At 36.4% G+C, this 128,942-nt stretch overlaps 3 protein-coding genes across 7 annotated transcripts; all 3 read left to right on the forward strand.

The window, feature by feature from the left end:
* Positions 1-645: 645 nt before the first annotated feature.
* Positions 646-63,477, forward strand: mfsd6a (major facilitator superfamily domain containing 6a). Of its 2 annotated transcripts, XM_055008185.1 has the most exons (9): positions 646-922; positions 3,969-5,448; positions 7,851-7,948; positions 14,643-14,804; positions 15,007-15,105; positions 15,676-15,968; positions 31,860-31,919; positions 63,205-63,240; positions 63,340-63,477. In XM_055008185.1, exons 2-9 carry the CDS (start codon positions 3,971-3,973, stop codon positions 63,400-63,402), a joined length of 2,289 nt encoding a protein of 762 aa, XP_054864160.1. In that variant the 5' UTR covers positions 646-922; positions 3,969-3,970; the 3' UTR covers positions 63,403-63,477. The 2 variants fall into 2 exon arrangements, with proteins under 2 accessions (XP_054864160.1, XP_023130082.2); XM_023274314.3 differs by lacking the exons at positions 31,860-31,919; positions 63,205-63,240; positions 63,340-63,477 and adding an exon at positions 20,487-22,760 and having other exon boundaries at positions 647-922.
* Positions 63,478-63,856: 379 nt separating this feature from the next.
* On the forward strand, positions 63,857-95,578 carry LOC111586848 (NGFI-A-binding protein 1-like). Its single transcript, XM_055008187.1, has 8 exons — positions 63,857-63,932; positions 76,016-76,818; positions 76,891-77,024; positions 78,203-78,254; positions 80,734-80,853; positions 84,767-84,926; positions 90,319-90,477; positions 91,415-95,578. Exons 2-8 carry the CDS (start codon positions 76,018-76,020, stop codon positions 91,489-91,491), a joined length of 1,503 nt encoding a protein of 500 aa, XP_054864162.1. The 5' UTR covers positions 63,857-63,932; positions 76,016-76,017; the 3' UTR covers positions 91,492-95,578.
* Positions 95,579-107,548: 11,970 nt separating this feature from the next.
* Positions 107,549-118,748, forward strand: LOC111582068 (uncharacterized). Of its 4 annotated transcripts, none has more exons than XR_008600720.1 (7): positions 107,550-107,682; positions 110,583-110,700; positions 111,001-111,108; positions 116,267-116,569; positions 116,669-116,969; positions 117,882-117,965; positions 118,076-118,130. XR_008600720.1 is itself a non-coding variant. In XM_055008199.1 (7 exons), the coding sequence occupies exons 2-7, from the start codon at positions 110,633-110,635 to the stop codon at positions 118,140-118,142; spliced, it is 900 nt and encodes a 299-aa protein (XP_054864174.1). In that variant the 5' UTR covers positions 107,550-107,682; positions 110,583-110,632; the 3' UTR covers positions 118,143-118,748. The 4 variants fall into 4 exon arrangements, 3 of the variants coding, with proteins under 3 accessions (XP_023146323.2, XP_054864174.1, XP_054864175.1); XM_055008199.1 differs by having other exon boundaries at positions 116,669-116,938; positions 118,076-118,748; XM_055008200.1 differs by lacking the exon at positions 107,550-107,682 and adding an exon at positions 109,082-109,221 and having other exon boundaries at positions 116,669-116,938; positions 118,076-118,748.
* The last annotated feature ends 10,194 nt before the right edge of the window (positions 118,749-128,942 follow it).

The raw sequence follows: 128,942 nt of genomic DNA on the forward strand, positions 1-128,942 counted from the left end.
TTATAGTGTAATGTATTTTTAAAAAAATGTAATATAATGTGTTGGAGTGTAATGCAATTTATTTTAAAAATATCTAATTATTATAACACCATATAATATAATGCACTGTAGTGTAGTAAAATTTAGGAAAAATAATATTATATAATGCATTTTAGTGTAATAGAATTTATATAAATATGTAATATAATTGTTTGTAATGTAATACCATTTATTTTACAAATATATAATCTATAATAATATAATGCATTGTAGTGTAATATAATTTATTAAAATTATACAATATAACGTGATATAACGCATTATAGTGTCATAGAATATATTTAAATTATATAACATAATAAAAAACATCATAATGTTATAGAATTTATTTAAGTTATTAAAATGATGTAATGTATTCTAGTGTAATATAATTTATTAAAAATATGTGTAATATATGATATAATATAGCGCATTGTACTCTAATAAAATTTCTTTAAAAATATATAATATAATATAATATAATATAATATAATATAATATAATATAATATAATATAATATAATATAATATAATGCATTGTAGTGTCATATAGTATGTAATTTGTAATATAATAGATTTATTTTGAAGAAGCCTCTCGGAAGCTGTGACGTCGCTAAGATGGCGGCTTGACGGTGTGTCGGTGCGGACAGGTGGAAGCTTCGGTCTGACGAGCTGCTGTTGTTCTTCACTACAAAGAGAGACGAGAACCGGAGAAACTCTGAGAATTCACACCGGAACAAAACTATGAAGCCTCGGCGGGTGAATTTATAAACTGTCCGCTAATTCAGACTATTAATTCTGACGGTTTTTATTTATCTTTTTAGTGAAAAATGTCCGAAAGACGAGAGAAAAATCCAACAGAAACTGCGCAGTCATAGTTTAATGGGAGCGGTGACCTGAGCAGGTGAGCTAATTAATCTGCTTTATTGTTAAATTCACAGCTTTATTTTACATTAACGGTGTTTAAATTGCGGTTTAATGGTTTAATTTAGCGGCACAAGCAGCACAAGTCTTTATATTTACAGTCAATAAATGTCTGCGGTTTAAATTAGCTGCGATATTTGAGCTAATTTCCTTAAATTGTCCATTAAATGAACACAGTTTGGTGTGTCGGTTTAAAATGAGCTGCGGCTTTGTTCCAAATGTCTCGTACTTCCGCGTAGACATCAGACGGTTTCCAAACGGTGGTCCGACGACCTGCAGGGGTCCTCAAAATACACATTATTACTTATTTTTCTGCTTTAATTTAGTCAGATAGTCTGTATTATAGATTGTAGCTTCATTTATTTGATTATTTTGTACATTGTGCTGCTTTTATTTTCTTTACACACCAGTATTTTGTCTTATTTTATCATTTTGGTCTGCATTAAATCTGTTTTTTCACCTCCTATGTTTCCTCAGCTGCTTGTAAAACAGTTTTCACTAGATATATTGCAAAGCTTGATTGATGAGTTGATCATAAATAGGGTTTGGGTTCCTCTAAGGGTCCAAAGTTTGCATTCAAATGACATTTTAACCACCAGACCAGGTTTAGATAAGAAAACCGGTGCAGTAAAATCCCTTAACCCTGGATTTTATTAACAAAAACACTCCAAAGACTGTTCAAAACCCATTTATTCCATTTGGAAAAAGATGATTTTACAGCTTCTTCTTCATCTGGACAACGTGAAATGAGATCTAGATCCCAAAAAAACTCAACGTAAATGTGTTAAATTTGGAATATATGAACAAGACGTTTTGCTCTGTGTGTGGAAAGAGACTATTAAAAACACATTTATTCCATTTATGTACATTGAAATAAGGATTGGACCAAAAGCAAGAAAACTGCAAAAAGCTTTACTTGGTCTGTGGAAGTAGTAAGAATGGGTTTTTAAATTTTTTTTAATTCCATTTAGACCAAGTCTAGATTTATAATCACTGCATTTAAACTACTGAAATCATGACGACAATGAAAATAAATTTGTAAATTCACCTTTTCCAAAAATACTCCACTAAAGCTTGTTCAATCTGGACTATAAGAGCAAAAAAGACTCTAGAAATAGAAAAAAAAAGAGGAATTTATGTCTAATTCTCCATCTGGTCCAAATAAAACCAGGTCTAGAACCAAAAACATTCCACATGAAGCTGTTAAATGTGGATTATATGAGCAAGAAAACTGTAAAAAGCTTTACTTGGTATGTGGAAATAGAGAAAAAAAAATTTTTTTAAACCATTTATGCCACAAAAGACAACTAATGCATCAAAAATCATTGTATTTAAGCTACTCAAATAATGACTAAAATGAAAATAAGCCTGTAAATAGACTTTTTTCTCCATTTGGTCCACATGAAACCAGGTTAGGATCCAAAAATACTCGACTTAAGGCCATTAAATGTGGATTGTGTGGCCAAAAAAACTCCTAAAAATACAGGAAGAATAATATCATTATTTAAGTGTTTTTTTTCTTTCAAATCTGCACTATGAACCTTTACATTTAGACTCATGTCATCAATTTCAAGCCATTATATATGTGTGAAACTTTTATTTTATTTATGAAAACAAATAAAATACACTAGTTTTTAGAAATAGCGTTCGCATCCATTGATTTATAAGCATTTTCTAGTGTAAAAAATCAGCTGCAGTATTTAAAGCTGTGAATGTTCCTCTGAAGACAGATCTATTTTTAGCTATATTGGCTGTTTGACTTCTGCCAGACGAAGAGAAAAAATATTGATGCTGGAAAACCTCCAGAGTATTAAAACCTTTTACAGCAGAGAAAGAAGCGTGAGAGAGGGTTGTTTTTATTGTTTCCTCTACAGATGAAGCAGAAATTCTCTTCTTTAAAATCAGAAAAATATGTCTTTAAAATATAAACATAAGTAGAAGAATATGTCCTAAAGTAGTAGAAAAATATGTCCTAAAAACTATTTTTAAAAAGTGTCCTAAAAATATAAACATAAATGGAAAAATATGTCCTGAAAATATAAACATAAATACAGAAATATGTCCTAGAAATATAAACATAATTAGAAAAATCTGAACTAAAAATATAAACATAAATAGAAAAACATGTCCTAAAATAGTAGAAAAATTTGTCCTAAAAAGTATTTTAAAAAATTTGTCCTAAAAATATAAATATAAATAGAAAAATATGTCCTAAAAATATACACATAAATAGAAAAATCTGAACTAAAAATATAAACATAAATAGAAAAATGTCCTTAAAAAAAGTACTAAAAATATAAACATAAATAGAAAAGTATGTCCGAAAAATATAAACATAAGTAGAAAAATATGTCCTAAAATAGTAGAAAAATATGTCTTAAAAAGTATTTAAAAAAATATGTCCTAAAAATATAAACATAAATACCGAAATGTCCTAGAAATATAAACATAAATAGAAAAATATGTCCTAGTAATATAAATATAAGTAGAAAAATATGTCCTAAAAAGTATTTTAAAAAGTCCTAAAAATATAAACACTAATACAAAAATATGTCCTAAAAATATAAACATAAATACAGAAATATGTCCTAGTAATATAAACATAAATAGAAAAATGTCCTAAAAAGTATTAAAAAAAATCTTAAAAATATAAACAGAAGTAGAAAAAGTATCCTAAAAAAAATTAATGTAAATAGAAAAGTGCCCTAAAAAATTTCTAAAAATATGTCCCAAAAATATAAATATATGTTGAAAAATCTGTCCTAAAAACATAAACACAAGTAGGAACAGTATAAATGTAAACTGTGTTATTCCTAATAAAATAACAGTGTCATACAGTGTAATAAGTGGTGTATCTAAAATGCTTTATTGCTAAAATCCTAAATATTGTAAAAATATCTTGATTTCTTTCAGTTTCCCTCCATTATTGCGATGTTTGATCCACTTTTCATCATTAAATGTGTGTTTTTAGGACGTTAAACTCAGCAGCAGCTCATTTGGTTGCTCTTCATTTTCTTATCGTCCAGATATGGCCGCTGACGACAAGGTTGCTATCCTGACCGACGACGAGGAGGAGCAGAAGAGGAAGTATGTTCTGGCCGAGCCCTTCAACACGCTGTCGATGGCTCGGCAGGATGACGTCTCGGAGGCTCCGCCCCACCAGACGGCGGCGTCGCAGCCCGACTCCATCGACTGCTGCGAGCGCATGTGTCTCCGCATCAACAGCCACCTGCTGGTCTCCAAAGTCTTCTACTTCTTCTTCTACGCCGCCTACGGCTCGCTGCACCCGCTGCTGCCCGTCTACTACAAGCAGCTGGGCATGTCGGCCAGCCGCAGCGGGCTGCTGGTCGGCATCCGCTACTTCATCGAGTTCTGCAGCGCCCCCTTCTGGGGCGTGGTGGCCGACCGCTTCAAGAAGGGGAAGGCCGTGCTGCTGTTCTCCGTCCTCTGCTGGCTGTTCTTCAACTGCGGCATCGGCTTCGTCAAACCGGCCGAGATGAAATGCGAGGAGATCGGAGCGTCTCCCATGACGACGCTGCCGCCCCTGGAGACGACGACGCTCCCTCAAAGAAACGCCACCAATCAGAGCAGCTCCACCAACCGCACCAGGAGCCGCCGGAGCCTCCTGGACCTGCCTGTACTTCCTGAGCTCCTGGACTCGTACTTCAGCGTCCTGCACAGGTTCAGACGGAGCGACGACACCAACGCCACCTCGCCTCATGTCGCCACCCAGCCACCACCGAACACCACCCTGCAGACCACCACCACCCCGACCACCACCTCCAAGAAGGAGTTCCAGATCATCTACAACCAGGACCAGGTGGAGACCATCTTCCTGCTCATCCTGCTCGTCATCATCGTGGGCGAGTTCTTCAGCGCCCCCGCCGTCACTATCGTGGACACCGTCACGCTGCAGTACCTGGGTAAAGCCCGCGACCGCTACGGCCTGCAGCGGATGTGGGGTTCTCTGGGTTGGGGGGTGGCCATGCTGCTGGTGGGCATCTGGATCGACCACACCCACCTCAGCGTCCTGATCGACGGCGTCGGCTGCGTCCTGCCCGACTACCGGCTGCACAACTACCAGATCGCCTTCATCGTGTTCGGCGTGCTGATGGGCGTGGCCTTCATCGTGGCCACGCAGTTTTACTTTGAGAAGGGCGACGACTACCAGCAGGAGCTTCCCGAGGTGGTGGAGGACTCGGCCAGCCCTCGGACCTCCACACCCGAGTCCGGCTTCTCGGAGCAGACCCCCATCAGCCCCGACCAGGAGTTCCACTACAGCGACCTGCTGAAGCTGCTGTGCAGCGTCCGCTACAGCTCCGTGCTGTTCGTCGCCTGGTTCATGGGCTTCGGCTACGGCTTCGTCTTCAGCTTCCTGTACTGGCACCTGGAGGACCTGAAGGGAACCAACACCCTGTTCGGGGTTTGCTCCGTCCTCAGCCACATCTCAGAGCTCGCCGCTTATTTCACCAGCCACAAGTTCATCGAGCTGGTTGGACACGTCAGGTAAGATCACGTTTTTACTCTCTGGGCTTCATTTTACTCTGAAGTCTAAAGTCCTGAACCTCCATGGAAACAGAACAACCATTAATGGAAGAATAGAACTAAGAAATGTGTAGAATAGCAAAGTTAGATTGCCTTAAATCATAAAAATATAAACAAAAGCAGAATTTACGTCTAAATCTCCATCTGGACCACATGAAACCAGGTTTAGAAGCAGAAATACTCCACTTAAAGCGGGTAAATGTGGATTATATGAGCAAAAAAAACCTCCAGAAAGTTTTATTCGACATGTGGAAGCAATAAAAAAGATGATTTTATAAATTTTTTTCATACCATTTAGACCAAATGAGGTCTCTAATTACTGTACTTAATTTGTTATATAAGCAAGAAAACTGCAACAAAGAGAGAGGAATATACGGCTAATTCTCCATCTGGTCCAAATGAAACCAGGTTTAGAACCAAAAATAATCCATTCAGATTTGTTAAATATGGACTTCAAGAACCACAATGACTCCAGAAATGGAAAAAAGAGGATTTTACAGTTTTTTTGTACATCAAAACCAAGTCTAGATCTTTAATCACTGAACTTAAACTGGTCAAATCAGGACTTTGGTAAATGAAAATAAACCTGTAAACTCACCTTTTCCTCCATCTGGACCAAATGAAACCAGGTTGAGAACCAAAAATACTCCACTAAAAGCGGTTAAATGTGGATTATGTGAGCAAGAAAGATGCAAAAAGCTTTACTTAATGTGTGGAAATGGAGAAAATTGAGTTTTTTAGACCATCTATACCAAAAAATACCTAATAGATTATAAATCATTGGACTTAAGCTACTAAAATAAGGACAGGAATGAAAATAAGCCTGAAAATTCACGTTTTTCTCCATCTATTCCACATGAAACCAGGTTTAGAACCAACAATACCCCACTTAAAGCTGTTAATTGTGGATTATATGCAAGAAAGACCTCCAGAAACCTTTATGTGTTGTGTGGAAATGCAGAGAAATATTTTTTAGATCATTTACACCACATTAGAGCTCCTCCACTGCTTGTGTTGCTATAATAAACTGGGTAAAGTTCAGTCCATCCTCGGCGTCGGAGACAAAGCCGTCATTGATGCTCGCTTTCTGTCCGAGAGGATTTCAGGCCGGAGCTCGCAGGCGGTTTGGACATTCGAGAGCCGAGTGTTAGATTTCAGAAACCTGATGTTGACTCTGGAGCAGCTCCTGAGTTACAGAGAAAGGACGTAGTGTTTGAAAAAGATTTAATTAATTGCTAAACATACTTTCATGGGCCTCTAATGGCAGCTTTTCTACTTAATGTGGGCATTAATCAGACTATCAGGGCTGGTAAACCAATTTCTCTGGCTTTTTGATGATTTATCAGCCAAAATAACACAATTTAAGATCATTTTATAAGTCAAACAAATAAAAAATTAATCAAGAATCTCCCTTTTAACTGATTACAACCACTTCAGTGACAATATTTATAAATTTTTTCATTTTTGTTTGTTCTTAAAATCCCAAAAAGGCAATAAAAACTCAACTGTTGATGGAAAAATTAGAGGAAATGTCATAAAAATAGCTATAATTTTGTGTAGAAAGCATGTTTTGACTTAAATTTGCAACCATAAATTCTATTTTTAGTTCAAACTATAATAAAAAACGATTTATTTGAGAATTTTGATGTATTATTTTTGCTAAAAATCCTAAATATAAACTCCTTAGCTGAATTTTTCCAGGTTTTTGATGATTTTTTAGCCAAAATAAGACATTTTAAGATAATTTTATGAGCCAAACAAATGCAACATTTGTCAAGAACCTCCCTTTTAACTGGTTGTAGGCAGTTAAACTAGAATATTTATGTATTTTTTCTGTTTTGTTTGTTGTTAAAGTCCTTAAAAAGGCAAAAAAAAAATCTCAACTGTTATTTGAAAAAAAAAATCGCCTCAAACTCAATAGTTTTAAATATAATTGATTAATTTAATAGTTGACAACTAGTCACAGCTGTAAATGAGTGTAAACAATAGTAATAATACCTTCAAATAAATCAGTCGAAGACATGTTTATTTTGTGATGAGCAGCTCCTATAATCAGTTATTTGTTTTGTTTTAGCAAACTAGCTTGAATCCCATAATAACTTGGGAAACTCCAGCTTGGATTTTCCCCTTTAAATCCACATTAATCATGTTTTCAGCTTCTGTCTGCAGGTTTGCTGTTAGTAAACCTGTTTAATTTGAGCAAACAGTGAAACAGTCTGAGTTAAATGAGGAGCAGAGGGTGCGTCGGGTTGTTTGTCCTGCAAATATGTTGTCAAATTAGCAGCTAGAAAGTCTGTTTTAGCAAGAGCTCTTATTTTGAAGGAGTGAGTGAACAGTAACTACACCTGGTCCTTCTCTTGCAGAGTTCTGTACATCGGCCTGGCCTGCAACACGGCCCGCTACCTGTACATCTCATACCTGCAGAACGCCTGGACGGTGCTGCCCATGGAGGTCCTTCAAGGTAAACCTTAGCTGGTCTGCAGGAAGCCACTGTTTGTCCAACAGGAAGCTGATCAGGCGGCCTCTAGGATCTGCTGCTCAGTGGGACCACAAAGGAGGAAGCAGTAAAGTTCACCAACTAATTAAATCAAACACAGCTGAGGGTCGTTATTAATGTTAGCAGAAAACGAGCCTGAGGTGAAATTAACCTTCTGAAAACTAGAAACCACGAGCAGCGTTAAAAGCAAGTTTTCTTTTACAAAATCACCAAAACTCAACCTTTATTTAACGTCAAAAACAGTAAAAACATTAAGAAATAAAGATGTAATCACCAGATTTTCAACTTTCCAGTAGTCCTGAACGCACACAATACACACAATGACACAAACTAGACACACAAAGACACAAAAAACACACAAAACACCACAAAAAGGGCACAAAATGACACCAACTAGACACAAGATGATACAAAAAACACCCTAAACACCACAAAAAGGGCACAAAATGACACAAACTAGACACAAAGACACAAAAAACACCCTAAACACCACAAAAAGGGCACAAAATGACACAAACTAGACACAGAGTGACACAAACAACACCCTAAACACCACAAAAAGGACACAAAATGACACAAACTAGACACAGAGTGACACAAACAACACCCTAAACACCACAAAAAGGACACAAAATGACACAAACTAGGCACAAAATGACACAAAAAACAACCTAAACACCGCAAAAAGGACACAAAATGACACAAACTACACGCGTAATGACACAAAAAACACCCTAAACACCACAAAAAGAGCACAAATTGACACAAACTAGATATAAGATGATACAAAAACACACAAAACACCACAAAAAGGACACAAAACAACACAAACTAAATACAAAACAACACAAACTAAATACAAAATAGCACAAAAAGGGCACAAAATGACACAAACTAGACACAAAATGACACAAAAAATACACAAAGCACCACAAAAAGGGCACAAAACAACACAAACTAAATACTAAATAACACAAAAAGGGCACAAAATGACACCAACTAGACACAAAATAACACAAAAAAACCCATGAAACACCACAAAACAATACAAACTACACACAAATTGACACCGACACACAGAAAAGGCCCAAACAGTAACAACTAGACACAAAACAACACAAATGACACAAAAAACGCCACAAAAAAGTCACAAAATTACACCAACTAGACACAAAATAACAAAATGACACAAACTAGACACAAGATGATACAAAAAACACCCTAAACACCACAAAAAGGGCACAAAATGACGCAAACTAGACACAAAGACACAAAAAACACCCTAAACACCACAAAAAGGGCACAAAATGACACAAACTAGACACAGAGTGACACAAACAACACCCTAAACACCACAAAAAGGACACAAAATGACACAAACTAGGCACAAAATGACACAAAAAACACCCTAAACACCACAAAAAGAGCACAAATTGACACAAACTAGATATAAGATGATACAAAAACACACAAAACACCACAAAAAGGGCACAAAACAACACAAACTAAATACAAAACAACACAAACTAAATACAAAATAGCACAAAAAGGGCACAAAATGACACAAACTAGACACAAAATGACACAAAAAATACACAAAGCACCACAAAAAGGGCACAAAACAACACAAACTAAATACTAAATAACACAAAAAGGGCACAAAATGACACCAACTAGACACAAAATAACACAAAAAAACCCATGAAACACCACAAAACAATACAAACTACACACAAATTGACACCGACACACAGAAAAGGCCCAAACAGTAACAACTAGACACAAAACAACACAAATGACACAAAAAACGCCACAAAAAAGTCACAAAATTACACCAACTAGACACAAAATAACAAAATGACACAAACTAGACACATAATGACACAAAAAACACACAAAACAACACAAAAAGGGCACAAAATGGTGTGAACCAAACACAAAAGAAAAATGAGACATAAATCAACACAAACTGGACACAAAACACCACAAAAAATACACAAAATGACACAAACGACGCACAAGAAAATCCCAAACAATAACTAGACACAAAACACCCCAAACTAGACACAAACAACACATGAAACTCCACAAAGAAACAGCAGTTTGAAGCTGTAAAACATTAAAGTTGTGAAACTTGGTGACGGTTTTGCTGCTGTACAGTAGAAACAGGAAGTGAAGCTCCGAACTCGTTTTCATTGTTTGCTCAGTGAGTCGTCGTGTTTTCTCAGGGCGGACGTCTAAAACAAACCCCGGCTCAGACTCCAGCACTTCTCTGGTCACATTTTACTGCAGTTTATTTTAAATAAAACACCTTTTCTCAGGTGTTTTTCTCCTGTTTGACATCTTCATCTAATCAGTTTGTGCTTTTAAATGCTGCACTGGTTGAAAACAGTCTGTTAGCTACAGTCTGATGTTTAATTCAGGTCACATTTGTCAGCTTTGTGGATTTATTGAACTGAAACAAATGTTTTCCTGATAAAATTCCCACAGTTTCCAGCAAACTCACAGAAAACAACTGATATGAAGCTGCAGATTCAGTACAGGATGGTGTGTGTTGCTTTGTGTCATTTTGTGGTGTTTTCTATCTAGTTTGTGTTGTTTTGTGCCTTTTTGTGTTGTTTTGTCTCTAGTTGTTATTGTTGGGGCATTTTGGGGCATTTTGTGTGTAGTTGTTATTGTTGGGGCGTTTTGTATTGTTTTGTGCCTTTTTTGTGTTGCTTTGTGATGTCATTTGTGTCATTTTATGTCTATTTTGTGTTGTTTTGTGCCTTATTTGTATTGTTAGGGTTGATTTGTGTGTAGTTGTTATTGTTGGGACCTTTTTGTGTTATTTTGTGTCTGGTTTGTGTTGCGTTGTGCCTTTTTTGTGGTATTTTGTGTCTAGTTTGTGTTGTTTTGTGTCTGGTTTTGTGCCTTTTTGTGTTGTTTTGTGCCTTTTTTGTGTTGTTTTGTGAGGTTGTTTGTGTCATTTTGTGTCTAGTTTGTGTTGCTTTCTGCTTTTTTGTGGTGTTTTGTGTTTAGTTTGTGTTTTGTGTCTGGTTGTTATTGTTGGGGCCTTTTTGTGTTATTTCGTGTCTGATTTTTGTTGTTTTGTGCCTTTTTTGTGTCGTTTGTGTTGATTTGTGTCTAGTTGTTGTTTTATGGAGCTTTTTGTGTAGTTTTGTACCTTTTTGTGTTGTTTGTGTTGTTTTGTGTCTAGTTGTTGTTTTATGGGGCCTTTTTGTGTCGTTTTGTGCTTTTTTTGTGCTGTTTCTTGCCTTTTCCATGTTGTTTTGTGGGTCATTTTGTTTCTGGTTTGTCGTTCGTGTCGTCTGATGTTAACTTGGAGGTGTTTCAGTGTGAAAAGCTCCGAACAGAGACTGTGAGTCTGTGACTGTTTCAGGTTTCAGACAGGAAGTTGAGCTCCAACAGGAAATGAAACGGTTCAGGTGTAGTAATGTAGGATGACACTGAGGTTATTATTACAGCAGCATCCCTGCAGTGACACACACTACTGATTTCTAACATGGAAATGTTGATTAACTCCTCATTTTTTACATTTTTCCTATTAATGTTGGAGAACTGTGTTTTGCAGACACACACTATAAATAAATTCATGTAAAATCATCTTTAAAGTAACATAAATCTTTAAAATCCACTCTGTAGCCTTCATTTTTGTCCTTCTTTAAAGCAAAGAATGTGATTTAGTGTGAAAACAAACTGTCAAAATCCAGAAAAATAGGAACATTTGTGTTCTGTAATTGGAATATTTTGAATTTGTTCTGGATTTTATTCATTCTTTAATCAAACTTGTCTTGAAATTAACACCAAGAGGCCCTTAAAGACTGGAGTCAATAACAGCAATGATTTTATTTTTCCTGTAGGTTTTAAAAAGATGTAAACTTAAGAAGATGTCTGGATCATTGCTGAATAAAATACTGACAACTTAAAGAATAACACAAAAGAAAAACGAGACACAAATCAACACAAACTACACACAAAACACTGCAAACTAGACACAAAATAACACCAACGACACACGAAACGATACAAAAATAGCACAAAATGACACATGAAACACCACAGAAAAGGCACAAAACGACACAAACTAGACACAAAATGACACACAACACACGAAACACCACAAAAAAGCACAAGATGACACAAACTAGACACAAAAGGACACAAACGACATATGAAACAACACAAAAAAGGCACAAAACGACACAAACTAGACACAAAAGGATACAAACGACACATGAAACAACACAAATGACACGAACTATACACAAAAGGACACAAACGATACATGAAACAACACAAAAAAGCACAAGACGATACAAACAACACATGAAACAACACAAACGACAAAAGGACACAAACAACACATGAAACAACACAAAAAAGGCACAAAACGACACAAACTAGACACAAAAGGATACAAATGACACATGAAACAACACAAATGACACAAACTAGACACAAAATCACACAAACGACACATGAAACAACACAAAAAAGGCACAAAATGACACAAACTAGACACAAACGACACATGAAACAACACAAAAAAGGCACAAAACGACACAAACTAGACACAAAAGGACACAAATGACACATGAAACAACACAAAAGCATCACAAAATGACATAAAACACTACAAAAGTGTCACAAAACAGCACAAACAAAGCACAAAACAACACAAATTAGACACATACTTGTAACGCTGCAAAAACAGACAGAATATAAGATCTTAAAAAAAAATACTGAAAATTGTAGCATTTAAACATAAAAGACACATGAAACAATACAAAAAAGACACAAAATGACACAAACTAGATGCAAAAGACCACAAAAAAGGCACAAAATGACACAAACGTCACAAAACCTCACAAAAGTGTCAGAAAACAACACAAACTCGACACAAAATAACACAAAAAGGCCCCAACAACAATTACTAGACACAAAATAACACACGACACACAAAACAACACAAAAAAGGCACAAAACAACACAAATGACACATGAAACAGGAACTTGTAATGCAGCAATAACAGACAGAATATAAGATCTTAATAAAAATAAACATTATAAAAATGTAACATGAAATAAAACCTGTTGTAGAAACAATAAAGTTTATAAATACATGAAAGTCTAAATGTAAAGTTGTGTTAAAATAACAGAAAAATCCCAGACAGCCTGATTTTTGCCATAAATACTGTTACTGTATTTTTTTATAAGCTTGTGTTTTTCATTGTTGTGCCGCGGCTGAATCATATTTTCCTTTGTGTTGTGTTGCGATCTCGGTTTCAGCGACCTTGACAAACGAAGTGTGAAGACAAACGTTGAGACTCTCAGCTGTTCTTTCAGTGTGTGAAGAGAAAAAACCAAAGCGACACAGTGAAAGTTTGGCTTTTGACAGATTTTAGAACATCTGAACTTTTTCTCAGCCGCAGCACCAAAAGCTGGAGTTTTATAATCGTGTAGCTTATTTTACAACCAGAAATGCAGCTTTAATGCTGTTTTTAGAAACTAGGAGTGTTTTATAATCCAGTCATGAGCTCATTATACTGTTTTAACTTCAGAAAATGAAGCCGTTTCCTCAGTTTATCTGAAATATAAGTTAAAATATGGCTACCTTTCCTGTCTTTTAAAGTATTATTGTGACTAAAAGGTTAAACTATACAGTAAATATTAGGAACGGAATGATTATTGGTGATCAGTAAAAGCAGATAATCAATATTTAGAACTGATTTACATTAAATGTTATATTTTGACAGCATGTGAGAGCAGAGAACCTGACATTCATAACTGGACTTCTTCATTAATAAGGGTTACTACAGACACAAAATGGCAAACGAGACATAAACTGACAAAAACAAGACACAAAACCACACCAACACTACACAAAATGACACAAACAACTTACAAATATACACAAACAAGACAAAAAACAACACAAGTCACAACAGGAGCAGAACAAGACAGGAAATGAAACAAACGATACGCAAAACAACGACACAAAGTAGACAGAAAAAGACACACAAAAAGACACCAAGAGACACAAACCAGCTAAAGAGAATACAAAACGAGACACAAAACGACACAAACGAGACACAAAATGACACAAATGAGACACAAAACGACACAGAAGAGACACAAAATGACAGAAACGAGACACAAAACGACACGAACGAGCCACAAAACGACACAAAAAAGGCAAAAAATAACACATGGCACAAATGACACAAACGAGACACAAAACAACACAAACGAGACACAAAATGACACAAACAAGACACAAAACGACACAAAACGACACAGAGACAAAACGACACAAACAAGACACAAAACGACACAAACGAGACACAAAACTACACAAACAAGACACAAAACTACACAAACAAGACACAAAACGACACAAATGAGACACAAAACAGCACAGACTCTGTTTCAGGTTAATCTGTGGCTTCCTGCTAACTTAGCCGCTAACAGTTAGCATTAGTTTAGCCGCTGTGAGAGAAGCTAATTCCTGGTTTGTGTTTCTTCTTCAGTTTAAGCTGAAATTTGCAGAGTGAAGCAGACAGAGAGATAAGGCTGCACCAGACCTGACACAGTGCATTAAATTTAGCAATAATTGGTCAGTGAAAGTGAATATATTTGTGTGTGTGTCCTCCAGGTGTGACCCACGCCTCGGTTTGGGCGGCTTGTATCTCCTTCCTGAGCGCCGCGGTGCCGCCGGCTCTGAGGACGTCGGCTCAGGGGATCCTGCAGGGCCTCCACCTCGGTTTGGGTCGCGGCTGCGGAGCGACGGTCGGCGGAGTGTTTGTCAATTATTTCGGTACGAAGATAGTAATTTACAAACTTCACACACTGGAGCTGAAAATGTAGCGTAGCACGATGTCACAACTGAGCTACATCAGAGCTAAACAGGCCATCAGGGGAGCTTTCATGTGCTTTAATTGTTTTATTTTGGGACAGGACAACAAAAAGAAGCTGTTGATTCTTCAGTTAAGTTGAATTTTTGATGCTTTTCTCTGCAGGCGCTGCAGCGACGTTCAGGGGAATCGGCATGGCCTCCCTCGTCATCCTCCTCGTCTTCTCCTTCATCCAGTGTCTGACTGGAGACGATGAAGGCAAAGGTGGGAAAAGATTGACTTTATTGGTGTAAAATGATGACAAGATCATTTCTTTAAAGGAAAAATTGTAGAGCATATTTTTAGTTTGTTTAGATTCATGAGCCTTATTAACAGCTCACAAAGTCATTATGTCATTTTTGAGCCGGCGACACAAAATGACATAAGTGAGATGCAAAATGACACAAATGCGTTACAAAGCGGCTTGCGACACAAATGCAATACAAAACAACATCAATGAGACACAAAATGATATAAATAAGATGCAAAACGACACAAATGAGATGCAAAATGACAAAAATGCAGCACAAAACGACATAAATGAGACACAAAACAACATATATGAGATGCAAAATGATGTGAGACACAAAATGATATTAATGTGAGACAAAACAACATAAATGAGACAAAAAAACGACACAAACTAGACACAAAATGGCACAAACTAGACACAAAATGATGCAAACTAGACACAAAACGACACAAACGAGAGGCAAAACAATGTTTTCTGCGAGTTCAGTGCTTGCATTTTGAACCGTATATGTTAATCTAAACAGTCATTTTTTCCTCCGTTAGAGGACAAGATGTTGGCGGAGAACATCCCGGTTCCGTCCAGCCCGGTTCCCATCGCCACCATCGACCTGGTGCAGAGCCAGACCGCCGCCGGCAGCCCGTCTCCGGCTCGCCAGGCCGCCGTGCTGCCCGTGAAGAAGATCAAACACCAGGAGGACCAGGAGGACGCCAACCGGCCGGCCTGGGTCCTCTCCGGAGCCCCCTGGGTCACCATCGCCTTCGCCGTCGTCCAGATCCGGGAGATGATGAACGTGAGGAAAGGCAGCGGGCCGCCGCCAGAGACCCAGCCTCTGCAGGTAAACAGACGTCCCTTTAATACCACTTTAAAAGATTAAAAATGGAGTCAAATTTTTACCTAAAACATCCAGATGTAGCAAAAAAAAAAGAAACTGTAACTAGTCTGGTTCTAATTTTTAGTGTTTTATTCTTTTTTTCTTTTTACAAAATGACAAATACGAGACGCAAAAAGACAAAAATTTTTTTTAAATTTTTTTGTCGTTTTGTGCCTCATTTTTCGTTTTGTCTCGTTTGTCATTTTGTGCCCCATTTCTGTCGTTTTGTGTGTAGTTTGTATCATTTTGTGTCTCATTTGTGTCATTTTGTGTCTTGTTTGTGTCATTTTGTGTGCAATTTCTGTCATTTTATGTGTAGTTTGTATCATTTTGTGTCTCATTTCTGTCATTTTGTGTCTTGTTTCTGTCATTTTGTGCCTATTAGATGCTAAATATTTGACATAAATGCTTCTTTTGTTTCTCTGCTGCACTAAAAACACATCAAACCAGTTTTGTGAACTGTTACACCCCTAATACATCTACAGGTGCAAAAAAGCTTGAAAGTTTAAGCACAGAATACGCATTAATGATAGAAAACAGGAAGTGAATCGGGAACAGAGATCATCAGAGATTAATAAACTGGAAATCCCAGTTTGTACCAGTTTCATCGAGGACGAGTTTCTTCCAGTTAACCTGCAGATTTTCATCAATCTACGTAGAAATTTTCAGCCTTAGCTTATCTTTGTCTCAGTTAGCAGTAGCAACAAGCTAACATTTAGCCTGCTAGCATTCTGATAGGAGGCCACTATGTGACGCTAATAGCTTTAGCATTATTTACCACAGAAATTATTGTTAATGGAGATGATATATGTGACTTATTCACCAGAGACAAACTGATATTTTACACAGATTTTGATGTTTTAAAGTGTGATTCATGCACGCAGTCACTGGAAACAGACACATTTAATACGTTTTCAATAATAACACCCTATTTCCATGCGTTGTGTCCATCTTAGTGTTTAATAATGGCATATACACACTGCATGTTTACAGTTTATTGTAAAATAGAGTGCATGTATGATCATGAAATGAGGCATAAATGACCAGGAAATATCCTTTAATGCTGAAAAACAGTAGGAAATTATTGATTCTGATTTTAAGACTTGTCTTTGCAGCGGGGACTTTGGTTTAAATGACATTTTACATAATTTTTGGTGTTTTCAAGTGAGATTTATGCTTGAAGTCAATGGAAATAGATGCATCAGTATGTCTTATAATAATAATAATAATAATAATAATAATAACAACAACAACAAAATATTTCCATGTGTTGTCTGTCTGAAAGCTTATAAACAGCTTCTGAACACTGTATTTATAGATTATTGTAAAAATTTGTGCATATATGACCATAAAATGACATATAAATGCCCAGAAAATATCTTTTAATACTGGAAAATATTGATTCAGACGTCTTTTATGGCTTCAAGACTTGTGGGCATTAAACTGGAGATTCTAACTCATTCCTGATTAAAATACTGACATTTTACATGATGTTTTATGTTTTAAAATGAGATTCATGTGTGCAGTCACAGGAAACAGACACGTACTGTAATATTAATACTGTTTCCTTGTGTTGTGTCTGTCTGAAAGTTTAAAAAGGACTTCTAAACACAGTTTTTATAGTTTATTGTAAAAATAATAGTGCATATATGGTCATAAAATGAGGCATAAATGCCCAGAAAGTATTGATTTGGATGTTTTTTGTGGCTTCAAGGCTTATTGACGTGGTTGATTTTTGCAGCGGGGACTTAAACTGGGGGATTAAACTGGAGTTGCTGACTCACTCACTGACATTTTTCGTGATGTTTTAAAGTGAGCTTCATGTCCCTGGAAACAGACACATGCAGCATCAACATGTGTCAGATATTAATAATACCACTCTGTTTCCATTTGTTGTCTGTCTGAAGGTTTGTTTACTGTATAAAAATGTTTCCTTATCACGGTTTAACTCACTAATCCGACTCTTCCTCCTCTAACCGGCTGCCCACACACTCACTGAAGAAAGGTGAGATGTTTTGTTGTGTGCAGAGGTTAATGGAAAACTACCGTGTGTTTGTGTGTCTGTGTGGTCGGTGGTCGTCTGGGGTTTCCTCGGTGTCGTTGCATGTTGTCATGGCAGTGAGTCATCTCTACCTGTGTGTGGGTCGTGGGTGTGTTCATGCATGCGTACGTCTGTCTGTGCTTGCCAGCCTCCCACACCTGATCATGACGCCATGTGAGGTGCAGGCGTGATGATGATGATGCCACCTCCGTGCCCGCCCTTTGTCAGTCAGCAGCTCTGGGTTTCTGGGTGGGGAAACGTGTCATTTACGCTCCGATCCTCGTGATTGATTTGGTATTTAGATAATGTCAGCAGCTCATTGCGTGATGCAGTTTGCCTACGTTAGTCCTTTGCTCAGTCTGAGATCTTGTCTCTGCTTGTGTTCTTGTGAAACGTCGTTAACCACAGCGCATAAATCACAAAAAAAGACAACTACAATGTGAAAACAACAATCTAGAAAAGCAGGAAGATGCATGTACGTTAAAAAACAAGCTGTCCATCTTTATTAAGGATATTTAACTAACATAAACTAAGTTTTAATGCTAGTTTCTTGACATTTTTTCAGACAAAAAGCATGATGATATCTAAGACACATCAACAAACTGTGAGAATGCACAGAATTTTAAAGTAATTTTTCGGTATGAAACTTCTTCTGCTTGGATTACGAAGTGTAATCAACATATAAAATTAAAATGGTTCATTTCACCTATTGGCACCCTGAACAGAAGAGTTTCTCGTGTTAATTTATCAACTCCATAAAAAGAAAAAAAATGTTAAAAAAAAGTCATGTAAAACTACTGTAATTTATAAGCAGGTCTTTCCAGTGGACATTAAAAAAGAGTTTTAACGTGCATTTTGTATGAAAAACGAGTGAACTGTCCTCGTTGAACCATGATCTGTGAGAGGTACAGAGCACTACTGCACTAAATATTGATTAAGATGGTTTTAGTAATGAGATATAAACCATTTTTAGGGGGATTTTTTGGTTTCTGCCATTTATTTATTTTTTTGATAATTAAAAATGTCCCGGGTCAAAGTGACATCATTGCTGTTCCTGAAAAACGAACTTAACAGGAGGGTTAAAACAAGAGGCGACATTTGGCGAACACACATTAACTCAACACACGTGGACGAATTGTTGTTTATTCTTGATTAATTATATGTGGTCACACCTTGAGAGCACCTTGTACTAGAAAAATACTATTTGTATTGTTTATATTGGATGTTTTGTCAGTTAAAAGTATTAAAAAGAAAAGAAGATTAGAGTTTCAGTATGCAGTTGGTGTATCAAAAATATTAAAATGTCTTTGGAGATACTGCGGCAAAAAAATAAAAAAAAAAAATTCAGAAAGAAACCTGACCTTCTTGTCCATTCTACCATCATTTAGATCCACCTAATGATAAGAAAAATTAAGAAGCACACAAGAACCAAAGGAAATAAGAGCGGAAAAACACTAAAACGAAACAACAAATAGAACTCTGATATCAGCTGTAAGGCCTAATTTTGATTCTTGAAGGTAGAGGAAGTCTGTAGCTAAATATTTCTCCTGAATGAGCTGTGTTTTGTCGAATTACTGCAGCTCTAAAACACAGATGAAACTAATTTCAAGCATCCAACGCATAAACTGCATGTAAAAGTTGGACGTCGCCACCATGAAGTCACCCATTGGTTTACAAACTACTGTTCTGAAGCCTCAAATTTGGAATTTTTTGCTATTTTGATGTGAAACGTACCTCAAAAATGTGCAGTTTTATCGTCTATTTTCTCATAAATGGGACCTTAATTTACTAAGTGAACCCCATGTTGTGTTGAAAAAGACCTAAAACTAGCAATTGAGTCCATTAACTAATTTGGAAAATGTTTACTGAGATAACAAATCAAATGAGAAGTTGGGTCATCTGACTTCTGTTTACAACCAGAGGAGTCGCCCCCTGCTGGCTGTCGGAAAGATCGCAGGTCACGTTAAAGACCCGCAGAACGTATTGATCTTTTATGGTGGTCATAAATGCTGCAGGAAAGCTGGTTTCTCAACAGCCCTGCTCTTCATTTTGAACCCTCAGCTCCAAGGCCGTGCAGTCAGAACGGTTTTTCGGCTAACTGTTTCCTCCGAGACACATCGAGTTAGCAGAACCTTCGAGGACAGAGCAGCGAGTCAGATCAGTGAAGCTAGACACCAGGGAGGCTTGGCTGTTCTTAAAAACTATACTACAGTAAGAGTTTGTCTTTTTTATTGTCTGTGCAACAAGTTGTCACCCTAGCTAGCATAATTAGGCTAACGGGTTAGCATCAGTGTTTTTGTTGGCTAGCAGCTAGCCACACTATAGCTCAGGCAGGATTGTTTTTTTGTTTTTTAGCTAGCTCTTGATTCTGTTGCTGTTATTTGATTAAATAAAACGCAACTGCAGAACTGGTCATCACTGTTTGTTCCTCTTGTTGCCAGGTACCTAGTGAGCAGGCGTCAGCTGAATCGCATGGAAACCATAGCGACAACGCCACGGAACCAACGGCAGAACTGCCTGCAACGCTGGACAGCACCCACCCAGCACCCACAGACTCTAACGATCACCCTCCTACCTCAGGAGGGCCGCAAGAAAACCCAGCATTCACAGCGGAAAACACACACTGACTGCGCTTAGATTTAATTTATACACACCGAGCTTCAAGCTTCTGCACGCTCTTTAAAAGTCAGTGTTAAAAACTGCTGCTGTGGTGTTTGAAATGAACCCACTGCAGCTTATATTACATAAACACTGTATTTGTGGAGATTATTGGAAACATTTGTGCTTAGTCTCGCACAAAATGAGGCACAAATGTCCAGAAAATATCCTGTAATGCTGGAAAAAATGTTTTTATGTTGTTGAAATGAATGATTTTTGCGGCGGGGACTTTGGTTTAAATGTGGAGGTGGATTTGGCAGCAAATCACCTCTGTGCACTATTATTATTATTATTATTATTATTATTATTATTATTATTATTGTTGTTATTATTAACTGCCGGTGGAGTGTGAAGAGAAACCTTCAAATATAAATGTGCCTCTTGATAACTTATTCAACTTAATGTACTTAAAAAGTGAAGAAAATCTAAAGTTTTATTCATGAAATGGCGCTTAAAAGAAGTGACAATATGCAGCTTTAGCAAAATAAAAGCAAAAAAGTTACCAAAATAAAGTGCATTTAATAACTTAGTAGTAGCTGAGGTTATCCTCTGACACGAATTATAATATTTGAGAGATTTTTAAATCGCAGTAAGGATTTTTCATGTACAGTTTTTATACCGACAGTATCACTGTGGACTGGCCGCACTGTGCAACTCATTTCACAATAAAAGCCTCTCGGTTTCTCCCCCTGGCTGGATGCTTTTAGTTTGAAGCAGCAGCAGAAGGAGGTTTTAGTGTTTGCAGTAATTTAATCCATAAAAATCAATCAGCCTTCTTGTATTATATGGATATTAGAGATTCAAAAAAGATACCAAAATGTTAATAAATATGAGAAATGCAATTGCTAAGCAGAGTGTAGTGACTTTACACTAATGTGAGTCGTTATCTTCCAAAAAAATCTGTATTTTATGGTCAGGGGGAGTTGGTGTCTCAGTTGTATACGTCCGATTATTATTGTGAGCTTTTAAAAAGCCCAAATGCTCTGCAGATATTTCCAAAATTCCCAAAGATTCCTGTAAACATTTAAGTAAAACTAAGAAATATTTTTTTTCATTTACATTTTTTCAATACCAATTAAAACTGACTTATGCATAGTAACACAAAATAAATGTTTAATTTTTTTCCATGTTGCACAAATTCAACAAAATAGCGTCTTTTTTGGCCACCATATTAATAAACAGTGTTTGTTTTGACGTTTGTATCTGATTTAGCAAAATACAAAGAAAATAAATGAATGAAAACAGTCATAAAATAGAGTAAATGTGACTTTAAAAGAAAACAATTCAAAACAATTAAATTTGTTGGTTTATTTTTTAAAAATTCAACATGTTTGGATGGCAAGGAGAAAAAAGCTGCAATATTTAGCACAAACAAATAGATTTTGCCAGCCTTTCAAGTTAAATAAACTTTTTTGCAAAAATATCTTAGAACATGCTTAAATTTATTTGATTATTACTGACGTTTTTTGCAGAATTACATCATTTTCTGACTCCAATATGTGGTCTGGTGGATAGATATCACTCTAGGACTTTGATAAAATGGTATTTTGTGATTTATTTATGTGAATTTAATCCGTTTTCAGTGCAGTTTTACACATTTAGACCATTAAAAAGACCTTTCTTTCAGATTTTGTCACTTCTTTTAAATGGAAAATCAGATTTTTGAACGTTTGATTCCCACATAGGAGCACACGGTGACGATGAAGTGCCTCTTTTTCAGCCTCTTAATCATTGTTATTAGAACTTCTTATGAAGCGATGTCAAGCAAAGACCCCTTTACCGTAGATCAGTCCGATGTTTTTATACCTAAACTGCCAACAGCCGATGCTCTCCGCTTCTTTGATTTTCATGCCAAACTACTCCCAGTATTGTGTGTTTTCATGTCGTCTGTGTAGAAAAAAAAAACTAAGAAATTCTGTTTACTGTATGGTTAAAGGACATTCTGGAACAAGAAGGAAGAAAATTTAATGTAATCTGTCAGTTGTTTTGGTCTGTGTTTGTGTCCTGATGACCAATTTCAGCCCTTTAATACAGAAAAGAACTGTGGCTAACACTAACTTCCTGTGTGCCTTTTTTTAAAAAGCATTATGAAAACCAGTTAAAAAGTTAAATTATCATTAAAAGAGCATTTTTCCTCATTAATTCGACAATTTTCCAGCTGAAAAAAGACACAGAATAACAGATTTGTTGTTTTTGTTTCTTTAAGCTCCTTTAGCTCTTCTGGAGCTTTCGATCAATCACATGGTATTCTTCAGCCACTTGAGCAGACTTGAAAAGCTTCAAAACTGCAGTAAAAAATCTGTAAAAAGAAAAGAGAACCTTAATGAAATCATACTGTTAGAAACTGAGATGAAGAACAAAGAAAATTCTCACAGTAACTCAAGGTGTACTTGCTAATTTTTTGGGGCTGTGACAAAATCTCATAGTATTGAAAAGTAGTAAGCAGGCCTTGACTGAAGATTTTTCTGTGCTCCTTCAAATGCAATGCTCAGCGATGATTTAACCTGAGCACATTTTATTACTAAACACTCTCCCCATAAGGTCCATTTAGTAGCTGGTCTGAAGCTTTCAATCACATCACATGGTCTTCTTCTTCTTGATTTTTAAAGACCTACATTGGCTTAAATGTAGGTCTGTACGTTTTTAGAAAACATTTAATCATGAACACGTCCCAGATCCTAGAGCGGGCCTTTCAGTCTCCGTAGGAAGTTCATGTGAGATGATTGAAAGCTCCAGAAAAGCTCCTGTTGACGGTTAAAGTACTGAATGTAAGTACAGTATTTGTTTTATACATTCATGCACACTTCAGTACTTCACGGCGGGAAATACTGTACTTTTTACTCAACTACAGTTTTTAGATTTTGTAGTTTTCTACTGTTGTTGTACATTACATTACCGAAAAGTGGTAAAAAATGCTCTAATATTAATTACACAGTACTAGAACGAGTACTTTTAGTCAAGTAAAAGTAGCAATACTACAAGTACAAGTCATATATTCAAATCTTGCTGAAGTATTGAAATATACTCAATGTACCAAAAGTACATAGTGCAGAATAGACAATAAAAAGCAGTGTATAGATAATTTTAGCTTATTTAATTAGTACTTTTGTTTCTACACAAGTAACATTTCGTTGCATTGAAGTATTTCTAGGCTAGTACTGCAGTTTTAGCCCCTAATTAATCATATTGAGGCTCAATCTTAATTTAGAGGGATTTTTTTTTTTGTTTAATAGGTTCATTTTGGCTGAAAATGACCTGAAGACGTGACAACAGATGAGAAATTTGTTAATTTTAACTATTGAAGTGTTTTATTGCTATTACGTTTTTACTTTTAATTCTAAACCTTTAATGTGACTTTATAGCCATCTTCAATCAGCATCATTTTCTCAAAAATCTGTTGTACTGCTAAAAAAAAACTGTTAGTTTTGTCCCTTGTTTTTGTAATTTCCAGCCAGAATAAACCTTTTGGTCAAATGAAAATTCACTAAAAAAATCAACACTTTAAGCTTTAATGCATATTCATGTTGTTAAAAAACACAAAAATAGTTGCTTTTTTTTTTACTTGTTATTTGAAGCCAGAATTAACTTGTTAATCCAGTGAAAATAAACTTTAATAATCTATTGATCAAGTTGAAATGCACTGTAAGTCAAAATTTAAACAGCTTACGAAGGATTTGAGGCTTTGCTGTACATTCATGATGCTAAAAATCTTTAATATGGTTGCTTTTGTCGCTTGTTTTTGTCATTTCCACCAATAATAAACCTATTAACCATGTAGAAATCCACTTTAGTTCAATATTTAAACTGAATATGGATAATTAGAGGCTTTAATGTGCATTCAAGTTGTTAAAAAAACATAGAAATAGTTGCTTTTGTTGCATGTTTATGTCATTTTGACTCATAATAAACCAATTAATCAAGAGGATATCCACTGTTTATCAACTGTTAAACTGAGTATGAATAATTTGAGGCTTTATTGTACATTCATAATGGAAAAAAACAGAGAAATAGTTACTTTTGTTTTTTGTTTACATCATTTCCACCAATAACAAATCGATTAGGTTAAAATTCACTATAAATCAAAATATAAACTGAATTTGAATAATTGCAGGCTTTACTGTACAGTCATGTTGTTAAGAAAAACATGACAATAGTTGCTTTTGTTGCTTCTTTGTGTAATTTCTGCCCATAATAAACCAATTAAGATGGAATCTACTGTTGATCCACATTTAAAGTGGATCTGAGGCGTCGCTGTTTGTTCCTGCTGGGTGTAGAAGCAGCCACTTGATGGCAGTAGCGCTCTGATGGCGTTGATCTGTAGTCTGAAATGGACTCTGTGTGTGCGTGTGTGTGCGTGTGCATGTGTGTGTGTGTGGAGGGTTATTGAGGTCGTGGTGCGCCTGCTACTGATGGGTGTGTGTGGGAGGACAGTAATAGGCTTCCTCAAAAACTAGACTATGTGCTGTCGTAAAAAGAAAGAAAAATACACGTATATGTATATATATAAATAAATAAAAATAATAAAATCAGAGCCGTCTTGGCACACTCAGCCTGTCTGATATCCGTGGAGAAATTTCATCAGCCCCTGTGCTGTTGTTGTTGTTGTTGTTTTGTGTTGCGTGGTCCTCAGTAATGAACGGTATAATAGTGTTGTTTTTCTTTGAGAGACCGAGCTGCACGTTTTAATTCAAATGACGCCGAGGGTCGAGGCGAGACGAGGCTTATATTCTCCGACACGTCTGTGTAAATTGCAGGGAATTACTGCGGCGCTGACCTGCAGACGTTTCCAATCACTGCAACAAAGAAAAACAGAGCCAGGATCAGCCGCTGACTGGCCACAGTGCCCACAAGCAAGGCTTTAGCTTGCAGCAGCTGGTTCAACAATCAACATCTGGACTGGAGTCCAGTAGTTTCAGGCTGAACTGTGTATCCGTGTAGTTTAAAAAATGCAGAAATAGCTTCTTTCTGTCATTTCCAGCCATTAAAAAAACTATCAATCAAGTTAAAATTCACTACAAATCAATATTTAAACTGATTATGAATAATTAGCAGCTTTACTGTAAATCCATGTTGTTAAAAAACACAAAAATAGTTGCTTTTGTTGCTTATTTATATAATTTCTACCATTAATAAACCTATTAATCAAGTGAAAATTCACTATAAATCTAATTTTTCAATGGATTTGTGTAATTCAAGGTTTTAATGTGCATTTATGTTGTTAAAAACACAAAAACAATTGCTTTTGTTGCTTATTTATGACATTTCCACCAATAATAAACCTATCAATCAAAGGGAAACTCATAGTAAATCAACATTTAAACTGAATATGAGTAAATAAAGGCTTTAATGTATAATCATGTAAAAAAAAACAAAAATAGTTGCTTTTGTCACTTATTTATGTCATTTCCACCCATAATAAATCTATTAATCAGGTTAAAATTCAATATAAATCAACATTTAAACTGAATATGAATAATTCAAGGCTTTATTGTACATACATGTAAAAAAACACAAAAATAGTTGCTTTTGTTGCTTATTTATGTCATTTGAACCTAAAATAAACCAATTAATCAAGTGTAAATGCACTGTAAATCAACATTTAGGCTAAATATGAATAATTTGAGGCTTTATTGTTCAGTCATGTTGTTAAAAATATAGAAATAGTTGCTTCTGTCTCTTGTTTATATCATTTCTACACATAATAAACCTCTTGGTCAAGTATAAATCATCTGTTAATCAACATTTAAACTGACCTGCAGACATTTCCACTTACTGGAACAAAGACATTTGTGCTGCGATGCACTTCTGGATGAAAAACAGACCCAGGAAAAGCTGTGTTTTTTATCTAAAAGTGACAAAAATGCAGCTAATTTTTCATTCTTTTCCCCAGAAACGATGCCAAAAAGTACATTCTGCTTTAGAGCAACCGTCTTTTTAGGCAGGCAAGTGTTCATGTTCATCCCATTTTCTTAATTGTACCCAATTAGCATCAGTATTAAAAAGCCTGAGCCGCTGCCCAGATACAACCTGCTGCTATTTTTAGCCTCTTTGCCTCCCGGTGCAGCCGTGGACAGGAAGTGATGTCGGCTCCTGGTGTCCTTCAGGGATCCAGGACCAAAACCTGGAGCTGAACCTGAACCAGAGGAGGTTTATTTAGACACCTGGCCTCAATGAAACCTGAAAAGACGGTTAAAAACCACACAAATGGATCAAATATGAGCTCAAAAATGCCACCAAACTGCAGTTTTCTATTATAGAAAGCATGGATGAGCTCCATTTGTAGGTTTTATTTGGTGTAAAAGTATAAAACATACATGAGGCTCCTTAAAAGTGTTGGAAGAGAGCTGCTTTATTTTAAGCATTTGTGCTTCCTTAATTCCTCAATCTGGCGTTTTAGTTGGAAGTTTGGCTCTTATTCGGGTTGGAAATGCAGGATTTATTTGCTTCTAAACAATACCTGACTGGCCTCCAAGGAAATGAACTTTACTTTCAAGTTTACCTCCTCAGAATCTTTAGGTCATGTCAGATATCTACTTGTGGTTCCCTCAAATTGGTCTTTTTCCAAAATTCACAGTATTTTGATACATTTTTAGGAACTGATGAAGTGGAAACTAAGCCCCAAATCATGGGTCAGAGTCTAAGACTTGACCGTATTCAAATGTTAAGGATCTTCTAAAATCACCAGGAGAAGTCAGCATTCGAGGGCAGTGGGATTTATTGTCAACAAAAACTCAGGAGTAGTTCTTAGCAGTGATTAACACCCCAAGAAGAAACTGTAGCTACTGAGCTGTGCATCGTCTTTTACGCTGTGAACGTTCTAAATCTATGTTATCATGAAAATATCACATTTCATTGTTAGGTTACACTTTACAGAGGACATTAGGTTATCATTAGGCCCAGACATGTTCAGACTTCCCATCTTAACCTCGTTCTTTGGTGACAGATTCCATGCATGATATACTTGTACATATCATTATGATTCCAACATATTTTAGAAGTTATAATGCCTTAAATATACACCATCAAAGTTACACTTTATACATTGTGATCTCTCATTAACCCGACAGCCATCCTTCACACACATTCAATACAATTAAAGCTTCAGGTGGTTATTAAAATATCCAATAATTAAGTAGTTCACACATATATATTGCTCATCAGTTCAAATAGCATTTGCCAGGATTACATCATCATTATTCACTTTCAGCACATCGTACTCAAAGAATATTACACTACCAACCAGGAGACGTCAAATTATTAATAATTTAAAGAAATAAGCTATTTCTGGAAGCAGATATGCTATTTTTAGAACCTCTTTGAGGCGTCCTGAGTCAAAATGCTGATTCCAAACCTCCTCATCTTGTGCCAAAAAGTGCAATTGTTGCCTAAAAACATGAAAATATGAAGACATTGGGTTTAAAAATACTCGTTAAGAATGAAGCTATTCTGGATTCCATTAAATTGGTCTTTTTCCAAAATTTACAATAATTTGAAGCATTTTTAGAAACCAGAAGACATTAAAATATTCACTAATTTAGAAAATAAGCAATTTTTGGAAGCAAATATATTATTTTGGAACATTTCAAATGGTCCTCAGTCAAAATTCTGATTCCAAACCCTCTTCACAAAAGGCCAAAAAACAGATTTTAAGTGAGCTTATTGATTAAAAACACGTAAATATGAAGATATTAGTCAATAAATACTCATTAAGAATAAAGCAATATTCTTGAGATTCCATTAAATTAGTATTTTTTTCTAAATTGACAGTAATTTGATGCATTTTTAGAAACCAGAAGACATTTAACTGTTCAGAATTTTAAGAAAACAAGCAATTTTTGAAAGCAAAAAATTTATTTTGAGAACCCTTTGAAGGGTCCAAACCCTCCTCATCTTCTCCTAAAAACTCATTTTAAGTGTGATTGTTGCATAAAACATGTAAATATGAAGACAGTAGGTCAAAAATATCCAGATTGTTAAGAATACAGCAATATCCACTTGAGATTCCATTAAATTAGTATTTTTCCAAAATTTATAGTAATTTGAAGCATTTTGAGAAACCAGAACACATAAAAGTATTAATAATTTAAAGAAACTTTTTTTGGAAGAAAATACGCAATTTTTAGAAAACCTACTGTCAAAAACTGTAATTTTAAGTGTGATTGTCGCCTAAAAACATACAAATATGAAGACATTAATTCAAAAAATGCTTAAGAATAAAGCAATCTACTTGAGACTCCATTAAATTAGTCTTTTTCCAATTTTACAGTAATTTGAAGCATTTTCAGGAGCTAGAAGACATTAACATGTTCAATATTTAAAGAAATAAACTATTTTTGGAGGCAAATACACTATTTCTGGAACCCTTTTTGAAGCATTTTGAGACAAAAGGTTGATTCCAAACACTCTTTATAATGTGGCAAAAACATTATTGCCTGAAGCAGGCAAATACGAAGACATTAGGTGGGAAAATATCCAGATGAAGGAAATTACATTTTCTTTACAGTTTATCTTCTCGTGTCAGTCGGCCCCAAACTCTTTGCTCATATAGAATGAAACAATATCTACGTGTGACTCCATAAAAATAGTCTTTTTCCAAAGTTTACAGTATTGTAAAGCATTTTTAGAAGTCGAAAGACGTGAAAATATTCAGTTTTAAAGAAAAAGCAATGTTTGGAAGCAAACTGCAGATTTCAAACGCTCTTCACAATGTGCTGAAGGCATATTTTTGGTGTGCTTATTGCCTAAAACATGTAAATATGAAAACATTAGGTCGAAAAATATAAATAATCAAAATAATCTGAAGCATTTTTAGTGGATGAAGACGTGAAAATATTCAGAATATTAAAAAATAAGAATTTTTGGCAGCAAATATGCTACTTGTCACTATGTGCCAAGAATATATTTTAAGGGTGTATTTATTTACTTTTGCATCCTTTTTTAAAATTTAAAACATGCAAATATGACGATATTAAGTCAAAAAAGATCCATATTTACACCATATTTAACAGCTGTGTATCAGTGCAGTATAAACTCCTTATCAGCCCCAGAATCCATGCAGCACTGTGCAGATAAAACAGTCTAACAGAACTTAGTTGTAAGATAGCTGAGATAAGCCTGCTGTTGTTGTGTTTTGACTGTCTGGGGTTCCGTGTAGCGATCGCTAGTGAAACCAGCTGCCTCATTCTGTGCAGAAACACAAACCTGCAGACTCTTGGCCTGACAAGTTGAACTGCTGGAGACCACCGAGCTGAATGACTAAGCTGTGAAGTGTAAGCGAGCAGACGGTAGAGCGGGTCAGCGGTTAAAGATGAGCCCGGTGCTGACGCCGTTCCAGAAAAGCCCCAGACGACCCGGTTAGACCTCCTGCAGCGCCGCCATCCGGACCACCTGAGTCAAGTCTGAGTCACAGTAAAGACCACGGAGAGTCATGTTATTGGCAGGAAGCTGCAGACTAAATATCACATGGCTGCATGCCTCCTATCCTCGAGAAATTTGTGCCCGTTTTAGAACAGATAGGCTGAATTTAGTATGATGCTAAAAAAAAAGAAAAACCTGCAGGCATTTCCCATGTTGGGCTGTATTTCTGTACAGTTTACACCACTGTGGTTTTATTTGTCTTGAGTGTATTTAGATGCTTCCAATTCTGGTTGTATTTATGCAATCCTTCAAAAAAAAATTGAACCTTTTTGCATTTTACTATTCACATCACACTTTTAGTCCTTGTGTCTGAATGTTGACCTTTATTAAAGTTTCCACAGGTTCAGTTCACTTCAGTTTATCCAGCGATTATTCACAACACAAGTGTAAAGGCAACTCAGATATTGTCTGTAGATTAAAGAGAGAAACCAAACAAATCCAAATGAGCGCTTTGGTGACAGTGGGAGGATGATACACACACACACACACACACACACACACACACACACACATATATATATATATATTTAACAGAAATGAACTGCAGAACCAGGCTCAGGGAGGGCAGCCATCTGCCTCAACCTGTCCAGGTGAGGTGATCAGATGATCCACCTTTTGGTCAAGTTGGCCTGCCTTAGCTTGTAAAATGCTAGCTGGAATCCTTCCCTTTCTACCCCAAATATTTAAATATAATATATTAGCATCAACGCTATGCATTATATGCACAAATTTATAGTTTTTAAATTCCTGTAGAAATACTAGCTAATAACTGCACTAAAGTTACATTGTATTTGTAGCTTGATGCTACAAAATGCACACTACTCGTTATAAACAATGCAAATTTCTGCTTCTAAGATGGCTAACCTTATAATTAGCTTTGCTAAACATTATGCAGTTAGACTATTTAATTTATATGTAATATTTAAATGACTGTAGTAATACCATCTGTTTGTGGTAAGGTCTGACTTTTTATATGTGGTTTTATAATGTTAATACATTAGCTGTGTAGCTGAAATAAGCTAACCTACTTTGTTATGTGGGGGCGAGTTAGCTTGAGTTAGCACAGGTTAGCTTATTTATCAAGCTCAACTTTTGGACTACAAGGATGAGGCAGAAATAGTAAACATTATCTCAGATATATTTATTTATTCATGTCAAAAGTTAATAATTATTCTAGTAGTTTTTACAACGTTGTAATTTATTATTAATTGCTAGAACATGTAGCTTTAGGCTATACTATATATATGTGTGTGTGTGTGTGTGTGTGTGTGTGTGTGTGTGTGTGTGTGGGTGTGTGTGTGTGTGTGTGTGTGTGTGTGTGTGTGTGTGTGTGTTGTTTTTAGCTGCTTTCAATGTTGGATAATTTTCTAGTTGAAGGACACAGTTTGTTTGAAATATATTTGCCATAATAAAATGTGTTTTTCTGGCGTTAGCATCGTTAGCGCCTCCTGTGTGGCTGTACAGTAACAGTGTGTGTGCAGAGCTGCAGTGTGAAGCCAGTGCAGCCGACTAAGATGTATGAGAGCAGACAGCTGTCACGGTCACTCTGGCATCACCCCACTGGCTGTGTTCATACAACCTCCCCTCTATTTACACTGTGAGGACTCTGCAGTGTCACCTGTCCTCGAGAACCACAGCCCTGCTCCTGCTTTGTTACTGGGCATCCACCTAATTTTTCATTTATGATCCTTGTTTTGAGTAGCTGCTGTTTATTGAGGTTTTTTTTTCTTTGGTTGCAGGCTGATGGCCGTGCTCCACATTCAGACAGTTCATCACCACAGCTGCTCCACACATGGAGGGTGAGTGCTTCCATCAGCTGCTGTTTAGAAAGTGAAGGTGTTCGTTAGTCACCCAGAATATTCCAGGTAATCCACGGATTCACTTTTTCAGCTATTACTGGTAGCACTGGTTTTATGTTCACATTAACATTTTTTTAATCAACATAATATTTTCAGTAATAATTATAATAAATGGAACGTGTGTCCCACAACGTGTTAGCATAACCCTGCTGATGACGTTTTTGTATTTTATGCCTCGTTTCTGTCGTTCTGTCTTGTTTTTGTCATTTTGTCTTGCTTTTGTTTTGTGTCTCGTTTTTGTTTTGTCGTTTTTGTCATTTTGTGTCTCGCTTCTGTCATTTTTGTCTCGTTTTTGTTGTATTGTTTCATTTCTGATGTTTTGTCTCGCTTTTGTCGTTTTCTGTCTCGTTTTTGTCATTTTGTCTTGTTTTTGTCGTTTAGTGTCTTGTTTTTGTCGTTTTGTGTGTTATTTTTGTCATTTTGTGGGTTGTTTTTGTCATTTTGTGTCTCATTTTTGTCGTTTTGTGTCTTGTTTTTGTTGTTTTTGTCATTTTGTGTCTCGCTTCTGTCATTTCGTGTCTCGTTTTTGGCGTTTTGTGTCTCGTTTTTGGCGTTTTTGTCATTTTGTGTCTCGCTTCTGTCATTTTGTGGCTTGTTTTTGCCGTTTTGTGTCTCATTGTTGTTGTGTCTGTCTTGTTTTTGTTGTTAACACCATCAAACAGTTTTCCTGAAGAATGGGTATATATGAGTATAATTTCTCATATTTTCATCAAATTGTCAGCCTTGATTGAATGTCTACCTCTACCTCATATTATCAGGATCAGACTTGTTCTTTTGACTGTTTTCCATCACTAAGTTTGTCCTCTTGGTCAGCAGTAACAGCAGCTAAATATCTAGCTTCTACTGCTGAGAAAAAGATCACATTAGCATGGAATAGCAACCCTGTTACTGTGATTAGAGTAGGGTTAGCAAACAACACATAAACATGGAATAAAAATGCTACCATTGATGTGTAAGCTGAGCCAATCAAGCCTTTGATAGTTTATTACCTATTATTGATGAATATGTAGCAGAAAACTATAAAAGAGAAGGCTTATTTTTCAACCATTTTGAAGCCCAAATGTCGTCCAAACCTGGAATGACCCACATATACAATTAATAGGTAGAATTGACAGTTAATTATGACATTAATTATCCAATTTATCAGTTTAAATATGCTCGGTTTATGAACTGTCCTGTTTTAATTCAACATAAAGACTGATGCTAGAATAATTGTTTACTGCTTCCTCTCATAACCAACACTGATAATAATCCCCTTAAATGTCACAAATGCCTCAAATTACCTTCATGTTTTAAAGACCTTTAATCGCGGGGTTCCTCAGGGCACCGCCCCGGGCCCCCTGTGGTTTTAATTTGAGGAACCCTAAATGTTTCCTGTGAGGCCCTTTATATTCCACAGTGAGCGTGCACGGCAGTGTGTTTTAAACATCTTAAGCACATTACAGGCGTGCTGCATGCCATTCTGTTTGTATAATCACATTTGGAAATGACATGCATCATTATCAAAGGAGGAAATTAACATTTTCATCCACCGGTCACAATAGTTGGTGCCTTCCGAATTTTGCCAGAGACTCTCGCTGCTTCACCAGCCAAATGTGATTTTGGAAAAAGCAAAAGAGTCTCAGCAGGATTGGAGGTTACCGACGTTTAGCTGCAGGCTGCTGGTGTTTTTCTACCTTTAACAGATTAGTGTTCGCAGACAGGGTTGTTTTCTTTCCATTTTATATTGATTACTGTCAGCTGATCGGGAGAAAAAGCGAAGAAAAGGTGAGATATGACGGCTGAAAATCCTATTTTATAGCTTTTCTGTGCTATGCTTTTAAGTGTGTATATATGTGTGTGTGTGTGTGCGCGTGTGTGTGTGTACAGTATATATATGCTAATGCTGTGGATTAGAGAGCAGACAGAGTGCTTGTAATGGACATGCATTATTAATCATTAAAAATCAATGAGAGCAGGGCTGTGAGCTGTAGTGTAGCTCTACAATGCGGTTAATGATGGATCATGATGATAATTACCATGAGATGAGAAAGTAGTGGATAAAGAGCTGCAGAGTGGAGTGTCACTGACTGGACTAATTACAGCAAAAAATCCTCATTTTCCCAGATGCATCAACATCTGCGGCCTCCAACAGATGCTTCTGTCAGACGGAAAACATGAACCACATTTGCACACGACACAAAAATGACACATAAAGACACAAAAAGACACAAAAATTATACAAAAGGATGCTTAAATACCACAAAACTGACACAAAAAGACACAAAAATGACATGGAGAGGTGTTAAAATGACATGAAAATGACACAAAAAGGGACAAAATGACGTCTAAATAATACAAAATGACACAAAAACGCACAAAACAATCCTTCAATAACACAAAATCACACAAAAAGACAAAAATGACATGGAGAGGTGTTAAAATGACATGAAAATGACACAAAAGGGACAAAATGACACAAAAGGATGCCTAAATAACACAAAATGACACAAAAAGACACAAAAATGACACAAAACAATCCTTCAATAACACAAAATCACAGAAAATGACACAAAAAGATACAAAAATCATATGGAGAGGTGTTAAAATGACATGAAAATGACAAAAAAATCACAAAACGGTGCTTAAATGAAACTAAAATGACACAAACGAATGCTTAAATAACACAAAACTGACACAGAAGACAAAAAATGACACAAAATGACACAAAAACAACATGGAGAGGTGTTAAAATGACATGAAAATGGCACAAAAACACACAAAAATGACACAAAATAACAGAAAAAGGGCACAAAAAGGCACTACAATGACACAGAATAACTGAAAAATGCCACAAAAAGGCACAAAAATAACACAGAACGATGCTTAAATGACACAAAATGACACGTAGTTGAAATATGAGACCAGAACTTCTCAATTTTTCATTTATTTGTCAGATATATGCTCTAGTTTCTTTAAAAACTGGCTCAGATTTGTGTAGTTTCTCCTGCTTCTCTCCCTGTCACAGTGATGCTGTTCCCGACTCTTAGGAAGTATTTTAGTGAGTACAATGTTATAATTACAGCCACAAAAACAAGATCCAAGTTTAGAATTCAGTGGGTACCTGAGCCCAGTCAGCGAGCGACGGAAAATGGGTCAGATGACATAACTTTCCCAAACTTCCGCTGCATTCAAGGTACAAAAACAAAGCATAACTCCGATGTTTCAAGGCACAAATTGATTTAAAATTACTCACATTTCTCACCATTACAGCCCCATATGGTGCTGATGTTTGTGCCATTACATGCGCCGTAGGAAGTGTTAATGATGGTGTTTTTAGTGTGCAGGCCTCTTTAAAAGGTCCAGAGGAATGAGTGACTATACCCATGATTAGCATGATTTCTAACATGTGCATGAAAGAAAAACACATTTAAACCTGGTTCCTCAAGACGATACCGTCACACGTTTTGCAGTATTTATGTAGGAACTTGTAGAAACTGTCATCCACCTCAGTGACTGCTGACACAAAAAATGACACCAAATGACACAAAATAACACAAAAGGATACTTAAACAACACAAAATTGACACAAACTGCACAAAATAACAGAAAAATGACACAAAATGACCCAAAAATACACAAAAAAACAATGCTTTAATGACACAAAACTGACACAAAATCACACAAAAATGACATGAAGTGTTAAAATGACATGAAAATGACACAAAGGATGCTTAAATAACACAAAATCACACAGAAAGACACAAAAATGACAAAAGGATGCTTGAATAACACAAAACTGACACTAGAAGATACAAAATCACACAAAAATGGCCTGAAAATGACACAAAAACCCACAAAAATGACACACAAAGACACAAAATGACACAAATGAATGCTAAAATAACACAAAAAGACAGAAAAAATCACAGACACAAAAAATGACATGAAAACTGACACAAAACTGACACAAAATCACACAAAAAGACACAAGAATGACAAAATGATCCTTGAATAACACCAAACTGACACAAAAAGACACAAAAAGATGCTAAAATAACACAAAAAGACACAAAATCACACAAAAAGACAGAAAAATGATGACATGAAAATGACACAAAAATGACATGAATATTACACAAAGAAGCACAAAATGACACCTAAACAACGCAAGACTCCTCTTTTCTTCTGTTCAGTCATTTTCTGGCAGCAGATAAACACTTTGTTTCAGAACGCTGTATCCAACCACATCCTTATTTTTAGATTCTGTCTGTTGCATGGTGTGTTTTTAGTGTGTTTCAGATAGATAGATAGATAAAATCAGCTAAATATAGCAAAGTTATGTCAAATTATCTGCTGTTAGAGGTAAATTTCACACATGAGGACACCTGGACTGTGGAATAAAGACAGAAATACAAAAGATGATGTGGAAACTGAAAAGAGAACATCAGGAGACATGATTATACCTGACAAAAAGTAAAGAGGTTTGCTTTGAAGCAGCTGCTGCAAAGATAAATTACAAAAAAAAAAAATCATCTTTATCCTCCAGATGTATTTGATTATTTTGTATGTGTGTTAGTTTGGTCGTTTAATTTTCTTATTTTCAAAATGTAAAATGTACCTCTAATGTAAATTTAACAGAAATGATAAAAGTGCAGACTTAAACGCAAGAAAAGCAATAAAACCTTCTACTAGTAGCGATAGATTTATTTTTAAGTGCATCCAAAACTCATTTAATAATACAATATATATATTTACAATACATTTTATGTTTTGTTTTTAGGAAAGTGGTCCAAGATATTGAAAAATTTACAATAAAATAATAAAAAACAAAGAATTAAAATTTGAAAAATCACCTTTTTCTTTTCAATCTATGTGGTTATTTTGTATGCGTGATAGTTTTGTAGTTAAATTTTCCTGTAAATTTACCTCAAATGTGAATTTAATAGAGAGCATCAGTGGTCATGATAAAAGTTCAGACTTAAAAATGTGGAAAAACAATAAAATCTTCAACAAGTAGCGATAGATTTATTCATTTATTTTATTTTAAGTGCGTTAAAAGACATTTGAAAACACGTTTTTAGCTAAAGATTGCACGTACAATACATTTTATGTGGTGTTTTTAGGAAGTTGGTCCAAGAAATTGATACAGTGGCATTAAAATAATAAAAAAATAAGAAATAAAATTTAAAAATCATCTTTTTCCTTCAAATTTGGTTATTTTGTGTATGTGGCAGTTTTGTAGTTAAATTTTCCTGTAAATTTACCTCAAATGTGAATTTAACAGAGTATCAATGGTAATGATAAAAGAAAACACAAAAACCTCTGCGTTAAAACACATTTGAAAACATGTTTTACGCTAAAGATTGTATGTACAATACATTTTATGTGGTGCTTTTGGGAAACTGGTCCAAGACAATGACAGACTGACACAAAAATAGTAAAAATACAGTTTCTGGCACTGTCTGAATGAGTTTTATATCAGTCTCTGGTGCCAGATAAACCTACAACAAACACAATCCTCAGTGCATTTTTGCAGAAAATCGAAGTTTCCAGCCCCAAAAGTTTCCAAAACTCCCTCAGCGTCGAGCCCACACCACTAAAAAAACTACAGGTGCTTTTCTTTTTCTTCTTCTTCTTCTCCTCGGCAGCTGATGAGCAGCTCTGATGCATATTATAAAGAGTAAAAGAAGCGTGCTCTGTAGCCGTGACCTTTCCCCCTCTCCAGGCGAACACCTCCACACCGACGCCCCAGCACGGCTGCCTGGCCTTCAAAGCAGGAACACTGGCGTGATACCAAAGTCGTACTACACCTCAAACTTTACCTTCTCTGCCTGCTTTTTTTTTCACACAGTTTCCACAGTTGTCTCGCACTCGGGCCCTAATGAATGGAAACTAAAGTGTTTTGTTCCATCTGCTGTGACCTCTGAACTCCACAGTTCATTTGAAGGTTTTGCGCTTTGAGGCTGTTTTCTGTCATGTGGGTCAATGAAACTGGAAAAAGACCGATCTTCTGAGGTTGAATTACCATTCCAGACATCGACAACATTATTCTGACTGGTCGAAGCAACTGCAGTGGACAACTGGATGACCTTAACTTTGCAGATTAAGTGCAACTTAGCATCCACAAAGAAACGACAAAGCCAAAAAGGATAAAAACAACTCATGATGAAGCCATCAAACTAGATCACAACAACATCGAGGAAGTGAAGTCGACATCCAAGGTGGTACAGATGTAGATTTGAAAGCAAGGATAGTCTTTTTTAACGTCAAAAACATCTGGAACTCTGCAGTCCTACAACAACAAACTGAACTAAGGATTTTTGTTGTTGAAAAAAAATGACGAAAAATCCAATCAGTAAGCTGCAAACCTTCATCAAGAACTGCTTGAGAAAGATCCTCAAGATTCACTGGCCGGATAAGATCAATGACAGCAATCCAAGACACAGTAATTACCAGTGGAAGAAGAAACTGGAAGAAGAAGATGATGCTGGATTGGACATACTTTAAGAAAACACCAGCAGACAAGAAGAGGGCATCCAAAGAACACCTAGTGAAGGGATTTACAGTCGGACATCAGGAGGTTCTACGTATACCTGGAAGCAGCTGCAAGAAAGCGCTTCAGATCAGGTTTTGTAAAGGGATGTCAGAGCGTAAGAAGAAAACAACAGTTGCAGATATTTCAAACATCCTTATGACTATTCTGAATTTTTTTTTTTTGCAAGGCATCTGAGTGACTATTGGTCCAACAAAGCATTTGGACACTGTTAGCAAAAGTAATGTCAACTGTGTGGTGGATAAAATCATTCAAAAACACCAGAAAATAGAAAGAGTTCATCAGCAGGAAGTTTGTACAGAATAAGAGCTTTGGTTATTAGAGAATTATGATTGAAACTTAGGGAATATTCTTATTGTTTTGTCTCCAGAGACACGTGAACCTCCAACAAAGCCTGGATGAGCTCAAAACAATACCTGTGTGTAACACTGTGGTGTATCTTTTACATCTTATTGTGTAAAGGATTGTTGGTTAAAAAGACCAATAATTCTGGCAGTCAACATTCTATTTATTGGGACATATTGCATTTTTTTCTGGCACGCTAAATAGTAGAATCGTTTGGTTTGTCTCACTCTTACCTGAAACAACACTCACCTGTAAATGCAACCGTTTGAGCTGGTTTTGATATAAAGGACTACTACTGTCACTGTGGAATAATTTACTAATTTAAATGCCGTAAACAGCATTTGAACAATATGTCAGTTCAAATGAGTTAAAGCTAAATGAATTAATAAAATGATTATAAAAAACTAACTAGTCGAGAAGCAGCCTTAATAAAAGGTGTTGTGCTGCACTGTAATCAGATCAAGTTTATTTATGTAAGATGAGATAAGATTTAGGTAAGATGAGATAAGATAAGATGAGATCAGATTAAGATGAGATTAGATCATATAAGATGAGATGAGATAAGACAAAATGAGATAATATGAGATGAGATGAGATTAGATGTAACAAGATAAGATGAGATGATATGAGATATGATGGGACTTAATAAGAAGAGATGAGACATGATGAGAGGAGATAAGATGAGATAGTATAGGATGTGATGAGATAAGGTCACATAGGATGAGATGAGATAAGATGAAATGAGGTAAGATGTGATTAGATGTGACAAGATAAGACAATATGAGATAAGATGAGACGATATGAGATATGATGAGACGAAATAAGAAGAGATAAGATGAGATGTGGTGAGATGAGATAATATAGGATGAGATGAAATAAGGTCACATAGGATGAGATGTGACAAGATGAGATAAGATGAAATGAGATAAGATGTGATTAGATGTGACAAGATAAGACAATATGAGATAAGATGAGATGATATGATGAGACGAAATAAGGAGATGAGATAAGATGAGATGAAATGAGATACAATGAAATGAGATAAGATGAGATTAGATGTGACAAGGTTAGGCAAGATAAGATTAGACAAGATGAGATAAGATGAGATGAAATGAGAAGAGATAAGATGAGATAAGAATATAAGATGAGATGAGATGAGGTGACATGAGATAAGATGAGATAATATAGGATGTGATAAGATGAGATGAGATAAGAGAAGGTCACATAGGATGAGATGCGACAAGATGAGATCAGATAAGATAATACACCTTTATTCATTCCTCAAGGGGGGAAATTTACATGATACAACAGCTACAGTTGAAAACAAGAAAAATATGCAAATAAAAATAGGGTGCAAATATACAGAATATATTGAGTGCACAAAATATAGTGCTAAGCCACAATAAAGATACATGCAAAAAGCAAGACAGGAAACAGAATAAGTACGTCAAACAATATAAAATACATTTAAAATACTATAAAAACAAGATAGAAAGATGATTGGAATAACAACTTGTGAGGTTAAAATCTAAGATGAGATTAACATAAAATAGTGAAATATTAGGACCACTGTAGGTGTGTTTCGTGGCTTGTTGCTGCAGTGAGCGATTTTTTTCTGCTGCTGCTGCTGGAGCAGGACAACAGGGAGAGTTTTTGTCCTGGCTGGGATCAATCGCTCCATAGATGACGCCCACCCAGCCAGGCCTCTCCGTGGGCGGCCGGTAGCCCAGCAGCCCAGCGGGCCGGCCTGGTCCGGCCCCGCCTGGACCCTCCTCCGGCCCCCGCAGCCTGCAGAGCCCAGCACGGCGGGAGGGCTGCACTTTACATCTGAAAGCTCTCAGCTGACACTCAGCTGAACTCTGAAGGAGAGTCCACCACTTCCTCTATCTGCCGAAGGAGGGATTTTTATTTTTTTTTACCACCAATAGGACGTCAAAGGGAGACAGAAAAGCAATTTGATTGGATGAAACGCAGCCGTTCAAAAGTTTAAATTGTAGCGTTGCTTTGATGACAAAAAAATGGTTCACCTCATCAAAACATCTGTGCAAAAATTATTGTTATAGTAATTGTTTTTTAGATTACTAGTATTTATGTATATTTTGGTTTATTTTTTGATTCTATACTACATTCCTTAAATGTTTGCACTAACTTTGTTGCTGTAATAATGCTAATTTCACCACTTTGATATCAGAAAAATAGTGGAAATATAACATTTACAGGTGTTTAACATTTTAGTTTAACACTACAATATAAATTTCTATCCAAATATAGTGCAGATTTTAGTCAGATTTCCACAAATTTGTGCATTTTACACAAGTTTATTTATCCCAAAGACAATTCATTTCATAGATTTCCTACTTTATACATTTAATAACAGACCAGATAAAGTGAAAATGTTAAGAAACGTGTTAAAGGGACGATAACAGCAGGGGGAATAAGTTACAAAATACGTTTAAATAGATGAATATTATAGAATAACATTAAATTAAATACTTATTAAATTTAAATGTTATGCATATATATTTATTTAAGTAAATATATTTAAATATATTTATTTAAAATCATATATTGCAAAAATTTACATTGAACTATATTTTATATATTTATTTTATATATTGATTTAAATTAATATATTTAGCTAAATAATTAAATATATTTATTTAAATAAATGTACTTGAAACATTTACATTGAACAATATTTTCTATATTCATTTTATATATTGATTTAAATAAATATATTTAGCTAAATAGTTAAATATGTTTAAATAAATATATTTGAAAAATTTACTTTGAACAATATTTAATATATTTTAGATATTTATTTAATTAAATAAATTTAACAAAATGCTTAAATGTATTTAATTGAATACATATATTTAAAAAAATACATTGAACAATATTTAATATATTAATTTAATATATTTATTTAAATAAATATATTTAGCTAAAGAATTAAATAAATATATAAAAATCTAATAAACAAACACATATTTTTAGTCACCCACAAAAAATGCAGATTAATTTATATTTCCATCCACTACTATTATATTAAAATGTCCTTTAGTCCCAGAGTTTTTCTTCATTTCAGGAGTTTTAGTCCACTTACGTTTAAAAGTTAAAGCTCATTCTTGCTCCTACAATCAGCAAATTAACTTCAGGGTCCATTCAGTATCAGCTCTGAAGCTTTCAATCATACTAATATTCTCAAAAATGTCTAGAAAAATGTTGTTTTTTTCCTTCAACTCAAACAGCTTCATCATTTTAGTCGCTGTTTCTGTAATTCATAATGTGAAAAAAAACAAGGTGTAAATGTTGGAAACTGCTCACCAGAAAGAACAGTTGCGTTTTAGGCGTTTATTTTACACTTAGTAGATCAGCTCACAGTAAATCAAAACAGCAACAGAATAAGTGAAAGTTTAAAACTCAACATAAAGCATATAGATGTTTAACTGACCTTTCCTCGCTGCCCACAGTGTATGAACATTTAGAAATGACTCATTTCTGTGGAGCGAGAATAAAATCAAACTCTGAAGCTATGAATTTGGTAAGAAGAAACTGTATAATAACGGTTTGCAGAGCAGATCACTTAAAATGCAGCCGGTAGCTTCAGCTGCATTTAACTTTTAAAAGAGTAATTTAGGCGTTTGGTTGCAGCTTCTAATGAGAAAGACATCACAGCGAGCTGAAACTCATCTCAAACTGAGCACATTTGCATTTACATTTTACTCCTATTTATCCGACACTGTTCTCCCGAGCAGATTAAATTTACTGATGTTCACATTTACATCTCGCTCACTTAGCTGGAGCTGCTTCTTTTTTTCAGTATGTAATTCCGCTTCACTTCTTAGATCGCTGACATGACGAGGAAGCAGCGAACAGCACAGCTCTGGCTGGGTTACTGGAAAATATGAGTAAATTACAGAGTTCTCTCTGGTTTAAGTTGATGCTGCTGAGTGGAAACTGCAGATCTGAGAGGTTTAAACACCTTCAGCTTCAGCAGGTACAGGTTTTTCTGGGCCAGTTTTGGAAACACTACAGCTAATAATTGTTCTGCCAACAAAATAAGGAAGCATTTTATTGCACCTGTCTGCAAAGCGATAAAATGTGGACGTGCAAAATCAAGCACAAAGAGATGCAAAAAAACAAAAAAAACACAAAAATATAGCATAAACACCTGCAAAACCAACCACAAAGAGACACAAAAATAATCAAAAATTGCTACAATCTATCACAAAGACGTGCAAAATCAGGCACAAAGAGACACAATTACTACCAAAAAACAACTAAAATCTATTGCAAAGGCTTTCAAAACCAACTAGAGAGATGTAAAATAACCAAAAAAACCCACTAAAATCGATCATAAAGACATGCAAAGCAACCACAAAGGCACAAAATGATGCAAAAACCATCACAACTATATTCAGCGACTAAGAGATGCTAAATGTTCATATTCACGTAAAATTACCACAGTCACACCATATCCAAAAAGATGTGCAAAAGCAACCATAAAGACACACAAAAATAACCAAAAAACGGATAAAGTCTATCACAAAGACCTGCAAAACCAACCACAAAGAGACACAAAAACGAGCGAAATCTATCACAAAGACGTGCAAAGCAACCACAAACAGAGACAAAAATAACCAAAAAAAACCCAAAAGTCTATCACAAAGACATGCAAAACCAACCACAGAGGCACAAAATAATGCAAAAAACCACCACAAGACGACTATATTCAACCACCAAGAGACGTGAAATGTTACATTTACGTAAAACTACCACAGTCACAACATATATATATTAAAACGACTAAAATCTATCACAAAGATGTGCAAAATCAACCACAAATAGACACAAAAATAACCAAAAAGGACTAAAATCTATCACAAAGACCTGCAAAACCACCTACAGAGACACAAAATAACCAAAAAATAACTAAAATCTACCACAAAGATGTGTTAAACCAACCACAAAGAGACACAAAAAACTTCCAAAAAACGACTACAATCTGTCATAAAGACGTGCAAAACCAACCAGACACAAAAAATGACTAAAATCTATCACAAAGGCCTGCAAAACCAATAACAAAGAGACACAAAATAACCAAAAAATGACTAAAGTCTATCACAAAGACCAGCAAAAGCAACAAAACATAAAAAACAACTATAAATCGAAATAAAATGACTACAAAGAGTAGCAAAACGAACCAAAAAATGACTAAAATCTATCACAAAGACATGCAAAACAACAAGAAAACATAAAAAAACAGCTATAAATCGACATAAAGTGACCACAGTGACTCAAATCGACCACAAACACGTGCAAAATGACAACAACATGCACCTTGTTTGACTTAATTCTATGTAAAACATGTGGCCTTTCACATGGCCGTTTCTTGAACGTTTGAAAGAGTGCAGCGAAATATAGTTATCTCTTTGAAGGCAGTATTTAGTCTTAAAGCCTGTACATGCTACACAGGAAGCCCTCATGTCCACGCTGCCACTCAGACTACATTGATGTTTGGTGTTGACAGTTGAGCAGAAACCTAATTTTCAGGATTCAGACCATGGGGAGCCTCTCAGACGTCTCATGTAGTTTCAGGTCGCCACTGACTGACCATTTACACCAACAAAGCGTCCAGCTTTCTGTGCAGGCAGGAGTCTCCCAGGATGAGATCTGATACGCAATGAAAGGCAGATGAATCTTTATTTCCTCGGCCGTGTGCAGTAGTTGTCAGCGTCTCTGCATTAATGCCACCAAGACAAATCCCCGTGCTTCCATTGTGCTGGGCGATTAAAGCGATGCCGGTTGTGATGTGCTGCAGGGACGTGGGCAGGGTGATGTGGGTACTTGTGCGTGAGGAGCCCTAAGTTGCAGAGGTTTTTTTTCTAATTGAGTCAGGGACTTATGCTGGCAAGGTAGGCGTGTGAGTGGGGGGGAGACTAATCCCAAGCTGCTGTTGTTTTTCGTGCCTGCTGGCTCCAGATCAAAAACTTAACAGCAATAATCATGCAAAATGTGTGGCTTCACATCAAAGCCTGCCTCAACTTTGCTCACACCCTTGTAGCTCGCATTGTTTCATCATTTCTACCAGTTTTTTCCCCCTTCTCTCCTGCAAGGGTTTTTTTCCTCTTTACCCCCTTCAGGTTTTTTGTCACAGCTTCGATCTGATAGCTCGTCATGACCTTTAATTAATGCACTGAGCAGATTAATCACACCTCCAGACAGGCAGAGGTGGTTTCTCTCTGACTGCAGTGTGTGGTCGTGCCTCCGCCTGGAGATAGCAGACATGTCAGACGTCAGCAGCACTCTCAGGGTGAAGATTTCGTGGGCGGCGAGGGTCGCTGAGGCCCGTACGTGGCCAAAATGGGCAAATCCCCTCCACGTCAGCCTCCAGCCTGTCAGCAGGGAGCTGCAGGGCTTCACCGCCGAAGCTTTAAAGCTGCAGCTTGTCTAAAAACTCCACCACAGCGAAGACGCCTGGTCGCTTTCTCACTCAGTGAATGATGCACATGTGAGCTCAATATGACCTTTCAAAACTTCAACAGTCATTTGTAGTTGTAGTGCCAGATTTCATTCATTTCGTCCACAGCTATCTTCAGAATCCTGCACTGCTGTTGTGTTGCACGCCACGATTCTGCTCGTTCTGTGCTGCAGAATTTCACACAATAAGCACATTTTCATAGTCGAGGATGTAGGCAAGATTAAAGCGAAATCCCCCGCCCACTGGAGAAAGCTTTGACGAGAAACACACCAAACTCAGGACAAGTTTTACTGCATTTTTTTAAACACAAAAACTCACATTTTTCAAATTTGTATTTAAGTTTTCTGTGGGGACTTAGACCCTCATTACAAGGCAAGGCATTTTTAGCTCAGTGTGCTTTACATAGAAACCAAAAAAATCTTAAGAATTAAAAAATACAATTTAAAATAAAATAAAACTGATTATAAATACTGTAAAAACACAAGAAAAGCACTCAGAGAGCTCAGTACTCCGCCAAGGCTGTTCATTCCCCCACATGGCATTGTCAGAAATACAGCATATCTTTGTAGAAATGCAGCATTTTTTAATTACTATTGTTACTGACGATCAGAAATCACGACACTATAGAATGTGCCTATTTAATTTAGATGTACCCACAACAAAAATGACTTGAGCACAGGCATGTGTTATGTATGTGAAAGTTATGTACGGATACTGAATCATGTAACCTAAATTTGTAGCGGGCGGTGGGAACTGATGGGACTCTGAAACACCCCCACAATTTAATCAGTTATTCCTTGTATCATTTCCAATGGATAATTCCTGATAAATCCTCAGCGATGGATTTGTAGAAGGATCACAATCATGTGATCGTCAGCAGGCAGCTGACGTAGTGTTCACTTGTTGTCATGGTTACAGTGATGCTGTGTCACTATCTGGCAATGATACAGAAATCTTTAACAAATCTGTGGATCCAGACTATAAGCCGCATCACTGTCAAAATCTAATCACTTGGTCCTTGAGTCATTTCTGAACTTCTCTGAAAATTTCATCCAAATCCATTAGTCTGTTTTTGAGTAATGTTGCTGAAAGACAGACAGACAGGCAGACAGGCAGATGGACAGACAGACAAACCAGCGTCGATCATCACATAACTCTGCCGCGTTCTTTGGCGAACTAATAATTTGCATTAAAATTATTAACGAAACAAACAGTGCAGATGAAAGATTAAAATGTGGATTAAATTACCCCAAAAATTCAAATTAAATTTAGCTCAGAATGCAAGAAGGAAAGCTACAAAATAAAACCAGAAGTAACTAAAAGCACCACAAAATTTTCCCAAAAGATTCGCAAAACGAACACAAAGAACTGCACAGGCAAGAGATACGCAAAAAGATGCAAAACAACCACAAAGAGATGCAAAATGGCACAAAATGACCACAAAAAATGCAAAAGAAATGACACTCAAACTGACCACAAAGAGATGTAAAACATGAATAACAATACATATAATTACCACAAAAATACACAGTGTCCAAAACGTCACACAGAACTACTACAATCACAAAATGTCACCAAGGACACACAAAACAAGGCACAGTGTGAAATATGCAACACGTGCACATGCAGAAACTAAAATCAAACACAAATAGATGCAAAATGGCAACAAAAAGATGCAAAAATACAAAATATTTTCTGTAAACTGAGCAGTATTTTCAAAAAGAATCAATCCAAAGTTGTTTTTGTGTCATTTAACCTCCAAATTCCCAGAAATACTATAAAAATAAGAGGAAATTGCAGTTTCAGGATACTTTACATAAGAAAAAAACTTAATTCTGACCAATGAGTCATGCAGATATTGTAATTATTCTATATTCTGCATTATATATCTTATAGCGATACCTTTAAAACCAGAAAACGATGCTACATGTAGCATCTTAGCATCAACACAACTTGGTGTTTTTAGTGCTGCAGACCTTGATGTTTGATTTTTACTCATGAACACTGAGTCGGTGATTCAGCGACACGTCGACAGAAAAACGTGAGCGATTTAACCTTTTCAGCTACAGCGTCGTCTTTTTCAACCACAAGGCCACGCCGAGCCCACTGTAAGAGGAGGATGACTCATTTTCAATGTGGGTCAAAATGTGACAAACCAGAAACATTTAGTCAGAGTTTGATGTAAAAACTTTAACACTGAAGTTGCAGATTTTCTTCTTTGAGCAGCGTTTGTCAGGTTTTACCTCAGTTTGGAAGGTTTCAGGGTCTTTCTAAAAAGATGAAGCATAATACTGGGAATAGTCAAAGATAACCAGAAGATAAATTTATCATTAAGGCTAATTCATAGTTTCCATTGAGCCGTGCAGTTCCTCAGACGTCCACTAGAGGCAGCTGCAGGAGCGAGTCAGTCCCATAGAGCTCCATGTTAAAATGTGAAACTTTACAGCAGAAATAAAACGTGTTTACAGCCCGGTAGAAAAACGGTTTTGACCTCTACAGATACTTTCCCAGTTGAGGACAACAATCCATGAGAGGAATTTTTTAGAAAACTCACCTCATGGTAAAATTTAAATGAAAATGCTTTGGGTTTTTTGACACATTTTTTAGCTAATATTTAATTTTGCAGTTGTTTTATTGACTCTGGAATGTTCACTGGTACAGGCTAAAAATAAAAATCCTGTAAAAACTGTGAAAATTGGGCAAAAATATTTGTTAAAATAATGGAATACTCGAAATCAGTCCAAAAAATAGGGAAAATATCAGTTTAATTATTCTACAAATACAGTAAACTAGTGTAATTTTATGGTCTCATAATGTAAAAGAATAAATTACTCTTGTGTAAAAATACAAATTTTTGATGTGGGCATTTTTTCATGTAAATTACGATATTTTTTGATTTTACTACATATTATATTTAACAGAGAATATCTAAAGTATAACCCTTAAAACCTCTAATCCTTAATATATTTTTCTTTTAGATAACGGCAAACATCTTTCAAATACTGCTGCTTTTTTGCTGATTTAAATACAGTTGAAGTTGTGAAACTTTGAACTTCTTTCTGTGATTTTACTAGCTATGATTTGTATTTTAACAAATTGATAAAATACTAGAAAAAAATTACCATTCTGGTGATTTTTTTAAGTGGATGTAGAACTTTTTTTCACAATTACATTGTATAATAATATTTTTTCCTCTGATTTTACCAGTTATTTTCTGTAATTTAACAAAATAGGGAACATCTATGTAACATGTTATTTTTAATTGCTATATATTGTTAAGATGCATATTTTTCTTTGAAATAACTTTATAAACGGATGAAATAGGCCAATGTTTTAATATGAATATAGTAATTTTTATACACAATTTAGAAAAAAATGGCCTTTTTTGTTGTGTTTGTTTTTTAAATGTGCATTTATACTTTTTTCTATGATTTTACTCATTATTATCTGTAATTGTAAAATCTAAAAAATAACAGTTAAAAAAAGATTAACAGAATTTAGATCCAGTATTTTTCCCTTTTGAAACAGCAGACAACAAATTGCTATTTGAAAGTAAAGTAAAATAAAAGTGCAGATTAAAATAAATAGTTTTTAAAATTACAATTAAAAACCCATTTAAAATGTTAATTAATTAAAGCGTAAATGTTATTTTAGCAACTTTAAGCAGCTCTAAAATCAAGCTCCTGCACGTAATAATTTCCTAACTGATGACGACACAATTTTTTCTTTTTATTTTTTTATCATTATTTTTAAACGTGTGCATTAATACTTTTCTCTATGATGGGAATTGCCATTTTTATGCTAATTTTGGATGCAGATATTATAATAATAACATGTACATGCCAACTTCTTACCTGTGATTTCGCTGGAAAAGAAGTTAATTAATTAATAAATTTAAAAAGGCTTTTTTGGTTTGTTTGTTTTTTCATTATGTGTGCATTAATACGTTTTATAGTATACAAATTTTTAAAAATTATTTTTATTATCTTAAATGTGTGCTTTAATATTTTTGATGGGAATTACCATTCTTTGTTGATGTAATACTAGAGTACTACTGAAATACTAGAAAAAATATAGTGGAAAAAGGAGCATTTTAAAAGAAATTACAGTTAAAAACTAGTTAAAGCTGTTAACTTAATTAAATGTAAATATAGATTATTTTACCAACTAAAAGCAGCTCTAAAACGAAGCTCCTGCACATTGTAGTTTCTTAATTGATGACGACACAATTGTTATGCACAATTTAGAACTAATTTTGTCCTGTTTTTTTGCTTTGTTTTGTTTTTTTGTTTGTTTTTTGTATGTTTTTTTTTTTACCTTAAGTGTCCATTAAATCTTTTTTTCTATGATAGGAATTGCTATTTTTTGTGGATATTATAATAATAGGCTGTACATTCCTACTTTTTTCCTCCGATTTTACTATATAGTATCTTTAATTCAACAACACTGGGAAAATCTGTAAAATTACAGTTAAAAACCAGTACAAAATGTTCCTTAATTAAAGCATAAATGCTATTTTACTGACCTTAAGCGGCTCTGAACAGGAGATTATTGCACATTGTAGCCTCTTGCACAGAAACAAACATTTGTTGTTGTTGTACAATCTTTGCCGTGGCACATTTTGTAGGTGATTTGGACTTTAAAGTGTCGGCGGATGCAAACGTTTGCAGCAGATTTCCATGCTGGCAGGCAGCAGGAACCCTATAGCTGTTTCTGCACTAAACTTTCTCACACATAAACACACTGCAGGAACACTGCAGTCTCTATCTGTATGTCACATAACCTCCGCCTACGCTCGCGACGCCCACACACATCCTTGCCCAAAACGCCCACACCAGTGTAATGTGTGCACAGACACACACACACACATCGCCCCTATACACACTCGTTGCCGCCGCCCACGCATGCACACACGTGTTCAGTCAGACATAAGCCGCTCATACCATCCCACACTTTCTCAACAGACACAAAGTGAGACTCCTGTGCAAACACACCGGCCTCACATTCCCTCTGCAGAAACACAACCTGCTTCCTCCACACCCGTCTTAAACGCGTCTGGGTGGAGACGACAATAGGAACTCCCAGAGAAGCCTTTTTCTTTCTTCTCATTACTTTTTTTTCCCCTCTAAAACTCCTGCTTTTGGCATCACAGTAACCCACATTCCCTGCAAATGAAAAGGGACACTCCATGACAAGCACTACCACCGCCTGGAGACTGAATCATGCCGCTCTGTTGTTTTTTGGGTTTTTTTTTTTTCTTTTGCCTCCAAAAAAGAGGAAGTTGGATGAAAAGAGCTGCTTTTTTAGAGCGCAAAGTGTCGAGGATGTGGGTTGGTGGGAAGAAGGGGAGCAGAGCGGCGTGGGCGCTCTGACAGGGCGAGGGCTGACAGGCCCCGGCGTGGGCGTGTCATTGAAATGTGTTTCTACTCCAGGGGGAAGAAGAAGAAGAAGAAGAAGGAGAGGAGGAGGGAGGAGGGAGGAGGAAGAGGAGAAGAAGAAGAAATAAGGGGGAAGAAGAAGGAGAAGAGGAGGGATGGAGGAGAAGAAGGAGAGGAGGAGGAGGGAGGGAAGAAGAAGAAATAAAGAGGGAAAGAAGAAGAAGAAGGAGGAGGAGGGAGGAGGGAGGAGGAAGAGGAGAAGAAGAAGAAATAAAGGGAGAAGAAGAAGGAGAAGAGGAGGAGGAGGAGGAGGGAGGAAGAAGAGGAGAAGAAGAAATAAAGGGGGAAAGAAGAAGGAGAAGAGGAGAGGGATGGAGGAAGAAGAAGAAGGAGGAGGAGGAGGAGAATTAAAGGGGGTTGAAGAAGACGAAGAAGAAGAAGGAGAGGAGGAGGAGGAGGGAGGAGGAAGAGAAGAAGAAGAAATAAAGGGGGAAGAAGAAGAAGAAGAAGAGGAGGAGGAGGGAGGAGGAGGAAGAGGAGAAGAAGAAGAAATAAAGGGAGGAAGAAGAAGGGGAAGAAGAAGGAGAGGAGGAGGAGGGAGGAGGGGGAGGAAGAGGAGAAGAAGAAATAAAGAGGAAGAAGAAGGAGAACAAGAAGGAGAACAAGAAGAAAAAATGAAGAAGAAGAAGAGGAGGAGGAGGAAGAGGAGAGGGAGGAAAGATAAGAAAAGGAAAGAAGAAGGAGAGGAGGGAGGAGGGGAAGGAGAAGAAGAGGGAGAAGAAAAGGGAGGAAGAAGAAGAGGGCAGAGGAGGAGAAGAAGATGAGGAAGAAGAAGATGAATGGGGAGAAAAAAGAGGAAAAGAAGAGGAAGGAGAAGAAGATGAAGATGAGGGAGAAGAAAAGGGAGGAGAGGGAGGAGGAGGAGAGAAAAAGTTGCAGAGGAACAAAAAAAGAGGGCAGAAATGAAAGGAGGCGTCTGCTGGTGAAAAGTGAAATGTGAAGCGGCTCGCTGCCAAATGAGATCCAGGGAGGGGAAGGAGAAAATAGGAAATAAAAAATAAAATAAGTGACGCCTACTCCTAGGAAAGATTGACAGGACGACATGAAAGCAGATTGCTGCTGTCACATGGAAACCTTCTAACTCTCGCTCTCGGGGGGGGGCTATATTTTTTAAAAAAATGTTTTTGAGGACGAAATTGGAGGATGAGTGGAGTTTTTTCAGGCTCGTGGAAGCGTTTCTAAAAAAAAAAAAAAAAAAAAAGAAGAAACCTGATCAGATGAACCGAAAAAAGCTGTGGGAATCTGGAGCGGCTGTGGGAGATACAAGGATTTCCACCAAGTGAAGAAACTCCTCGAGTTCGACTTAAAAGCTTCACAATTAATAAGAAAAAGCTTTTATGGAGTGAAATCCACCTAAACATGCCGGATATTCAGAGATCTGACACTTACAGGCACTGTTCATACTGCACAGATACAGACATGTACATTTAAAAATATATATATATATATATATATATATAGCTATATATATATATATATATATATATATATATATATGATTTAAATACAGTAAAATAATGGAATTTTACAGTCAAATGTTGTAAAAGAAAAGTATAGCACAAAAAACAACTTTATTTACAGTTGTTGAGATATTAGATGTTAGATATTATCTGTAATTTAACAAAACAGGGAAAATCTATCAATGATTTACCATCATATTTTCATCCTGAATATACAGAATTTTTCTTGCAAACATTTGTAAAATAGAATACTTTTTTGCTGATTTAAATATAGTAAACAATAGTGGGATTTTACAGTCAAATGTTAAACATAAAAATAGACTTTTTGGCCTGTTTTTTTCCACACTTAACGTGTAAATTAATGGTTTTTTTTCTGTTATTTTTCTCTGTAATTTACCAAAACAGAGAAAATCTATATATTAACAATAACACAATGATTTACCATTTTTCTGTCCTTAATATACATAATTTTTCTTGCAAATATCTGTAAAATATAATACTATTTTGGTGATTTAAATACAGTAAAATAGTGGAATTTTACAGTCAACTGTTGTAAAAGAAAAATACAGTATTTGTAAAAAAAAACAACTTTATTACAGTTGTTGTCTCATTTATTTATGGTTAATATATCCATTAATGGTTTTTTTGTATTATCTGTGATTTACAAAAACAGAGAAAATCTATATATTAACAATAAAAAAAATTAAATTTACCATTTTTCAGTCCTCAATATATAGATTTTTTCTTGCAAATATCTATGAAATATACTTTTTTTCTGATTTAAATATACTAAGAAATTGTGGAATTTTATAGTCAAACGTTAAATATAAAAGTAGACTTGTAGGCCTGTTTTTTCCCTTTATTTCCATGTTTAACATGTAAATTAATGAGTTTTTTTCTGTTAATTTACTGTGTAATTTACCAAAACAGGGAAAATCTATATTTTCATATTTAAAAATGTATTTACCATTTTTCAGTCCTTGATATACAGACGTTTGTTCGCAAATATCTTTAAAATATAAAACTCTTTTGCTGATTTAAATGTGGTAATAAAAAAAGTGGCATTTTATAGTCAAATGTTGTAAAAGAACAAATTTCTATTTGTATTTGCTATGGACATTTTTTTTTACAGTTTTGACCTTTTTTTTCCACAGTTAACTCATACATTTTATTACCTACTCTTATAAAACTCATAAAACACACTATAAAAAAGCTAGAAAATGCGCAGCAATGTTGTTAATGTCGTAAAAGTGTGAATTTGTAAAACCTTTTACACAATCACAATATATGAGGCTATTAAATAACGAGATTAATCGATGAAGAACAATAAACAAACCCTGGAAGTTTCAATTACAGCATTATTTAACATCCTAAATTGCCGCCTTCGTTAATTGCGTTGCTTAGATGTGAAATTAATGAATTGTTCAACTCTGAAAAACTACTTCACACTCCCCTGAAACCTGTAGCTGCATCTATTAGCTCTACCTTCTGATCCTGCTAGATTACATTTCCTTGCACAAAGACTCCGGATTTGATCTGGTGTTTTTCACACAAGCCGGACTCCGTTGTCTAATTATCTTCAGACGGAGACGAGCTGCAGCTTTTACATTCTAGACGAGTATAAAAGGAGCTTTGGGGGTAAAATGTTGAAATTTTCATGGCGTTTTTTTGGGCCGCTGGCTTGCAGCAGATAGAAGCAGGGCAGCTGTGCAGAATTTGGGAGACTGGGACTTGTGGGAACAGGCAGCCTGGGTGTCGACCTACCTCACCGTGTGGGCGGACATCCTATTTCCTGCCGCCGTTAATTTGCTTCTTGTTGTTTGATTCTGAGTGTTTGTGTGTAGGTGAGACGTGGGGAATAAAGAGATATGGAGCTGATATTCCTTCTGCTTCTCCACAGAGTTTTTGATTTGATCCCCGTCTGCTCGGAGGCTGATCCAGTTAGAAGGTCATATCTGCATAATCACACGCAGACAGACACACACCGAGCAGCCAGACGTGGATTTAGAGGGTGAAGGTGGGCGGACTGGAATCCTACCTACCTACCTGCTCCACGTTTGGAAAACACATCATGAATGCTGAGCTCATTCTGCAGCTCAGAGTCAAAACAATCCGGCTCAGTTTATCGGCTTCTACCGGAGCTTTCAGTCCCCAGACATGACCTTCATCAGCAGACGAACCCATTGACATGAAAGCTCACCAACTGGTGGGATTTAATCAACACTGTCCACTGGAAATTACCTTCTTATACAATTCATTTTCAACAGAAATCTGATAAACGGCACATTTTTTGTTGCAAATTTACTCAAAAATAACAAATAATAACAATAATGATTAAAAAACAGCAAATCTTCACCACTACTAAAAAGTAATTCAACAAATTGCAATATCATCAGTAAAATTAGCTTAAAAAAAAAAAAAAAAAAAAAAAAAACTTCCAGAATTCTCCTAAATTCTCAGATATTTCGATCCTGAACAACTCAGTAAACTGTCCTGCTATGTTTTTAAACTGATTCCTCACTTAGTATCTGCTACAAATTCTTTTCTTATACAATAAATCTTTAACAGAATTGTATTAAACTGCACATTTTCTGTTGCTAGTTTAATTAAGAATAACAAATAATAACAATAATAATGATAAAAAACAGCAAATCTTCACCACGATTAGAAAACTGATTCAACAAATTGCAAAATCATCCATAAAATTAGCTAAAAAACCTCCAGATTAACATAAATTGAATTAAAACTACAACTAAAGCTAAATTTGCAGATATTTTGATGCTAAGCGCATGACTAAAATGTCCTGCTGTGTTCTTAAACCGATTTCTAGCTTAGTGTGAGGTAGAAAATATGTTCTTATACAATAAATTTTCAACAGAAATGTGTTAAACAGCACATTTTCTATTGCTAATTTACTCAAAAATAACAAATTATAACAATAATAATTATAAAAAAACAGCAAATATTCACTACGGTTAAAGAACTGATTAAACAAATTACAAAATCAGCAGTAAAATTGGCTAAAAAACTCTCCAGATTAACGTAAAATGAATTAAAAATACAACTAATACTAAAATCTCTGATATTTTGATGCAAAGTGCATCACTAAAATGTCCTGCTGTGTTTTTAAAGTGATTCCCAGCTGGATATTATGTTCTTATAGAATAAATTTTCAACAAAATTGTGTTGAACAGCACATTTTCTATCAAGATAACAACAAAGCATTGCTAATTTACACAATAATAATAAAAAAAAAACCCAGCAAATCTTTACGACAGTTAAAAAAAACCCACAAGTTACAAAACAGTGAATAAAATTTGCTAAAATATTCCACATTAATCTAAAAATGAAATAAAACTACAACTAAATCACACTGACATCAAACAATTTGGTGCAAAAATATAAAATTTGCAGATATTTTGACACTAAGCGCATCAGTAAAATGCCTCGCTGTGTTTTAAAACTCATTTCTAGCTAGAAATTATGTTCTTATGCAATAAATCTTTGACAGAATTGTGTTTAATGGCACATTTTCTATCAAGATAGCAATAAAACATTCCTAATTTACACAATAACAACAATAATGAAAAAATACAGATTTTAAAATACATATTTATACATATTTAATGTTGGAATTATGAGTTTGTTTATCATCCAAGTGAATGAGAACAAAAAATAACAGATAAAATGTGTTGTTAACTGTTGTTAAAGATCAAAATACAGGGTTTCTCTCCTAAAATGTCAAACTACTCTGGAAATAAGTCTGGAAATAGTTAGCCTGACTCTGTCCAAAGTAAGATCCACCTTCAAGCACTTCTCAACCCACCATCTAACATCATATCGGTTTAATTTTTTACAAAAACTGAGTAGTTTTAGAGGAATCATCACAAAGATTTGCTAGCTGATCACTGTGCTAAGCTAAGCTAAGCTAACGGTCTGCTAGCTGTAGCTTTAAAAAGTCAAAAAAACGGGTTTCTTTCCAGAAATGTCAAACTATTCTTTTAAAGTGCTTGTTATCGCATCTCTAATATTCCCTACAGCTACCATAAAGGAGTTTATGTGACTTTCTAAGCATCTGTAATCCTATTTTATACTGTTTAACCTCCTTTTTACTACCACTATTCCTGCTAGTTGGTGTAGCATCACAGTGAGTTCGTATCTGCCATGAAATGAAGATTTCAAAGTAATTTTACCTTCTTATGTCAGCAAAATATTCCTGTAGGATTTTATACTCCAGCACAATACGCAGTTTTGCTTTGATATTTGTTTTAGTTTCCTTCTGAAATTAATTAGAGGATCTGAAAAGCAAGCATCCCACCCCCCAGCTCGACACACGCTCTGCAAATAGGAGGTTTTTTTTCTCATCATTTGGGCTTTTGAAGACACATAAAAGGAGCCGCGGCGTTCAGTGTAAATTGTACTTCTTTGTGTTTTCACTTTATTTTCTCGGCTGCGTTCCGGGGCGTAATGGCGGTGGAGGTGGGAGTGTTTTTTGGGGAGGTGGGGGTTTGACAGAAGACGTTCTGGTTTTGTCCCCGGGGTGTTACACTGGTGGCGGCTGGCCTAATTCCCCGAAATAGCTCATTGATGGGGAATCAGGCAGAGTCAAAGCGATGGTGTGGAGATTTGATTCGAGCTGCTAGCGGCCCCGATGAGCGCTGAGGGCGTCGCTCTGCAGTCTGTCAGGAGAGCAGCGTTTAAAAGCTCGCTTTTTTTTTTTTTGTCAGGCTTCATCTTACATGCAAATACCAAAGTTTCACCCAGCAGAGAGTCTGAGTTTGCTCTCGGGTGGTTTGACTGCAGTTTGGGGGGATTTAATCCATTAGGAAGCGGCAGGAGGTGCATCTTATTTCCTGAACACACTATTAGTAATACAACAGAAGTGACTGCACCACTAGACAAGATCACTTCAATGTCAAATGATTCAAAATTAATAATTAGTCTTAGTCATTTGAGAAGTCGAGTGGTTCCTCTTGTGAAAAATTAAAAAGACTATATTGAAAATTCAGGCCCCAGATTTTACACCTGTGATTTCCAGTCAGCCTAACTTTGTTAAATACTTTTTGACATGTGATTTCATTTTTAAATATCACCTGTCGACCCACTTTCAGCAGGGTTTTTTTTTTCCTCACATTGAAACTTGGGGCTGTTTTAATTTCCATAACAGTCTGAAGCACGGTGGTGGCATCTTCATCATATGAACTTGCTAATAGTCTCAGGAACTATTAAAGATAAAAACCGGAAATTTTCACAGTGATTTTATGTACACTACTGTTAAAAGTTTGAGGTCATCCAGACAATGTCATGTTTTCCATGAAAACTCCCACTTTTCTCCCTGTGCTACATAATTGCACAAGGGTTTTCTAATCATCAATGAGCCTTTCAACACCATTAGCTAACACAATGTAGCATTAGAACACAGGAGTGATGGTTGCTGGAAATGTTCCTCTGTACCCCTATGGAGATATTCCATTAAATACTAGAAAAGCCCTCAGAGAGCGCAGTACTCCACCAAGGCTGCTCAGTTGATGGATCATTTCCGATGGATGAAATCTTTAATTAAAAATGACCTTGCACTGAGCACAGGCATGTGTTATGCATGTGCACGTTATGTATGGATACCAAATTGCGTGTAAATTATTCTTATACAGGTCTGTTGATCAGTTCATCATTTATGGCAACCCTTTGTTTTGCTACTGTTAAAATAACCGTTCCCTCCATGCTTTTATTTTGAAGACATATTTTTAATGTTGCGGGCTTTTATTTTGTCACCATTCCAGCAGCACAGGAAGTATTTATCTAAGAAGCGGGTGCTTGACATGACGAAGACGCTGCCGAAAAGTCAGAAAATTTGCATAAAGATGAAAGAAAACGGTTCCAGCTGTTGCTGTCTAGCAAAGGATGTCTAAACTTAGAAGCAGCTGCAATGGAGACAAGCTCTTACTGTGAAGGAATGAGTGAAGGACAGGAAGGTGAATTTGTGTTCAAAATAAGGCTGACGGCTGAACTTAACGTGTCTGGCTGGGGTTTGCTACATTGCGTGATCTAAATATGTAGCGGACGGCAGGAATTGATGGGACTCAGAAACAGCCCACAGTTTAATCATTGGTTCCTTGTATGATTTCCAACTGATAAATCATGATCATGGAACACTGACAGTGTTCACATCATGGTTACAGCGACGCCGTGTTGGCAGCTATATCTAGCAATGGGAAATCTTTAACAAATCCATGGATCCAGACTATAAGCTGCATCACTGCCAAAATCTAATCACTTGGTTGTTGTGTCATTTCTGACCTTCCCTGAAAATTTCATCCAAATCCGTTGGTCCGTTTTTGAGTAATGTTGCTAACAGACAGACAGATTCACAGACAAACGTACGCCGATCATCACATAACTCCACCGTTCCTTGGCGGAGTAACCACCCGTTTCCAGCTAGAATAGTCGTTTACCACATTAACAATGTCTAGACTGGATTTCTGATAAAAAGAGTTCTGAAACTTTTGAACAGTAGCGTCAGTGCAAATACTGTCCTGTTAAACTTTAGTCACTGTAAGGTGACACAAGTTTAAATGATTTGACACTGAACCTACATCTGTTGAACACTGCTTTTTTATTGCTTCTTATCTTTGCTTTGTCTTTATTGGTCACCATGACCTCCAACTTTTGACCTACTTATTTGTGGTGAAGTTGGTAATTCAGGAAGTGAAGCTTCCTCTGCTGATAGGAAGCAGTAGCACTAGAGCACTGAGTTGCAGTCATACTAGCGACAGTGAGCTGCTAACGTTACTAGCAGCTATTATCTAGGAGGGTTTTTCCAGCATGACTGTGTTCCTTAATGACTTTAATGACGGAAAATGAAGCACAATGAATGAATTTTACAGCTGAATGTTACTTTTGTACACCGACTCTCTGCTGTGAAAGTGAGATTTGGGAAACACTCGAGCAGATCAGCAGCAGCAGCACTGACGCACTGATACCTACACAACGTTCAGAGGCTTCCTGCTGCCCACCTCCCTGTGTTGGAAACCATTTGCATCGTAGCCGCGTGAAGTCTGAATTAAACATTTGCATACAGGAGTGTTTCATTGACGCACTTGTGCGCCGCTCAGCTTTACAGCGCGACACGTGACCAAAGTACCTGTTCAGATCTCAGTCAGTGATCACAACACGGAGTCATAGCATGACCACTTTGAAGCTCAGGGATCAGAAACGTGTCAGAAAAAGGACTTCAGTTACTTTGATGAGACGAGGGGAATGTTATGTGGTTATTTTCTTATTTTACTTCTGGTAATAAAAAAACAAACTGCATAAACAAGGAATCTGTAACACGGTTTGAACCACAGGAGATAATCATTTCCAGATTACACATTTGAAAAGTTTGTTTGTCGCGTGTATTTTCCTCCAAATGTTTTGTTTTGTTACACAGGAAAATCCCTCAGAATAATCCACGCAAATCAGCATAGAAACTTTCTATAGGCACATACGTAGAAAATTGCTGTACAAATTTTTAAAAATGGCATTTACAATGATGTATGTTGTCAGTGTAGTAAATGTAAAGTATTTGCCCCCCTACAGAAATCTGCTATTTTTACATAAATGTTCCAGGTCATGACACTAATATTTATATTTATTGAATATTATTGAGAGATAATCCAAAAACACAAAAAGCAGTTTTTAAATGATGGTTTATTCAAGATTTATTGGAAACCCGTGAAAAAGTAATTGCCCCTCTGAACCTATAACTGGTTAAAAGTTTGTTCCAGCTTGTGATCAGTTGAACGTTGGTTCACTCTTCTCTGCAGAATAGTTTGAATTAAGTCGCATTAGACGGATTTATATCATGAACTGATCTTTTAATGTCGTCTCACAGCGTCTCAGTTACATTCAAGTCCAGACTTTGACTCCAAAACCTTCACTTAGTGCACATATGCTGTAAAATATACATCCTTTAAAACAACATTTTTGCCAAACTATTGATGCTACATGAAGAAAACTCTGCATATATTTTATATTGACAAAATTTAATGAATATATATATATATATATATATATATATATATATATATATATATATATATATATATATATATATATATATATATATATATATAAAAACAATACACATGGAAGATATGTAAAAATACACACACATATATACAGGATACTATCCAAAAAGTACACAGTTTACACACTGTACATGTCATTAAAAACTATTAAAATACATGGAGAAAGTGTACTATTATTTACATTTTAAAGGTGTATAGTATCCACAAAAGTATGAAAAATATACAGATACAGTATATTTCCCTCATGTAGTATATATACATACATGCATGTAAAATATCTGTTATTTATATAATATTATATATATGTATATAATATTATATATATGACATCCTGTAAAATACACATATTTAAACTATACCCACTAACAAACCCACTAATCTGAATACATTTACTGCTTGTTCATGTATTTTATATAACTAAATAAAAAGTAGACATTGAACACATTGTAAACGATTAAAAACACCTAAATACACAGAGAAAATGTACTAATATTTACATTTTAAAGGTATATAGAATGCACAAAAATAGGGAAAATGCATTAAATATATTGCATAGTATTCATAATAGTAGCTACAAATAGACAGTCATGCACATGTTACATGTATGTACTATAGATAACAAAGTTTTAAATATATATGTAAAATAAATACACATGCATGCAAAAAGTACACATTGTACACACAGTACATGTAAAAACTATTAAAATACATGGAGAAAATATACTAATACTCGTTTTAAATGCGTATTGTATCCACAAAAATATGAAAAATATACATATACAGTATATTTCCCCTGTATAGTATGTATACATACATGTATGTGAAATGTTTATGACACTCTTGCACATATTACATGTATGTACTGAAAAATAAAGCAGTTTTACAAGAAAATATGCAGACATGTTTGCATATAAAATATCCACAAAAATATTCAAAATACATGAAAAATCTAGTATTAATAATAGAGATTAACAAAAAAAATAGACAGTCATGCACATGTTACATGTATGTACTATAAAGTTTTAAATATATATATATATATATATATATATATATATATATATATATATATATATATATATATATATATATATATATATATATATATATATATATATATATATATATATACGTGTGTAGGACAGACCTACATGTAAACTATACATGTAAACCCACTAACATGAATACATGGATGCTTGTTCATGTATTTTATATAAGTGAATTAAAAGTACAACAAAAACATACATGGACGTTTTGCAGAAATATTGCACAGGTGTGTAAAAATGCACATGCATGCAGAAAGTACACGTTATACACACTGTACACGTAAAAACAATGAAAACACACAGAGAAAGTGTACTAATATTCACATTTCATGGACACGCACGTCCTCGTACATGCAGATGAATGTGCAACAACACAGAACACGAGCACTTTTAATATGTGCCATTAGTTGTGACAATATTTACTGGCGAGGATCAAATAATGAAATAAGATCCGCGGTAATAATTGGGTTTGAGAGCGAGCTGCTGCTGCGTCTCTCTGCCTCTCTGTGGGTGTTGAACCTGCCTGTGTTTGGTATTCCGTGCAGAAAGCCTCCCACGCCCCGTGTGTCCGCCCACGCGCGGATTTGCGTCACGCAGGGAGCAGCGTGGGCGAGAGAGAGAGGGAGAGAGAGAGAGAGAGAGAGAGGCAGCAGCCGCGCGGAATATCCCACTTTCTTCTGCGTCAATGAATGCGCACCGAGGACGCGCAGACAGGAAGCAGTCACAAAATAAAAGCACCTGACATAAATACAGTTGTGCTCGTAAGTTTACATACCCTGGCAATATTTGTGAAGTATTCTACTTTTTTTTTTTTTTTGCGAAAATATGTTTGGTCGTGGGAAAAAAGAGAAATCTTTCATTTAGGGTTGTCATTCTGGACACACTTTTTGTCATTTTGAAGATGTTTCTAGTAACTGTTAACAACTTTCTTGTCATTTTGGACATGTTTCTAGCCATTTTAGACTTGTCATTCTGGACTAGTTTCTAGCCATTTTGAACATGTTTCTAGTCATTTTGGACTAGTTCCTAGCCTTTTTATGCAACATATAAATATATAGCTACAGATTACATTAAATTATACTGCTTATATAATAACAATAATAAAAGAAAATAGACGCTAAAGGCTTAAAAATATGAACAGTAAATGATTAACATGAAAACATGAGCAAATAAAAGGGTTAAAGAGACTAAAGCAAACAAATAAAATAATTAAAAATGGCAAAAATAAGCAGATAAGCAAGTTTAATATAGTGCAGAATTTACATGACTGGGCTATTTGTGCATTTTGCCTTCTTAAAAGCTCGGTTTATACTTTAAACACTGCTCATGGTGCCCTTAAAGCAAGATTCAACGTCACTTTATTGCCTTTGTGTCGAGATGCACAGTGTAATTTGCCTAAACACAGAATTATTGTACTCAGTCATTCAAAACATCTTCACAGAAACACTTTCAGACAAAAAAAGGTGCTTGTTAAAGTCAGAATTAATCAAAACCAAACTGCAAACAGGAGAGTAACTCAAACTCAAATAAATAAACAAATAAATAAGAGACATTTTTTCGAACACGTTTAGTCTTTTAGGTTCCAGATTGTTGGTCAGACAGAAAAATATGCAGCACGATGCCAACTTGGGATTTATGAAACAAAATACATGTAGAGCCATCCTCTAAACAATGAGATTTGTTTATTAGTGACAGTGACTTCTAAAAAACTGAATAATAACCATAATTTTCCAGAGAGTACAGTGATATAAAACAGCACTAAGAACAGGTGCATTACATTCATTCTTCTGATTTCAGGTGATGGTTTTTTGCATTTTGCGTTTAAATTCTGCTTCTTCTTAATCACAGGATCCAAGTTATGACTCCAGACATCCAACTATAAAGGTAATAAATCAGCTGCAGTGAAGCAACGATCATATCTGACATATTTTGCATCACTATCTGCTCAGTTTGTGATTTTTCTCCATGTCTTCCTGCTTGCAGCGCCGGTGCTTTTATTTTGTAGCGGCAGGAAGCAGCGTTGGTGCGCCACCGTGTGCGCTTTGACGCAGCTTGAGCGGTGCAGGGGAGTGGAGCGACGCTGGGAGAGACTCGAACGCTCACACACACTCACACACACACGCACACACACTCACCAAACTCGCACACACACGCAACACACACTTGGAGGAAAAAGACGCACCAGAAGACGCACGAAGGTCAGCGGCTTTTTCACTCACATTCTGCTGCTTCTGTCTCTTTTCTCTGAGCGGCGGGCGAAAGAAAAAGTTTCCACAAAGACAAGGAGAGGAGTGTCGCTCGGTGTGAGCAAGCAGAGACAAGCAAGACGCTCTCTGGCTGCTTCTTTTTGTGTGTCTGCGTCCTGGAAATTATCGCTAAATTGAATTCGGGTTTTTCGCAGTTTTTACGCACGCAGCTCTTCCTGTGGGATCTCGTCTTTTGCGGGCTTTCTTTGTGCGCTCATTGACACCCGGGGTTTGTGTTGATAAACAGTCAAGCGGAGCAAGAAGAAGAAGGAGGCAGCGGAGAAGAGGAACCGGACCAGGGCGGACCGAAGGGGGCCAAAAACTCACCAGGTAGGCGCAATTACGCACGGATCAAACTGTGCATGTAACCTGCTGCTGCTACTGCTTTTATCCTCAACTCTGTCATGTTTTGCAAAGATAGCGAGCACAGAGCAGCTACGTGACATGAGAATATTATAGGAAATGCTTGAAATTATCACTGGATGTCACGTAAAGTCAGATAAAACTCCCCGAAGGAAGATTATATCGAGATAGAAATAGTTTCAAACTTATTTCTAAACGCATCACACACACACTAAGAAATAGCAAAGGAGATTAGAATACCTCAAGTGAATATTATAGTGACACAAAGAGAAGTTAAAGCAACAGAACTCACCATAATAGATGGTAAAGCACCTCTTGTGGAGAATAAATTGCTATTATTTGCGTATAACTGGAGTTGAAACAGCATTCAAGGGTCACCGTGGAGCAGCTATGACGGGAATTTTCGAAGGATTCCCCATTCTGGGTACATTCTGTGTCCTTGTCGAGCATGCTGCTTGGCTCATTTGTGCTATTTTTAGCTGCTACAGAGACATTTTTAGTGAAATCCCCCCAGTAAATGTGCTAAACATGAGGTTACAGTGTTCTGAACACACGGTTCTCCTGTCGCAGTCATGATTGCAACATTATTCAGTAGTTCCACACTGACAAATCAGGAAATTCCTGCTGCATCACAGTGAAATCAAAGGATTCCTCATCTCGCTGCTGGACAGCCGCACGTCGGCCTCCATCGTCTCGGTGTGTGTGCGTTTGTGTTTGTTTGTGTGGCATCGGTGCCATTGTGCCAGCGCACGCCTCGCCTCTCCAGGTGAAAAGCCGAACTCGCTAAACTCGCTCCGTGGACTTCAGTTAGAGGCTGGCATTGACAGGTTTACAGCATTCCAGCCAGAACACACACGGTCTGCTGGGAGGAACCCAGCTGAAGACCCTGGTAGCTGTCAGAGTGTTTGTGCAGGAGGAGAACGAAGCAACAGCAAGATTTACTGAAGCTGTTACAAGTAGAAAACTCTGAGCTGAGTGATTGTTTTAATCTCCAGACACAATAGACTCAGTGGTCAGTTTTAAAAACACTCAAAAGGTCAAATATAAGGCACAAAATGAACAAAAAGATCAGCACAATGTCAAATGTAGGACACAAAATAACCGAGAAGACCCTGAAAATGGCAAATTTTAGCTATAAAATTACGAAAAAGGTCAGCAAAATGTTAAATATTGGACACAAAGTAACCATACAGTCACTCAAAATGTCTAAACAAGATGCAAAATGACCGAGAAGACCCTGAAAATGTCAAATATTAGCCACAAAACTACCACAAAATATGCAAAATGTTAAATATAAGATGAAAAACTGCAAAAAACATCAGCAAAATGTTTAATATTTGACACAAAACAGCCACAAAATACACTAAATGTTAAATTTAAGATGAAAAACTACCAAAAATATCAACAAAATTTCAAATATAGGACACAAAATAACCATAAAGTCACTCAAAATGTCTAAACAAGATGCAATATGACCGAGAAGACACTGAAAATGTCAAATTTTAGCCACAAAACTACCACAAAATATACAAAATGCTAAATATAAGACAAAAAAATACTAAAAATATCAGCAAAATGTTTAATATTTGCCACAAAACAACCACAAAGTACACAAACTGTTAATTTTAAGACAAAAAGCTGCCAAAAAGATCAGCAAAATGTCAAATATAGGACACAAAATAACCATAAAATCACTCAAAATGTCCTAAACAAGATGCAAAATGACCGAGAAGATGCAGAAAAGGTCAAATTTTAGCCACAAACCTACCAAAAGTATACGTAAAATGTCAAATATGAGACACAAAATGACCCCAAAAGACACTCGAAAGGTCAAATGTAAGGCACAAAATGACTATGAAGATCAGCAAAATGTCAAATATAGAACAAAAAATAACCATAAAGTCACTCAAAATGTCCTGAACAAGATGCAAAGTGATGGAGAAGATGCTGAAAATGTCAACTATTAGCCAGAAAGCTACCACAAAATACTCAAATGTTAAATATAAGATGAAAAACTACCAAAAAGATCAGAAAAATGTTAAATATTAGCCACAAAATACATGAAATGTTAAATATTATCCACAAAATGGCCCAAAAACACAGATGAAGGACGAACCAACAAGAATCTGTTTTCGAAGACACAACTGTGAAGTAAAAGATCGTTTTAGTCTTTGTGGTCATTTTACCTGATCAACATTCTGTGTTACACTTTGTTCACACTGCAGCTAAATATAGTTTATCACTGTTGAAAAAACACCTGAACCTCTGCTGCTGCAAACAACGACAACTTCACCATGTTTATCTACAAAAAAACAACTACCCAGAGCCTCATTTATCCTATTTATCCAACTCATCTCTTGTATCTCAAAGAAAAGCATCACAGATTCACACTTAAGATGCTGGAAATAGAACATTTCTCATTTTGCACAGAAATTAGTTCGCATTCGTTGCAGCAGCAGTTAAACTGACACCCAAAATGTCCGAAACGAGACACAAAAATGACAAAAAAGTCACCCAAATATCAAAAAATATAAACAAAATGTCCTGGAAGACACTTAGAATGACCAAAACAAGATGCAAAATGACCAGGACACTGAATATAAGACACAAAATCACCCAAAAAGACACTCAAAGTGTTCAAAGCAAGATACAGAATGACCAAAAAGTAATGCGGAATATGACCCAAAATTGACAAAATGTCACACAATGTCGAATATAAGACACAAAATGCACAAAATTCACTCAAGATGTTAAATGTAGGACATAAAATGATAACAAAAAGTCACTCAAAATGTAGAATATGAGACACAAAATGCACAAAAAAATCTAAATGTCCAGAACTAGACACTAAATGACCTCTAAGTCAGTTAAAATGCAGATTATGAGACTCAAAATGCACAATAAGAAGATTAAAATGTAGAATTTGAGGCACAAAATGTCTAAATTGAGACTCAAAGTGTCCTAAAGAAGATGCAAAATGAACAAACAGTCACTAAATATGTGGAATATGACACAAAATGACCTAAAAGACACTCAGAATAGTCAATATAGGACACAAAATGACCTAAAAGACACTCAGAATAGTCAATATAGGACAAAAAATGACCTAAAAGACACTCGGAATAATCAATATAGGACAAAAAATGACCTAAAAGACACTCGGAATAATCAATATAGGACAAAAAATGACCTAAAAATCCCTCAAAATGAAGATTATGAGACACGAAATGAATGAAAAGTCACTCAAAATGTCAGATTTCCTCCTAAATCTTTCATGCTGTTAGAAAGATTTGGACACAGTCTGTCTTTGTTGTCTTTAGCTGAGGAGCTAAAAAGTTGTAGACTGATAGTTTGGAAAACAGATAAACACTCAAAATGGACAAAACAAGACACCAGATGACCAAAAATTCACTCAAAATGTCAAATGTAAGTCACAAAATCAACAAAAAGTCACTCAAAATGTAGAATATGAGACACAAAAGGATGAAAACAAGACACAAAGTAAACAAAAAGTCATTAAAAATAACAAGACACCAAATGACCAAAAATGTGCTCTAAATGCATAATATAAGACACAACATTTCTAAACTGAGACTCAAAATGTCCAAAACAACATTGCTTTGGACATTTTGAGTGTCCTCTGGTTTATTTTCTGATCTATATTTGACATTTTCAGCGTCTTTTTGGTCATTTCCTGTCTTACAGTCAACATTTTTAACGTGTTTTTGTTCATTTTGTGCCCATTATTTCACATTTTGAGTAACTTTTTGGCTCTTTTGTCTTTTTGTGCATTTTGAGTCTCATGTTTAAAAATTTTGACCGACATTTTGGTCATTTTGTGTCTCATATTTGACATTTTACGTGGCGTCTTGTCAGTCAGAATGTGTCTTGTTTTGACCAGCTGCAGATTGCTGACTTCAAACGTGCAAATATTGCTAAAAAGATGTTAGAAAGCACTTTGTGAAACACATCTAGGCTGCAGTAAAAACAAAAGGAACCTTCCTTCATTTCTTCTTCATTTTCTGCACATTTCCTTTTGTTTCTTTGAGCCACTAAAAGCAGAAAACAAATGCAGTTTGTTGCAAATAAGAGGCAACATGGTGCAACATCACCTCCAGCTCTGGGTTCAGTTTTAAACCGCTAAAAAACCTAAAAAAAAAAAAAAAAAAGTTGGACGTCAGCAGAATTCAGAAACTCATCATTTCCTGAGAGCAACTTTTCCACCGATTTCACCCCAAACAGACCGGAAACAAGGTGAAAATGGGATAATTAATGGAAAAAATGCCATTAATTAAAGCAAACAAACTATTAGAAACTGTTTGAAATCTAAATTCTCTGATTCCTGCTCATTGAAGGTGAATATTTCCGTTTTTTGTGACGGTAAACTGAATATTTTTGGAACATTTTTAATGTCCTTTTGGTCATTTTATTTCTTGTTTTGGACATTTTGAGTGTCTTAAGGGTCATTTTGTGCCCAATATTTGACATTTTGAGTGACTTATTGTGTATTTTGTGTCTTTTTTGTTTATTATGAGTGACTTTTTGGTCATTTTGTGTGAAGTTAGTCATCTTGTGTCTTGTATTTTACCTTTTGAGGGACTTTTTGGTCATTTTGTGACCAATATTTGGTATTTTGAGTGACTTATTGTGTACTTAGTGTCTTTTTTTGGCCATTTAATGTCTTTTTGTGCATTTTGAATCTCACAGTTGACATTTTGACTGACTTTTTGGTTATTTTGCTTCTTGTTTTCGACATTTTGTGTATCTTTTTGTTTATTTTCTTAGTTCTATTTGACATTTTGAGTTGTTTTTTAATCATTTGGTGTCTTGTTTTGGCCATTTTGATTGTTATCCATTTTCCAAACTATCAGTCTACAACTTTTTATCTCCTCTGCTGAGTTAAAACGGACAATACTTCTGATATAGAAGTATACAAAAGCTCATATACGTACATTTTAAGTGACTTTTTGGTTATATTGTGTCTCATAATCAACATTTTTAATGCGTTTTTGGTCATTTCGTGCCCAATATTTGACATTTTGATTGACTTTTTGGTCATTTTGTGTCTTGTTTTGGACGTTTTGAATGTCATTATGGTCGTTTCATGCCCAATATTTGACACTTTGAGTGATTTTGGTCATTTTCTGTCTTTTTGTGCAGTTTGAGTCTCATATTTTACACTTTGAACCATTTCTTGTTTATTTCGTATCTCATATTCTACATTTTGAGTGTCCTTTGTGGAATCAAGTGTCTTGTTTTGGACTTTTTAAGGGCCTTCCAAAACATTTTGAATGTCTTTTTATGCATTTTGTGTCTCATATTCAACATATTCAGTGTCCTTGTGGTTATTTAGCATCTTCTTTTGGACATTTTAAGCATCTTCTAGGACATTTTGAGTTGATTTTTGGTCATTTGGTGTCTTGTTTTGACCATTTTGAGTGTTTATCTGTTTTCCAAACTATCAGTCTGCAATTTTTTATCTCCTCTGCTGACTCTACACTGAAAATACTACTGAAAAAGAAGTACACAAAATTTACTCTATGCACAGTTTGAGTGTCTTTTTGTTTATTTTGTGAGTTACAGTTGACATTTTGGGTGAATATTTGGTTATTTTGAGTGTTTATCTGTTTTCCAAACTATCAATCTCCAACTTTTTAGCTCCTCTGCTGAGTTTAAACTAAAAATACTGCTAAAAAAGAAGTACACAAAAGCTATAATACAGCATTTTTTGAAATCATTTACCATCCCCAACCTGTAAACGCATCTAGTCTGCAGTAAAAATGGAAACTTGCTTCATTTCTGCTTTATTTTCTGCACGTTTCTTTTTGTTTCTCTGAGCTACAGGCTGTTTAATGAACCAAACCTGCACTGAAAGCGGAAAAGAAATGCAGTTTTTGGAATTAGGAGGTTTGTTTGTGGACGTTTAGGTGATGATTTGAGCTGCAGCTTTTGTCTTTTGTCGTTTTCGGCCGACGCCTGGCTCCCTGAGCTCCTATTCTGGGCGAGGCGAGCCCACCACCTACACATCCTGCAGGGGTGGAGAGAGGCATGTGGTCCTCCCTCCCAGCAGCCCTCCCTCCTGGCCTGCTGACGGCCTGCTGACGGCCTGCTGAGGGCCACTCCTCTGTCCGCTGGGCCTCCGCCGAGCCTCTCGGCTCCGTTTAACAGCAGTCCGGCTCACAGTGTGTCTTTGTGACGGAGTGACAGCGTCGCTTTCCAACATAAACTGCATAGAAAGTTTACTCACACAGATCTGGAGTTAAAAATACCGTCTATTATCACTCGAGCCGGATGTGAAAGAACGGCAAGAAACGGTAGACGAATGAATCGGTTCTGCATCTGCTAGAAATGATGGGCTTTTTCTGCAGAAAAGTATCCAGATTTAACCGTTTCTCACACCTGTGGAGGCCTGATAAACCCAAATCCTGCACCTGTCAGGCATAAAGCACACAGTCCAAATATAATTCATGTACATTTTCCATACAAATTGTGTTTTAAAGCAGCAGTAGCAGGAAAAAATGTGTCTGCATGTCCTAAGAAAAATGGACTTCTGCTCTCAGATGTACATTTTAGCATTAAAAAACAACAGATTCCAGGATGTGTTGAGTGGCTTTTTTATTTTGTGGCTTATATTTGACATTTGGAGTGTCTTTTTTTTGTATTTTGTTTCTTGCTCTGGCCATTTAGCGTGTTCTTTGTTCATTTTGTGTCTTAGAATCAACAGTTTTGATGTCTTTTTGGTCATTTAGTGTTTCATATTTAACATTTTAAGTGACTTTTTGGTCATTATCTGTCTTGCAATTGACATTTTTAATGTCTTTTTGTTTATTTTGTGACGTATATTTGACATTTTTTGACTTTTTGTGTATTTTGTGTCTTGTTTTGGCCAATGAGTGTGTTTTTGTGCATTTTGAGTCTCATATTCTACATTTTCAGTGACTTTTTGGTCATTTTGTGCCTCATACTTAACATTTTGACCGACTTTTTGGTCATTTTATGTCTTATAATCAACATTTTTAATATGTTTTTGGCCGTTTAGTGCCTCATATTTAACATTTGAAGTAACTTTTTGTCATTTTGGATCTTGTATTCAACATTTTGACTGACTTTTTTGGTCATTTTCTGTGTTATATTTGAGTGACTTTTTGCGTGTTTTGTGTCTTAAAATCAACATTTTAACATCTTTTTGTTTATTTTGTGACTCATACTTAACATTTTGTGTGACTTTTGGTCATTTTGGATCTTGTATTCTACATTTTGACTGAGTTTTTGGTCATTTTGTGTCTTAGAATCAGCATTTGTTGTGTGTTTTGGTCTTTTGGTGTCTGTAGCTCCTCTGCTGAATTCAAACTTGAAAATAGAGTTAGAAAAGAAAAATATAAGACATCTTAAGACTCATACATCCAGTGTACAGTAAATATGACAGCTTCCTTCATTTATCCCTTATAAATGCATGTTGTCACATTTAAATGTGCATCTGCAAAGACGTATCTGCTAGAAATGATGGGCCTTTTCTGCAGGAAAGTATCCAAATTTAAGCGTTTCTCGCACCTGTGGAAGCCTGATAAACCCAAATCCTGCACCTGCCAGGGATAAAACATACAGTCCAAATATAATTCATGTACATTTTCCATAGAAACTGTGTTTTCCAGCAGCTGGAACATGAAAAATTCAAACATTTTTGGCTTGAAACGTGCTCATTTATGCAAATATTGGCTCCGTTTTTGAGGGTTTTTGTGTTTTTACGTCGTTATTTTTGTTAGTTGACGAAGATGTAAGTGGAAGTTTCAGTGATAAATCTGAGTTTTTCTTTTCTTTTTCTGTTCAGGTCAGAAACTGTTCTTTGTTGCAGAGAGAAAACAGTTTTGAGTTGTTTCTGCTTCGTTACGATCAACGCGACGCAAAAAGACAAACACTAGCGACTGAAATCCGCTGAGGAATCCAGACGTGATGATCTCAGAGTTACTGTCCTGCACGTTTCTCTCCTTCTGACTTTTCCAGAAAGGCCAACTGGGGTTTTCTCACCATTTGGTGCTCAGCGGGAGGATTTCAGGGCCTGCAGTCAGCAAATGACTTATCTGACATTTTTATACATCTGAAATATTTGAAGGACGAGTTGTTCCAGCGCTGTCAGATTGGAGGTGATCCTCTAGTTAAAGGAAACTTCAACGCTTTGTCTGTTTCGTTTTTTTTATTTAAATGAGAAGAAACCTGATGCCTGCCGTTGGTTTAAAAGGTTGTCTGTTGTGAAAATGGAAATAATGGCTGGAAGTCCTTGAACTGCTCATCCGTAACGCGAAAATTCATTGAATCCTCTTGATATCTCTTCAAAATGACTTTATTCTACTTGTCGTATTTTTAAAAAATCATCAGAAATAAGGCTTTTGCTCTAGCTAAAGTCTGTAAAAAGCAACAAATTCTGTGCTCCTTGGCGAAGCTGAGAAGCCAGGAGTGACTCAGCTGCAACCAACAGTCACTTGATAAAAATTCTGGAATTTTAGAGACTGTGTTTGTACAAAACAGAGAGGAGACAAAACAGATAAAAAACTTAAGCAGTAAAATATGTATAGTATGGAGAGTCAACTTTTTTGTCCACTTTTGGTAACACAGTTTTGTTTTGTCAGTTTTTTTTTTAAATTCTGCAGCACAGAATGGTCCTTGAACTACTCATCTGTGACACATTGATCTATGGGGAAATTTTGGAAATTTACCTAAAATAAACCATTTGCACTAACTGGATTCTGTAAAAAAACACAAAATTCTGTGCTCCTTGGCGAAGCTGAGAAGCCAGGAGTGACTCAGCTACAACCAACAGTTGCTTGATAAAAATTCAGTACATTTTCAGCTGAACTGCTGGCAGTGTTTATGCAAAACAGATAGGAGACAAATAAAGAAACGGATTAAAAATGTAAGCAGTAAAATAATGAGTATGTAGAATTTATTTCCAGCTTTGACATCACAGTTTTGTTGTTGTATTTTAAAATTCTGCAGCACAGAATGGTCCTTAAACTACTCATCTGTGACACACCGTTCTATCAGGAACTTTAACCAGATCCTCCTAAAATCTTGATATTTCATCGGAATCATTTTATTCTACATGTCTCATTAAAATATTTTCCTAAAGTGCACTAACTGGATTCTGCAAAAAACAAAAAATTCTGCTCTCCTCAGAGCAGCCATGAAGCCATGAGTGACTCAGCTGCAACCAACAGTCACTTTGTAAAAAGGTTTTCAACTGCAGGCCGTGTTTGTGCAAACCACAGGAGACAAGTAAAGGAACGGATTAAAAACTTCAGCAGTAAAATATTTATAATATGTAGAGTCACATTTTTTCCAGTTTTAGGTAAGACAGCTTTGTTTTGTCAGTTTTTTAAATTCTGCAGCACAGAACGGTCCTTGAACTACTCATCTGTGACACACCGTTCTATCTATCGGGAACTTTGACAAGATAGATCTTGCTAAAATCTTAATATTTCGTCAAAATTATTTTATTCGACATGTCTCATTTTGAAGATTCGCTGAAAATAAACTGTTTGCACTAACTAGTTTCTGTAAAAAACACAAAATTCTGTGCTCCTCAGAGCAGCTATGAAGTCATGACTGACTCAGCTACAATCAACAGTTGCTTAATAAAAATTCAATACGTTTTCAGTTGAACTGCAAGCAGTGTTGATCCAAGAAAGAGTTGGTAGCACAGTTTTGTTGTTTTGTTCAGAACGGTCCTTGAACTACTCATCTGTTATGCACTGTTCTATCAGGGACTTTAACCAGATCCTCTTAAACTCTTCATATTTTAAAATGCGTTTTTTTTTTTTGTTTCGTCTGAAAGTCGTGACATTTTTCATCATTTAAAACGAACAGAACTTCAGCTGCATTTAGACACTGAGTTCATGGCATCTTTAATGTCCACAGATAACAAATAAATCCCCTTAAAATCATCAGTTAATCAAAGGGCTCCTTTCAACTGCAGATTCTTTGGTTCTAAAATGCCAGAAAATGATGAAAAGCGTGGATCAGAGTTTCCTCAAATGTCTTGTTTTGTCCAAAGATCTTCAGTTTGCTGTCACAGACAGGGAAAGAAAGCAGAAAGTATTCACATTGAAGAAGCTGAAACCACAGAATTCACATTGTTTTAATCAAAAATTAGTCAATCTAGTGGATAATTAATTTAATAATTAACAGGTAATGGGTTAATGGCACAAAATCAAACTGTAGTGACTAAAATGACTAAAAATTGCTTCAAATTAGTCCAAAAAACCACAAAAAAATCTGTTGAAAATGACTCAAATTTGCACAAAATGAGCAAAAAATTGTCCAATATGACTAGAAAGTTGCCCCAAATTATTCATAATTTGTCAAAAGTTATCTAAAATTGTTCTCAGTTATGTAAAATTCATCCAATTCATTCAACACTTTATTCTACGTCTCATTTTACAGCAAATTCAACACTTGTTGGCTCTTGAAAGAAGTTTTGTTCAGTTCTGCAGCATAAAATGATCAGATCTGTGTTCTATCAGGATAATCAAAACCACTACATGTCTCATTTTTTAAAAATCCCTAAAATACACTGTTTATACAAACTGGATTGGATAAAAAAAAAAAAAAAAAAAAAAAAAAAACAAGTTCTGTTCTTCTCAGTGCAGCCAAGAAGCCATTAGTGACTCAGCTGCAACCAACAGTCGCTTGATAAAAAGTTCTGGGATTTTTCAGCTGAACTGCAGGCTGTGTTTTTGCAGAGCAGATAGGAGACAGATTAAAAACCTAAGCATTCAAACATTTATAGGATGTAGAGTCACCTTTTTCCCAGTACTGATAATACTGGACGCTTGGAAAAAGGTTTTCAACATGTTTCAATTGTGCAGCACAGAATGATCTGGTTGTTAAACTGCTCATCTTAGATGCATCGTTCTATCAGGAACATGTCTCGTTTAAAAACTCATCCAAAGTAAAATTCTGAGCTCCTTGGTGAAGCTGTGAAGCCATCAGTGACTCAACTGCAGCCGACGTTCACATGATGAAAACTGCAGGACGTGTTCATGCAGAGCAGACAAAGTGTACAAAAACCTGGAGTCTGTAGAGTCAAACACATTCTTCAAGGATTGTGAATTTGGGGGAAAGTTGTGGATGTTGATTCCAATTTTATTTCCATTTTTGTAAAATTAACAATCCAAAAAATTCAGCTTTTATCTTTCTGTTTAAAGTAGGGCTGGGAGACTGAGAAAGATGCGATTAAATGTGTTTTTTTTTTTAATGTGTTATTTTTTCTGTAATTATTTAATTGAATTTCAAAGAAAAATGTCGTCCCAATCCGTAGCATAGAATTAGACCAAGAAATACTGAAGCAGGTTCATCATTTCAAACGTCGCGGTTCGTGGATGACATCAGATGGGAGAAATGAAACAGACATCAGATGTAGAGTAGCAATGAATGCAACAAGAAAAATATACTCACAAATAAGAAAATAGCAGTTAGCATCCGTATGAGGACACTCAACTGTTACATCCTACCTGTTCTGATGTACGGATGTGAATCTTGGAACATAAATAATAAAATGTCAAACAGAATCAGTGCAGCAGGGATGTGGTTTTACATGCTACATGTACCTGCTACAGACAGAATAACCAATGAAGATGTTTTAAAAACACTAAACACAAATGATACGCTATTGAACAAAATTAGTCGATGGCAGGCAGCATTTTTTGGACACATCATGAGGAAAGAGACCCTGGAATGTATCGTCACAACTGGAAAAGTTAATAGAAAGACAGACAGAGAATGAAAATGACAGACGGACTGACATCATGGCTGCACTTGGAACGATCAACAGTCACAATTCAGAGAGCAAAAGATTCGACTAGATGAAGAGAAATGATCGCCTACGCTGAACGGCACGGCACTTGATTGATGGATTGATTGATTGATTTAATCGAAGTTAACGTGTTAAAGTCCCAGCCCTGGTTTAAACAGATTAAAGTCAGTTAGCTTAGCCTAGCATGAAGACCGTAAACAGGGGGTTGGTAGCGTCTTTGACCTGTCCTGTTTCCTGTCAGGTATGGCGGCGGTGTTGCCGAGGACCCTGGGTGAGCTGCAGCTCTACAGGATCCTGCAGCGGGCCAACCTGCTCTACTACTATGAGGCCTTCATCCAGCAGGGCGGCGACGACGTGCAGCAGCTGTGCGAGGCCGGCGAGGAGGAGTTCCTGGAGATCATGGCCCTCGTCGGCATGGCCAGCAAGCCGCTGCACGTCCGCCGCCTGCAGAAGGCGCTGCGCGACTGGGTCACCAACCCGGCCATCTTCAACCAGCCGCTCACCTCGCTGCCCGTCTGCAGCATCCCCGTCTACAAGCTGCCCGAGGGCTCGCCCACGCTGCTCAACGCCCAGGACCGGGCCAACACCGCCAGCGTCAAGATGCCCAAAGCCATCGCCGCCGCCTGCTCCGACCCGGGCAAGCTGGACGTGGCGAGGGACAAAGTGTCGGCCGGGTCGCCCCTGCAGGGCAGCAGCGAGGCTCGGTTCTGGTCGGGCCACAGCAACGACAGCGAGCACAGCCTGTCGCCGTCGGACCTCGGCTCGCCGTCCTCGCCCAGAGACGCCCTGGAGGCCCTGGACGCCGCCGCCGTGCAGTCGGTGCTGGAGTGCGTGGACCGGATGGCGCCGGGACTCCCGAAGACGGACCTGGCCGAGGTCAAGGAGCAGCTGAAGAACAACAAGAAACTGGCCAAGATGATCGGACACATCTTCGAGATGAGCGACGACGACCCGCGGCGGGAGGAGGAGATCCGGAAGTACAGCGCCATCTACGGGCGTTTCGACTCCAAGAGGCGGGACGGCAAACACCTGACGCTGCACGAGGTGGATAAACTCAGGCTGAATGTCTAGAGAGGTGCTTTGTGTTTGTGTTAACCGACTCCTGTTGACCTGCAGCTGACGGTGAACGAGGCGGCGGCTCAGCTCTGTATGAGGGACATGGCGCTGCTGACCCGCCGGGACGAGCTTTTCGGACTCGCCCGGCAGATTTCCAGAGAGGTCACCTACAAATACACCTACCGCACCAGCAAGTAAGAGCCACCACACCGCCCAACCTCGCTAAAAAACAACTTTTGCAGCAGGTTTCGCAGGAAAACTGACTTTAGATTGAAAGTATTTGTTCCTGCGAAGTTAAATGTGTGATGACTTTTATTTTGAAACTCATTTATGGGGCTTTTACTTCAAGAAACAAAAGCTTGAAAGTTATAGAAGTAGAAGGGGCAAAACATTCATATCAAGTTTCCCTGATTTGTTAAATTACAGATAATAAAAATAAATTTCATCTAAAATTACACCGTTTTTACTCTGTTTAATCCACAAAAAAGTCATTTGACTGATATATCATGACATTTGAAAGATAGAAAAAGAGCAAATTTATTTGCTTTACATATTTTAAATGTTTTGCTGAATTGCTGATAATATTTTGTAAAATCACAGAAAAACATACATATTTTGCAAGTTAACTGCAAAACAACGTGCCAAAAAAAATAATGTCCACCGCACATTTTTTACTGTATTTAATTTAGCAAAAAAAATCATAAATTTAAAAATATTAGCAGTTATTTTAAAGAAAAAAACTGTTTATTAAGGGTTGGAAAATTGTAAAAATAAATAAATAAATAAATAAATGTTATAGATTTTCCATGTTTTGGTAAATTACAGATAATATCTAGTAAAAAAAAAATTTAATTTACATGTTAACTGAAAAGAAAATAAGCCAAGTGGATTTTTTTTCTCTTACAATTTGTGACTGTAAAATTACACAGTTTTAATCTGTCTAAATCACTAAAAATATAGTTATTTTAATAGTTGTTTTTAATATTTTTACAGTTTTTGATCTTTATAATATTGTCTTCAAATCTGTATATTTTAACTTTAGATGAATTAAATCAGCTGTTTCACTCTACCTGCCGGCATTATTGGCCTAAACTAGTAATAAATATACAAAAAAGGTGGTGCTTTTAGCATATTAAATGACTTTAACCTGGTTATTTTATACTGAAACCACACATGTTGATATAATTTCTTAAAATATGTCAACCGCTGATGATGTTTCAATGAGTTTAAATGAAAATTTTTGTCCATTTATGCAAAATTGTAGCCAAACTGGCGACTTCTTTGACACGTTTTCAGTTAATTAACTTTGTAAACTGTATTTGAACACCTGGTAATGAAGCAATAACTGGTATTTACTGCTGTTTTTCTGCAGATCTCGCTGTGGAGACAGAGATGAACCGTCCCCTAAAAGAATCAAAACGGAGGTAGGATTTTCTGTCGCTGAAATAGTTTAAAATCTGCAGTTAATTTCCAAGCAAAAAAAAGTGAAACTCTCTCATTTTTTGTGGCTTAATTGTAAGAACTTGCTGCTTTTTTTTCTTCTAACTGAATGTTGTACCAGCTGGTTGCACAAAATTCACATTTGTTTTAGTATTTTCAGAAACTTACTTCAACATTTTTGCTTTTTACTCCAAATAAATACTAATTTAATTGAGAAAATCTTCATTGAATTGCTTAATAATGACACAGATGGAGCTCCTTTAAGTAAAACACGTTTAGATCTGCATAGTAGTGATGTTAAAGCTCCTCGTAGGTTATTTGTGATGTTTAAAATGTGTATAATCTGAAGTGTAGTCGTGTCAGATGCAGCTCCTCTCTGCAGAAACTAAAAGGACGAAGCAGCTTCAGCCTTGAGTGGACAAAGACGATCTCTTTGAAAGGCTCAGTGTGTAAAAAAATGATGATGGGAAACATGTGAACTCTGCAGGGATTTAAACCAGAACTGAGAACCGACACCTGCTCAACAAGAACAGCTCTGAGATCCTAAAGAAAAAGAAAAAAAAGGGGAATTCCTGCTGAAACAGAAGAAAAACCTCCAGAGTTTCTCAGTTATTTAAGGAAAGGAAAGGAAATAATTAGACTGTTCATGTTTGCTGATAATAATATTAATAATATCAATGTTTTTATGTATGAAATAGCAGCAAAGTTGGTTGTATTTTAAATAAATAAATAAATAAATAATAATAATAATCCATACTTAAAAGATGAGACTGTGCCCTGAAAGTTTCACTTCTTTAAAATTAAATAAATGAAAATGAATCAATCTCATCATTTAGCAGCAACTAGTCACATTTTCAAACCAATAGAAAATACGAGAGATTTATTTATATTGAATGAATAAAATGAGCAGAATTAAAAAATATATATAAATAATAAATCGAAGAATTAAAATCTGTATAAAAAAAAGGAAATAAATGCAAAAATGTGATTATTTGATGAAATAGTAATTCTTATAAATTTTCCTTTTTGAATCAATAAATATAGTGTATATTCATTTATCCATCTAGATATATATCGAAGTCCAACTTTCTGAAAATGTTTTTAAATTAAATGAAATTAAACTGAAATAAATTAACTTGAATGACAGCATTAGTCTCTTTAATTACGAGCCCCACGCCTCGTATTATTTATCAGTGGTTCTTAAACTAATAGACAATAAAAGGGAATATTCATTGTTATTTATATTCTTGTATTGCTAAATAAAATATCCAGAAATTAAAAAAAAAAAAAAAAATCATCGTAATGGATCCAAGTAAAAATTGGAAATAAATACACAGTAGCAATTAAATTTATAATATTAAAATTAACAATAATTCTGATTTTAATTCTTACTTAGAATTTAATAATTCTAAGTTTGTAAATTGAAGTAAACTAAATAGAAATAAATTAAATTGAATCACAACATTTTTCTTTATTTAAAAGCCCCACGTCTCATTTTACCTGTCGGTGTCTTTAGGAACTAATAAAAAAATAAAAGTGAATATTTATCGTAATTTATATTGTTGTGTTGGTAAATAAAATATGCAGAAATTAAGAAATAAAAAATAATAATAATATCATTCAAATTTATTTAAAAACTGGAAATATCTACTAAAATGACATTTCAAGCAAAAACAAAATAATAATCCTAATAATTTTTCCTTTGGGTGTCAATAAAATTCTGTATAATATTTTATACAGTATTATATATATGTATGTGTATGTAGTAATAATAATGATAATCAGTTATTATTATTATTATTATTATTATTATTATTCATAATAATAATAATAATAATCATTATTATTAGCGAATATTATTGTTGTTAGTGTTATTATTATTATTATTATTATTATTATTATTATTATTATTATTATTATTATTATTATTATTATTATTATAGTGATTAATGATGTTTGCAATAATAATAATATTGGTTATTATTATTGTCATTATTAGATAATAATAACAATAATAATAAAAATGAATTAAAACCCATGTAAACATTGGATATAAAGTCAATAAAATGCTCCGTCTAGTTAGCTTACCAGCTTAAAATGTCTGCAAATTTATCAATTTCATTATGTTTTCTGTACATTTCTCAACTGTACCTCGCTACAAGGATTCTTTTAAAATATTATTTTTATTAATATTGATTCTAACAAATATCAGGAGCAGTGTTGAACAGCATCTGGTGTAATTTTGACCTCACAAAATTCACCAAAAAGGACTGAAGCTGTGTCCTTTTGCTGCTCTTCTGAGTTTTATTTCAGCTCAGTGAAGAAAAACATGAAACGACCCTCAAAATGTTGTTTGAAGTGACGCTTGACTCGCTCAGTAACGGCCTGATAAGCTCAGACTGACAGAAATAAGGCTGATGGGAATCATCCGGAAATCAGAGATGTTGTTTTCATGTGCTGCAGGAGAACTTCTTCGACATCCAGGAAGCTCTGCAGGCGATTCACATGAGGCAGGAGATGCTGAGGGAGCAGCTCGCCTGCGCCAAGTCGAAAGGAGAAGAAACCGTCGGACGAAGTCTGCAGGTAGGAAAACCATTTCTGATTTTAGACGACATTTAACGGTTTACATTTTCACAGCCATTTTTGTACATCAGCGGTAGAAAGATGTTTCACCATGATGAATGTATCTTTCAACAACTTGCTGCTCTGTTCACTGTTTCTGAGCCATGCTGCGTTTATTTTGTTCGTCCAGTAAATTTCAAGTCTTATTTTGTTAACACATTTTTCTTTTTTTTTTTGCGTCTTGTTTTAATTGTTTTGTCTCATTTTTCTCATTTTTTCTAACTGGTGTCCCATTGCACCAAATGTAACATAAAAAGAAAAAGTCCCAAACAAATTTCAACCTTACTGAGCCTCTTTTTAAAAATGAAACTATATATTTGTGTATGGTAGGAGGCAATAAACTAAAATTTAAGGATTTTTCTTGTGTTTTAATGGGATTTGTTGACAAGTGCAGCTGTGGATGAGAAAATATAGAAAATGAAGTCTTAGAATGTTAAGAAATCCTCCAAAATGAACACTTCTTATTGCTTCTTGCACCAAAATTCACTGGAATTCTGTCTTTTTTTCAGAACAGGCGACATTTTGCATCATTTTAGTTGTGAAAAATGACTTCTTCCTATAATTTTGAAGGTCAAGAACAAAACTAAACATCAAATATCATTGTTTTGTTGGTATTTGTAACTGAGCATGAGAAAATGCAGAAAATCAAAAATTAAGTCTTGGAGTGGTGAGAAATCCTCATAAACAAACTCTTGTTGTTGTTTGTTGCACCAAAGTACATTGGATTATTTTACGTTTTAAGAAAAGGGAGACATTTTATGTCATCTTTAGTTGACAACAGCCTCTTTTCTCTTTTGTCAAAGGACAAAGAGTCGGACAAATTGTTGATTTGGTCTTTTTTATAGGATTTGTTGACAGTAAGTGCAGCTGTGGATGAGAAAATCTAGAAATTGAAGTCTTGGAATGGAAGAAATCCTCCAAAATGAGCACTTGTTCTTGTTTCTTGCACCAAATTTCATTGAAGTTTCTTTTTTTTTATGAAAAGGCAGTTTTTTTGCATCATTTTAGTTATCAGAAATGGCTTCTTGCTGTTATTTTGAAGCTCAAGAATGAAACATGTCACATTTCAGGTGTTAACTAAACAGCAAACATCATTGTTTTGTTGGTATTTGACTGTAAATCAACATCGTTATGGGAGCAGCACATGTTGAAGTTCCGTTACCAGGAGTAAATCTGCACATCAGAGATGAGCCACAGCATCTCAGCTGCAGGTTGAAAGGATCCTGAGCAGCAGATGTTTGCAGCAGCAGGATCCAGTCTGATCCCAGTAATGCTCTTTATTGGTTTCCATGCTGCTCCGGCTTGTTCCTAATTAGAGGCGGAGTGTAGGAGGGGAGCTTTGTGATCACTCATTAGCCAGGAAACATGTCGACTGGCTGCGTGAACGTACGTCTGCTGTACGTTCAGGCTGCAGTTCCACTTGTCAGCGCTGATGTGATTTCCGGTATTCAGAAGACGAAGAGATTTCATGGCTGCGTTCGCGCCGGAGGCCTGGCGGGGATGGAAAGCTCATCGTATAGTAATTTACACCGACAGTGATGCACCGACTGACAATAAGCAAACATGGCTGCAGGTTTTATCCCTCAGCTCCTGTTTGTTTGTTTTTCTGCTGTTCAACTTGTCTAAGTTGGTTCAAAATGTCACATTTAAAGTGTAAAAACACAAAGCAAAGCACTCAGAGCATTGTGCTGCTTCTGATTTTAATTTCTGCATACAGTACTGTTCAAAAGTTTGGGGTCACCCAGACAATTCCATGTTTTCCGTGAAAACTCCCACTTTTATTCATGTGCTAACATAATTGCACAAGGGTTTTCTAATCATCAATGAGCCTTTCAACACCATTAGCTAACACAATGTAGCATTAGAACACAGGAGTGATGGTTGCTGGAAATGTTCCTCTGTACCTCTATGGAGATATTCCATTAAAAATCATCTGTTTCCAGCTACAATAGTCATTTACCACATTAACAATGTCTACACTGGATTTATCATTCATTTAATGTGATCTTCATTGGAAAAGAAAAGTCTTTTCTTGCAAAAATAAGAGAGAACCCAAGCCTTTGAACGGTAGTGCATATGATTACTGTCGCTGTGTGTTGTGATTAAGGTTTAAATTGTATTTTTCAGCCATAAAAAGGCCTTGTTTTTATTTTAAAAAGCCCTAAAATTCTGTCCCAATTGTGTGAAAGCTGATAATCTGCTGACTCGTTCTGTTTTTACAGTTTCTCACGCTGGTATCTGGGGAATTTTAAGTGCGTTTTGGGGTTTATTGTTGTTGTGTGACAGGAGAAGATAGGCTTCTGTGCACAGAATCGAATTTTTTTTTTTTACATTTTAAAGTTCATTTACACTCTAAACGTCATCATGTGTTGGATTTGTCAACTGTTGTAGTTTATTTATTCGAGCCAAGTCTCCTGTATATCAAAAATATTCGTGCTTTTTTACATCAACCCCTCAGACAGCAACAAATGTGATACATCCGCCAATGAAAATAGTCCCCAAATAATTTCAACTTGTCTGCTTGTTTAAAAAGCTGCAGCTGTTTAGAGTAGAATAAAGTTTTATTGCTATTTGTACAAGTACATTGGAATTCCTTGTGGGTTTTCAGCTTTATATATGAGGAAAAGTTAAATTAAATAAAATAATTAAAAAAAAAATAAGAACAGCAGCAATAAAAAAGATAAATACAACTATATGTGATAAAAATAAAATAAGTACACCTTTTCAGAGGAGCACTTAAAATAGAACTGAAACTATATATTTGTGAAAATTCACAATCCTGGTAGGAACAAATAGATTCAAATTTAGGGATTGATTTGAACTTTTTGCAGACTTTTGGCAATAAATGCAACTGTGCATCAGAAAATGTAAAAAATCGAGTTTCTATGACATTTTATATCATCTTTAGTTGACAACAGCCTATTTTCTCTTTTGTCAAGGTACTAAGAGAAGGACAAATTGTTTATTTTGTCTTTTTTTATTGGATTTGTTGACAGTAAGTGCAGTGGTGCATGAGAAAATCTTGGAAATGAACCCTTAGAATAGGAAGAAATCCTCGAAAATGAACAGTTCTTATGATTTCTTGCACCAAAGTTCATTCATGTTTCTTCTTTTTTAAAAACAGGCAGACATTTTGCATCATTTTAGTTGTCAAATATGGCTTCTTGCTGTTATTTTCAAGGTCCAGAATGAAACTTCTCTCATTTCAGGTGTTTACAAGGCAAAAAATATCTTTGTTTTGTTGGTATTTGATTGCAACTGTGTATGAGAAAATGTAGAAAATCAAAAATCAAGTGTTGGAGTGGTGAGAAATCCTCCTAAACAAGCTCTTGTTGTTGCTTCTTGCACCAAAGTTCACTGGATTTTTTTTTCTTTTTACATTTTACATCATCTTTAGTTGACAACAGCCTCTTTTCTCTTTTGTCAAACTATTACTTCATTGGTCAAGGCAGCAAGAGATGGACAAATTGTTTATTTTGTCTTTTTTTATAGGAATTGTTGACAATAAGTGCAGCTGTGCATGAGAAAATACAGAGAATGAAGTCTAGGAATAGGAGGAAAGTTTTGACTGTCAATGTTTTATATTCCTCATTGTTCTCATTAAAACAACCTGTTGACTGAAGCAGCTGAACATGATTGGTCCATTTTGTGCAGAAGAGTCACATGACGCCTTAAATGCCCACTTTTATGTGAACAGAGGACAGTTGACAAAGAAAGTTGAAAACCACCAGTTATCTCTGACTGAGGTTTTAGTTTACCTGCTTCGTAGTTCAGCCCCCAGGTTCCTAAAATCAGGATGTGACGTTTACATGCACAAAAACAAAAGCAGGACACTTTAAACCCTGATCTTTTTTGTATTTTTTGTGTCCGTCAGATGCAGCTGGAGCGTCTGTTGGCGAGGCAGATGGAGATCCTGCAAGACGCCGCCGTCCAGGAGCGACTCCAGGCTCTGGACTGGAGGATCCCCCCCGCCGCCTTAAAGTACCTCAACGACGCCCAGAACACCAACGGGGCCGCCGCCGACGCCAACCAAGGTAGGACGACAAACACCAGCGCTGCGTCTGGAATATTCAAAATGTAAACGAGAAAACCTAACAGCCGAGGTTACTATAGCTACACATTAGTCACGGCATAAAGGGATAAAGACTCGCCCGGTGTGTGGACTAAAAATACCACAAGAAACCAGGTATAACCTTGCTCTGTGGGCAGAGCATGAATACAAGAAAGAATCTGCATCACTGCACCACTCAGATCACCAACCAGCCTCACGCACTTATCAGACGCTCCAGCCACGATTTGTGAGCGACACACCCTCTGAGTCAGTCGAGTGTTTGTGAAATGGAAAGAAAGTAGGTTAAATAGCAAAGTCCTGATTGTCCTTTCAAACCATAAATGTCCCATAAAGGTCTGTGGATTTGATTCGAATGCTTTCGAGGAAGGTAGTATCTTTTTTCCCTCAGTTAAAGCTTTCTCTCTAATTAAATATGTATTAAGAAATCCCTTCAGATTCAAGTTTTACGGGGTTTTTAGCAGCGTCTCACTCAAGAAGTCAGTCATTGTCGTGGTTGTAGTAAATATGTCAAGCTTCCCACATAATGTCTTTAAAGATCGAAAACAAACCTTAAAGAGCCCATTTTCTCTACATTTACAGGTCCGTAATTTCATTTTTTACGGTTTACTACAGAATGTTTTCATGCCTTAATGTTCAAATTCACATTATTTTTCTCACACTGTACATTCCTGCAGTGCCTCTTCATTCTGAAACGCTCCATTTTAGCTCCTGTCGCTTTAAAGTCCCCCCTCCTGAAAAGTCCAGTCTGCTCTGATTGGTCAGCTGGCTCGACAAAAGCAAGTTACTTTTGGTTATCTACCTAAACTCTAGATCTAAGGGTTTCAGGAATGTAGCTGGAAAAAATAACACTGTTGTTTGAGGGGAAAACTAGCTGTTAGTCAGGCGTTATGCAAATATGTTACATGATGACATCGATAAGTAACGAAAAAAAAGACCTGATTTAATGAGGCGTTTCAGGCAGGGAAGGAGCAGTTTTCTGTGGTATAATATAACTTGGATTTTGTATGTTTAACATGCACAAAACACACACTGGCGGAAAGGAAGGAGCTAAAAAGCAGAATATGGGCTCTTTAATGAATTTTAATAATGACATAAAGTTTCCTGCTCCCTCAGAAATACATCTAGGATTGTTTCTCTTCTCTGCTATAACAGGATAAAGACCATATAGCTACCTGAGAAGCATTTACCAAAATTAGCACTTAAAAAAAACATCAAAGACTTTCACTTTCAGCAGTTCAATGTAGAGACACATGAAAGACTACTGGTACTTTTTCCAATTGATTTTCTCAGTTTCCATCTAAAAACACTGCAAAAGTAAAGCAAAAATACAAAACAGAAATATTAAAAGGCCTCATACTGCTTCCACTATAGAATCAATATCTCTTTTCTTGGTTTGTCCAATAATTCTAAGCATTTTTAGTCGACTCACTGCTGCCCCTGTGTCCAGTCAGGAGAAAAACATCCAGCTGTGCAGTGAAGCTGCAAAGATTGAATAATTACTTGTCAAGCACTAAATTATTTGTAAACTTATTGGAAAATGTATTCTAAATTTGCCTGGTTGGAACCTCCATTTCCTGGTTTCTTTGCTCCTCTAAGACTATAAACTGAATATCTTTGGGTTGTGGACAAAACAAGACATTTTTCGACACTCTATAGACCAAAAAACTGACAGATAAATAAAGAAAATGATTGACAGATTAGTCGACAAAGGCTCACTGATTAACAGAAAGCAAGTGTTTGAGGAAAAATGCTCAAAATTCCTTCAAAAAAAGGAGAAATTTCAGATTTATTTGGCTTTCCTATGATTTTTTATTTGCATTATTTGCTGGTTGTAGTTGACTCTCTGCTGCCCCCAGTGTCCAATTAGTAGAAAACATCCAGATGTGGCCTAATATTGCTTTATGTTGTCACTGATCAACAGAAAACAATCATTTTCTTATAATAAATGATTGATTTCATATTTGTTTGGTTTATCCAAAAATTTCTTTGCATCTTTTTCTGAGTTGTAGTCGACTCTCTGCTGCCCCCGGTGTCCCGTCAGGAGAAATCATCCAGATGTTGCTGCAGTCTGGAGCATAACTGTTGGTCTTTAGGCTCCACAGATTGACTTTAACTGGATTTGACTCTCGGAGTGTTTCAGGCGAATTTGAAGACTTATTTCATGTCATCTCTGCCACAGGATGCGGCTGTGTGGATGGAAACAGCACCTATAGGTGGTGATTTTCCACACTCAGCCGTGGAAGCTGTCACCTTCTTTTTCTTTTTTTTTCTGACTTCTCAAACACTGAGGGGTGAAGAAGAAGAAGATGCATCATTATTCAGGATCTTACTTCTCCTCCGGGCCTCATCTCATTTTCATCCTTTTCCTCCCTCACCCACTCACGACAGCTCATTATATCGCTGTTCCCACAAATCCCACAATGCACCTGTAATTATCCCGCCCACGCCTGTTTACCTCCAGCCAGTTGCCTGGAGGGGGGCGTCTCTCTCTCTCTCTCTCCCAGTCTCTGTTTACCTCTCTCTGTCCTCCCCCTCTTCTTCTCTGCTTTCTTCTTCCTCTTGTCCTCTTCTTCCCCTCTGTCATTTGTCATTTCTTCTCTCCTCCTTCTCGTCTTCCCGGCCCATCTCGACATTTCTCTCCCCACAGCTTTCTATTTTGTTCTTTGTCCTTTCTTCTCCTTCTTATTTATCTCTCGTTTTATTTATCGCACCAAAATAAAACATTAACTGCCCTAAGAATCTAATCACATTTCAATCCGTTAGTTTTTACTTAAACCATAAAAAGTCTTTAGAGTTGTTTCACTCAACAGAAATCTGTCGTCTTCTAACGCAGAGAGTTTTAATGCAGAATAAATAAATAAGCCACTCCGGTGACAGCAATCATGTTTTTTTTTTCTTTTTGACGCCACAGAGGTTTTTGAACCAAAACGATACGAATTGAGAACAAAAATAGCGTTTTTTAGCCAATTTTATTTATTTGTGTAGCATTGAATCAATCAAAATGTGCATTTTTGTTCATGAAATGGTCAGAAATAACTGAAAATCTTCGATTTCTATCAAATAAGGTAAAACAAAGACTCACTCCTGCCCCATAGAGCTGCGTTGTAAATCAGAAAAACCCTGTATTTTCAATGAAAACGCACATTTCTGCACCTATTTTGCAGATTTTCTGGAAAGTCGGTTCAAATTTGCACTAAACTTTGATGGAAATCCACCTTCGTTCTGCCAAGAAATGGAAAATGTCCAAGGAAAGATGCTCTTATGTTAATTTATTCTAATGTAAACAACATCCTGGCTTTAGAAATCAGAAGTTGAGAAACCTAAATACGCCACTTCTTCAGTTAGGTACAAATGCAAACATTAATGAAATTTTTGGCTTTGTCTTACCATCCTATTCGTTTTTAGCCGTTTTAAACTGTCATTTTTTCAGCAATTTACTTTTATTTAGCCGATTTTTCTCAACAGATACTAGTAAATCTCATATTCTATTCTAAAATCTATTATTAATCTACACATTAACTTTAAAAATAAAAAAATGTAAATAAAGTCCATATCAAAAATCTGTAATTTTACAAACTTAAACCATAAAATTACAGTTTTACTGCATTTAAATCTGCAAAAAATATTATTTTACAGATATCTGCTGTACTTTGAAACTAGAATTATGTATATTAAGGATTGAAAAGTGGCCATTTTTATATATTTTTTTAAACTGTTATTCACCGATTTTCACTGATATATTCAAATACAGATCAAATTACAGGGGAAAAAAAGAAAAACAGGCCAAAACTGTAAATAATGTTCACATCAAATTCTGTATTTTTATAAATTGTAATTCATTCTTTCACAGAGTTTGACTGTAAATTTACACTACTTTTTCTGTATTTAAAACAGCAAAAATATAGTTATTTTACTGATATTTGCCATTTTTTTAATCTGGTTTTTACATTTTTTTGTTAAAGTTCTCCATTTTTTTGTTGTTTTTTTTGTTTTTTAAGTGTAGATCCACCATTAAATCAACATTTTTCTTCAAGCAGCAGAGACACAAAGTCAATAGTGTAGAGAATGAAGCTGTTCCTCTCTTCTAACATCATTAGTTTTTAATTGAGCCACTCGGCCGTGTGATATTTCAGTCATGAATAATCAGATTTCTTCACCTCTGACACGTGATTAAAACCAGGATGAGATTAAAAAGCAGCACAATGGTGAGCAGATAAACAAACATCCAGTAAAATCCAGAATAACTAAGAGTCTGAAGCTGAAAACGGTCCACTGGTGGAGAAAATACAGCTTCTTTGTTTCTTTCTGTCTCTCAGAGGGAATAAAACACAAACACGAGGGATCAGCAGCTTTGCACACATTTTGATGCCACTGGGAATATTGAACATGTGAAACAAAGCTGGTCTTAGATCAACATCTGGGCTGATGTTTGCTTCAATCCAGCTGGGTTTACTTCACTTAAATCTGACTGTCGGTGCACTGTGAATTTGTATTGGGTTGTTAATAGTTTAGTTTAATAGTCAGTATGTTTTATAGTCAGGTTTTATAGCACAGACACAACCGTCCTGAAGGCTTTTAATGTTGTACTTTTGACTGCTCTGTCCTCATGCTTTTAGATTGGATGTGTAAAAATGGGAACTGTACGTCTTTTATGCTTTAATTGTGGTGTTCCTCAAGGCTCTAGACTTGATCCGCTGCTGTTTTCAGTAAACATGCCGTTTCTTTTCAGACACATTGTACAGAATCATTGTATTTCCCAACACTTTTACGCAGATGACACTCACTTTTATGTCGAATATTTTTGTCATTGGTCCCAATACTTCTACCAGCATGCTTCACAGTCATCTTAACCCCAAAAGAAAATTTTTGATTTTTAAATTCTATTAATTACCTTTAATGTATTAAATGACTTTGCTCTACATTAATTAAGCGCGTTCGCCTCTTATGTCCCAGTCAGGTTGGTGATTCCTTTGTGAACAAAGCAGGCCAGGCCTTTGCCATTAAAACCCCAAACTGTGGAACATTCATTTGAAATCTGTCTTTAAAATCATATTCTCTTGTCTACAGGCTTAAATAAAAGTGTCATGGCTGTGTTTTATGATCTCTTTTGTTTCCGATCTGCTTTATGATTCGATTGTTGAGTAATATTAGTTGTGTATAATGCTTTCTAGCTGGTTTTATAGTCTTTGTTTATTTTTTACTAATTTTTATTAACATGATGAGCCTTTTCAATTGTTTTGATAATCTTAAGCTATTTGTATCTTGAGAAAAGTGCAGTATAAATGCAATTTGCTGTTCTGTTATTTATTTTAAATTAATCAATTAAAAGCAAAAACCATCTCTGTTTTTTCCAGATGAACGGCCAATCAATTTGCGGGTGGTCAGTCAGAGCATGCAGGAAGGTGAGCTCCCATTGGGCAAGCAGTTAGCCAATGAGCTGAAGCGCCATCACAACCACAACAACAACAATAACAACAATAACACCACAGAGGAGACCAAAACACCAGCAACAGGTTCGTGAAACTGATAATAACAACAATAATAATTCTACCTTTATTTGCATAGCACCTTAGCAGAACAAGTTACAAAATGCTTTAGAATAAAACAAGTGTTGAGTTTTGGAAGCGCATTGGAGCTAAATCTTAAAGAATATCGCAAAGACCCTATAGTTTTATAAAATATATTTGTGATGGTCCTCAAGGCTCTATACTTGATCCGCTGCATTTTACGGAATCATATTCTCAACACTTTTACGCAGATGACACTCACTTATATGTTTGAGGACCGGAATTTTCCTGAACATCTCTTCACCTGCTTTAGTGATGTAAAATCTACTATTAGACTTGGTAAAAATTTTTTTTTAATTCAATTCAATTTTATTTATATAGCGCCAATTACAGTCAAATTGTCTCGAGACGCTTTACAGAACCCATATGCCTGAACCCCAGAGCAAGCCAAAAGGCGACAGTGGCAAGGAAAACACCCTTTTAACAGGGAAAAAAACCTCGAGCAGAACCCGGCTCTAATGTGGGGGGACCCATCTGCTGTGGCTGGACGGGTTGAGAGGGACAAAAGAGGTAGAGAGGTAGAGATAGAGGGGTAGAGATAGAGGGATACAGATAGAGGGGTAGAGATAGAGAGGTGGGGGGGTGGGACACAAATTCAGCAATGACAAGGCTAATGTTTTTGTCATTGGTTCAGGTATGTCTACTAGCATTTTTCCTAGTTAGCTTCCTTGCCTGAAACAGAATAACTAAAATAATAACATTGTGAAGACCCTAACCTTAACTTTTAGAAATATTATCACTAAGACCCCGCAACATTGTCTATTATGGAGATTAGTTTGAGTAATTTGGAGTCAACGTTTTGATGCTCAATAAGACAGAATCAGAGCGTTTACAGTGCTAAATGTATTTGGATCTGATTGTATTGTATCTTCTTTGTCTTCAGAAAACGGGACGTCGCAGCGAGCATCTAGCAACGCAGAGAAGAAGACCATCAAGTCAGAGCCAGAAGACTCCACATAGTGCCTCCTGCCTCGCCTCACCCCCCGGCTTCCCCTCGTACTCACCCCCAGTTCACTCTACTCACACCTGACAGTATGCAGTTATTACCCGTCAATAGATACTAAGCAAGCACAGCCACAGTAGAGCCTTAACAACCAACGTTGCCTCATGAATAGCATTTATTTTTAGTTTTCCTTTTGGTTTCTCTTTGTTTTTAAAGGTATTAGCCAAAGCACCTAGAGAGCATGTCGACAAGCTCAGTGCTCTGCAGGTCTTTGTCTGTTGATTAACTGTACACGTAATTTAAAGTGATCTGTTGCAGACTTGTGTGTACTCTTTACCTCCGCCTGCCCTGGCTGTTGTTTGTGTTGCTTTCTTCGGACAGCCGGGTCGCAGGCTGCGGCGCCGGGGCTGAATCTTAACTCGGGCGTAGATTCAGAAATGGAAAAGCAGAACATTGGGGGAAATGGTAACACTTTACACCACTACCACGTACTTCAAGGCCTCCTTAAGCTGCTGATATCGGTGTGAAAAAAACTAAATATTTCAAGTATCCAGTGTTTTTTTTCTTAATATTTTTATTTATTTTATTTATAGGGGTGATAATGTTGGTCGGTCGGTTCACCATTTTGGTCCATGTGTGTCCAGAGAAGAGTTACGGCCAATTTTTATAACTAACCGTATTTAACCGTATTTCCTAAAAGGATTGACACCAGACTTTATGCAGACAGTAGCCATGTTTCTAAAGAACTGTCAGATATATTTAAAGCAAACTTTTGCCATTTCGCAAATATAAGAAAATGTGGTTAATAAACAGGAGGTGGCAGCGTAGGCTACATAGAAGAAGAAGAAGTAGAGGTCATGACCTGGAAACAAAACCTTAAGGAAGAACTGAGTCATGTTGGCATCTCCAGGAGTGAACTAGAGAGATCTTCTTTGTCTTCTTGTTCTCTAGAAGCAGAAACAACCGATCAGTCATGTGAGGTAAATATTAAGGTCACAACTTATTCAGAAATCCTAAAGTTTCCGTAACTTTATTCAGATTTACATCAACTTTTTCCAGTGGGGTACTTATACACCGATGGAGACACGATTAATCATTTTGTGCATTTTAATTGCAAGAAGCACCAGTCATGTTATTCACAAGGTAAATTCTGCTTGTTTAATTAAATGTACATCGCATTGAACCCTCTGAACCCCGAGCAGTTTCTTTTTTCTTTTTCTTTTTAGTTTTCTTCACTGTGGTCTCATATTTAAAGTCCTGCACCTCTATGAAAGCAGCACAGCATTGAATTTAAATGACAAATCAAAAACAATTTTGATGAAATATCGCAACTTCAAGCTTAGATTTGATGAAATCTGCCATTTCTTACTATTTTTACAGTCTGGGTCTAAAAATTGTGTTAATTTGGCGATTTTTTGAGAAAAACACAACCTGCTTTTAAACCTCTCTGCAGGTTTTTGGGTTCAGAGGGCTCTTCTTTGTGTTGATTAATAATAATTAGCATGATGGCAACCTTTACCTGCTTCTTAAAATCATCAGTGACCTTGTTAGGATGCTAAAATTAGCATTTAGCTCCAAGAAAGGTGCACAGGATGTAACACGGCTACTGTCACCATACCATGCAATTGATCTGTGATGAACTGCACATGCAAGTCATTTATTAGAGAAACATTAAAAGTGGTGTCAAATTTTAAGATAGAAATGGCAGAAACGTAACTTTTCTCACTAATTTACAAGCTGCTGCAATGAAAAACTTAATAGACGTCCAATTTATTGTTTTGGGTGGTTTTTAGGAAATAAAACCTAAAAGTTACAACCTGATACCATATGATAAATGAATTTTAGCAAAATAAATGATATGCAAGGCATGTTTATGGCACCATTAATCACTTTTCTCTGCACATTTGACATCAACAACTCGGCAAGTGCAGTTTTAGAGGTCTTTCACGTAATTTTACCAGTTCATGACTCATTTTTCAGATTATTCTGACACCACATGAATGTGAAAGACAGCTTTAGTCATTGTACAAACTAGCATCAAGTCTTAACCCGTCACAAAGCAGTTCGTCTGTCTGCACTACTAAATATTCCCAAAAACGCAATGAATAATTGACCAATTAATTCATAGTTTTGGGTTGTTTTTAGGAAGAAAAGCCCAAATCCTCTGATATTTTCCATTTTCTTTCCATCTCTGTGAAATACACTGAATATTTGGGGGTTTTGGGAAACACCGATCAACATTTTATCACTGTTTTAATCAACCAAACTACAGGGGGTCCTCGACTTAGTTCCATTCCAACGGCGCGACATAAGTCAATTTTCGCCGTAAGTCGGAACTCCAGCAAAAATGTAAACAAAGCCGTTACGTGCATCACGATATCGCTGCTTCGCCCCATTCTGAGCGTTTTATTATATCTGATTTCACTTCCATGGAGATGGCTTTCCTTTTCTTTGAAGAACTGCCATCAGAAAAGTCTGACTTAAGCTTGGGAGCCATAATATGGGGCAAAAAATTAGCGAATGTGGCACGATCTGAGGTGGCGTACAACCTGCGAATGTAAACAACGCCATCTTATAGCGGCAGGTGACGACGTTTTCATCCGCTTCGCTCACCAACTAGTTCCACGTAACCAGTTCTGACGTACCGATGAAGCGCCGTACGTCGTAAACCGAGGACCCCCTGTAATCGACGGTGAAGTTTGAACGTTCAGCAGCGTTTGTTTGGTTCTCGTGGTCGTTTCTCTCCAGACATCTTCTGAGCCTCCGTCACTCCCAAAATCTAACTTGTGCGTTTTGTACTGTAACTGAAAATTAAAAAGGCGTGCGTACTGTAGGGAGAGTTAAGATGCAGCCCCCCGTAGCAGGGTCTTATTTTCACCTCTTTTTTTGTCGTTTCACTTCAAATGGGAAATAAAATTTAAAAAAAACAAAAAAAACAGGCGAGTTGGGATTAATCCCGCCCTCCTCACTCTTGTCTTGTGTATATTTATGGGAGGTAATTTAGAAGAGGATGTATAGGAGCTGTTGTGGAACCTCTGTCGTCCGTCTTGGCGGGATGGTTTTGGCTGGCATGCCGGAGGTCCAGCTAATTGGTTCATTTCTTTGTAATTTAGCAAAATGCCGCTGTTGAGGCGAAACCACGCATCTGCAAGTGGGGAATATTTCAGGAGTAAAGAGGCTTGTGTGCGGTGAAATATTAAAAGCTTGCAGGTTCGCGGCGTCCCGACAACAGCTGTGGAAAAAAACTCCTGTTTGTCGCTGCTCTCGGTGGAAGCAGGTCTGTAAATACCGTGATAACAAATAGTGCTAGCCTAATCTCTCAACCAGGGTTTTCCTTCGTCGAGTGTAACTTTGCTGTAGATTTTTTGGTGTCAGTACAAGTGTTTATGTATGTAGAGCGAAAAAAAAGAGAGAAAAAAGAAATCTTAAGTGTCATTGAGGAAAAAAAAAATACAAGCGTGTGAAAGTGTCTGGTGTATAAAAAAACCTGCTTTACATGATGCTAATGTTGTTAGCCTTAGCTCCTAACAGTGTTTAATCCACCTGTGATGGCCTCCAGTGCAGATTTCAAATGTGTTTTTTGCTGTTTAGAGGTAGATGCATAACAAATAAGTGTTCACTGTGTTTTTCCGTGTTCGCCACATTGTGTAAATACGTCTGTTTGGTCCGAGGTGATAGAAACGTCCAGACAATTTGGTCCTGCAGATAGTCTAGTCTCACTCAGAGAGACCAATGCAATATTTCTGTAAGTAATAAGTCTATTTGCATTCTGTGTGGATCCATTATTGTGTGCTCAGTAACTGTACGTCCGGGAACAGAAAATGTTTGTGTCGTCTCGCTTCTCAGAGTGTTCTTTCCGCCCAGTTCCACGATGAGGTTTCAGGACTGGAGGTCGTTGTTCAGACCTGGTCCTGGCCGGTTCCGGTACTGCTGGGTTTTTCAGAGAACAGCGCATGTCTGACCCGCCGTCTCACCGTTCCCCTCACTGTTTATTGTAAAGTGATAGATTAGGCTTCACCTAGTTATGCACCTGTTTTTTAAACACTAATATATTTTATTTGTTATACAGCACATAAACATTAAACTTTATTTTTTTGAAATCTATTGTGGGGTGCGCTCTGTCATCTATGTTGTCAGATATTTGTCACATGGGGAACATGAATGTTGGGTGTCAGTCTGCAGCAAATTTGTTTTCCCAATTTTGTTGTGTTCAGTGCTTTAAAGTTGAATCTACAAAGGAAATGTGATGCAACACATTGAGCAAAGAAAACAGACCACAGTTACTGCTAATTATTAACTCTTCCAACTATTCTACGACGCTCTACATGGACACCAGTTAACAGTTACAACCTAAGTTATTACAAATTAATTTTAGCAAAATAAATTGTATAAAATATGTACTTTTACACCATTAATCAAAAATAGTCGTTTTCGTCCCCCATTTTTTTGCACATTTGATGTCACCAAATACATTTTAAAATGATATATAATTATAATTATCAAATAATTAAGCTGAGAAGACTGATTAAAAAATATGTATACATTTTAAAAAATATATTTGTAAATTCTATATAATTATAGTTATTAAATACTTAAGTTCAGAAGACTGTTTTAAAAAATATGCATACATTTTAAAAAAATATTATTTAAAATGATATAGAATTATAATTATTAAATAATTAACTTTAGAAGGCTGAATTTAAAAAAGTATGCATTTCTGAATTTTTTAATAATTATATATAATTATTAAATATTTTTTAATAATTTAGACAACTGATTTTAAAAAATTTTAAAAATATATAATTTAAAAATTATCTGTAATTATAATTATTAAATAATTATCTTTAGGAGACTGATGCTAAAAAAAAACGTATGTTTTTGAATATATTTAACAATTAGAGATAATTAAAATTATGAAACAATTACATGTACATGACTGATTTTTAAAAATGTATGCATTTTTAAAATATATTTTAAAATATATTATTCTAATTATTAAATAATTAAGTAAGTTGAGAAGACTGATTTAAAAAATATGTACACATTTTTAAAATATATTTAAAAATGATATGTAATTATAATTATTAATTAAGTTTAGAGGACTAATTAAAAAAATATGTACACATTTTAAAAATATATTTAAAAAATTATATGTAATTATAATTATTAAAAAGTTAAGTTTAGAGAACTGATTTTTAAAAATGCATGCATTTTTAAAACTATATTTAAATTATATAGAATTAATTAAATTTACATGACTGATTTTTAAAAATATGCAAATTTTTAATTTATTTTTTAAAAAATTATATGTAATTACAGTTATGAAATAATTAAGTTTGGAAGACTGATTTTTTAAAAAAATATGAATTTTTAAAATTTATTTAAAAATACGTAATTTAGAGGACTGGTTTAAAATATATATTTTAAGATTCTAAATACTTGTAATAATTAAATAATTATGTTTAGAAGACTAAATTTAAAAAATATGCATACATTTTTTATAATATATTTGAAAATATATAATAATAATTCTGAAATAATTAAGTTTAGAGCGCTGATATAATTTAATTTTGATGAGATTGTTATTTTCCATTGTACTGTTGTTGGGGGTTTTTTTGGCGCCCTTTTTGCATTTTTTTTTTTAAGCAACATTAGCATGTTAGCATGATCAACAGAAATGGCACAGAGGTCACAGTGAAGTGACTAATGGGGCAGAAAGCTCCTCCTGTAATAACAAGCTGCTCTGAGCAACACTATCATTTAGTGATAATCATGTTTTGCTAGATTATATATTTGGCTTCCCGCTGCAGGGAGGAGCTGAAACTCTAACTGCAGGTTTGAATCCTGCTGCTGCTGCTTGCTGCTGCTGCTTGCTGCTTGCTGCTGCTGCTTGCTGCTTGCTGCTGCTGCTGCTTCCACGCTGCCTCTGAGCAAAGCTGCAGATCTGCTGCATCATGCAGGTAGAGCAGAGCTGAGCTGCCTTTAGAGGAGCTTCACATGAATCCCTGCTCGGGCCATTTGCATCAGCGTCACATCAACACATTGTGAAAGCGGCTGATGACTCACTCTGACGCAGGTCCTTTTTCGCAAACCTCCCATCATCCTCCCCCTTCAGCCTCCCTTCCTCCCTCCCTCCCTCACGCAACATGTAGACAGATTTTCTCTGGAGAAAGGCTCGGCTCATGAACGCCCACGCTGGTTTGCTGCTCGCAGTGGCAGCCCCGCTCCCCTCCCCTCCCTCCCCTCCCTCCCTCCCTCCTCCTCCTCCTCCTCCGGTGCAAGCCACTGATGATGATGATGATGATGTGTTGCCGAGGCAACGGCCGGAGGTGGGCGGCTCCGCTGGCGGTGGGCGGAAGCCAGCCGCTAAGGAGCGTGGGAGGGATCTGCCGAGCGCAGCCATCACCCTCATTCTGAAAGGAGCAGGAAGCTGCTTCAGAGAAGGTGTGGGTGTCGCTGAATTATCGCCTCTCCTCCCTGCAGCTTCGTTAGGGATCGCCTTGTTTGTCTCACGTCCTTCCTTCCTTTGTTTGCTGTCTGCGGGGGAAAACGCAGCTTCTCGTCAGGGAGGAGGGTCTCTGCACGGCGTCCAACTTCTAGTTTGGAAAAGTCAACACTTTCAGCAACTTCTGAGGTTCCTCTTTAGTGTTGTGCGTCTTAAAAGCGAAGACGGATGACTGAAAACATGAACAGAAACTCGACTTCCTCCTGCAGACTGGAGGTTTACATACATAGAAGTAACTTCTTACTACAGCTTTAACTGGGCATGATGAGTTTCAAGCAGCTCAGGACAGAATGACACAAAAAGGACACAAAAGGTGCTAAAAAGGTCACAAAAGATGCACAAATGACAGAAAGACACAAAAATGACATTACAAATTCTAAAAGTCACAAAAATTACACAAAAGAAGCTAAAAAAGGACAGAATGACACAAAAATCCCACAAAAAGATGTACAAAAGACACAGAATAACACAAAAAGATGCTAAAAAAGACACAAAAGATGGACAAATGATAGAAAGACACAAAAATGACACAAAAGAAGCTAAAAAAGGCACAAAAAGATGCACAAAAGACACTGCAAGACAAAAAAATGACTGAAAAGATGCTAAAAAAGACACAAAAATGACACAAAAGAAGCTTAAAAAGCACAGAATGACACAAAAACAAAACAAAAAGACACTAAAAAGACACAAATGATGCCAAAGAAGATACAAATGATGCAAGAGATGCTAAAAAAAGACACAAAACAACCAAAATAGAAGCACAGAATGACACAAAAAGGACACAAAAGGTGCTAAAAAAGTCACAAAAGATGCACAAATGACAGAAAGACACAAAAATGACATTACAAATTCTAAAAGTCACAAAAATTACACAAAAGAAGCTAAAAAAGGACAGAATGACACAAAAATACCACAAAAAGATGCACAAAAGACGCAGAAAGACACAATAATTACACAAAAGAGGCTAATAAAGACACAAAAATGACACAAAAGATGATAAAAAAACACAAAAATGACACAAAAGATGCTAAAAAAAGACACAAAAGATGCTTTAAAAACAGAATGACACAAAAATCACACAAAAATGAATTTTTAACAGAAATCTAAAATCCTGCTTCTCTGTGGAAACAGAACAACAGTGATTAGAAGGAACTGTACTGCCAGAAATCATAACATAAAAATGGAAAAAAAGTAGAATTTTTATTGATCATTTATTTATACAAAAATTGTAAAAACCTCCAATCAACATGTCGCCATTTTTCAAATACTCAAATGCATCATGAATACTGGAAAAAATGCTCACATATTAGAGATATTTAATTTATTATTTTTTTCCATACTTAATTATTAAATTAAGTTTAGAAGACTGATTTTAAAAAATGCATACATATAAAAGCATAATTAAAAATTAGATATAATAATAATAATAATAATAATAATAATAATAATAATAATAATAATAATAATAATAATAAAACTAATAATAATAATAATAATAATAATAATAATAATAATAATAATAATAATAATTATTATTATTATTATTATTATTATTATTATTATTATTATTATTATTATTATTATTATTATTATTATTATTATTAATAATAAAATAATAATAATAATAATAATAATAATAATAATAATAATAATAATAAATAATAATTGAATTATTCCTTTAGAAGCCAGATTTTTAATTTGTATACATTGTTTATATATATTTTAAAATGATATATAATTATAATTACATAAGTTAAGAAGACAAAAATATGTATAAATGTATATATATATATATATTTCATAATTATATGTAATTATAATTATTAAATAATTAAGTTTTGAAGACAGATTTAAAAAAAATATATGTATTCATTTTTAAAAATATATTTAAAACTGATATATAATTATAATTAAATACGTTTAGAAGACAGATTTTTTTAAAAACAGGTATACATTTTTTAGATATTTTAAAATTATAAATAATAATAATTATTAAATAATTAAATTCAGAAAACTGATTTAAAAATATGTATGCATTTTTTAAAAATATATTTTAAAATTATATATAATTTTAATTATGAAATAACTAAGTTTAGAGGACTGATTAAAAAATGTATACATTTTTAAAATATATTTTATACTTAATTAACGTAATTATAAGGAGTAAATAATTCAGTTTAGAAGATTGATTTTAAAAAATATGTATGCATCTTTTTAAAATATATTTTAAAATTATATATAATTCTAATTATTAAACAATTAAGTAAAGAAGACTGATTATGTGTGTGTGTGTATATATATATATATATATATATATATATATATATATATATATATATATATATATATATATATACACATTTTTAGATATGTTTAAAGATTATATATCATTTTAATTAAATAGCTTAGAAGACAGATTTTTAAAAAAATATTTATACATTTTTTTAAAATAGATTTTAAAACTATATATATATATATATATATATATATATATATATATATATATATATATATATATATATATATATATATATATATATATATATATATATATATATATACATATATATATATATATATATCAAATTCACAACTTTGTTTTTAAAGATTTGTGGTTCAGAGGATTCAGAAACGCTGCAATAAAATGCAAAAAAACTATGAGAATATCATCTGGACAGAGAATTTCTGTACACGACCTGTAAGATTCTATCTTTAAACTTTATATCCGCAGTTAAAATGCGCACAGAGCTCAGGACAAATGTAACTTTAATGACATTTAACCAGATTTTCAGAAGCTGCAGAAGTATGTGGACGCCACACGCTGTCCCTGTGTAGAAGTTTAACTGGTTTATCCACCGCCGTGTCCACAAACTTCTGGCCATGTAGCTCACTTCAACAATCCAGACAATCTGCAGAAAAAAATAACAAACATGGGGATTTCTTTCTTTCAAATAAAACCGTGGATTCCCACTTGTAAATTTACCTGGAAGTCCCCCTTTTTCTCATGAATTCATGAATGTTTCATGTGGATTATTAGTCAGCGCTGATGTGTTTGTTTTATCCAGCTTGGAGCTGCAGGTGGGCGGAGTTTACCCACATTGAGATAAAAGTTGGGAAGCCGAGACTTTATCAAACAGTTTCCAGTGACTAATGTGTTTAGTAGGTCGTTAGTTGGAGCTGAACTCCACCCACAGAGCAGAAGGAGGTCAGGAGGTGCGTTCACGGACTCACATCTGATCAGCTGGAATCTCTGCTCACATCTACGAAAAACAACAACAGCAACAAAAGGGAGTTTCTGCACAGAACAGACAAAGAAAAGGCTTCGGAAGTCGACTGTTGCTGCTTTCTGTTCTCAGTTTATGTCTGCAGCCTGTGGAGGATCATCTGTGACCAGGAGGTGGCGCTGTGGCTGCTGTTAACCATCAGCTCCATGAGGAAGTGCAGGACTGAAATAATCCACAGGGCGGCAGAGCAGGACAGAAAATAAAAATAAAAACACCCTGGAGCTGCTCTCAGACTGCTCTTTATTATTCAGACGGTAGAAGGATTTAAAATGCCTTAAAACTAACTAGCTGACAGATATTTTATACTATTTCACGAAAAAATGATGTGTATTTAGGATTGAAAATTAGTAAATAATATTTTAAAATATTATAGTTACAGATTTTCCCTTTTTTTTCTAATTACAAATAATATTCAGTAAAAGTACTTTAAAAAAGCACATGTTCAATGTAAACAAAACAAAGAAAATAGGGCAAAACAATCTAAATAATGTCCACATCACTAATTTGTATTTTTAAATAAATAGTAATTAAACCTTTTAACATAAAATTCTGCAATTTTTTCATTAGTTTTTTAAAAATCAGCAAAAATATCTTAATTTTTGCAAATATTATCTATTATTTGACTGAATAATTATGTATGGTTAGGATTTAAGAAATACAAAATAATATATTTAAATATTATATTTACAGATTTTCCCAGTTTTATCATATTGCAGATAATATTCAGTAAAATCACTGGAAAAAAAAGTACATGTTCACTGTAAACAAAACAAATAAAATAGGGCAAAATAATGTAAAAAATGTGTGTCACTAATCTGTATTTTTTAAAATAGTAATTAAAACTTTTATAATAAATTTATGCAATTTTTTACATTACATTTTTAAAAAATCAGCAAAAACATCTTAATTTTTACAAATATTATCTATTATTTGACTTTAAAAATGATGTGTATTTCAGATTTAGATCATATTTACAGATTTTCCCTGTTTTGTCTAATTACAGAAATTGTTCAGTAAAATCACGCAAAAAAATGTTCATGTTCAATGTAAACAAAACAAAGAAAATTGGGCAAAATAATGTAAATAATTTCCATGTCACTAATCTGCATTTTTTAAATAAATGGTAATTGTGCCTTTATCGTAAAATTACACTATTTTTAATTTATTTTTTTAAATCAACAAAAATATCTTAATTTTTGCAAATATTTTCTGTTATTTGACTTAAAAAATAAGGTATAATTAGTATTGAAAAATATTAAATAATATTTAAAATATTATATTTTCAGATTTTCCCAGTTTTGTCTAATTAATTATTGTCAATTAATTAAGAAGTGGTGGGTTTCAGACAAATCTAAATCAGATCTTTATTCAAAGATCAAACTGTATAAATCCTGAATAAAATTCAGAAAAGTTGTTTTGAAAAAATAATGTAAGAAATGCAGTGCTTAAAAATAGAGAAAAAGACATAAAATATGAGCAAAATACATGAAATACTTTAATAAAATAAGCAAACTAACAAGTACAGATATTTATTTTTAAGTATTAATTTTTATTTATACTATAACAAATAAAGTTTTTGTTATTTTTTGATAATCCTCCATATGACTCTTATTTAAACAGAAATAAAGTTTGTTTACATGTATTGTTATTTTAAAAAACAGCTAACAGGAGAATTTTATCCCAAAATATTACATCAACTGACCTCAACACAAGTGAGATGATGTTGTTGCTATTAAAAAAAAAAAAAAAAAAAAGACAAAGGAAATTAAATGGAAAATGTTGGCCAATCAGGGAGTTCCCCTATAATGCAATATGTGAAATATTTATGGTGGCAAATGGTACAAACCAGGACAAATTATCCAGATCTGTAAGTAGAAATAACAAAACCACATTGTGGAAGTACAAGCAGTAAAAACAGAGTAAAAATACAACAAGGGTAGCACCTAAATATACCCCAAAAATGTTCAGAATGACTCAAAATCTGTGCAAAATTACTTTAAAACTGCCCAGAATTAATCAAAATCCATCCTAAATGACAAACATTTGTCCAAAATGATGCAAAATCTGTCATACAATTTTTTAAAAGTGTTAAAATGACTCAAAATACCTCAAAAAATGTTAATAAAGTAATAAAGTTGTTCAACATGAATCAAAAAAAATTTAATCAAAATCGAATCAAAATAATTTAAAAAATATTCAAGATTTGTCCCAAATGGCTAAACAATAGCATAACACACCAAACGCTGTTCAAAATAACTCAAAACCTGACTTAAAATGTCAGAAATGACAGAATAATACAGAAATCACTCAAAATGTGTCTGAAGTGACAAAAATCTGGCAGAAAATGGGTTAAAAATGTGTCCAGAATTAGAGAAATATGACTGTAGTGACTCAATATGCAGAATATTCCATATTCCTACTTTATTTCTGCTTGTGGATTTCCCCTTCATGGATCAATAAATGTTTATTGTAATCTTTAAATTGACATCAGGATCCATTTGTTGATTATATTTTACATTATGGAGCTAAATCTGCAAAGTAACCAAACTTGAAGTGGAGATAAAATTACAACATTTGCATCTGAGTCGCAGTAAAAAGTGGCATAAAAACAGAAATACATCAAATACATCAAGTATCTCAACGCCGTACTAAACTTCAGTACCTGAGTAAATGTACTTAGTTACTTTAACGCTGGCAGCTAAGAGAGTTTTTTGTACTTTCAGACCTTTGTTCTAATTGCGAAAAAGCAAAAATAAGACGATTTTAACCACTTTTTCATTTCAGATGTCTGTTAAAATCCATCATTACCATCATTTGTCCGCTGTAAAAAGCCTATTACTGAAATAAAAATCCATTATAATTCATAATATGAATAATTATCAGCCTAACTGAGCGTTTTTATCACTTTAATCAGGACAAGATTTTTAAAAAGCTGCTTTAGTGTGCTTTAAAAACCTGATTGTGTGCATTTTTGATAATTTTCTGCTGAAATCTTTAAACATGTTTAGTTGTTTTATGTTCTATAAATAAAGAGCACATCAGAGAACATACATGCTTGGATTTCCCTCAGAATTAATAAAGTATCTATCTATCTATCTATCTATCTATCTATCTATCTATCTATCTATCTATCTATCTATCTATCTATCTATCTATCTATCTGTGGAAGGAATGTAAAAAATAAAGACATGATTCATATTTTGGCTCCATTTTAATGGCAGGAAATGTGCTTGATTGATTTATTGTTAATAGCTGTTTCTATTAATGATTATTGATTCTGTTTTCTGTGTGTTTTCCAGTAAAAACTGTGGAAAAGTCCAGAACCCCTCCCACCCTTTTTTTCAGCTTTTTTTCTCCACGTGAAGGTGAGAAAAACTACATTTATGGGTGTTTTAATCTCTTTACTCGCGTTTTCTGGTTGTGAAACAGCAAAAATCTGCCACTAAACTGTTAAATTAACTGAATTCTGAAACGTTAGCAGTTGATTTTGTGGTCAAACTGCGGTTGTGTTGTTTCCTGTCCTCGATATTTTTGCTGCGCCACGTTTCTCCCAGATGCTCTTTCAGATTAAGAGCTTTTCTTTTAACTCTCTGAATCCAAAAACACCAACCAGCAGGTGTAACAGACGTTATCTTTTAAAAAAATGCCCAAAATGACACCATTTATCACAGCAAGAAAAAACAGAAGTAATCGCTGGAGTCTCAATTTTCCTGCAGGCCCTGAACTACCCATCTGTGACGTAACAAGTCAGGGCTGGAATATAAATATATGTGCTTTACAAAAAAAAAAATAGTAATAAAATGACACTGTTTTAAATGTTTCTTCAATCAGCAAAAGTATCTTAATTTTCACAAATATTTTGACTCTAAAATATTTTTTTATTTAGGATTTAAAAATAGTAAATAATATTTAAAAAATATTGTATTTACAGATTTTCCCAGTTTTATCTAATACAGATAATATTCAGTAAAATCACTGAAAAAAAATAGATGTTCAGTGTAAACAAAACAAAGCAAATGGTGAAAAACTGTAAATAATGTCCACATCACTGATCTATTTTTTTTAAAGAAATAGTAATTAATGCTTTTATTATAATATTCCACATTTTAAAAAACAAAATAAGCAAAAATATCTTAATTTTTGCAAATATTTTCTATTATTGACAAAAAGTTATGTATATTTAGGATTGAAAAATAGTAAATAATATATTTAAAATGTTATATTTACAGATTTTCCCTGTTTTATCTAATTACAGATAATATTCAATAAATCACTTAAAAAAATACATGTTCAATGTAAACAAAACAAAGAAAATAGAGTAAAACTGCAAATAATGCCCATGTTAAGCATCTGTTTTTTAAAATAGTAATTAATGCTTTTATTATAAATTTACACTTTAAAAAAAATCTGCAAAAATATCTTAATTTTTGCAAATATTTTCTATTATTTGACTAAAAAATTATGTATATTTGGGATTGAAAAATAGTAAATAATATATTTAAAATGTTATATTTACAGATTTCCCCTGTTTTGTCTAATTACAGATAATATTCAGTAAAATCACTTAAAAATTTACATCTTCAATAAAATGTTTTTTTTTGTTTGTTTTATTTACACATAAGTAAAAACTATATTCTTCGAGCATTTTCCTTCCTGGGACATTTCGTCTTTAAGGTGCTCTGTGTAACTGTTTATTTTAATATTTAAATTAGTCTGATTCTTATCACTGTCTGGTCTAAACCTTAATATTTAAACATGTTAGGTTTCTCTTTCTGATTAGTAACACTGTAGGGTCTCAATATTTAAACTGGTCCATTTCATTTGTCAAACCAATCGTATTTATTTACAGGAAAGCACTTTGGCACAATGTCGGTTTTATTATGTGTTGTATGAATAAGGGTGACTTTACTAGTAATCAGTAGAGCTCTAATGTGTTCAGGGCCAGAGATTCATTTTCAGTCCTAGAGTTTCATACCTCAGACCAGACCACTTTAGATCACAACCTATTATTATTAAAATCATGTAATTATAACCTCACATGTTAAATCTACAATAGCGCACTGTTCTGTAAAGCCTGTAATTCAGTGTATTTTCTAAAATATTTCAAATTCAGTGCAAGTAAAGGTTGCTTCACAATGAGGATTTATTTAAACATTAGTGCACATCTACAGCATTATTCTATACAACAATATCAGAATCTATATTCTGTTTAAATAAGTGCTCACAGGTATCCAAACCTTAAAAATTAAATAAAAGGATAAATAAAAAGATTAAGTTAAAAAAAATCAAATAAAAAATGTTGTACATTCTAATAACACTATCATCTGTTTATCCTCTGCAAGGAAACAGATCCATCACAACTTAGATTTCACAAATATGAGAACAAATGAGGCAAATCTCCACCACTATTGTTTATAACATATATAACAACATTTATAACATATAGAATGTTTGAATGTACTTCCTGTGACTGAGGGGGAGCAAAGAAATCAAAACTATCAACATATTCATCTTTATCTGTCTCATTCTGTCTAACTTGTGGGTTCATGGCTGCTGCTTGGTGCTGGATCTTTCTTCTGACTTTGAGAGGCTACAAGACAAAGTTTCCCAGTGATGTGGCGTCGCATCAGACTATTATTTAAATTATATAATGTTATGTTATATGCCACAACGCCACACAATTCACTGACTTGATAATTCACTTCAGCGATGGTTTGCTAAGCTCAACATCTTGCTGTATCCGTTTCATCGTCCTCATTTGTCGTCTCAAACTGTGAGCTTGTTTTAGTGATGAAGTTTCCATTTTCAGCACATTCAGCTGCGTCTGTTTCCAGAGCTTTCCTATTGTTAATTCTTGTCTTCTCTGTACCACCGTTGCTCTTTCTATTCTCCATCTTTCAACGCACCCTGACGTAACATTCAGGGTGCGTCTGCAAAAAAAGAAAAAGAGCTGCTAGTGGAGGCGGAGGCGGCAGCCGCGTAATGATCAACCCAGTAGCTTCACTGACCCCCCCCCCCCCCCCCCACACACACACACACACAAAAGAAAAATAAGTATAAAATGTAAAATATAATACTGTAGTAATAATAACGCTCACATAAAACTAGGATAGATTCTTTAATATATGCTTTGTCATGTTTTGGATTCCCAGTGTCAGATTAAAACGATAAAAAAGGCTTTTGTTTTAAACGTTTTGAAAACAACTACACTATGTTTTAAGTGCGATTATTATTGAAGCTCAACAAACACTAAAAGATCTTCCACGAGTTTTTCTTTTCCTAAACGCGGTTACTCTCCAGCTGAACTCTCTGATTTCCGATGTTTTCACTTGCTCTCAAACGCAACATTTGCTGTCAAACTTTCAGTGTCGTTCCTCTTCCAAAGCTGTGGCGCAGTTTACGTTCTCGTCTGGATGAAGGTAATGTCAGCACCTTTTAAAGTTGAATTAGTTCGTTTTCGGTCTTTAATGTTTGATATTTGTTTAGAAAAGCAGCAGAAACTTGACAGTCACTTGAAACTTTCTCTGGAGCTGAAAGGTTCGGTTGAAGTAGTTAAACAGATCAAAGGTCCGCCATTTTATCTTTATGGCCAGAAACAGTCGAATAAAGTAATAATAAATAATAGTAAAGTGTTTAAATAACAATACGGTAAAGGTAAGTGGTGGTCAGGAGCTGAATACAGTCGTTTTTTTCCCGTGTTTCTCCACTTTCTGGTGCCTGAATCAGCCTGTAGAGGAGGCGGAGTGAGGAGCTGCTCCAGCCGTTCAGGGAGGCCGGAGTTCAGCCTGACAACCGGCCGAGAAAATTGACACACACACATCAGGACTGGCAAAAAATTTAATATTTTAGGGGAATTGTACACGTGTGGGCCAAAATGGCTCCACAGCGCCACCTGGAAAGTTTCAAACAGGGACTAGGGCCACTACGGCGTATGCAACTCATCAAGACACAAAGATGTACTTGACAGCCGCATCAAAACACAACAGGAAGTCGGCCATTTTGAATTATGTGTCATATTTTGGATAGAGCTATAAACTCACACAGGATAACTCCGACAGAGCAGAAAGTTGACCAGGATGTACAGCAGTCAGGGATGATGAAAAGTTATCAAAATGCTCTGCAAAAGTCTGAGGGTGTGGAAATGATGGTCCCAGAATTTTAACAGTTCGCCATGAAACAGGAAATGCTGTGTAACGAGTCTGTACATGCTCCAACCTGCCTCAAACTTTTGTGATCAGAGTCTGGCCCTCATCACATCCATAGGCTGAAATACACTCTCAGTCGCAGCGCCACCTGGTGGACATGCTTAGATTCGCTGACCAGCAAGGATATGAGTACCCAGTCAATGCTGCTTGCAGCTTTAATTTAAATATGAATGTAAAGAGCTTATATATTTAACATGTACTGTTAGCTCAGGATACTGTTTGTCAGCAAATAAATGTACAAAGGGCAGATTTGCACTTTCTAAAAAATGTGAGTTTTCAGCGTTTTTCAGGCCAAGGACCCCAAACTGATGGAGACATGGAGCAGGGAACTTCAACTATATATATAAAAAACTGTGTTTTATATTAACCCGGGCCTCGTACCATGTATCTTCCATACAACACAGAGTTATTAAAATAATTCACAGATTCATGTTTTTATTTTAAACATACGTATAGAAGGGACAGTGAATCCTCAAGCCATCAGTGGATGGCACACATACCTCCACATTAATGAGATGCCTGGCCCTGGTTTGTGGGTGAACTAAAGGTCGTCTTTTTTCATTTGTTCTCTTTTATTTATTTTTTACAGAGATATCTTCTTTTAAGTTATATTGCAGCGTGGGTCCTTGTGTCTGGGATCTTCGTTAGCTGGGTACTGAATAGGCTGAACGGAGGGCAGGTCCTCCTATTTGTGTCCAGGAGGCTTAGAGGGACTGAGGGCTGAACTATGAAGCCACACTAGTGGGTTAGCAGGTATGTTGAGCCTCATGTCAGTTTTCAGTATCACAAAGGTGAATCTCTTTTTACCTATTTAGATGTCCATCGTAACAGATGCAGTGGAGTTCGATCTCCACGGTGTTGAGCTGCTTGTATTTTACCATCGTCTCCTGCTGCATCCTCCAAGAAATACTGGACTTTTTAGTGCACAAGTTAGCTGCTTGCTCCACTGTGGATCCGACCACAGCAGTTCTGGTTTCAGTTCGGCTTTGGGTGAACTGGTTTTGGTCCTGCTGTCTCCTGGTGCTGTTGTTGTGTTCATACAGATAATATAATATTTTCCTCATCGGGACATGTTGGGCTGTTTTCTCTTCATCATGACTCTGGTCAGCTGTTGTTTGGTTCCAGGATTTGGTTTGATCAGGATTCAGGTTTTCTCCAAAGATCTTCCAACATGGTTGTCTGTCACTGTGTGAATATTGATTTCGATCCATGCGACAGATTATTGATCCACTTTCTGATTCAGCTGTAAAGTTTTGAATACATACTTTCCTACCATATATTCAGCAGATCATCTGCAGCTTTTCTCCGTTTTTATCTTCGCTTAGTGTTGGTCAGCAGAGGACCTGTGTTACTGTAGACTACAGTGATCAGTGTCCTGCAGCAGAAATCATCAAGTTTGGAGCCACAAGGACATTTTGTCTCCAGCAGCAGCTGTGTTCATCTCTATGAATGAGGTGGAGCATCAGCACAGGAAGAACTATTAAACTTTACTTTTTAAAACTATGAAACAGAACATTGCCTTTGCAGAGGATGCGTTTTAAATTGATTTATTTAGTCAATTTAAACTTAACAATGAAACAAGGTGTTAACATCTGGACCAGAACCTTTGTTTGTTCAAGCCAAAGAGACGTTCAGGTGCATCATGTACATTTGAATGAACACCAGAGCTGAACAATATGCAGAAATCATCATATTCCATGTATTTTGTTGGTTCTTCCTTTGGCCTCACTCCACCTCTCCTCCACATGTCATGAAATGTGAGCTGGTAGTTTTGGTGGAATACTGCAGACAAACAAACAAACTGATCTCAGAGCTCAGCACTGAGCTGTAAATGGAGAGGAGGAGCAACACTGATCAGATGATCCAGTAACATGAGAACAGGGAGGAAACACTGCAGCTGTCTGTTAGTTCAGACTCAGTCAGAGGAAGAAACCTGATTATGGAGGCAGGTGAGAGTCTCAGTCACTGAGTCACTTTTCTCTCTGAGGACTTTTTTCAGAGTTCACTGTCTGTGGACACAAAAAACCTGAATGAAGACAAATATGAACTTGTGTGTTATTTTGACTGTTATTATTTCCTGAGCTCATAGTCAGTGTTGCTGGTTTTCCTCTCAGACTGAAGTCCTCAAGATGAGTGAGGAGGAGTTTCCAGCCTCCAGCTGTCTATGAAGAGCGACCGATCCAACGATCATCCTCCAGACTTCAGTAAAGAACCTAAACCCTCAGAGACAAAGTAAGAAAACTGTCTAACTTATCCATATGACTCCTTTATAATTACATCTGTCAGTTATATGTTGTGTCCTTGGTGGTTGATTTTAGTTTGCAGATCAAAATGAACTTTGAAAAGGTTTCAAATAGAAATCCTTTATCCTGTTTTCCTCTCAGCATCTGTGACAATAGAAAAGCTGTAATCTAATCAAAGAGGACAACTGCAAAGATTAACCATCTCATCATCTGCAGTTTGTGTATTTAAACTACATATATGATCAGAGAATTGATCAGTGATTGATGAGAATACAAACATGTATTTCAGAAGACGGAGAGTAGAGTCTGCAGCCTCCAGCTGTCTGTCTATGAAGAGCGACCGATCCAACGATCATCCTCCAGACTTCAGTAAAGAACCTAAACCCTCAGAGACAAAGTAAGAAAACTGCCTCTAACTTATTCTTATGACTCCTTTATAATTACATCTGTCAGTTATATGTTGTGTCCCTGATGGTTGATTTTAGTTTGCAGATTAAAATGAACTTTGAAAAGGTTTCAAATAGAAATCCTTTGTCCTGTTTTCCTCTCAGCATCTGTGACCCCCGGGTGGGGGTCCTGCTCTGGTCTGGGTGGGGGTCCTGCTCTGGTCCGGGTGAGGGTCCTGCTCTGGTCTGGGTGGGGGTCCTGCTCTGGTCTGGGTGAGGGTCCTGCTCTGTTCTGGGTGAGGGTCCTGCTCTGTTCTGGGTGAGGGTCCTGCTCTGGTCTGGGTGAGGGTCCTGCTCTGGTCCGGGTGAGGGTCCTGCTCTGGTCCGGGTGAGGGTCCTGCTCTGGTCCGGGTGAGGGTCCTGCTCTGGTCTGGGTGGGGGTCCTGCTCTGGGAGAATTGAGACATGTACACCTTTCAGAGATAAAATTTTGCTCACATTAAAACATTCACATTTTGCACAATGACGTGTGCTGTTGCACAAGCATGTGATACAGTGTAAATTCCTGTATCTCCTTGTCTGTAAAACATATAATTACATTTTTTATTAGCATTTCTGCTACTCATAATCTAGTAACAACATTTAATGATTAATATCCATAAATGAAAATTCTTAATAAATGACACTAGAATAAGCACAAATCTGATTGGAGACTTAAATTTCACCTTATTTGTCCCATCTGTCCTTCTTGCTTCTCCAATGGTTGCACACTTTGTCCAGGTTGATGGCCTGATCTGTTTCTGGTTTTGACTTTTTGCACATCAGCTGGTTCAAATGTGCCACTTCAAGATGATTTCTGGATGCTGCTTTGATATGATTCATTGAACTAAAGCCTCTTTCACAATCTGCACTGTAGCACAAATATCCACAAGCTGTAAGATCTCCTTTAGCTCCTTACATCTAAGTGTTGCAGCCAACATATCTGAGAATATACTGATTGACTGTTGTTTAAGTTTTTGTTTCATTATGTGCTTGAATTCTGCATATTCACTGTTAATGGCCTCCATTGAATGTGGGTGGTGGAAAATGGGTCCATACTTTTTTGCCATTGTAGCAATGTCTGCTGATCCATACTCAAAACTGATGTCTGAGCTCAATGCTTCGATGTCCAATGCAGACCACTCCTTCAATTCATCCTCTGGAAAACAAGCATCCAAGTGATCACAGAGCTTACGAATAAAAAGAAGTAGTCTCACCAGTATTTCTGCCATCAGGTGATGAGGTCATCATTACCTCTTTGCCACGGTCACTCCACTGAACATACTTGTCATCATTCAAGTATTGGGAACGCAACTTCTCAATCTTTGCTTTTGCAAAGCAGTGCCCTTCCATCACAGTCAGATTGCATCTTTGTAAAGTGAGGCAGAGTTGTGCCAGCTCGCCCAAAACATCTCCCATAGCAGTGACAGTAACCTTGAACTTTGAATCACTCATCTTTTTGTAGCAGTAATTTGCCACTGGATCTGTTATCGCTGGATTCTCTCTTGCAGTATTCTTCCAGCACAGTGTAGTTCCTCTGAACAGCATTCACAGCTTGGTGTCATGACAGCCATCGCACTTCGCTCAGAGGCCTGAATGGCGTTGTATCCTCATCGAGAATCTTCACTAGGTCCTCCATTTTGCCCCTCTTCACAGTGGACTGAGAGGAAATGGAATATACAGTTCTAAGAAGAGTTTCCACGTCTCGCATCAAATGCACATCTTTCCAGGCATCATCAATGCCCCAGTCCTCTTTATGGGCCACACAGTGTTGTTCAGTTAAGTGCGGTATTTGCCGCTTTAATAAAGCTGCAACTCTGTTGTGCTTTCCTAGCATTACTGAGGCGCCATCGGAGGTCAGCATCACCATTCTCTGCATGTCCAGTCCATACTTGTAGTAAAACTGAGTTATTGTCTGCACAATATCCTGAGCAGTGTATGCTGTCAGCTGGATGATGCCGCCGAACACAGTTTGAAATTTGACGTCATTTTCCTTCCTGTATTTAATATATATGACTAGTATTTTGTGCAGTGTTGTATCTGTGCTCTCATCTACTATCATGGTATGCCAGGGTGCATTTTTAACATTGCACATCGTCTCATCTTATTGATTGAGTTCACAAATTCAAAGGCATAAATTTTGCTTCGCCAGCTTTCTGGTATCCTCACATACTTTGCCATGTGCTCATTGTTTTGTTGAACCAACAGCATTAATGCATTCATTTTAATGGCGAATAGAATATTGTCAATGAGAACTTGAAATTGCTCTGGGTTGGATTTCTTTTTGTGTGAGAGCTCGTTCCTCTTCTCTCAATCTTTGTGCTCTCATGCAATAATGTACCGATCCCCTTTCTTATCTTGCATCTTTGTACAATTCCAGCAGCATTCAAATGACTTTTCTGCTGAATGTGATGCTTGAGATAGTCCAACTTCCATTCAGTCCACACTTTTCCCTCTGAAAACTCGCTTGCTTCTTTGGCTTCACAGCATGTTTTGTAGAGCAGACCTTTCTCATTCGAAAAAGAAAAAAAGTCACCCAGTTTCACTGCTTGTTTTTCTCTTTGCACATACTCTGACAGCCATTCCATCTTAACCCTTTGATGCATAACCTGGGTCAAAAGTGACCCAAATCCAATGGAAAATGGGTATCTCCTGATGTGGTCTACGCATCAAAGGGTTAAAAGAACCACATTTCTTTCTTACTTTGGCTTGGTGAATGGATGCACCACTGCCTGTTCGTTTCGCCATAAGGGGTTAGCAGTGTTTGCGTCTCCTACCTCTGCAAAACACCGGTACGTATGGGCACGTACACATAACGTGCTATCAATGACATTGATTGGCTATGTAAGTACAGTATCTCACAAAAATTAGTACACCCCTCACATTTTTGCAAATATTTAATTCTATCTTTTCATAGGACAGCAATGAAAAAATGACACTTAAATACAATGTAAAGTAGTCAGTGTACAGCTAGTATGACTGTAAATTTACCGTCCCCTCAAAATAACTCAACACATAACCATTAATGTCTAAATCACTGGCAACAAAAACGAGTACACCCCTCAGTGAAAATGTCTAAATTGGGCCCAAACTGTCAATATTTTGTGTGGCCACCATTATTTTCCAGCACTGCCTTAACCCTCTTGGGCATGAAGTTCACCAGAGCTTCACAGGTTGCCACTGGAATCCTCTTCCACTCCTCCATAACAACATTACGGAGCTGGTGGATGTTAGAGACCTTATGCACCTCCACCTTCTGTTTGAGGATGCCCCACAGATGCTCAATAGGGTTTAGGTCTGGAGACATGCTTGGCCACTGAATCACCTTTACCCTCAGCTTCTCTAGCAAGGCAGTAGTCGTCTTGGAGGTGTGTTTGGGGTCGTTGTCATGTTGGAATAATGCCCTGCGGACCAGTTTCCCAAGGGAGGGGATCATGCTCTGCTTCAGTATGTCACAGTACATGTTGGCATTCATTTTTTCCTCAATGAACTGTGGCTCCCCAGTGCCGGCAGCACTCATGCAGCCCCAGACCATGACACTCCCACCACCATGCTTGACTGTAGGCAAGACACACTTGTCTTTGTACTCCTCACCTGGTTGCCGCCACACACGCTTGACACCATCTGAACCAAATAAGTTTATCTTGGTCTCATCAAACCACAGGACATGGTTCCAGTAATCCATGTCCTTAATCTGCTTGTCTTTAGCAAACTGTTTGCGGGCTTCCTTGTGCATCATCTTTAGAAGAGGCTTTCTTCTGGGACGACAGCCATGCAGACCAATTTGATGCAGTGTGTGGCGTATGGTCTGAGCACTGACAGGCTGACCCCCCACCCCTCCAACCTCTGCAGCAATGCTGGCAGCACTCCTACCCCTATTTCCCAAAGACAACCTGTGGATTTGACGCTGAGCACGTGCACTCAACTTCTTTGGTCGACCATGGTGAGGCCTGTTCTGAGTGGAACCGGTCCTGTTAAACCGCTGTATGGTCTTGGCCACCGTGCTGCAGCTCAGTTTCAGGATGTAGGCAATCTTCTTGTAGCCTTTATGTAGAGCAACAATTATTTTTTTCAGATCCTCAGAGTTCTTTGCCATGAGGTGCCATGTTGAACCTCCAGTGTCCAGTATGAGAGAATGTCAGAGCGATAACACCAAGTTTAATACACCTGTTTCCCATTCACACCTGAGACCTAAGGGTGTGGTTGATGTTGCCTCAGCTTATAACCTCTGTGAGGTGTGGTCAGTGTTATTCACATTCTGACGACCATTGCCAAGGCCCACCTGGCTCCTCAACGATGGTCGTTGGGAGACAGGGAGTGACAAAGGGGGTCGTTGAAATGTGAGTTTCACCGAGCCCTCGTATGCTAATGGTGGTCGTTGGCATGAGCCACCTCACCTGAGTCATTCTGCCAAGTAGTTCTTTTGGGGAGTTTTGAAAGGACCTGATTGTAAAATGGTGAAAGATGATGTCACAGACCACCCCCCCTGTTCAGAGATGGCTTCTTTCACACCTCTCTCAACCCATCTGTCCTCCCTGTCCAAAATCTGAACATTGGTGTCCTGAAATGAGTGTCCCTCTTCCTTGAGGTGAAGGAAGAGCGCCGAATCCTGTCCTGAGGAACTGGCTCTTCTGTGTTTAGCCATATGCTTGTTAAGTGGCTGTTTGGTTTCCCCTATGTAGAGATCTGATCATTCCTCGCTGCATTTAACTGCATACACCAGGTTGCTCTTCTGACTGTGTGGTGTGGGGTCTTTTGGGTGGACCAGTCTTTGTCTGAGTGTGTTATTTGGCTTAAAAAAGACAGGGATCTGGTGTTAAGCCAAATAACACACTCAGATGTGTGTATAACACTGACCACACCTCACAGAGGTTATAAGCTGAGGCAACATCAACCACCACCAGAACTGAAGAAGCCTCTTGGATGAGAGGTGAAACATCTTCAAGGAACTTTCTTAAAGTCCAGTTGGATTGATTTAAACAACCTTGGATAATTAATCTTTATATTTCTGTTTCTGTGTGTTTTCTTCTCTTTAGAAGATGTGTGTATTCAAAGATCCTGTTGGTAAACTGAATCATTTTCTGTGCATTAACTGTTTCTTTGCTTTCTTTCTGCATCAACTGTTCTTCAGTGTGGACAGGAATCAGCTGCTGAGGTTCATCCACTGCTGTGCTGCCTCTGACGTCCAGCAGGAGGCAGCATCCGGCCTGCTGAGGACTCTGCAGCACCGCTTGGATCTGTCCTGCCAGTCCTTTGTGGATCTACAAGAGGAGGATCAGACCGAGCCTCTGAGTCTGACTGCTGATGACTGCAGGGCTGCATCCATCATCCTGAAACACTGCAGCCGGGACACTCAGCTCCACCTGCAGGACTGTGAGGTGGAGGACGGAGGACTGGACCTGCTGTTTCCTGTCCTGGACAGGGTCCGTCTCAGGTGGGACAGAGCCCAGAATGAGATAAAGCAGAGAGAAGCTTGTTGTCCTTCATGTTGGACGTCCTGACAGTCCATCTGTGCTCTGTTTGTCCTGTTCAGAGTCAGTAAAAGTGTCCTCCTCCAGCTGCTGTCCCTGATTCCTGTCCACTCTGAGAGGGACACAGTGAGACGGGCCGAGTCCCTGTGTGGAGCTCTGGGTGGAGAGCTGGACCTCAGTCACACCACACTGGACCAGAGGGTCTGTGGAGGTCTGGTCCAGATGCTGGACTCCTGTGAAGGACTGACTGAGCTGGACCTCAGTCACTGTCAGCTCAGAGACCAGCTGCTGCTGGTCCTCATCACACATCTGCACAAAGTCCAGGTCCTGGAGTGAGTCTCAGACCACTTCCTTCTCTGGGAGGCATGTCTCATGTTTTTCCAAGTGTCAGCAGGTGTTAACAACTCTGGGACTAAATGGAGGCTTCACACACTGTAGATGTTAAACTTTTTCCATTTTTCCAGCCTCTCCAGACGTTTCCTCTCTACTCTGTTCATCAGCTGTAGAAAGATGTTTCACCATGCTGGATGGATCTCCAACAACCTGCTCCTCTGTTCTCTGTTTCTGAGCCATGCTGCATTTATTTGATTCATCCAGAAGCTTTGATTTTCCTCTCAGTGGAAACACTGCCTGCAGTTCACCTGAAAACCCAGAATTTTTCTCTCCTGACTGATGGTCTCAGCTGAGTCAGTCGAGGTTTCTCTGTTGCACTGAGGAGACCAGAATTTTTAGTTTTTTTACAGAATCTGGTGCAAACAGTTTATTTTTAGTGAATTTTCAAATTAGACGCGTAGAATAAAATGATTATGATGAATTGTTGTGTGATTTTAAGTCTAGATTTGGTTCATTTCTGGACAGAACTACACACCACGAGTCACAGAGTTGAACATCTGAAGCTTCTTTTTGTTTTTTACAGTTTGTGGCTCTGATAAATGGAGTCATTTAGTTTTTTAAAGACGTCACTTCCGTTAATCTCAGCAGCAGGTTTAAGGTTCAGAGGCTTCAGATCCAGGACTTGAACTAAAGAATATTCCAGATTCACAGAGTTTTAGATGGACCCAAACACACCTTCACTGGCAGCTGATGATGGATTTAGAGAAGATGATGGAAACAAACTTATTGTAGAGGAAAATGAGGTTGTTTACAGGAAGTTGTCCCAGAAAAACTGACTCTGCTTTTATGTTTGATCCTGTTGATTGACTGATGAGCTTCTCTGACCTTCTGTCAACATGTTATCAGATGGAGGGATAAATGAGTTGTGTGTTTGTGTTGCAGTCTGAGCCACAATAAGATCACAGATGCTTCCACAGATGTGCTCCTCCAGCTGATCTCCATCCACTCCTCCATCCACACTGTGAGGTGAGCAAACATTCATCTGAGGCTCACAGAGAAACCAGTGGATAGATGAGCTGAACTGATGCTGTTCTTCCTGAATGATGACGTCTGCTCTCTGCTTTGGTGTTTTTCAGACTCTTCAGCAACGACATCGTGGACAGAAGACCCTTTAAGAAGCACAAGCAGTTTGAAATCTGGTGAAGCAGTCAGGAGGTCATGTGATCATCAGGGAGGAACTGTTGGATGTTGTCATTAAAAAGCCTTTTCTCCTCATGATCAGATGAAAACATGGAGTTCATTCTGGTCATCAGTAGTGTGTGATGGAGAGACTTTAGTTGAAACAAGCTTTGATTTTTACCTCATTAGATTCTCTTTGCTTTTTACAATCAATCAGACGACACTTTATCTGGAGGCAAAGAGCAGCCAGCAGTGTTTTCTAAAACTTCACCACCTATGTTTGACATTATTAGTTAGTGGAGCTCATATTTCTGTTTGCTACCATGTAATGATCGTCTTAAAATTATTTTTTTATTGTGACAAAACAGAGACTATAACTGTCAGTGTTGTGAATAGGCTGAAGTGATATTTTTCTACTGCTGTGATAACTGTATTTATTCTTGTTTGCATGTTCCAGTGGAGGGAGAGTAAAATGACTCTCTGATAGCACCTCAGAGGAATGAAGCAAGAAGAGTTCATTCAGGACTAAACTGTTTGGTACATTCCTAGAACTGGAAGAAACCATCAGAAAACTGGAAACATGTTGAGGATTTTTCACTCACATTTGAAATAAAGTCATCCAAGAGATGATGTTTCTTCCTGTGCTGGTTCTCTCTTCTTTCTATGACAGTGTTGTGATGTTTTCATGGAACATCTTCTATAGAGCACAGCTTCTAGACATGAACTGGAGCTCAGTATTTGACAAACTTCTGCTGTAGTTTTGGCTCTTTGGGGCAGAAAACCTCGTGTTCTGTTTAATGTTTGACCTCAGCATGAAGTTAAGGATGTGGTGATGTATTCTGTTGAGCAGCTGGTACAAAGAAAAACAATAATCAGACTGAGTGTGAGACACTAGTTAGCGCTAATTACAGCTTGGTTCACATCTGCAGTCTTTGTGTCTAATTAGCCTCCAGTTGTTAGCCAAAGCTAACCGACGCTATGGAAACCCTGCTTTATTCCCATTAAATGGAGTCTTGAGTTAATACTGTAGCACCCCAGCACCCGTAATTTAAGACTATGACGACTTTCCAGAAGTCGTGGTAATTTAGGATACTGGGGTGTTTGGGTTGGTACTACTACAGGTAGCTACCCTAAGGTTTACCTGATGTGGAGTAGACTTACCTCGCATACAAGACTTCAAACCTTTAGGTTTATCCACAGTTCCTACATGCCAACTGGAGTAACTGACCCCCAACAACTTGGTTATAGTTGAGTGAAATAAAAATACTTAATTCAATATTTTACATAAAATAGCAAAAAAAAAGAAATATCCCCTTCCATTCGATAATTTTTAAACACAAAATAACTAAAATAATATCTTTCAAACTGAATACCTTCCCTTGAAATTAAATTAATAACTGACACAAAACATCTCCCTTTAAATATTTAACCTCAAACAAACTTACAAAGGAACACCTTCAAATCTGTCACTGAAATGTTCTTATATTTGACACAACAAACAACGCGTACTAAATACCAAATATTGTTCATTAAGTTGTGGGTCCAAGACGTTGCAGACCTGTGTGTAGATCTCCAGCTGGTCGCCGTAGTCCAGGTGCAGAGTAGAAAACCCACGATGATCACAGGAAACAGCCCACGAAATCCCCGCAGCGGCGTTGATCTCCGGTCAGCAAACTCACAGTTAGCCGTTAGCAGAATCCACGTCGTGGCGTTCACAGCTCTGTGTCTGAAAAGTCAGCAGCCAGCCGACGAATAATCCAATGTCTCAGGAAATGAAACGGTCAGAGGAGCGACAGGTAACTCCTCATCCAGGTAACTCCTCATCCAGGTAACTCCTCGTCCAGGTAACTCCTCATCCAGAAGCACCTCCGTCTGTCCAGTTCAAGGTCCACTCAGTCCGCGACGAGGCTCGCAGGCCGCAGCTTAGCCGTTAGCTTTAGCGGTTAGCTTTAGCGGTTAGCTTGAACCCGCTCACACAGAATCTCCGTTTTTTCTCACTCAGACAAAAAACAACATCTGTGCCTCTGCAGTCGTTAACTACACACAGCTAACAAGGCAAAACATAAGATGAGATACGATACTATTGTAGTATCTGATCTGAGACGTGTTGGTTGATAAGTTAGTAGAATGGAATCTATTCTGTCTGTTCTATTAGCTGACCAGCAACTTGTGGGAAAACATGTTTCCTTTTCCCTACGTAAGCAGGTAGTCTCTGACAGGAGATATAGGTCTTTCTGGTTTGGTTTGGGGAATGTTTATGTTTAACAGGCTGAGCTGATGTTTATGCAGGGGTCCCCCGTCCAGATAGTGATGGATGGGCCCTGCAGAGTCGAAGGGGTATCCTGTATCCTGTTTTTACCAAGTTTTCTAACAGAGACTAGATGTTGTGACCTCATACGTCACCAAAGGGTATAAAATGACCACCAGCCCTTTGTTCAAGGGGGATTTTCATATTGGCTGGGAAACTCTCCAAAGGCAGACCATGGTGCCTGTTCAGATGCTGTCTTATTTATGTAATAAATTATATCAAAAACGTAACAGTGTCAACGGACGTTTTCTTCAACATCTGCACATCCTTGAGGTTTAAGAGAAACTACGACACTATAAAATAAGATACTATGCAATACGATAAGATGCGATGCGATACGATGAGATATGATACAATATGATCAGCCTTTATTAATCCCATAGTGGGGAAATTTGTATTATTCGGGCAGCAAAGGTAGTGCAAACATTTAGGGAAAACATAGTGAAACTTGCAAACCAGTTGTTCCTCCATAAAATAGTTCAAATGATCTCAGCTGATTGTTTGTGTCTCCTTTTTTCTTACACGAAGTTAACAATCTTAGTTGCAAGTGTGCAACATTTCCCAGTGCAGCTTTAATTCCATTCTTTTCTTGCAATGTGCCTCAATACTTTGTGTTTAAATTATCCAAAGTAAAGCTTCCTTTTCTCTCCCTCCCAGTTGCGTTGAACTTTCAGACAGCGGGGATGGCATGGATCTGAACGACGGACTGTTCAGTCAGAACGGTCACTGTGGTTCTGTCCTGAAGCCCGACTTCATGAAGGAAGCTGAGAAGAAGTTTGACCCTGAGACGCCTGTCAAATGACGTTTTTGTCATATTTTGGACGACATATTAAACTATGATGTTTTGATCATATTTTGGACGACATTAAACTATGATGTTTTTGTCACTTTTTGGATGACATACTAAACTATGATATTTTTTCATATTTTGGACGACATACTAAACTATGACGTTTTGATCATATTTTGGACGACATTAAACTATGATATTTTTGTCATATTTTGGATGACATACTAAACTATGACTTTTTTTCATATTTTGGACGACATACTAAACTATGACGTTTTTGTGACTTTTTGGACAACATACTAAACTATGACGTTTTTGTGACTTTTTGGACGACATACTAAACTGACGTTTTTGTGACTTTTTGGACGACATACATCAGGTAGTTAAACAAAAAACATCAAAGAACAGTCTTTCAACGTTATTTATTCTGTGCATCTTTTCATTTTTCTTCAGTAAAGTCCTCAGACATACAGCTCAACACACCAAAAGCTAAAGACCTCATAAAACAAACAAAAACTCAGAATCCCTGCATCTGAACCACCACTGACATCACAGTAGCTTCAGTTTTCTGTAATTTCACTCACACATTCTAAAGTTTTTCCTGTTTGGGACTGAATCCGCAGTTGATGTATTTGGATTTTCTATCTTGTTTTCCTTTTATCGGAGCCACATCATCAATCCTGAGTTGTAATTTCTGTTTCATGAGGACTTTTTTTGCTTCTGTCTTCACAGATTCTATGGACATTTGGACTATATAGATGTCAGCATTTCATTTAAAGCAGCATCTGCAGTGATTCACAAGGTGAGTGATGTTTGCCTACATTGCTTAAGTCTATTGCACAGTTGTAGTTACTTTTTTTCCCCCTGATGTTAAAGGAACAATATGACATGTTAAATTCTGGTCTATCTGTTTACTGAGCAGAATGTGTCAAAACACATGTGGTCAGGGAAGAAAAGTACAGGAGTAAAGTGAAAAGTGTTCCTTGAACAGGTCTGTTTTCTTGCAGGTTATTGAACAAGCAGACATTCATGTAATCTAAGATGTGATTTTAGACAAAGTGAACCTTAAACTGTAAAACATTCAGTGCAGCATCAGCAAAGACAGGAAAACTGGCATAAAATAGATGTAAATCCTGATAGAGGCTTTAAAGCCTTCAATTTTAACCATTTCTGGGGGCATGTTTGCTCTGAAATAAGTACAAAAACAGAACTATTCTAAAAGTATCCCGATGCTGCGTGACACTACTGATAGGTCGAATTCAACTATTAGCAACAGCACTGCTAAAACCTAAAATCACTGTAAATGACATGTGAAATTGTATTATTCTCAGTTAAATTTACACCTTTAGATGGGACATTACAGCATTAACAGTCAAGCATTATACACAGCAGTATTATGTACATTTGATACAGTATTTTTAGCCTTTAAAAACTGTACATTTTACAGGACAAAGATTTCTTAAAATATGTTAGTACTTTGGTAAACTAAAAATGCTTTCAGTGACAGACAAGTTGTTTAGAACAAATCACGTCACAGAAGAAGGGAATGAGATGGGTTGTTGAGGATTTTGTGAGTCATTGATGGATCATCTGTTGATTAGCAGACATGGAGTCACAAAAATGTATCAAGTGTAAATGAAAGTTCTATATCAGAGTTATAATCAAAGTTTTAGTTCTCCCCATGCTCTGTTTAGCAAACTGTGGTTTCTCTGTCCTTCATACAGCTTTAAAAGTTTACAGTGCAGTTGGTGTTAACTGAATTATATCTAATATTGTATTTGCTTAACCTTAATCTCTAAATTACTCAAGTGCTTTTAAATAAGTACATTTTTCCTATTTCTTTAAAATTAAAACCACTGTTTTCCAAGAGAGATTGCTGTGACTTAATTTCAGTTTATTCTGAGAAATCGTTGCAAATTTGGATAGTTTTCCTTTACTGTGTATATAGTGGTGAAACAATGGCTAATCTTTGATTATATTTTATTTTTAACCTAAACACAGTCAAATTAAATATTTTAGGTCTAAAAAGTAGGCATTTTTGGATGCAGACAAAGAAATCCAAGATCTGAAAATACAAGTTAATTTAGATGTGTAATCATGTTCATTCATGTGTTGTTCCATTAGAAGGAAACCAGGAAGATTTAACCTTTTAAACCTGACATATTAGACAAAAATACACTTTTCACGCCATCACTGAAGACATGAGATTTCTGAAATGTTGGAGTCAGTTTAAGGCAAGTTGGGCTTTAATAGTTGAACTTTTAACTGACCGAAAATTGTCCTCCAAATAAGACCTGGGTCATTTTAGGATTGTAAACTTATTACAGAAGTTGTGCAAATAATAGGTTCCTGTGTACAAAATGAAATGCATCTTATTTGTTTCAATGCAGGAAAATTCTTTTGAAGTGCAGGTTGGTTTCAGCTGGAAGCCACACGAGGGCAGCACTTACACATTTTCTTTTCTAATCCAGCTCACATCCTCTAACAGCAGCATCAGAAATTGCTTTATGATTATTATATCCTTGTAAGCAAATTGTGGGTTTAAAAGCTACTGTAGAAAGTTTTCTGTAGCTTGAGTCAGACAGTCATGTTATTCTGTTTTGTGGTGAATCATCTTAAAGAGCCAGAAGACATGTGCAGCTGTTGTATTTAAAAGCATTTATACAGCAGAGAAACAATTGTAGTCATGTGTTTGTTTTTTATTTTCGGGTGTGTAGCGGTGGAGAAGGAAGCAGCAGCTGAAGTGCGTTAGGGTTTCCTGCAGGAGAGAGGAGGGATGGTGGCATTGTCATCACAGCAGGCATTGTTGTTTGGCAGGTCCACCACCAATGCAGTGACAGCTGTGGATTACCTGAAACAGAACAGAGGTGAGCTTTATTGGACTGACTCAGGCCTTTGTCCACACGTAGCCGGGTATCTCACAAAACGAAGATATTTTTCTACGATTCGGCCTATCATCCACACGAAAACGCAGATTTACGTCATCAAAAACGATTCTTTTTAAAAACTCCGACCAAAGTGAAGATTTGCGAATTCTCCGTTTTATGCGTCTGCATGTGGACATCAGTAACCGGGGTTTTGCGTTTCAAAACGTCACCGCCTGCGACAAAATATGTTCTTACGTCACATATGCGACCTGTGTTTACATTGGGTAACAGTATGGATGCTCTCACAAGGTTTTGGACGCTGTTTCTTGTACAGGCCCTTTTTACTTGCTTGTTTTTACAAGCCCAGATACTGCTCCACATTCAACAACACAGGCGAAGGACGACGTTAAGGACGGTTATTCTCCACCACCTTGCTAGGATTTGGGGAACTACTGCCACCTAAAGGTCCGGCATGCTTATGAATGTGCTGAAAAACGCACTTATGCGGTTAGGCGTGGATGAAGTTTTTTTCTAAAAACGAGGTGGTGTGTATGTAAGTTTTTTTCTAGACGGAGGGGGCAGGATATTCAGTTTTACAAAAACCCTGCTACGTGTGGACAAGGCCTTAGACTGTGGCGGCGTGTAGGTTTATTGACTGGCCGACAGACTTTGGACTTAGACTATAGTAAGTTAGTAGACAGTTGGTTCAGAAAATTCAAACTGCTTAGTATAGAAATCTTTTAATTTTCCCGTGTCTTTTAATCTTCCCGTGTCTGGTCATTCCTTTGCAGGACTCGAACCTGCAGCCTCTGAGTTGCTAGTCGTTCCTCCATCTCACTGAGCTATTCCTCCACACCCCTGCACATTGACTTTTTGTGTCTGTGTCTCGTTGACCCCCACCGCAGTCCCTGTTGCAGTGGGTCCTTTCAGGCTCCTGGAATCGAACCCACATCCTCAGTGTGTGAAGCTATATCCGAGATGCATGTGCTATACCACTACACTACCAAGCCGTGTGACAATCGGAGCCTTTCCCATTGTGCTTTTGGTCAAACCTTTCAGTCCAGTTTCTTACTATAATAAGTTAGTAGAGAAAGTGTCTTTATAGTTACATTGGCTCTTGGTTCAGAAAATTCAAACTGCTTAGTACAGAAAGTGTCTCAATGTAGAACATAATACTAACGTACTACTTGAAGGAACTAATATACTTGATTTTGAACTACTTTAATACACTTACATACGATTAAAAGTAGTACAAAATCAAGTATCTTAGTATCATTTAATAGTATGTAAGAGTATTTCAAGTAGTATAAAATTAATTAAGAGTGCAGCAGGAGTCAAAGAGTCAGAGACACAAAAAGACCTAAGGGGTGGAGGTCTGGAGAAAGAGCTCCCTCCCTCTCTCCTTGTTCAGACAATTTAATCAAGGGGCCATGTGCTCGTGGACCTCCCTCTTTTTTTCATCACACCGTTACACTCTCTGGGGAGAAATATCGTTTCACCAGGTTTCTCTCACTCTCTGTCTTGTTCCATTGTTCTCTGCTTCTTCCTCTTACCTTTCCCTTTGCCTCAATCTGTCTCCCTCTCCCTCTTCATTTATCCACCAGATCTGACCATCATTTAGCGGCGGTTTCCCTCTTTGTTCACACCACACCTCTCATCTGTGAGTCTCTCATGACACTAAAAGTATTCCAGTACCAGCTCATGCCCACACCTTGACTGTTCATATCATATGATTATGAACGAAGGGCCTGACTGTGGGAAATGGCTTGCAACCAGATTAGGGTGCAAGCGGATAATTTGTAACTTTGCAATCCTTTGAAATTGCTCAGGAAAATGAGATTCTCCTTCAAACAATTCAATTGTTTGCCTGCTGCCTCCTTGAATTGATTTCCACCTGATCATTACACTGCTTACTGGCAGGTTTGCATGCACGCACACACACACACACACACACACACACACACACACACACACACACACACACACACACACACACACACACTTTCACAATATGAGTTAGGCTTTATAACTACTATTGGTAGTATTGGTGGTAGTAATAGCAATGTGACTACTACTAGTAGTAGTGGTATTACACTAACTACTGCTGCTGATACTGGCACTGCTTCTACAACTTGTAATACTATTACAAATGCTGATACTACTTCTATGACTCTAACAGCTGTTTATACTACTACTGCTGCTTGTACTTTTAGTATTACTACTACTGCTTGTACAACTATACTACAGCTACTATTAATCGTCTGGTATTTGGTTGTCAAGCTGCTAGCTCGCCTTAGCGTTTTGCTAGTGGCTAACTAGTTAGCTCTCATAGACTGGAAGCTCTCAACAAGATTTAATAATGAAAAAAGAGCCAAAAACTATTCTTACCTATGAAAAGTCATTCCAAGTTTCCTTGTCTCAATCGTATGACATAGTGTGTAACTGTATGCAGCACAGTTAGCCGGCATACTTGTTTCCGTTTTCACGCCGTCTACATCAGTGGAATGCACTGAAACTTTGCCCCCACTAGCTTAGCCTCGCTGTAGCACGCAGCTCAAAGGGGCGTGTCCTATCTACTGATTCATATCTATGGGCGTGTCCTATCTACTGATTCATATCTATGGGCGTGTCCTATCTACTGATTCATATCTATGGGCGTGTCCTATCTACTGATTCATATCTATGGGCGTGTCCTATCTACTGATTCATATCTATGGGCGTGTCCTATCTACTGATTCATATCTATGGGCGTGTCCTATCTACTGATTCATATCTATGGGCGTGTCCTATCTACTGATTCATATCTATGGGCGTGTCCTATCTACTGATTCATATCTGTGGGTCAGACTGTTGGTAGCTGCAGCTGGTGGTTCTGTGGTTTGCACTGTCGCCTCATAGCCAGAAGATCCATGTTAGAATCTGGTTCTGGTCTCTGTGTGGAGTTAGCATGTTGTCCCTGCTGGGTTGTTGTTGATTGACCGTTAGAGGGCAGCAGAGTGTCAGGCACAAATCTCAATGTCCCTGCAGCCCATGACTAATCAATAATACTGGCACGTGATCAACTAATCAACACAGATGTGTGGTTGTTTTGTGTTTTCTTGGAGTCATTCAGCATCTGTGTCTGACTGGTAGCATTTCTTGTGAATTTTCAAGTCTTCTGGGTCTCATTCTGTGTACATTTTTCATCAGTCTGTGGCAGTATTTTGTCTTTAGGGTTTATTGTATGTCTGTGGGTTACATTTTTTAAAATCTCTTTGTGTTTATTTTGCATCCTTTTATAATCGTTTTGTGTCTGTGTGGACTAATTTTATGACTTTCTGGGCTCATTTTGTGTCTTTTTGACCCCTAAAAGACACGTGAATTGATTTTGTACCATTATGGTATTTTCTTGCATTTTTGAGGTTATTATATTTCATACATATGTGAAATAATAAAAGACATAAAAGAAATTTTTGTGTTTTTGGAGTCATTTTATGCTTTTGTGGTCATATATTATAAATTTGAAGTGTCATTTTATGCTGGTGTGGAGTCTTTTTGTGCCTGTTATGGGTTCATTTGGCCCCAAAAGTGAAAGGTCAAAGAAAGGTCAGTGCTCACCTTGACTCCATATCACTAAAAAATACAAATGAAGCCAGAAACCTTGGTGTCATTATTGACTCAGACCTGAATTTTAACAACCTCTTGAAGCTGTTCCTAAATCTGCCTATTACCACCTGAAGAACATTGTAGAATGAAAGGGTTCCTGTCTAGAGAAGCAGGGGCGTACCTAGTCATTTGGGGGCCCAAGGCAAACCCCAGTCATTGGGGCCCTTGACATTCTGGTACTGCACTGTCTAAAGTTTTATTGTCACCTCAACATGTCTTCAGTGTGGCAGCAGGAGCAGGTTCAGTCTGGAGTTCCCTGCACGCTGTGTTACTATAAAAGAAGACACCACAAAATATAACAAGGTCAATTATGAGAACAAAAATTTCAACAGGATAATTTTTTTTAATCAAATTTACCTTTTGTCTTTCTTTCTCCCTTTTCTATTTTCTTTCAGTCCCTCATGTCTTTGTGATGTTTTCTTCTCTCCCTATTTCTTTCTCTCTTTTTTCTTTGTAATGTTCTCTTCCTCTTTCTTTTTTATGTTTTCTTTTCTCCCTCTTTCTTTCTCTCTCTTCCCTTTTCTTTGTGATGGTTTTTTCTTTCCTTTATTTCTATTTCTCCCTTATTCACTTTGATGGTTTTGTCCCCCTTTTTCCTTTGTGATATTTTCTTCTCTTCCCCTTTCTTTGCGATGTTTCTTCTCTCCCTCTTTTTTCCTCTCCCTTTTTCTCTGATGATTTTCTCTCCCTGTTTTCTTTGTGATGTTTTCTTCTCTCCCTCTTTTTTATCATGTTTTATTCTCTCCATCTTTCTTTCTCTCCTTTTTTCTGTTCTTTGTCCTCTTCCTCTTTGTTGTGTTTTCTTCTCTCCCTGTTTCTTTCTCTCTCTTCCCTTTTCTTTGTGATGGTTTTGTCTCCCTGTTTTCTTTGTGATGTTTCCTTATTTCCCCTTTTCTTTGTGGTGGTTTCTTCTCTCCTTTCTTCCTATTGCTCCCTTTTCTTTGTAATGGTTTGTCTCCCTTTTTTCTGTGATATTTTCTTCTCTTTTCTTTGTGATGTTTTCTATTCTCCCTTTTTTCACTTCCATTTTTCTTTGTGATTTTTTTCTTCCTCAATTTTATTAAAATTATCACACTAAAATTTGACTTTTCGAGCCTTTGCCTCAGCAAACCTTGAAATGAGTAGGTCCATATCTACTGACTTTCTCACTTCCTGCTACATAGTATAGTAAGGCGTTTTTTTGCGCCAAAATTCATGATGATTTTTTTTTCAAA

This window comes from Amphiprion ocellaris, chromosome 24 (assembly GCF_022539595.1).
Source record: "Amphiprion ocellaris isolate individual 3 ecotype Okinawa chromosome 24, ASM2253959v1, whole genome shotgun sequence".
NCBI classification, from domain to species: Eukaryota; Metazoa; Chordata; class Actinopteri; family Pomacentridae; genus Amphiprion; species Amphiprion ocellaris.

Bases quoted from the DNA above. Each gene is read 5' to 3' on its own strand.
- mfsd6a (XM_023274314.3), top strand. From the start codon at position 3,971: ATGGCCGCTGACGACAAGGTTGCTATCCTGACCGACGACGAGGAGGAG. The intron at 14,805-15,006 runs GTACGAAGATAG...TTTTCTCTGCAG, and splicing joins AGTGTTTGTCAATTATTTCG to GCGCTGCAGCGACGTTCAGG. The intron at 15,969-20,486 runs GTAAACAGACGT...TCTTGTTGCCAG, and splicing joins CAGAGACCCAGCCTCTGCAG to GTACCTAGTGAGCAGGCGTC.
- LOC111586848 (XM_055008187.1), top strand. From the start codon at position 76,018: ATGGCGGCGGTGTTGCCGAGGACCCTGGGTGAGCTGCAGCTCTACAGG. The intron at 77,025-78,202 runs GTAAGAGCCACC...GTTTTTCTGCAG, and splicing joins TACACCTACCGCACCAGCAA to ATCTCGCTGTGGAGACAGAG. The intron at 84,927-90,318 runs GTAGGACGACAA...TGTTTTTTCCAG, and splicing joins CGCCGCCGACGCCAACCAAG to ATGAACGGCCAATCAATTTG.
- LOC111582068 (XM_055008199.1), top strand. From the start codon at position 110,633: ATGAAGAGCGACCGATCCAACGATCATCCTCCAGACTTCAGTAAAGAA. The intron at 111,109-116,266 runs GTAAGAAAACTG...ACTGTTCTTCAG, and splicing joins CCTAAACCCTCAGAGACAAA to TGTGGACAGGAATCAGCTGC. The intron at 116,939-117,881 runs GTGAGTCTCAGA...TTTGTGTTGCAG, and splicing joins CACAAAGTCCAGGTCCTGGA to TCTGAGCCACAATAAGATCA.